General features: G+C 45.7%; 3 protein-coding genes and 1 non-coding gene across 4 annotated transcripts; 2 read left to right on the top strand and 2 right to left on the bottom strand.

Annotated features, from left to right (window-relative positions):
- The first annotated feature begins 6190 nt into the window (after nt 1-6190).
- Nucleotides 6191-20496, top strand: TYROBP (transmembrane immune signaling adaptor TYROBP). Its single transcript, XM_033158096.1, has 5 exons — nt 6191-6402; nt 14289-14309; nt 14762-14893; nt 18645-18682; nt 19433-20496. Exons 1-5 carry the CDS (start codon nt 6342-6344, stop codon nt 19499-19501), a joined length of 321 nt encoding a protein of 106 aa, XP_033013987.1. The 5' UTR covers nt 6191-6341; the 3' UTR covers nt 19502-20496.
- A 49969-nt stretch (nt 20497-70465) lies between these two features.
- Nucleotides 70466-82808, top strand: NFKBID (NFKB inhibitor delta). The gene is made up of 10 exons (XM_033158704.1): nt 70466-70472; nt 72322-72620; nt 72971-73182; nt 73819-73924; nt 76259-76405; nt 77669-77720; nt 77855-78000; nt 78846-78962; nt 80429-80593; nt 81160-82808. Exons 1-10 carry the CDS (start codon nt 70466-70468, stop codon nt 81223-81225), a joined length of 1317 nt encoding a protein of 438 aa, XP_033014595.1. The 3' UTR covers nt 81226-82808.
- Nucleotides 82809-84863: 2055 nt separating this feature from the next.
- On the bottom strand, nt 84864-130341 carry NPHS1 (NPHS1 adhesion molecule, nephrin). Its single transcript, XM_033158095.1, has 29 exons — nt 130231-130341; nt 128680-128883; nt 127367-127489; nt 126155-126286; nt 123666-123747; nt 122570-122673; nt 121375-121496; nt 119235-119406; nt 117581-117738; nt 116223-116364; nt 115988-116112; nt 115222-115393; nt 113075-113204; nt 111958-112130; nt 111098-111238; nt 109444-109584; nt 107994-108115; nt 103365-103536; nt 102203-102359; nt 97706-97857; nt 97479-97590; nt 96016-96197; nt 94950-95006; nt 92467-92589; nt 91630-91654; nt 90813-90903; nt 89570-89672; nt 86609-86730; nt 84864-85205 (listed from the first exon to the last, which is right to left on the bottom strand). Exons 1-29 carry the CDS (start codon nt 130289-130291, stop codon nt 85077-85079), a joined length of 3729 nt encoding a protein of 1242 aa, XP_033013986.1. The 5' UTR covers nt 130292-130341; the 3' UTR covers nt 84864-85076.
- Nucleotides 94776-94849, bottom strand: TRNAT-GGU. Its single transcript has one exon. It is a non-coding gene; the product is annotated as a tRNA-Thr (tRNA).
- Nucleotides 130342-136120: the final 5779 nt, after the last annotated feature.

Below are 136120 nucleotides of genomic sequence, written 5' to 3'. Positions count from 1 at the left end.
GGAAATCTGAAACTCCACACTGCAGCATCTCTTTTTATATATATAAATGATTTATTGGTTGAAAACGGCATAACATAACATACTCCTTAATAGGAAGAATTTCAGCAATCAAGATGAATGTCTTGCCAAAAATGCTGTTTTTATTTCAAACAATACCAGTAATAAGTGATACAGCTTCCCTCAAGAAGTAGCAAGAAGATATATCTAAATTTATCTGGAAAGGGAAGAGGCCTAGAATAAAATATAAACTATTAACAGATGTGAAGGATAGAGGAGGCTTCTATCTTCCAGATTTAAAAATGTACTATGAGGCAAGCTGCATTACCTGGATCTGGGAATGGATTAAATTAGAAAATACTGATTTATTAGACTTGAAAGGACATGATAATAGATTTGGTTGGCATGCATAGAGGATTTCATAATCATATAATTGGGAAAGCATTGATAAAGGTATGGGGAAAATATAAAGATCTATTAGAGCAAAAAAGCACTCTACAGAGGCGATGTCAATCAAAAGAATAAATATGGAGGCAAAATGGCTGACATACAGAGATTTATTGATAGAAAGAGAAGGGAAATTAAGATTAAAAGATTAAGATGAAATTAAAGATTCGGTTTATGATTGGCTGCAATATCGACAAATGAGATCTTTAAGGAAGATAATAAGAAAGGATTTAACTACACCATATCTAGATTCCAAAGAGAAATAACAGAAGAGAATAGTAAGTTACTAAAGAAAACCTACTAGAATGGGAGACAAAAGATTAGGAAGTGAAATCAGTCATGATTAAATGGGCACAAGATATAGGACACAATATACAAATGGAAGATTGGGGAAAGTTATGGAAGAGCAATTTAAAATTTATGGATTGTATATTGTTGAAAGAGAATTATATGAAAATGATGTATAGATGGTATATTACACGGGTTGAAAATGGCAAAAATGTATAGAATGAGCTCTAATAAGTGCTCGAAATGTAAAGAAAAGGAAGGTACCTTCTTTCATATCTGGTGGAATTGCAAAATAATCAAAAATTATTGGGATATGATTTATAATGAAATGAGAAAAAATGTTTAAGATAACCTTTGTTAAAAATCCAGAAGCATTTTTTTTAGGCATTGTAGGCAAGAGTTACCAAAAGAGAAGAAGAATTTATTTATGTATGCAACAACAGCGGCAAGAATCCTATTAGCTCAAAGATGGAAAAGCGGGGAAATGCCAAAAAAAGAACATTGGCAAGAAAAGTTGATGGAATATGCGGAAACGGTGAAGTTAACTGAGAGACTTAAAGAGAATAATGACTTTTTAAAGGATTGGGAACCCTTTAAGATGTACATACAGAAACAATGCATTGAAATGAACTCACTTGCAGGATTTGACAAATATAAATAGAAAACACAAATATGAGGTAAAAGGGTCAAGAATAGATCAATAATATAATTTTAATTTTAGTATATAAGGTATACAAAATTATAAGCAGAATAAATAAATAGATTATAAACCAGAAAAGGAAGTTGGGGGAAGTCACCGGGGGGGGGGGGGGATTGAAAATGTAAAATGCCATTTGAATTTCTGGATATGTTAAAATCTGTTGAAAAATCTTAATAAGAATTTATAAAAGAAAAAGAAAACTGCATAACATAACAAAGACGATCAGTTGATGTTAAACACAAACAAAAAATAAAAGTATACAGTCTTTCATTCGTTAATTGATATTTGCTTTGTACATCGTTTTGTAATTCAGTTTAACTTGACCTCTGATCCTCCCATTGCATTCCCTGATTAAATTCTATAAATACGTACTTCCCTAAGGTTTCTCCATGTTGTCTGACTTACTTTGAGTTTTATCAAATTTTCCTATTTTACACACAGAAGTTCAATCAAAAGCTGCCAACGGATTAGTAATTTGACACCCACTGCAGCATCTCATTACAACTCCAACTTGTTGAAACTTGTTTAGCTCAGTTCTTTGTTGTCATGAGGCCACCTTCCACTGGCCTCATGCTCACCATGAAAGTAAAAAACAAAAACAACCTTGCTACACCAGAGTGTAGCTCTATCCAGTCCAGCAGTAATCAGTTTCCAAGAACAGCCGCCAGTCATACCTCCGGAAAGCAGCAGAGAACACATTTCAAGAAGCAGCCATTGTTATAAAGGTAAAGGTACCCCTGACTGTTAGGTCCAATTGTGGACGACTCTGGGGTTGCACGCTCATATCGCTCTATAGGCTGAGGGAGCTGGCGTTTGTCCGCAGACAGCTTCTGGGTCATGTGACCAGCATGACTAAGCCACTTCTGGCGAACCAGAGCAGCTCATGGACACACCATTTACCTTCCCGCCGGAGCGGTACCTATTATCTACTAGCACTTTGACGTGCTTTCAAACTGCTAGGTGGGCAGGAGCAGGGACCGAGCAATGGGAGCTCTCCCCTTCGCGAGGATTCGAACTGCCGACCTTCCAATCAGCAAAGCCTAGGCTCTGTGGTTTAGACCACAGCGCCACCCGCATCAGCCATTGTTATAGTGTGCAAGTAATTTTGCATGGCTCCAGCTGAGATGTCCCTAAGTCTTTTATCGCTGCTGTCGTTAAGCAGAAACCCCCTTTTCTTGTTTGAAATGGCTGGCTTCCAACATGAGGACTGGTTTGGCCAGCTAATCAATCTCCCCGATGGTTTAGCAAGGAAGAAGAAAAGCAAGGAAACTGAGAAGTGTCGCGCAAACTTCCTCGGTGTAAGCTCTGCGTGAATGTTTGTTCTGCATAGGGCAAAGAGCTCTGCAGGGGGATTGGCTGTACTCATTGTGGAGTCACCATCTTGCTAGTGTATTTACCTTGTCCCATTCCTAGAGACTGGATTAGAGGTAGAAGCAGCAGATTGAGGAGCTGGCTTTGTGGGGCTGAATCATGATGGGGGCCAACTGCTGCCGCCACCACCCTTCTCCTCTTCCTGCACGTTGCAGTGGCAGCCTGTCCACCAGTCCTCTCCAAGAATGCAAACGAGATCACCAGCCTCCATTTGCATTTCTGTCTCCTTCTGGGCGGTGGTTGAGCACACTGTCTCTGCATGCCAGCAGTGGTGGGGATGATGGCAAGGAAGGTGGCAGCCGTGCTGTGGGAAGGAACTACATTTTTTAAAAAAAAATTCAGGGCAATTCTTGTTACAAATTCAGAAGCCACCCCAAAGTATTAACATTATTATCATTATTACTGTTACGAAATGATGGGGGCGCGCGCACATATTTTAAGTTGTTACAATGTTACAAATATTATGCCTAAATGTATCCTTCCGACTTGACAGCTCAGGGAAGATACTTAGCTTTATAAATTCATAGAAAATCCATACTTTAACCGACTCTCCTCGTTCCAACGCCATTTTAACTCTTAAAGAAAGGTGAATTTGGGCTTCAACTCCCTTCATGAACCAAGAAGCAGGAAGTCATGTAGGCAGCAGGAACAGGGCATTCCACCATAATTCCCAAAGTGTGAGAGCATATACACTGCACCCAACCCAGGGAGTGACCAAGGGGGCAACAATAGACATCCACAGAGGCAGTTTAGCAAGTCGGGTTTTCTGAAAGCCCATCTCCAGACAAGTCCTGAGGGCAAGGATATGTAAAGAGTTTTATTGTTCTTTCCATGATGGGTACTTAAGAGGTGTTGGGAAAGGTGTCTGATAAAGTGACCTAATGTTGAACTAGTGTAACTCTTGTGTAAAAAAGGTAAAGGGACCCCTGACCATTAGGATTGTTGTTGTTGTTCAGTCGTTCAGTCGTGTCCGACTCTTTGTGACCCCATGGACCAGAGCACGCCAGGCATGCCCCAGATTCAGACACGACCATTAGGATAGTCGTGTCTGACTCTGGGGTTGCGGCACTCATCTCGCGTTACTGGCTGAGGGAGCAGGCGTACAGCTTCTGGGTCATGTGCCCAGCATGACAAAGCCGCTTCTGGCAAACCAGAGCAGCGCATGGAAACGCCGTTTACCTTTCCGCTGGAGTAGTACCTATTTATCTACTTGCACTTTTGACGTGCTTTTGAACTGCTAGTTGGGCAGGATCTGGGACCGAGCAACGGGAGCGCACCCCGTCGTGGGGATTTGAACTGCTGACCTTCTGATCAGCAAGCCCTAGGCTCTGTGGTTTAACCCACAGCGCCACCCACGTCCCTTATGTAACCTTGTGTACCCCTCCCCATTTGTGACATGCTAGTGATGTAGTGATGATGTATCAATGATGCTGCTCAAAGTGTATTCTGGGGAAAAGAGGGAAGTTTTAAAAGAGGATGTGACCCCATGCTCGGGGTTCTTACTCCTGTGGGGACCTGTTCCGCAACAATAAAGATCATGGTCTACTGACCGCTGTTTTGCTCCAAATTACTTGACTGGAACTTCCTTCTTTTACTGACCGCATAGACCCACAGGGGACTTGCACCCCGACGAGCTGGGCTGTTGAGTAATCTCTCACCCCTGAATTTTTTCCCCTTTACATTCCTTAAAATAAGGTAACTTATCTATCTCTCACATTAACGGCAAGGGTGAAGGATGTGAAGCTTCCTTTCCACGAGATATGACGGGGAAACTTCCCTTCCTTGTGGAGCTTTGTCGCTGTGCAGAAATGATGGAATATTTCCTTCCAGTCTGTCCATAGTAAGGATCTGGGGCTAAAAACTACACCATGACAAGCAACTTGTAAAAATTTTAAGGTAGGGATGGCAGGCTCAGAGTGGGGAGGTCAATGTGGCCATCCAGACTTCTCTATCTAGCCCTCAGGGCTCTCAGTGTGGCCCTCCAGAGCTTTCAATCAGGCCCTCAGGACTCTCCCCAGGCCACCCCCCTCTGCAATTGCGATATTCTCTTCAGGCCAAGCCCCTCACAGGCCCCGCTTTGTAACCCTCCATTCCTAGCTAGAATATGGCCTTTGTTGCCTGAATGGATAACAGATAGGGATGTGTGAGACACTTAACACTTTTGCTCCACCCACTTTTACTTCTGGGCCTAACCACCATTGCATGTGGCCCCTGGAAGGTTGCATAGAAGATAATGTGGCCCTTGAGCTGGAAACAAAGGTCCCCCATCCCTGGTATCAGGCTTAGACGTCTGACACCATGTCAAGTTATTTCTGAGAAATTGCAAAACTAACCAGCCAACAAAAACTGGATTAAAATGTTCTGCAAGAAACCTCTAGTGGAAGCTCATCCCTGCTAGCAAAAGCCAGTCCCAATGCTACTTAAAAAAAAATAAAAAATTAAATATTGGCTTTTGTAAATGTGTTGGATGTCAAATATATCCAGAACAGGAAAAAAAATATCAAGCAACCAAATGAAGGCCATGTGACATTTGACTTGAGAATATGGGTGTGTCATAATCCAAATGAAATTAGCTCAGTTTGAAAGATAAAGTTACTCATGAGCAGCCACTGAACACCTTACAATCATCATTTTATTTGCATGCTGTGCTGCCTTTCCATAGTTAAAACAGTGCTCAAGGCGGCTTACAACATGACAAAATTTACACAATTACCAACGTAACAAAAGTCATAAGCAATAAATAAAAGACATAAAAAGTACACAACCAAATGGAGAACAATTTCCACATAAATAATAAAATATAAAACTAAAAATACAGCATTAATCTCAATTACAATTTAAAATGACACAGATAAAAAAAAATAAAAGCAATTTAAAAAACAAAAACATAGCCCTCTCTGCCCAGATGGATGGAGGCAGACAAAGCCCTTCAGGCCCTCAGCAGCAGGTGAGTCCCTCGGCAGAACTACGAAGAAGACTCCTCTGCTGATCGTAACACCAGAAAGGAAAAGAAACAGTCTTTCATATATTTGGGGTCTGGGTTGCTTTAGAACTTCAAACACTAATATGAACACCTTGAATTGGGCCTGGAAACAAACTGGCAACCAATGTAGCTGCTTTAAAACAGGAGTTACACGAGTTCTACAGAGAAGCCCAGCCAGGAATCTGGCTGATGTGTTTTGGACTAGTTGAAGTTTCTGAGGCATCTTCAAGTCCATTTAACTTGATGGAATTGGTGGAGTGGGTGAGCAGTGATGACATTTTGTCCTTTGGTCTCTTTTGTCTCCATTCTGATTGTGGACTAGATTGTAGATCACGGCCCACAATCTGACTCCCGCCCCTTTGACATCTCCCTTCCCCTTTTCTGAGGTTTCCTGCTTGAAGCAATTTCAAGTTCTCCTTCCTTGCTCTTCAGCCAGAGACAACCACTGCTGTCTCTGGAGGTTTGGCTTCCGCACCCCTGGGAACCTGGAATCAGATAATCCTCAGCCAGGGATACATCAGAGTCAGATTGATTCCCAATTTAGGAGGTTTCGCCATGGGTCGTCCAGGATTCCCTGTCCTCCATGTTCTTCTGGGCTTGGCTTGGGCACAGCTGGGTGAGTTGGATCAAATACTTCCCATCTCTTCAGCCTCCTCTGAACTTCCTGATTCCTCCTCTGCCTACTGTGACTCTTCTTCCTTGGCTACAATCAGCCCTTGAGCTACCAAACAACTCGTGACAAATGCAACATCTCTCTGCATTGTCTTGGGCTACATAGTTTTTCTTGTCAGAGCTTGGGACAAATTGCCCTAAAGTACGTCTCCAACCTTTGCCCAATGGTTGCTGTGTCCTGTGTCCGTCCCAGACTAAAACAACAAGCAAACTTGAATCTTCTCCTCTTCCACCCCACCCCCCCAAACACACACACTAACTCACAGGTAGTTCTACCAGACCATCACTTGTTGCCTTCTCTCAGTGTCTGGCAGCTTCCCCATGCCCATAATCTCCCTAGGATATTTTATTCCCCCAAATTTAAGGGCAATGGACACATACGTGAACAATATGACTGTGTGATTGTTTCAGCTGTTCTTTCTCTTTTTCTACCTTCCCATGTTGCTCAATCAGCTTTGTATTCATTCTCCTTTTATCTTGGGGAATGATCCTAGCTCAACATTTCAGCATTTGCTTTGTATTCAGAAGACCCCTGTTTCAATCCTCAGCATCTGAAGGCTGGGCTGGGAAATAAGCTTGCCTGACGCTGCCAGTCACTGTCAACAGAACTTGAGCTGGATGATTCTGTATAAGGCCGTTTCCTATGTTCCCGTGTTCAGTTTAAAAACTGCCATTTTAAAACATCAGCTTAATTGCATGCCTTGTTACTATGCTCAAACACAGGGCCCACAAGGACTCACCAGGGTGCCAGCAGCTCGGCTTATCTTCTCCCTTGGCAGAGAGAAAAGTGGTTGTGGGAAGAGGGCGAATAGGGCAGGAGCCCAAGCTGAGCAGTAACCTTAAATACATTGCATCGCCAGGTCTGAGGTGACATACACACTATTCCTTTAAATCACATTCAAAGCATGTTTCCCCCCCCTCAAAGAATTCTGGGAACTGTAGTTTGTTAAGTGTTGCTGGGATTTCTAATTCTGCGAGGGGCGAACTGCAGTGCCCAGAATTCTTTGAGGGGAAAGGTGTGATTCCAATGCGTGTATATATTTCGTGTATGCAGCCTGAGTCTCGGTGCTGTAGATTGGAGGATGTTTGGGGGCTGGCAGTGCAGGAAGCTGAGCAGCCAACGTCTAACCCAGGGGCAGCCAACATGCCATTCTCCAGGTATTTTTGGACTCTGAACACCCATCAGCCCCAGGCAGTATGGACAATGGTTGGGATGGTGGGAGTTGTAGTCAGGGGGGGGGGGGCAGTGGTGGTTATGTTCTTCTGTGAGAGTTCCTGTTTCCCCTTCATTCGCCCAGGGTGGGAAAATTAGTCCATCTGTGGCCACTGCACTACCTCTTGCTTTCATCAGGGCTGAGGCTTTCAAACATTCTGTTCTGGCAGGAAGGTTTTGCTTAAGCATAGTTCTCCTTCAGCTGGTGTGGTGGATGCAGCTTTAACATTTCACCAGCGCCTGGTGTGAGTCAGTGTCCTCCCCAACCTCTCACCTTCCATTTTTGGTCCTGCAACACCCTCTCGGCTCCCAGTGCAGGCAAACTGGTTGCGCTCCCCTAAATCTGCCTCTTATGGATTTATTAGACCTCCTTGGAGACTCCAAAAAGAAAAAAGAGTCCCTAAGGATTGACTAGGAAACTTCATCATAAGGGAATAAATTACATGTTCTCTATCCCCTTGGTAACATCTACAGTAGCAAAATACACGAGACGCTGTTTCAAACTCCAAATGGGGGCAAGGACACCATCTATCCTTGTCCTGTCTAGGATATTGGCGGGTAAAACCAGGCAATAAAACTGCTCTTCTGTACTCAGGAACTATTAGAAAATAGAGATATGACATTCATTTGTTAAAAGCAGACAAAGTCAGGTCCAGCAAGCATGGTGTACATGAGTCATTAGCTGATGTGTGTAACTCTTGAACATCCATTTCCGGTAATACAGAGAAAGGAGAACTGATGGGGGGGGCACACACACACACACACACACTTGCATGCTTAAAATTTTAAAATGCTTACATCAGTATGACAGTTTCTAAACCAGCCAGACCTCCCCACACCTTCACTTCCGATACAAAAAGCTCACCATAGGACACATATCTTGTTTGCTTTCCCCCATTAACCCACTAGCCCAAAATCCCCAGGAAGAACAAAAAAATGCCACAGCAATTGGCACCCATTCACAACAACATTTATTTAGTTGGTGATTAGGTAAGACCACCCACTGATCAGAGGTAGGCTTGGGAGTTACAGGTGCACTCACTTACCTGGGCTAATTGTGTAATCGGTGGGTGTCTCACTATAGTTTGAGTGGAGAAGTGCCTATACTCTATCCTAACCCCACACTGGGGTGGGAGTGGGCAGGTTTGGATTGCAGCCTTTGTCTGCTATCTCTCTTTCTATCCCGTTCCATCTTGTGAGAGAGGAAGGAAGTCTAGAAATGATCTTTCCCTGGCTTTGATAGGAGCATTCCAGCTCTGCCAGCTGGGTCTTGTGGCCATCAATGCCAGAGGATGGCACGAATCCGACGTAAGATATTAGGTGCCTTCAACAGGGCTGCTCTCTCACATACACACCAGATTAAATCTGGGGCCTGATCTGGTGCTTTGGAATTGGCCCTGATCTGACCCAGGATGGACAGAGACTGAGTGGATCTCAGCAGAAAATCTATTAAGGGCCCTTTGCATAGCCATGTGGTCAGGAAGGGAGGAAGACAAAACTGTGCCTCTTCTTCTCCCCCCCCCCCTCCACCCACATGCAGTCAGAGCTGTCAACCTTCCTTTTTTCCATTGGGAAATGGCCATAGCTGTCAACTTTCCCTTTTTTTGCAATGGGAAACAGCGCTGGAATAAGGGAATTTCCCGGGAAAAAAGGGAAAGTTGACAGCTATGCATGCAGTGGGGAGCTATGGAAGGACACAGGCTTCCTGCACCTCTCCTTCTCCTTGCTCTCACTGCTGCCAGAATGTCCTCACATTTACAAAGTCCCCAATTGCTCGGTTGACCCTATCCAACTCAGGGCAATCTGGGGTTGCATCAACCCAATCTGGCCAAATCTAAGGTCAACCCGAATGCAATTACAGTGGTACATCAGGTTACATATGCTTCAGGTTACATACTCCGCTAACCCAGAAATAACGCTTCAGGTTAAGAACTTTGCTTCGGGATAAGAACAGATATTGTGCTCTGGGGCTGCAGTGGCAGCAGGTGGTCCCATTAGCTAAAGTGGCGCTTCAGGTTAAGAACAGTTTCAGGTTAAGAACGGACCTCCAGAATGAATTAAGTTCTTAACCCGAGGTACCACTATAGTGTACCACTCTACCCCATACTAGAGGTGTACAGTTATTTACATGTGATGTTCAGTGAGTGCAGAGCCTGTACAGTTGTGTGCAGAAGATTTGAGCGGTACAAGTCAACAAGTGTAAACGATTTCACCCAAACACTTGTATATGTGTCGGACCAGCTTGTAGTTGTGTTCAATATAATGTGTGAACAAGCCTCTTGCCTTGCTGGATCAGTCTAAGGCGGGTAAGCTATGGGTCTCCCTTACCTGGAGTAAGCCCCACTGAACGCGGTGAAGCTGACTTTAAAGTAAACATAGGTTGGATTGTGCTGCATCATTCCATGATACCCAGTATTCTGTCTCCAACAGTGGCCAGCCAGATGTCTCTGGAATGATCTGAAGCAGATCTGTGTTTCTCTGCAGCACCTGATAATCGACAGCCTTAAATAGAATCACAGAATTCTAGAGTTGGAAGGCACCCCGAGATTCATCTAGTCCAAACCCCTGCAATGCAGGAATCTCATACATGACAGGTGGCCATCCAACCTCTGCTTAAAAACCTCCAAGGAAGGGAAGTCCAACACTTCTCTTGTGAGTGTGTTCCACTGTCAAACAACTCTTCTTGTCAAATAGTTCTTCCTGAAGATAATGGTTTTGTTTTAAGTGTCACTGTTGTCATGAGCCCAGGCTGATCTTGTGGTGCTATCTCTCTTCTGAAGGGCCCATCTCCTGAAAGTGACAAGCCATCCAGGGCCAAAACAAACATGCCTTGTGAGATCTGTGAGCAGATCCCCCAAACTGGTTTCTGCTCCAACCACTTTAAAACCACTTTAAAACCACTTTCTGGCAGCATGCACGATCAGTGCATTCGTGGTGAAGGAGAGGTTTTTTTAAACACACCACTCCCCACCATTTCTCATGTCTAAATTTAATTATCACCCAAGCTGCCTTTATATCTACTGGGGAACCAAAAATAAAGACAAGTTATTATACTATGTCTATCTTTCTTCTGCTGCTGTAGCAATATTTTCAGCTTCCTTGGGGAAGGTATGTTGCTCAGCTAATAGGACACCTGCTTTGTTTTCAGAAGGTCCCAAGTTCAATCACGGGCATCACCAGGTGGGGCTAGGAAAGACCTCCATCTAAACCTTGGCAATCCATTGCCCATCTGTGTAACAGATAATTCTAAGCTAGATAACCCAATGATCTGGCTCACTATAAAGCAGCTTCCTCTCCCAGCTCCAGTGCCTCAATCCAATAAGTGTCCCCTGAAGAAGGCTTCCTTTTGTCTGTCTTCAATGCACCGTCAATCAGTTCAACTACAGAGCTACATGTTCTAGCATTCACTCTCGCCATTCTCATCTGTTGCTGAGCTAGACAATTTTTCACTATGGATTTAATAATCTTACCGGGGGAGCAGGGGAGCTTTAGACCAAGTGGTGAACCTGTAGCCCTCCAGATGTTGGACTACAAATCCCATCAGCCTCCACCAGCATGACTAAAGATTGGGGGTGATGAGAGCTGGAGTCCAATAACTTCTGGAGGGTTATGGGTTCCTCATCCCCTCCCATCGCCTAGAATTGCAGCCTTACTCCCTAGACACCCTGAGCATTGCATAAATCAATACATAAAACATTGGTGTCTCACTCTGCGAGGGCTCCCTAGGCAATATGTAAGAAAAGTGATGAGAGGGACCTAAACTTTCTTTCAGTTGCATAAAAACATGCATAATCCATGTGGATTAGTGCTGCATCCATGCTGGGCATCCCCTCACAGTGCCCCATGCTGATCACTACGTCACTCTCCTCCCTGCTCCCCCTCTGTTTATAAGTTACCAGACAGTGGGAAAAGAGACTCTGATGTTATTGTTATTGTTGCTGCTGCTGCTGCTGTTAAATGGTCAGCATGCCAGTCAGCATGCCACAATGTGCCCTCCGTGGTTGTTTTTGCCTGGATGTAATGTGTCTTTCAACTTTGACAATGCCCCTGGCAAATCTAGATGAAGGATAGAGAGACATGTGTTAATCCATGTAGAAATTAACATACTGTATAAAAGTAAAATTAATGTTGGTTGCTCCACCCATTTTCCTCATTTTTCCCCTACCCACTCAGGGCATGTGGCTCCTGGAAGGTTGCTGAGAAGGAAATGTGGCCCTTAGGTTGAGAAAGTTTTCCCTCCCCTATGATATGTGAACTCTGATGCACAGACGATCCAACCTATATGACACACAACAATACTTGTGATTCAGGGACGCTGACTGCTGTGGGGCTCAAAATCAGGAACCTGACCTAATCTATAGGTCAGTGATCTTAGGGCAGGATGTCTAGGGTCCCACTCTGCAGAATGAGTTGGAAGGGGGAAAGCAGCTGGGCTGCCTTATCACATTTCCAAGTAAGTGAAGTAATGTGCTTGACTGTTAAGTTCCAAGTCTACAACTGCCTAGTTGCAACACTGGTCCTATGAATTAAGTCGGGGTGGGGAATATGGGGGCCTTGAGATGTTTCTGGACTGCAGCTCCCATCACCCCTGACAGTTGACCATGCTGACTAGGGATGATGGGAATGGGAGTCCAGCAATATCCAGGTTCCCCATCCCTGGATTAGGAATTGTCTTGTTTTACTGTTGGGGCTGCTGTTCAGAGGAGAGATGTACAGGCAGTTTCAACATGGGCATGTACCAAGTGAATCCATCAGGTTTTAAGTCTGCAGTCTATCCAAAGAATCTCGAATGGCTAAGGAGGAGTTCCGCCTAAGACCCTGGAAAGTGCTACCAGCGAGATAAGGCTAGACTAGTAAAAGTGAAATGTAACTTCAGATAGTCATCCTGTTTATAGACAGACTTGCAGAGATGGAAGGGACACACCAAAGTTCATCCACAGATACATTAAGGCACATGGTTATGCCAGCAGATGTGGTTGGAGCCAACCACACTCTCACACATATTAACACACACACACACAAACACACACACACACACATGTACATGCCCCCCAATGCTGATCTACAGGCACATTAATATGCATTCACACATGCACACTCATACTTGCACAAACTCATGGGGAGAAAGACACACAGGACTCTTAGAAAGGTAACTGAGATTATGGCCTTTCCTGTTATTTGTACGTTTATGATCCGTAGGGTTGTGAAGTCTGAAAGAAAGAAGAAAAACGGAACAGCTTAGAAGACCGATCTCTTTATACTTGGCTGAATTGGGAGCCAATTAAAAGTTCCCTGTCTCGTCTCCAGATAGTTTGGTGATTACTTTTAGAGACCCTTTTCTTCTTTTTTTAACTCATGGAAGTTGCTGAAGCTGCAGTTAGAAGTGGAAGGCCAGAACAGGGGAGTGGGGCTTCTGGACCCTTTCCCTTTATGCAATTATTTCCACCCTGTTTTTCCTGCCCCTGTGGAAAGTTCTCCAAAGAAGATGAAAAAAACATTGGAGGGGCAATTTTTGGCAGAAAAATTATGTGAGGTGAGAGAGTTAAGGAACCCCTCTCATGCATGCTGGTTTTCTACTTCAAATGGCAACATCAGCAGCTGCATTGGGTAAAAAAAAATATGAGCACATCCCAAAAAAGAATTGCAGAACTATATATATATATAACACGCAGTTTTCACCCTCAGTTTCCACCAGATGGATTCAACAGCACCAGCTGACTGCAGGAGGCTTAGAGATGGGTGTTGATTTCCCTACCGTGAGGGACCCTTTTTCATCACCAGCTAGTCCAGCATCTGATTGTTCTTTGATATGCTTTCGAGCCCTTACCAATCAACAGGAAAAGATTAATTTCAGAGAAGCCTCAGCATTGTGGTCTAGTTCACATCGCTGCTTCCGTTTGATTCCAGCTTCCTAGATTAGTCACCTGGAAGTGGAGTGTTGCTTTGCCTGTCAGTAATTCTGTGGGTGCAGCTCTGAGTACAGAAACTGATCATGAGCAAGGCAGTCATTATTCTGACGTTGCATGGCCCAGGACCCCCACAATTGCAGGGGCAAGGCAGCACATGTGAGATGTATCCATTGCTTCCCCTCTGCTGGTCAAAAAGGTAGTGCCAATACTCACATCACAGGCACCAGAACAAAATTTTCTGCTGCCCAGGGCAGATGAACACCATCACAAAAAGCACTGAATGTATATATAGTGGTTTATATTAGGCCCTGTATTCTAAAACATTTTTCAATAGTACTATAATTTTGCCTAATTCCAGCTTTTCCACTCTCTCTTTCTTTCTTATTTATTTATTTATTTATTATATTTATATTTTTATTTATTTATTTTTTGCAGCTCGTGCTCGTAATTTTTGAAGAAAGCTTCCAAACCATTTAACTGATGCAACTCTAATACAAATTTTGTGGGTTCACCTAACAATTCTCAGTAGCCTTAACTAGATTTCCCAGGATTCTTTGGGGGAAGCCATGACTGTTTATAAAGTGGTATGATACTGGCTTTAAATATACAGTGCAGATGGGGCTCAAGATGATGGTGGGAATGCCCTGGGGAAACATGCCAAACCTCTCTTTCTCAAACCTCTTTCTTTTCTTCCTTTTCTTTTCGTAGGAGCTGCCCAAGCCCAGAGAGGTAAGAACCTTTTCACACCCTCTTTTGTATTATTTACTGCTGCTAATGTTTTAAATAAATGATGCAAGCAGAATATGTGAGCCTGCGACAAAGAAACTTTTATTTAGGCTGTTCAGTTCCTAATAATGCTATATCAAGGGGGGCACCTGTTCTTTGAGGTTTCAATTCCTTGACTGTGGTTCCTCCAGATTCTTCCACCACTAACAGCCCCTTGTGAAACACTTCAGTTTCTTCTTTCAGTCTCTCACTATCGAGACATCCAGACAGTGCTGACAGTTGCCCCATGGCGGGAATGGGGAAGCTGCAGCCCTCCAGAGTTATAATATTATTTTCTCATAATATTAAATCCTGCCTTTCCACAATGTCCCTAGTTTAGAATTTTGTGGGGATTTTTTAAACCCTAGTGGCTTCTGTTCTGTGTGTCTCACGATTCCACTGCTGTTTCTCCCCAGACTGTGGCAGCTGCTACCAGCTCAATCCAGGCACCATTGCCGGCGTGGTGCTGGGGGATCTGCTGCTGACTTTGCTCATCGCATTGGCTGTATACTACGTGGCTGCCTGCATCCATCAACGCCAATCAGCTGGTAAGGAGAGAAAAGCCATTCTTATTGCAGATATGAATATTGTCCAGCTGGAAGTAAATGGATGCATAAAAAATGAGACATTTTCAAATAAAAATTGTCCAGACCCATAAGTATTATTCAAAGCTTTACTAACCAGAATTTATTTAAAACAGGATTAAAAACAAACAAGTCAATAATGCATCCAGATAGTTCCATAACACATATACTTGTCCAAGCATAGGCTCAGCATCTTCTTAGAAATATAATATATCTCTAAACCAACCTAGAATCAAAGGTATCTCTCTCCTTACAGTCTCCGTTAACCTGGAGCTGTATTATCTCCCGGAGAGACTCATTTTCACATATTTTTTCCCACTGTGCTTGGGAACAGAAGACTAAAGGCAACTCCCTTCAAAATGGCAATTTGCAACCAAATACCTTACTCACATGATCTAAGGTTAAACACTCATGTGAAAGAGCAGTGAATATCAACAGTTAACCTATCTAGAAGCTCAGAGAGCCCAACTTTGTTTTAGCAAATGGAATTTCCTGCAGGCATTTTCCATTTCCATGTCAATTAAAGAATTGCACTTAACAATTATTGTCCCCCTGAGCTTGGTTGATCATTCCCCTTCTGAAAAAATGGCAGAGGTTAACACTACAGGCGTAAATGTGAACCAGACAAGAAGCTTATAAACCTGCTACATGGGTATCCACTGAATGCTCACGGGGAGTGGGTGATTTTTCCTGCTGACCCTGCCCGTCAACTCTGCAGTTTAGCATAACTTGGGTGTAGAACCTATATATGGAAAATCTGTACAGCTTATGCCAAAAGCAGAGCCCCAGATTCTTTCCCTACCCACCTAGCCATACAAGTTCAGTGTAACTTAATTGGATATGGGTACAAGGCTAGAAACTAGAGCTGAGCAGAAATACTGGGCGGTGAGGGTTGAGAAAATCTCTGAGATTCTCTCCCCCCCCCCCGCTGCCCCTTAGAAAAAGAAGGCTACTTTGCAGAATTTTCTCCAAATATTCCACCATTTTTTGGTGGTGGCCACCATTCTCATGTCCCCCACAATGCCATGGAGTGACATTAGGTCTTGGGCATTGGAAAGGATGTGTTGGGGTGGATGCACAATTACTACTGCTGATGTCCAGGAAGGAAGGAAGGAAGGAAGGAAGGAAGGAAGGAAGGAAGGAAGGAAGGAAGGAAGGAAGGAAGGAAGGAAGGAAGGAAGGAAGGAATTGTGCAAATGTTGCTGCTAATCATGAACCCACTCCCAAGAAACTGTTGAATGATTTCTCCTCCCTACCTGCAAAAAAGATTGTGGAGTGAAATTGTCTCCCCAACTTCTCCTTTGTGCTAATTTGCGTGCATCTCCGCTTGAAACACAGAAATAAACAGATGCAAAGAAACTATTTTCTCTCTACAAGAGGAAAGAGGTATCTTTCCCCTACAGATATGGGAAAGCAGCTTGGGAAGATGATTCTGTTTTTCTAAGCAGGCAAATGGCAGGCAAAGAAAGGACTAATCAGTCCCTCCCACTTGTGCCACTGTTTGCAGCTCCTGAGCTTACTTTCCGTAACTCCCTTTAATAGCAAATGCATGTGGTGAGTGGCAGACATTGGTGTCTCATATTTCAGTGGCGCTCCGTGTAATGCCAAAATCCAGTGCCCTTCCCCACCTCTCGTCTTCCATTGAAGTAAAAGTGGCAGAGCTGCTCTGGTGCCCCCAGAAACTCTGTGCTTGATGTGACTGCTAGAGTCGCACTCCCCAAGAGCGCCTCTGTGGCTGGAGTCAAAACAGGACCACAGCGCGTTTGTGAGAGCCAGAGGTTTGCAGACACAAACAAGTAAACAAGCAGACAATAAATTGCAATGGAGGAGGAAACAGACTAATGTAGACTGAGCATGCTCAGTAGCCACAGGATGCTGCATGTTAATTGGAAAGGGGGGGAAATGGAAAAGGGAGGATGGAGGATGGAATGGAGCATCCTGGAGAAGGGCTTAGCTGGCTGTGACATGTGCAGCAATCTTTTGCTGCAGGTCCCACTCAGTTTCCTTTTTTAAAGCCAAGGAAAAGACTTGCAGAACTCTGCCTAGCTTTTAATTTGGCCTTCTTAGCTTGCAGCTGGAGGTTTTAATTGAACCCTTTTAACCACAAGTCCTTCCTCCCTTGAACAGTAACCTCAGCTCCCACCTGCTCAGGCTTTTTTGTCTCTCTATTTGATTTTGAGGAACATGACTCTGGCTGGGGAGGGTTAGAAACTTCAGTGCGGTCCTAGTTATTCTTGGCTAGCTGTTCCTGGGGCCCTTAAGCAAGTTTTAGCCAGGATATTGTCATGCTAGCTCAGAGGCACCGGCTTGCGAGGGCGATTGGGGGAGGAGCACTATTTCATGTTTGACATCACACATGTGCAACATCCCGGCATTGCGCACCTAACCTCAGGGCGTCGGGAGGAGCCGGACACTGTGGTCACGCGGCTCCTCCTCTGCCTCCTCCTAGTGCTGCCACCGGCGAGAGGCTGCCTCACCCCTTCTTCCCCTTCATGGAAGGCGGAGGAGCAGAAGGAAGCAGCCACAGGAGTCATGCTTCCTCTCTCACTACAGTCTCAATGAAATTCCCCCCACTGGGTGAACTAGGGGTTTTCATTAGAAGGTGCCTAACATTCATGAGAGGGAAGGGGTTCTTTTCCTCAGGACCATGGTAGGGGAGGACAATCCTCCTTCCATATCTGATGAAAGTTGAGGTGATTCCCCATAGGGACAGTGCGCACCCCGGAAATGATCTATTTCAGCTTCTTCCTTCTGGAAGAAAGTACAGGGTTATAAAGACCAGGACTAGCCGCCTGAGAAACAGTTTCTATCCAAAAGTGATTTTGGTTTTAAACGCAGTGTAAGGCAGTCTCTAAGGGACTGATGTGGGGCATCAGAGTTTTTTAGGGGGCTAACCAGGTAGGGTATTAAAGTTTAGAAGGTTAATTATGCATAGGCGGGATGGGGAATGAGTCGACAGGCTTTTTCAGGATAGTAGGCTGTAGGTTTTTGCATGTCTGATGTAGATTTGTGGTGGAGTCTCCTTCTTTGGAGGTCTTTAAGTAGAGGCTTGACAGCCATCTGTCAGGAATGCTTTGATGGTGTTTCCTGCTTGGCAGGGGGTTGGACTGGATGGCACTTGTGGTCTCTTCCAAGTCTATGATTCTATGATTCTTTCAATTTCGTTGTTCTGTATGGGACAATGACAATAAAGATTATCGTATCATATAGCAACTGTTTTTAAAAATGGCCCTTCCAGTGAATCTTTCAATACTGTATATCGTTTCACCGTAGGGGATGTGGTGGGCAAACATCTGAGAGGAATGGCTCACACTTCTGCTTGTCCCATGGCTAGAAAGCCAGGCTCCTTTCCCAGGGAAAACCTACTCTTTAGCTTTAAATCAGAACAAACAGCATTATGCAGAATACCCGATTGGAGTTTGCTCTGATTGAGCACCAAAGAGCAGTTTTCCCAGGGGCAGCGGGAAGCAGCAGAACAAGAGGAAGTGTGGATAAGCCCTCAGACATGTAGCTGACAAATGTTGATAATAACTCTCAAATGCCAGAGTCTCATTTATGCTTGAAAAATAGCATCTATGTCAGCCTGTCATCCTCCAGCTATTTCACCCAAAACATACAGAAGGTGACGGGTTAGCAGCACCTGATCTACACAGATGGAATAAGAAACAAAACCATTTCTCTCCCACATGCAAACACTTATTTTTCTTCTTCTTAGGGGACCTAAAGAGCCCTCCGCATGAGTCCCCATATGAGGTGAGTGTGACCATGTGATTCCTTACTTTGACCCTGAGGCCTACTGATGAGCAGGCCTGTTGTGATGAGCCAAGCGGTTGCCATGACAATGAGCCCTGAATCGTTGCCACAATGGGAAGCCAAACCAAGGCATTATAGCCTGATATGTTTAATGCTGGTGTGCGTGTTAATGTGTTTTTAGTTTATTGCTGGTTTATTTTATTTTTCCCATTTTCAATAGCTTAAAAAAACATTTTTATTGATAATTTTACTATTTATTGGAAACCATTTGGGTTTTTTTCCGCTGTCCAGCAGTATATAGACTTTATGAAATTTATTTAATTAATAAATTATAGTGCCAGGGCAGAAAATCAAACCGGGGCATGCCAGGGTGGCCTCCAATGCATTGCCAAAAAATATATATGAGGAAATGCATGTCCAAAAGGAAAGCCACAGTTGGGCATAAAATTTCCATGTACTAATTTATATGTATGTATCCCATAGGGTGTGCAGATGGTGGCCAGGTGACCTGGTTCTCCTCAGTCTCCTCCTGCCCACTGTAAAGTCAATTCCCCTTGCTCTCCATTCTTAGCAGCCCAAACTATAAAAAAAGAACATTCATTCAGACAGAGAACTGAAGCCCCTTCCGCCCCCTATAATAGACACCCCTGTCCCTGCTGTTGCACTTCTGACAAAGGAGAAGAAATGACTATTCAGCCAGCCAAATAATGAAGATATGCCTTGACACTCTGCTTCTTTCTTACCTTACAGGAGCTCCAAATCCGTGGGGTGGATATTTACAGTGACCTCAAAAATCCCAGCCGTGGAAGCTACAAATAGTCTTCCTTCTCTGTGCTGCTCTTTTGAGCGTCTACGTACAAGATTGCTGTTCAGTTTCTCCTCTTCAGCAGGCCTACTCAGAAGTTGTACTTTAAGGAAAGCTTTCTAACTATGAACTTTCATCTGCTTCTTCTCAATATAGAACTTCCTCCACAGAGATCATCTGATCTATTTTTGTGGAGCGTGTTCTGCCCCCCCCCCCAATGCATCAATTGCAACATGGTCAGAACTGCCACGAGTTGAGACACAAAGCAGAGCTCTTGGTGGGAGGGGGTTGGGACATGTGAGCCCACCTTTCTTCAACCAGGACCCCCTTCTTCAAGCATAGAAGCTCTGGCTGGTGGTGGCCAAATGCCACTGCAAACCAGGTAATACTGTGCCATGCATAAGGCTAGAGGGGAAATCCATTTCGGTTGACATTTAAAGGCCAGCTTACCTAATTTCAGAAACAATGCATGAATGGAAGCAAAGCCCTCCTTTGAAATTTGCACTTTCTCAAATTTGGCAATGCAGTTCTCCAGCCAAAAACCCATATACATGAGGAATATGTCCATATAAATGCATATATCTGTGAAAATGACGCACAAGCAGGCATGATATTAGCTTTGCGAAAGTGCATTTTAGGCATACAAAAAAAATCTGTTCAGAGAAATGTGCACTATGATGCTGATGTATTTTGATGAGGACTTATAAAAAATAATTTGCAAGCCACCTGTTAGCTGGTGTGTGGGGTAGCACTGCAGCCGCCGCCACTTTCCTGTGCATTCTCCAGCCAGCCCCAGAGCATCATGGAGAAAGAGCTGGAGAGCAGGGGGAAATGGACATTCGGAAGCTTTTTAGAGGGCGCCCCCCCCCATTTACACGATTTTTCTTATGAGTGTGGGGGCCCGCAAGGTAACGCCAGTGCAAATGGGGGGTGCCTGTATCAAATACTCCAAGTATATCTTGTAATAAATGCAGTGTAATTATTCCAATAAATAATTAAACAAACCAAACATGGTTTTGTGTTGCTATTCTACAAATATGTCACAATTCATATCTTCTCAGTAGCCATAAGACAGGAATAGGGAACCTGTAGTTCTCTGGCTAGTGCTGGACTCCAGCTCCCATCAGCCTTGGCCAGCATAGCCAATGGCCAGGAATGATGAGAGTTGTAGTACCAAAAGTAAATAGTCTAACAGCATGTTCCCTGGTCCTAAGACCCCCCATTGTACACCTGGCTCCACCACCAGATATTTTTATTTTTATTTTGTTCCTGGGTCCCACTGATGGACCTGGGGAGTTGTAGCACCAAAAGAAAAGAGTCTGTCTCATAAACCTGAATCCTGACTACTACTGCTGTAAACTGATACTTTTGTCCGATTTACAGTGAAAGAAGAAAGAGACTCCTTATGTACAGTGGTGGAGCACTCTGGGACTGAAATATAACCCAATAAGGGTTGGGCAGGAGTTGTTGTTGTTGTTGTTGTTTTTTAACTAAAGAGAGCCACCCCTATTCTTTGTCAGTCCTGTTCTAGATTTTCCTGTTAGTAATCCCCATCCACCAGGGCCATTGAGAAATTCTTTCCAGGCACTCATAGGACATGACACATTGCTTCTGTTCTTTTGTGTTTGATGTCCCTAAGAAGAGGGGTGGAGGAAATGGGGCCCAGGGGACAAATGTAGCCCTCTGGACCTCTCCTACTGTCCTTCATGACTCTGTGATTCTCTAAAGGGAATGGATACAGAATTCTAAGCATCCTTACCAGTGCATGCTGACAAACTCATATGATGGTAAAGCTGCTATGAAACCAATTGAATGTTTCAGTCTAGATCAGGGGTTGTCAACCTGGTCCCTACCACCCACTAGTGGGCGTTTCAGGATTCTAGGTGGGTGGTAGGGGGTTCTACGGCACAAGCTGAATCCTCCTTCCATCGAGCACTGGTAGGGGGTAAGGAAATTGTACCATCAAGACAGATGCATTAGTGGGCGGTAGGTATAAAAAGGTTAACTACCCCTGGTCTAGATCTAACTTATGATCCTTCAGATTCCAAACTCTACAGACATTCAGCAGTGGGGGGGGGGGGGAGTGTAGAAAAGCAATCAAAGCCCTGATCTACAACATTGTTGCCGTCAGAGTTGATGTATGAAAAGGGGTGACAGGGCAAGGCTTAGAAATCAGAATATAAGATGCAAAATCATCTAGTGCGTTAGATCTAGTGTGGGCTAACTATCCTGTTTTTGAGACAGGCTGCAAAGTAAGAGTTGGGTAACCATCCACTGCGTGCTGTGTTTGCTTCTAATCTGATCTTTCTCAGCGGGAGGAGCAAGCAGTGTGAGACCACAGACAACTTCCTGCTGTCTTGTTGCTGTGGAGGGGGTGCGAAAAGAGGTTTTTCATTCCTTCCTACAGAAAGAATCCTGCTCTTCAATTTGGAGGAATCAGCAGTTGGGCCAAGGCTGGACCTAAAGAATTATGTTGGGTGGGAGGGGCGGTGGGCAATGGCACAAAGTGGGTGGCTGCTGCTGCTGCTGCTGCTTGGGCAGGACGTTTTTAACACAGGAAGCTGCCTTGTACTGAGTCAGACTATCAGTCATCTAGATTAATATTGACAATACTGATTGACAGTGACTCTCCAGGGTTTCATGCCAAGGGTTTCATGCCAAGCCATATCTGGAGACGTTGGGGATTGGAACCTGGGACTTGCTGTGGGCAAATTAGTTGCTCTACCACTGAGCTATAACCCTTTTAAGAACAGCATCCTTTCCACCCACTCCACCTGCTCCTAGCTCCACAAACAAACAATTCTTAGCTTAAGGCTGCCCCAATTTGAAGGACCTATTTTGAACTTGTAACATAGCATGTCTTCCCCTATCAACGCACACACACATACCTCCAACGCTGGCAGTAACCCAAACATTTCATTTCATTCGGCCCTGCTTGTTTATTTTAATCATTTGTTCCCCCAGATTTAACAAGCCCTGCCCAATATATACGTAAGAGCAACAATAAAATGAAACCTAAAACAATCCATGGTGAAAAACAAATTAAACACACACACACTTCAGTACAGAAATCAAAGAAACCAGCATAAAGCTAAAGCCCTTCTGGAACACAAGTGTTTTCAGATCTCTCCTAAAAATAGGAAGAAATGGGGGCATTTTAGATTTCCTGGGAGGAGAAGCAAATCCCTGCAAATGTCAGGCCAGAGACAAAGGCCCCTGATGCCCATCTCAGGACTCAGGCAGGTTCATTCTGTTAACCGGGCTGTAGGGTAAAGTAACCCAGTCCCAGGTCAGGGATGGGGAACTCGTGGCCCTCTAGATGCTATTGATCTCCAACTTGCATCAGCCGCAACCAGCATGGGCAATAATCAGGGTTGATGGAAGTTGTCATTCACCTACATCTGCAGGGCCAAAGCTTCCCCATCATTGTCCTAGGCCATATACGCCTACGAAGAGAAAAGCCCAAACGTCCCTGTGCGTCACTTCGTATCTTCATGTGACTAGCAGTCCATGTACTAGGGAACATCGGGGACAGAGCTTGTCTGCACACCCCTATCCCTATGTTTAATATTTCACATGTTCAGGCAAAGGCCAGAACACAGCCAATGCACTTCCAACCTGGCGCTGGCTGAGCAGGTTCAGTAAGCACAGATTTTATATGGAGATGACAGTGGTTGTGAGCCTCCAAGAAGGAATATAAGGCTCTGAAGATGGGAACCTAACTTAGTGAGTAACCATGGGTATCCAAGCTTCAGCGTCCTCTGCTGGTGCAACCAAGAACAGCTGTGTGCAAAATCTGTGGCCTACAGTTGGCTGGCAGTAGCAAGCCTCTTGATTGGCCAGGACTGGTTTTCTGGTGCCTCCTTGCTGCTCTAATGACAAGCTCCATTCTAGCTGTGTGGTGTGCTGTAGCTATAGTATTACCATATTTCCTGTGTTGTCTGAGAACATGGTGCAATCAGCACAACAATCCCTGTTGTCTGGGTGAAGCCACAACTCAGCAAGAAGCACATGATGTGACTCACTCAAACCATCTGACCTTCCCCTCTCTTTCTCGGCTCCTTTTAAAGTTTCTCTCTGTCACATCAAGTGACCACTGGCATTCTTCATGATCGAACTCAGCAGTCCACCCACTACTGTAGCTGTAAGGTGCTGCCTTCCAGATGTGACTTGGCTACAAATCCCATCATCCTTGACCATTGCCCCTTGTGGCTGGGGCTGATGAGAGTGGGGAGTCCAACAACCTCTGGAGGTCCACAGTAGGCATGGAGTTAAAATTCAATTTTGTTTGCAGAATTTTAACGAGGAATTGCCCAATTTGAATGTCTGAAACAAATATGTGAACTGAGATGGATATTCTCTGAAATTCGTGCTGCACTGAATTTTGCAATGCAGTTCTCAAATCGGGCAATAGGTACAAAAATGTGAAATGTGCATACAAATGCATATTTTAGTGAAAAATGCATGCCAGGATTTATTGTATTAAAGAAAATTGCTTGCAAATTGGTATGTCAAAACTCCAAACGAAAACGTGTTTATTGGGAGAAAATCACATTAGAATGATTACAAATATGCACGAGGATTTCTTTTATAACCCCCCCCCCACCCTGCAAATTACTGCAGAAATATGGGAATTTGATTTAAGATTGGGGAAAGCAAAAACCTGGAGCACCAAAAATGACACACCCTTACCTTTGATCCCAGAAGCTTCTTTGACCCTTTGATTCTTTTTAACTGGAGTTGCCAGGGATTGAACTGAGGCCCTCTTGCATCCAGAGCAGGTGCTTTGCCACTGAGCAGGGCTCCTATTGCACAATGAGGACCACAACCATGCATAAGCAAAATGCGCTCTCCATCACGACCACCCGCTCGCTCCCTGCTAAGCTTACTGATTGGGGATGGGTACTGGCAGATTCAGGCATCCCTTTCTTTCTCTCCCCCTCCCCAACTTTCTCACTGGGGCAAAAGGCCAGGAGTGCTCGTCCTGGAAAGCGAAGGGCCTGGCAAGGCTGCAGCCACCCTCCATTTCCCCAAAATGCAAAAAAGCATACAAACATAAGAAGAGCTCGCTAGATTAGGCCAGTGGCCCCTTTAGTCCAGCATCTGGCTCTCACAGCAGCCATCCAGATTCCTTATGGGAAGCTCCAAAGCAGCACCGGAACACAAGACTGCTCTCCTGCAGTTGCCAGCACCCAAACCAGAGCATCCAACAGGGACATGGCACATTGGCTTTGCATAACCAAAGATGTATTTGTGAAGCCATGTTTGTGTATTTTCATCAACCAGTATTTTCAGGCACTGTTTTGGGCTCCTGCTATCATTTAAAAAAAAATAAAAATATGATGACTATAAAGAGAAATAAATGACAGGAAAAAGAACTATAGACAGCATCAAGCATGCATTATATTGCAAATCAGCAATGAAGCCACCACTGGTACTTACATTCAAAACAGTGTGAATACATAACCTATATTCAATATGTCCTTCCTCATCCTGTTACACTTAATACAAATGTCTCAGTTTCCCTCCTGACAGTATTTTGCTTCTGTTTCCCCCTCCTTTTTTTTTACCTCAGGGTTGTTTTTGCCATTCTAGCAAATTCCCAGACTTCCTCATACCATTCTTTGGTAGAAAGTACAGTGGTACCTTGCTTTACAACCATAATCCTTCTGAAGGTCCAGTTGTAAACCAAAACAGGTTGTAACCCAAGGTGTGCTTTCAGCAATGGGGCCTCCCTCCCCAAAATTGGTTGTAATCGGGAAAAAATGGGTTGTAATCCATAAAAAGGGGACACGCACTTCCGGGTTTGACATGTAGCAGCTAAAAAAGCCAATGCAATTCTGGGCTGCATCAATAGGAGTATAGCATCTAGATCAAGGGAAGTAATAGTACCACTATATTCTGCTCTGGTCAGACCTCACCTGGAATACTGTGTCCAGTTCTGGGCACCACAGTTCAAGAAGGATACTGACAAGCTGGAACGTGTCCAGAAGAGGGCAACCAAAATGGTCAAAGGCCTGGAAACAATGCCTTATGAGGAACGGCTTAGGGAGCTGGGTATGTTTAGCCTGGAGAAGAGAAGGTTAAGGGGTGATATGATAGCCGTGTTCAAATATATAAAAGGATGTATATAGAGGAGGGTGAAAGGTTGTTTTCTGCTGCTCCAGAGAAGCGGACACGGAGCAATGGATTCAAACTACAAGAAAGAAGATTCCACCTAAACATTAGGAAGAACTTCCTGACAGTGAGAGCTGTTTGGCAGTGGAATTTGCTACCAAGGAGTGTGGTGGAGTCTCCTTCTTTGGAGGTCTTTAAGCAGAGGCTTGACAGCCATCTGTCAGGAATGCTTTGATGGTGTTTCCTGCTTGGCAGGGGGTTGGACTGGATGGCCCTTGTGGTCTCTTCCAACTCTATGATTCTATGATTCTATGGTTGTAATCCAGAATGGTTGTAATCCAAAACGGTTGCAAACCAAGGTACCACTGTATACCCATCTGCCTTCATTTTATTTTATTTTTTTGCATGTGTTATTCTGGCTGCTGTTACTATATAAGCTACTAACTCTCTGTGCTTCCTTCTTATGGACTTTTTCACACAGTTGAGTATATCAAAGACTGGATGCAATTAAATGTTGTATCCTAAGATCTCATTGCTATCCTTTTGCTAAAAAGACGGGCCTCTGAAAACCCTTCATCGCAACGAGGCAGAGAAACTTGTCGTGCTCGTTTTTATCTTTGGATCACATGTGCTGAATATACACAACCTCAGAGCATTTCAGAGAGGTCTGACTGCTAACTTCAACCGAAAGGTGACCTTGTGGAAGAGAATGCAGTTCCACAAACTGCAAACCTGATGCAGGATGGGAAGATAAGCTGAATGCGAATTATCATAGTTGAGGTATGCAGTACCACCATCTTGAGGCTTCAGGTAGAATAGCATATTGTCCATGAATTATTGTTTTTTCCAGCAGGGCAGGCCAATCCATGTGCCAGCCCTACCATTAGGCAGAGGGAAATGACTGCCTCAGGTGGCAGATGCTGAGAGGTAGGAAGTGGTGGCAAGGTGCTGGAGGTGTGTGCCTGTGCAACCCGCTGCCCTCTGATACAGTGGAAGATGTTGCCAGTGTTGAAAATTTAGCTGCTAGTCAAGTGAGCTTCTGTAGATGGTAAAGGAGGGTGTCAACTTGCCCTTCACTTCAGGCAGCAAAATGTATCAGGTCAGCCCTGACCCTACAGAAGGCAGGATGCTGAATTAGATGGACCTTTTGGTTCGATCCACCTGGACTCCCCTTGTGCCCTTATATTTCAGAGGAAACACACAGAAGCACTTTTTGCTACCAAAGTAACAGTCTCAATCCAAGGCATTTTAGAACATGTTTCTGCTAGAAATTGCAGAAGTCTGCTTTATGACTCAACCAATTAGTTGAATGAATGAATGAATGAATGAATTTATTATTTCGGTCACCGACCAGTTCCAGCTTGCATACAATATCAAGGAAGTCATAAAACACAATAGGGATACATTTGAATTTGCAATTAGGTATAACAGGGACAATACAGATATAGCAACAGTTAAAAAATATATAAATTAAAATTTAGTCACTAAAAAATAACCTAAAATTATCATTTAAGGCCTTAATCATTATGATAGCACAGCTTGTTCCCTAAGTTTTATGGCAATCACACAGAATTTGGCTACCCTTAACATGATCTCAGGCTCCTTGTCCTCTACCAGGGATTTTAGACATTGAAGTTCCGATTCATTTGGAGATTTTTGCATAGCAGGTGTAATAAATACCGAGCGTATATCTCCATAGAAATGGCAGTGTAACAAGCCATGAGAGACAGTTTCTACCTCCATCAAGCCGCAGGGGCAGACTCGTTCTGCATATGGTTTACCCTCGAATCTGACCTGCAATAAGGCAGATGGCAGCAAGTTGAATCTAGTGAGGGTAAATGACCGTCTGTATTTAGGTATTTGTAATTTTAACAAATAATTTGCTGGGGTAAAACCCTCTCCCATTATCTTTTATTGCTGGGTGTTTGTTCATCTCGCTCACGTGGCATTGCAGTTCCACATCCCAAATTCGTTGGCGGATTATTGCTCTGGCTTTCTCATAACCTACAGCTATCAGGGCCTGTGGGGAAAACCCCAAGCCTCTTAGTTTTTCATGCAGTGTAGCTTTCCATTTGGATTGGTAGGAATCTAGTAGGGTTAAGGGTGCCAACCCAACAGGGGAAAAGATAAGTTTTAACCAATAATGGATCTTCAGAGTCCATATCCGAGTGCTAACAGGGATTTGCCTGACCTCCAGGCAGACAGCTTCCAGTTAGTTGCATTTGTACATGCAATAGAGGAGCAGGTATCAAGTCAGTTTATATTTCACACAAAATCAGCCATTATATTACAAGGTCTAGAAATCATCTCCTTTAGGCCACTTTTACTGGTTCTATTGTCTGTTAAGCAACAATTCTTTAATTGTAAAAGCAGCAAGGATCCCCCCCCCTTTTTAATTAGCAGACCACTTGTTATTAGGTTGGGTTCCATCAGTGACTGACTCCATCATTTCTCCCCTCCCCTCAACCCATTATGTCAGTGCCAGTAAATATGGTAACTTTTACTTTTACTTAAAGAGAGCCAATTGAAATAAATGACCATGACTAACTTAGGACTATTAATTTTAACAGGTCTCCTCTGAGTAACGTTTAGTTGAAGACAGCTCGGTATGTACAAAAACACATATACTAGGGTAAAGCTTGGATAAAAAGGCTTTTGTTAGTGATAAAAAATACATTTAAAAATCACTGTATCAGTGGGAATTCACAATAAAATGCACATCAACAGATGGAGCTAAATTCTGCCCATTAAGAGAGACAACACCAAAGCCCTCGCACACCCAAAATGTCAGGTTTCAGCCTGCCCAACACAAAGAGGACCTCCCCCCTGCTGGCAAATGAATTGTAGAGGTGCTGATTTTGGTCATGTCTGCTGGATACTTGTGGTGAGATTCAAATGGGAAGGAGTGTCATTTATCCATTCCAATCACGTTCATGTAACTGTGCATTTCTCCTGCAGAAAGATGGAAAGATTCACAATTAGACCAGAGATAGGGGCTAAGTCCACAGAGAGGGTTGACACCAGCAATGGTTTGCATAGCGGGCACAGCCAAGGAGCTACCCTCCCTGAAAATGATGTATAGATGGTATCTAACTCCAGTCAAATTAGCAAAAATGTACAAAAGAAAAGAAATTAAGTGTTGGAAATGTAAACAGAAGGGACATTTTTTATATATATGTGGTGGGACTGCAAAATTGTAAAGAGATATTGGGAAATGATTTATAATGAAATGAAGATGATGTTTAAAATTACCTTTCTTAAAAATAAAAAATAAAAACCAGAAGCTTTCCTACTAGGTATTACAGGAGTAGATTTACCAAGATCACTAAAGAACCTTTTATGTATGCAACTACGGCCGCATGAATATTATTAGCACAACATTGGAAAGAAGAAGGTGTCCTAGTTAAAGAAGATTGGCAATTTAAATAAATGGAATGTGCTGAAATGGCAAAATTAACAATGGAACTCAGAGAAAGAGACGATAACGAATCTAAGGAAGAGTGGAAGGAGTTTATTGCATACTAGTACATTAACCCCATTAAATTAACAGGCGTTAGAACATATGTGGTCAAACTGTTGCCCTAGCAACGTCAGGGACATGCGCAGAGCTGACTGAGCGGCTCTTGCTTATCTCGGGTTTTTTTCTAACAACACGAGAGCCGCATGACGTAGCCAGCTCTGCGCACAGCGTCCCTGTTGCCCTAGCAACATCGGGAACACGCGCAGAGCGTCTCTGCGCTCCAAGTCCCAACGGCTGTCCGTGGGGCGCATGCGCAGTAGCGCAATCCCACAGACACAGGGACTGGATGCAGAGACACTTGCACTTTATTATAGGTGATATTCAGAAGCAATGTACTCAGGTTAATACATTAGCAGGGTTTTAAGACTACTTGTAATTTAATTTTGCATGGACAATAAGTAATTCAATGGTTTATAACTTTACAATGGACATGCAGTATGTTGATAAACAATGGAACCAAGGAAGGGACTGGGGGAAGTCAATTTGTTTTGCTTTGTTTCGATATGATATTGTTATTGTTTTATCTTTGTTATTTTTGGGAAATTAATAAAATGTTATATTAAAAAAAGGAGTTACCCTCCCTACGACGGCATTGCTGCTGCTTACCTGGGGAGGTAAACCAAAAAGGTAAACCACCACTGCCAATGGATCCTGCACTCTCACCAGGGAACCCACCTCTGTCCTGTGCTGCATCATCCCATCCCTATCCAGGAAAACAGCAGAGAGGGGTGGCCCATTCTATTTTGTCACCTGAGGCACATGCCACCTGCCATCATTGCCACCCCCACCCAAGCCTTGCTAACCAGGGTCACACAGCTGCAGCTTCTGGGTTCTGGCAAGATCTCACAGGGCTTCTGTATACGGAAGCAGGGGCGCCATTTTGTCCTTTGCCTCAGGCAACAAATTGTCCTAGGCCAGCCCCACTAGGCCTTACCAGGGAGAGTGCAGGGTTGCCGCTTTAGTGGCAGCCCTGCATCTCTCATAACTTCTGCCCTGGAGCTTACTGGGAAATGATCTATAATGAAATGAAAAAGATGTTTAAAATAAACTTTGTAAAAGCAACAACAACAACAACAACCCAGAGGCTTTTCTTTTGGGAATTATAGGGACAAAACTACCTAAAATGTATAGAAACTTCTTCATGTAAGAATGGCAAGAATGTTACTTGCCCCAAAATGGAAAAGAAGCAGAAGTACCAGCAAAGGAAGAATGGATACAAAAACTTATGGAATATGAAGAAATGGTGAAATTTAACTGGAAGAATAAGAAATCAAGATAACCCTTTTTAAACAAAAGAATGGAAATGGTTTATTGAATATTTACAGATAAATTATAAACAGATAAAAACATGGACAGGATTATTGTAATAACCTGCAGTTTTATAAGAGTACATATTTAAAGAAGACAAATAAATGAGTAAATTAAGTTAATTTGGATATGCAGAAGATATTAAAAACAAATTTAAGGAACCACAGAAAAGGGGGGAAGGAAGTCAAGTTTTGAAATGTCAAAATGATTGTAAAATTAGTGAAATGTATAAACTTGAAAAGTATGAATAAATAAAAGAAAAATGAGAATAACTTCTGCCCTGGATCTATCCTACCCTTTTTTGTGGAGTGTGTGTCAATTATTAGCACTTTCAATCATACCTTTTATGAAAGCCAGTATGGTGTAAGGGTTAGAGCAAAGGACTAGGACCTAGGAGACCAAGGTTTAAATTCTCACTTAGCCTTTATTTTTTTAGACGGTGGAGGCGAAATTGGACAACATTGATTTGGAGAAAATTGAAAGAATTGGATCGCAGCAGAAGAACGTGGAAGAATCTCTTGCTTTTCTTCAACTTCGACAGAGGGAGGGGAACATCCGCTTAAGGGGCCTCCCAGAATTGGAACAAGACAGCCTGAAAGCCTTTATAGTAAGTGAATTTGCAAAGCATTGGAATTTGGAGGAGGACGACGTCTCAGCACTCATAGTGAAGGCCTTCAGATTTGGACCCAGAGGAAAGAAAGGAACCAAAGGAGTCAGTGACTGTTTGATTGTACTAAATAGTAGATACCAAAGAGATTACTTCTTGGACCTACATTATAAGAACAACCTGGTGGTGCAGCAGAACAAAGTCATACTTTTTAAGGATATCCCCAAATACTTCCTTGACAAAAGAGTATTCTACAACGACTTGGCATCAGAGTTAAGAGCAAGGAGAATTCCTTTCAGTTGGGAATTTCCAGAGGGCCTCGCTTTTACATTCAAGGAAAAGAGAATAAGGATAAAATCCCCGGCTGAGAAACAAAAAATTTTGGACAAGCATCTGGAAGATTTTAAAGGGACGGCATTAGATCCAGCCACATTTTTTCAGCTTCCAGGAGTATTTCCACCGCCGGGAGCTCCGAGACCAAACGACCCAAAAGACTCAGAAGAAGATAAAAAAGCAGAGGCATCTGGAGGAGTGGAGTAGAAGATGGCCCTCAAACTGATGACCTGGAATGTTCGGGGATTGAACCAGAGACCGAAGAGACGCAGAGTTTTTCACAATTTGGAAAAGAAGAATTTGGACATTGTATGTTTACAGGAGACACATGTAGTTCGACAACACAGAAGGATTTTGCAAAATAAGAAATTAGGCCAGGAATTCATTTCATCGGATAAAGTCAAGAAGAGAGGAGTGGTTATTTATGCTAAAGAAAAATACAGCCCAAGACAGTTGTTCAAAGATGATGAAGGGAGATATATTGCTATTGAAATTAAAGTACAAGGCGAAAAAATCTTGATTCTGGGACTTTATGCACCAAATGATGGAAAGTCAATTTTTTACAAAAAGATCCATGATCTGCTGTTGGACTATTTGGACTTAAAAATAATATGCCTCGGAGACTTTAATGGTGCAGTTTCCACACTAATGGACAGATCTCAAAGATCCAAAATAACAAATGATGGGAAACTGCCAAAAACGTTTTTTTGAAATGGTAGACAACTTAAACTTGGTGGATGCTTGGAGACTAAGGAACCCTACTGAAACAGAGGCAACTTATTTCTCAGAACCTCAGAAGTCATGGTCGAGGATAGATTACATCTGGATTTCAAATGAATTGGCACCAAAAATACAAAAAGCAGAAATTGGTCCAAAAACGTATTCAGATCATAACCCTGTACAAGTGAATTTAAAAATAATTTCCAAGGATTCTTTCAGATGGAGAATGGATGATGCACTAATGAGGGATACCAAGCTAGTGGAAAGAGCTGCAAAAAAGATGAAAGAATACTTCCAAATCAATTTAAGCACTGAAGTGGACAAGAGAATTGTCTGGGATGCAAGTAAGGCGGTAATGAGGGGGTTCCTCATAAGCGAAAAAGCAAAAAAGAAGAAACAACAAAATGCAGAAATAGAAAGACTCTTGAAATTAATTAAAGAAAAGGAAAAAGAATTAAGAGGTCACCCCAAAAATCAAAAAATTCAAAAAGAAATCAAATACTTGCAATCCCAGTATGCAAAAATTATGAATGAAGATTTGGAATGGAAATTAAAACTGATGAAGCAAAGAACTTTTGAATCGGCGAATAAATGTGGAAAATTACTAGCTTGGCAGCTGAAAAAAGGCAGAAAGCAATTATCATCAATAATTTGGTAGTAAATGGAAAAAGTGTGGAGAATCCAGAGGAAATTAGGTGGTGTTTTCAAAGATTTTATAAGCAACTGTACAAGGAAGATAAAATAGAAGAATTAGAGATAGACCAATTTCTGGAAAAAAATGGATTGCAAAAGATCCCTGAAGATAAGATAAACATGCTCAACCACCCGATATCTACTCAAGAAATTGAAGAGGCAATCAATAATATGCAATTAGGAAAGGCCCCAGGACCAGATGGACTGACTGCAAAGTATTATAAATCTTTAAAAGATTGGCTGTCACAGCCTCTAAAAGAAGTTTGCAATGAAATATTACAAGGAGGTAGGGCACCGGAGACATGGAAGGAAGCCTATATCACACTGATCTTGAAACCAGATTCAGACAAGCCTTTGATGAAAAATTACCGTCCAATCTCACTTTTAAATGTGGATTATAAAATATTTGCAAATGTTTTGGCTACGAGATTAAAAAGAGTCCTGAAGGAATATATCCACAAAGATCAAGCAGGGTTTTTACCAGGAAGACAAATAAGCAATAACACGAGAATCATTGTGGACATTTTGGAGAAATTGGAAAAAAATATAAATACGGACGCAGCATTAATGTTTATAGACGCTGAAAAAGCCTTCGACAATATATCATGGACATTTATGAAGAAAAATCTAGAAAAGATGGCGGTGGGACAACGATTCTTAAATGGCATTAATGTCATTTATTCAGAACAAAAAGCTAAAATTATAATAAACAGTGTGATATCGGACGAAATTAGAGTCGAGAAAGGAACAAGACAAGGGTGCCCTATCTCCCCTTTGTTGTTTATCACGGTCCTTGAGGTCCTTCTAAATATGATACGAATGGAGAGACAGATCAAAGGAATAAGGGTGGGCAAGAAGGAATACAAATTACGTGCCTTTGCAGATGATTTGATGTTATCCCTACAAGAAACGGAAAGCAGTGTCCCCAAAGCTTTGGAATTAATTGAACACTTTGGGCGTGTAGCCGGCTTTAAACTAAATAAAGTGAAAACCAAAGTACTGACTAAAAACATGAATTCGGAGCAGGTACAGAAGTTACAGGAAGGTACTGGCCTCAATTTTGTCAAGAAAGTAAAATATCTAGGTATCAATCTTACTGCAAAAAATCTAAACCTGTATAAAGACAATTACGAAAAAGTGTGGACCGAGATAAAGAGAGACTTGGAGATATGGACAAGATTAAATCTTTCATTGATGGGCAGAATAGCTGCCGTTAAAATGAATGTGTTACCAAGGATGCTGTTTCTATTTCAAGCCATTCCAATTTTAGACAAATTGGATTGTTTTAAGACATGGCAAAAGGACCTGACGAAATTCATCTGGCAGGGGAAGAAGCCAAGAATTAAATTCAAAATTCTTACAGACTCTAAAAAGAGAGGAGGCTTCGGCCTGCCAGATTTAAAGCTTTATTTTGAAGCAGCGGCCTTTTGCTGGTTGAAGGATTGGTTTAAATTAGAGAATACTGATGTGTTGGATTTGGAAGGCTTTGATAACATATTTGGATGGCATGCTTATCTTTGGTACGATAAGGTAAAGGCCCACAAGGCTTTTAAAAACCATATAATAAGAAAAGCTCTTTATCAGGTTTGGACGAGAAACAAGGACTTGTTAGAGAGGAAGACTCCTAGATGGATTTCACCGGTAGAGGCCAAGGCGTATAAAAGACCAAATATGCCTGCAAAATGGCCAAGATATGTAGATATACTGCAGCAAGAAGGTGAGACATTTAAGTTGAAAAGTTACGAGCAAATTGAAAAAGTCACCGACTGGCTGCAGTATCATCAAATTTATGAAACTTTTAGAGCTGATAAGAAGATTGGTTTTCAAATAGAAAAGTCAAAGCTGGAAACAGAATTAATTGAACCGAACTCTAAAAACCTTTCCAGGATGTACAATTTGTTGCTAGAGTGGCATACGAAAGATGAATTGGTTAAATCTGTAATGATTGATTGGGCAAAAGATGTTGGGCATAACATTATGATGGAGGACTGGGAGAGGTTGTGGAAGGAAGGTGCTAAATTTACTGCTTGTACTGTTCTAAGAGAAAACATAATGAAAATGATATATAGGTGGTATCTAACACCAGTTAAGATAGCTAAGATATATCCTGCAGCAAGTAATGTGTGTTGGAAGTGTAAATCTGTGGAAGGCACCTTCCATCATATGTGGTGGACATGCCCAAAGGTAAAGGCCTTCTGGGAGAAGATTTATAACGAACTCAAGAAGGTAATGAAAATTACCTTTACTAAGAAACCAGAGGCCTTTCTTTTGAGCATGGTTAATGGTGAGATACCCAGTCAGGATAGAATCTTTTTTATGTATGCCACAACAGCTGCTAGAATTTTACTTGCAAGAAACTGGAAAGGTGAAGAGACTCCGACAGTGGAAGAATGGCAGATGAAGTTAATGGACTTTATGGAACTCGCCGAACTGACCGCGAGAATCCGAGACCAGAGGGAGGAGAAGGTGCTTCGGGAGTGGAAGAATTTCAAAGACTATTTAAATAAGTGTGTAAAATTAAATATTTGAGCAGAATTAGCTTGATAAATTGGCTTTAGCTAAGTGATGTTAGATAAAAATGTGTATAAGAAATATTGATATGAACGATTTAAATCTGTAAGAATGTTAGGATGTGTAGTTTAAGCGTTGAACTATATTTGATTAATTATCCTAAAGATTTTAAGAAGTATTGTTAATGTTTATGGAAAAAGCTATAAAGTTACCAATGTATATTGACGTTGAATGCAGCCGGGTTGGCGGGGGAGGTCCATGGTTGAAGAAGATCGGAACTAGAAATAATAAGGATAAATATATGTTTTTGTTTATTTTAGGTAGGTATATGTCTTTTTTTGTTCATTGTGATTTTTGTTTGAATTGTGTATTATGTTTCTTTGTGTATTTGTATATGTTTATTGTTTTTGTTCCTTATGCTGAAATAATAAAATCTTATAAAATAAATAAATAAATAAATTCTCACTTAGCCATGGAGCTCAGTGGGCGACCATAGTACAGTCATGATCTCTCAGCCTAACCTATTTCACAGAGTTATTGTGAGGGGGAAATGAAAGAGGAGGTGCTAAGTCTGCTAACCTTGAGCTCCTTGGCAGAAAAGTGGGACGTCAATCAATAAAAATTACTCTACCGCAGAACAGGCTTCAGAAACCACCTGTGGGACGCTAAGAGCTATGAATCTGCCACTCTTCCAAACAGTGGCAGAGCATATGCCCGCACTCCCAAGGGGGGCAGGGCACACACCTGAGGGGGGGGCAGGGCACGGAAGGTGCCCTCCCAGGTGAGGGATAGCCGCTCAGGTGTACGGAGCAGTGCACACACCCTGCAGCCGGGGGCAGAGCGAGCCGCCCACAGGGGTGGAGCGAGCCACCAATGGCGGACATTCAGTGCACCACCTGCCCATGACCCCCAAGCATCCCCCAAGCTGTCAAAACAAAGGGGGAAGGGGGAAATGCTACCAGCAAAACAGCACAGCTCCCCCTTCCCTTGACTGCTTGGGGTAGACTCAGGAGTCGCAGGTGGGCGGTGCGCCAAATGCCACCCCCCTCAATGAAGACACCCAGGGCGGTCCACCCCCACCACATACCCCTTCCTCTGCCCCTTCTTCCAAAGAGCCATTCCTTCAAACTGGCACAGTTTTCCAGAATGGATACCACCATTTCACTTGTCTTGCTTCTCGCAGGAGACCAGCTTGAGTGTGCCTCACTTACCCGCGTCACTCTTTTTGCTGCCCTTTGGACGTATGCAGTAATAGACAGGGATGAGGAAGAGCAAGGTGAGAGCAACATCTCCGGTCACAATTGCAATCATGATGCCTGTGGTGATGTGGTAGCAGTCTTCATAATGCCCTGTATGTGAGAGGAACGAACCAGTCATAGATGCTATCAGCTTCTCTTCTCCCTTTTGAGTCAAGGCAACAGCAAGATGCAGTGACCCCAGATCACAGACAGAGGGCACTGCGTTACCATTTGTTGTCAAGTTGTCCCTCCTCTTGAAACTCAGCTTTATGCACAATTATCCTCCTTCCGTGGTTTCCAGGCACGGTCTGTGCTTAAAAGCTCCGTGTCTGAGCACTCTTTATTTTATTTTTTTTCCTCCAGAGCTTTCCCCGCAAAATCCCGCTCTTTACTGCTGAATCGGAGTGAACGGTAATCTGTAGAAAACCTGAATTGGCGTTTGTTGTGCTTCAGCTTTAAAGAGCAGATTTTTGTGGGGGGAGTTCCAGAATGGGGGCGAGAGAGAGAGAAAGAGAGAGCGCTCAGACACCGAGTTTTAAAATGCGGAGCTGTGCCTGGAAAGTGTGGCGCAAAAAGTAAGTGTGGATAAGCCCTAAGACCTGATGGGACTCATTAGATGGGCAGCTCAGTCGGTAGATTAAGGTCATGGGTTCAAGACCCACATTGGGCAAAAGATTATTGCATTGCAGGGGGTTGGACTAGATTGCCCTTGTAGTCCCTTCCCTACCATTCTATGATTTGGATCAGGCCAAAAGCCCATTTAGCCTAGCAATCTCTTCTCACAGTGACCAGTCCAATCTCAATGGAAAAGCATGATAACCCTTTCCCACTTGCAAATGTGACTACACTAGCCGTCCTCTATTCATGATCTCCAGGTTACAGATGATCAGAGCAGGCTTCCTGAACCTCAGTCCTCCAGGTGTTTTTGGCCTACAACTCCCATGATCCCTAGCTAGCAGGACCAGTGGTCAGGCACGATGGGAACTGTAGTCTCAAAACATCTGGAGGACGAAGGTTGAGGAAGCCTGTATCAGAGGCTATGAGTGGACCTCATGAGGAAGGATACCTAGACCAAGCATTTTCAGAAGAGTTTTAATGCAAATTTCACCGAGATTTTTCCCCTTCAGCGCCCTGCCCCCCCTGTAAGAAGAGGTCATTTTGTTTGCTCTGCCATTTTTATAGTGGAGGCTGTCCCCCACCCCACCCCCTACAACGCCCCAAAACAAAATTAGGTGAGGGTATTGTGGGAGAGGGCCACAAAATGGCTGCCAGACTGCCCCAAACTGCTGTTGCCGCTGCTGTAACCTGTGGTGGAAGGATAACAAAACCGAGAAAACAAGAAGGAAATTAAACTGCCTGCCACAGGTGTGAGTGGTGAACCCTCACAAGAAATTGTTGATGAATCCTACCACCACCAAAAACAACAAAATTCAACCAAATGCCTCAACCCCAATTTCACCACCTGCATACAGGGTGCAGAATTGGGGTGGGGGGGTCTTTTTTGCTCAGCCCCAAAGAATGTTTAGGAAAGCAGCAAGTAATTTCACATCAGAGTTGTCCTCTGTCTTGTAAAGGGAAATTTCAGCAGAGCAACAATACCAAAAAGATTGGTGTGTGGGTGCTGGAGGAAAAAGTAGCACCTGCTGAAATAAATCTGCTAAAGATCTATCCACTGCTCATCTGGACAGACGGACACACACCCCATATAGCTCAGTGGTAGAGCATCTGCTTTGCATGCAGAAGGTCCCGGGTTCAATCCCTGCCATCTTCAGGTAGGGCTGGGGGAGACTACCTGTCTAAAAGCATAGAGAGCCACTGTCAGTCAGTGTTGACAGTACTCAGCTAGAAGGAGTAATGGTTTGATTTGGTATAAGGCAGCTTCCTTAGCACAGCCGTGCATAAAAGCAGATGTGGCTCCCTCCTTGACCTCTGACAATGCGTAACGTATTTATACTAACATGTGCCCATGAAGGGGAGTTCTCTTCTGGGTGAGCAGCTTCTCTTGTACTTCCCCCATATTTTATGAACATGGATGCCTTAATCAGACTACCGTATCACAACAAGGAGCTGGTGCCTAGAGGGAGAGGGGAAACCCAGTGAGTCTTGCTTTGGTGTGGCACCTGACGAAGAGCTCCTCACACTTTGCTCAAAGGCAAAGTCGGGTTAACCTTCCCAGCTCGAAAGCATTGACTCAAAGGCCAATTCCCCAGGGGTACAAGTTAACTTTGGGGTGGGGAAACCCAGTGGTTTCGAAGGCCCAAGAGCACTTGTTGTTCTTCACACGCTTGGCTGCATAGCTGTTTCCATATGTGTGAATCACTCGTAGAAAACGAAGCTGTCCTTCCGGACCCTGTGATGATGTGCTGAAATCTCTTACCTGCTGTCCCGGTGGCGGTGCTTGCTGAAAAGGATAGAGGGAAAGAAAACAACGCTGTCACTCCAGAGGTATAACAATCCCAGCATAATCCCTTCCCACAAGGCAAGCCTTCTTTCCATCTCCCAGGGGTGGAGAACCAAATGTGGCCCTCCAAGCCCCTCTGTCAGGCCCTCAGGACTCTCCCAAGGCCACGCACCACTCCCAGCCATGCCCAAAAGCATAAGAAGAGCGAGCTGGATCAGCTCAAGGTCCCATCTAGTCCAGAATCTTGTTCTCAAAGTGGTCAGCCACTGCAAGCAAGACCCAAACACAAGAGTACCCTCTCCTCCTGTGGTTCCCAGCAGCTGGTATTCGGAAGCATTACTGCTTCTGACTGATAGCCTTCTACTCCATAATCCTGTTTTAAAGTCATCCAAGTTGGTGGCCACCACTAGGGTGAGTTCCCGAGTTCAACTAGGCGCTGCATGAAGAAGTACCGGTACTTTCTTGTACCTTCCCTGAATCTTTCCCCAACGTTCAGCTTCATTGGAGGTCCCTGAATCTTAATGCTGGAACTCCTCTCGCTGGCCCTGCTTTCGATGTTTTTGCCTGGCTGGAACGTGTCCTTGAACTCTGACAAGGCCTCTTGCTTGCGTGGATGGCAGAGAGAGAGAGACGGGTGACTCCTGAAATGCATTTTGCTGCCTGTGTCAAAGAACAAAATAGCTGCCCCCGCTCCCCCCATTTCAGTTGCCCAGATTGGCTGTTGAATCTTTCCCCAATGCTTTCCCCGGAGCCAGACTAATTCACAGGCCACGGGAGAAGGCCACGCAGCACCCATAGAGCTGGCCTCCAGCCCCTCGCTCCTGCTCCCCGCCCTCCACATTTTCTGCCTGAGGCAGCTGCCTCCCTCTTGGTAACAACAGGGCCAGCTGCGCCTGAAGGGGTTCTCTGTGCACTGCAGACTTGCTTCTCGTAAGAAGGGAGTGGCTTCCTAACTTGCAACTACTGTGGCACTTTCCAACCCAACATAGATAGCCTGATAAGTATACAACACATCCATAATGGCCTTAACTGTTATGCTTGTTTTAATGGGCTTGTTTATTGTGTATTTTAATTATGGATGTTTTAATGTTGTTTTACTACTGGTATATATATTAATTTATTGGTAATTGTGTTTTTATTTTTTGGTTTTGGTTTTATTCCTGGTATTTTGCTATTGACTTTTATTTGTTTCTGAACTTCCTTGGTACATCTTCAAATGGAATAATAATAATAATAATAATAATAATAATAATAATAATAATAATAATAGGTTCCTTTCAAATTTTTCCGGAGAGGAGGAAGCCTGTTAGCCTTTCCCCAATCAATATCTAGTAGCAACCAGTTCCTCTGGTCCCACACAACTCAAGGGATTAAAATTGTATAACCCATCAGCTGTTATTTTAGCTAATTGTATTTTACACATATTTTACTATTCATGCTTTTTATGTTTTAGTTTGTCAGCCGCCTTCAGAAAGTTTTTTATCAGAAACATTTCGGACAAATTCCTTTATGCTCTTAGGCTTTCAGTAATATTATGTTGCCTTGCCAACTTTAAAGGGTGAGTTAACCGCGGAAAGTGAGGTGGGGGAAGAAGCCAATTATATTGCCCTGAGCTTTTTGGACAAGGCTGTAGGATGCAAATGTTATCAACACTTATATAATCCAAGAATTGCTTGTGTGATCCCATTCCTACCCTGCCATACACCACCCTGAGAACTTTTATTGAAGGGCACTCTGATCATCACTTTTACCATTCTTAGGGTAAATTCTCCTTTTTAAGGCGAGCATATGTGCCTAGAAGGATAGGCACCAATCACCTCTGAGGAAGAGAAAGGGGAGGCTGGCTCACAGTCTGTTGTTAAAAAGATATATATGAGCATCGTGTTTGTGCGAAGGAGTATCACTTATAAAGGACATTTAAAAATAGAATAAAACAAAATGGTGGCAACTAAGGGTGGAACTACACACAGGGGGGAAACACACTATAAGTCAGAAATTAAATCGTTATAACAAAAGGGGGTTGTTGTTGTTGTTGAGTCGTTCAGTCGTGTCCGACTCTTCGTGACCCCATGGACCAGAGCACGCCAGGCACGCCTATCCTTCACTGCCTCCCGCAGTTTGGCCAAACTCATGTTAGTAGCTTCGAGAATACTGTCCAACCATCTCATCCTTTGTCGTCCCCTTCTCCTTGTGCCCTCCATCTTTCCCAACATCAGAGTCTTTTCCAGGGAGTCTTCTCTTCTCATGAGGTGGCCAAAGTACTGGAGCCTCAACTTCAGGATCTGTCCTTCTAGTGAGCACTCAGGGCCGATTTCCTTGAGAATGGATAGGTTTGATCTTCTTGCAGTCCATGGGATTCTGAAGAGTCTCCTCCAGCACCATAATTCAAAAGCATCAATTCTTCGGCGATCAGCCTTCTTGATGGTCCAGCTCTCACTTCCGTACATTACTACTGGGAAAACCATAGCTTTAACTATACGGACCTTTGTTGGCAAGGTGATGTCTTTGCTTTTTAAGATGCTGTCTAGGTTTGTCATTGCTTTTCTCCCAAGAAGCAGGTGTCTTCTAATTTCGTGACTGCTGTCACCATCTGCAGTGATCATGGAACCCAAGAAAGTGAAATCTCTCACTGCCTCCATTTCTTCCCCTTCTATTTGCCAGGAGGTGATGGGACCAGTGGCCATGATCTTAGTTTTTTTGATGTTGAGCTTCAGACCATATTTTGCGCTTTCCTCTTTCACCCTCATTAAAAGGTTCTTCAATTCCTCCTCACTTTCTGCCATCAAGGTTGTATCATCAGCATATCTGAGGTTGTTGATATTTTTTTCCGGCAATCTTAATTCCGGTTTGGGATTCATCCAGCCCAGCCTTTCGCATGATGAATTCTGCATATAAGTTAAATAAGCAGGGAGACAATATACAGCCTTGTCGTACTCCTTTCCCAATTTTGAACCAATCAGTTATTCCATATCCAGTTCTAACTGTAGCTTCTTGTCCCACATACAGATTTCTCAGGAGACGGATGAGGTGATCAGGCACTCCCATTTCTTTAAGAACTTTCCATAGTTTGCTGTGGTCGACACAGTCAAATGCTTTTGCGTAGTCAATGAAGCAGAAGTAGATGTTTTTCTGGAACTCTCTAGCTTTCTCCATAATCCAGCGCATGTTTGCAATTTGGTCTCTGGTTCCTCTGCCCCTTCGAAATCCAGCTTGCACTTCTGGGAGTTCTCGGTCCACGTACTGCTTAAGCCTGCCTTGTAGAATTTTAAGCATAACCTTGCTAGCGTGTGAAATGAGTGCAATTGTGCGGTAGTTAGAGCATTCTTTGGCACTGCCCTTCTTTGGGATTGGGATGTAAACTGATCTTCTCCAATCCTCTGGCCACTGCTGAGTTTTCCAAACTTAGCACAAAAGGGGGAAACCTATGTAAAAACGCTATGGAAAGATTTTGTGCTCTCTGGTGACATCTGGTGTTGCATGTGTATAATGCAATCAAATCACTGTTTTTTGTCTAATGTTGTTGTTCAGTCGTGTCCGACTCTTCGTGACCCCATGGACCAGAGCACACCAGGCACGCCTATCTTTCACTGCCTCCCGTAGTTTGGCCAAACTCATGTCAGTCGCTTCGAGAACACTGTCCAACCATCTCATCCTCTGTCATCCCCTTCTCCTTGTGCCCTCCATCTTTCCCAACATCAGGGTCTTTCCTAGGTAGTCTTCTCTTCTCATGAGGTGGCCATAGTACTGGAGCCTCAACTTCAGGATCTGTCCTTCCAGTGAGCACGCAGGGCTGATTTCTTTGAGAATGGATAGGTTTGATCTTTTTGCAGTCTCAAGAGTCACCTCCAGCACCATATTGACTAATGTAGCTCCTCCAGCACTACATTGACTAATGTAGCTGAGTCCATTATTATTATTATTATTATTATTATTACTATTATTACTATTATTATTAGAATTTACATACCGCCCTATACTATTGGTTAATGGAACAGGCTCTGTCTGTGGGTAGGTTTGATACAGAGGGACATGTCTGTGTAGTAGCTAAGAGACTGATGCTGAGATCCTATACACAGCACATTAATTTGGGATTCAGCCTGAACTTAATAGGGCCCAAGCTGTGTACATACCATGCATTTCAAACACATTTTAAAGCACATGATCTCCTCCAAAGAATCCTGGGAACTGTAGCTTGTCCCGCACAGAGCCTCAATTCCCAGCACTCTTAACAAACTAGAGTTCCCAGAATTTGGAGGGGGGGTTGTGTGCTTTAAATATTTAGTGTTTATGCAGACCTACATGTGACTCATAGGATAGCACTCTCTGTGAGTGCGAAATCAGGAACGCCTAGACACAGACCTTCCAAAACAGCAGTGAAATAGGTTGCTGCAGCAAAAATAACATGAAGTCTTGTGGCAGTTTAGAAACTAACAGGCTCATAATGGCTTGAAAGTTTATATCAAAATTAAAATGTTTGTCATTAAGGTGTCACAAGATTGCCTGGGGACTGGTTCTACCATACGTAGAGTAGACTCACTGTAACTAATGGACAAGTTATCAGAGTCTACTGATTTAAATGGGTTTACTTTCGAGTGTGACTAACGTTGGGTATTACCCTGTGTTGTTTTTGCCAGTTTAAAACTTGAGCTTGCTAGATGGCTTTCAGAACACTACTTTCCATCAACTTCACCATCAGTATTTGAGGGGAAGCAGGGAAAGGGTTAATAATAATGCCTGGTCTACCTTATAGGACTGTTGCAAGAAGGTTCACAGAAAGAATGTAAGACAATTTGAAGAATTAATATATGCAAAGGAAAAATGTGTGACTTTAACCATAGGCAATTTGAATGAACTGTCATTAAACTAAACAAGGTTGGCTTTATTTTGGGTATACCCAGAGTGGTGTGGTACATGGGGATGAAACAAGGATGGAAGGATCTGTCATTTTGGGTCTCTCCGTTTCTCATTTTTCTAATCTTAATGTTGGTTCTTCACATTTCTGCAGCGATTTGTATATATCTCTATTTATATATCATTTTATTGCAAAATTAGCCCATTTTATGCAGTTTTGACACGCACACATTTTTGCAAAACAATTTATCCATATATATATATATATATATATATATATATATATATATATAATTTTGTATATTATTTTCAAATATATATTCGTTATTTTGGGGCACACTTTCTGTTCATCAATGCATTTTGCAAACATGATTTGGTGGGAGAACGGCATTGCAAAATTCGGAGAAGCGCAAATTTCAAATGGTGGCTGTGTTTTGGTTCCCCCATTGTTTCTGAAAGTGAATGTGACAAAGTTGTCTTTAAAGGTGAACTGAATCACATTTCACCCCATCCCTTTGAAGGAGGCCTGGATTCACATCCCCATTCAGCCATGAAGCTCCATGCATGCCCTACAGCCAGTCATTCTCTCTAAGGCTCTGTTGAAAACAAAATGGGTAGTAACCTCATGCATCGCTTCCCTGAAGGAAAAGCGGGGTGCAGTTGCAAGTAGTTAATTTCTCATGCAATGATAGGGAAGCGCTTTCAGATTGAGGCCTGCATTCCCTCTTGGACATCTTTCTGGGGTCCGCATATCATTGGCTGGCAAGGCCAAAGGCAAAAACATGCTCAGAGTAACAGATATATGTTTCATAGAATCATAGAGTTGGAAGGGACCCTGAGGAGCAATGCTGGCATAATCTATGGGATGTAATCCACTGGGAGCAGTCAAATACAACATTCCTTGGTTTCCTAGAGTGGGCATGCAAGGGGATGTTTGGTCCAGCCAGTCGAAACTTCCTGTTTCCTCCTGGGCTGGAACATCCTTCCTTTTGCATGTGGGCGTGACCTTACTTGTCCAGGTAACAAAAGGCCAAGGCATGCTGCCACTCTCTCTCTCTCTTCCACTTCCTTCGTCATTGGACCAGCTTCTTACCTAGAAATGTTCTGCTAGCTTCCCAGCTAGCAGAAGCACTGGGATTAACCCCCATGGGGTAGATCCACATGTACATATTTGTAACTAAGTCTGCCTTCAGGGGTCCAACTGTGAACTGAATATCCTGAAGCTAAGGACGAGATGGTTGGACAGTGTTCTCGAAGCTACCAGCATGAGTTTGACCAAACTGTGGGAGGCAGTGGAAGACAGGAGTCCCTGGCGCGCTCTGGTCCATGGAGTCATGAAGAGTTGGACATGACTAAATGACTAAACAACAGCTGATACATTGAAGGAAAGGGAGGGGTTATCTGGGACACTAGACTGTGTGAAGGCTGAAAGAGTGGTGGTTACAGTGCACACAATTTTCCTGTCAGCTGCTGCAACTTCCTCTTGCCACACCATCTTGCATTCCCACCCCCTTTCCTCCCACCAGACACACAAGAATACAGACACTGCTAGCAGTTTCAGTTCCTCTGACACATGGGCAAACCCCCTGTCACACTCTGCAAAGAACATATTTGAGAAGGGGACCCTCTCCCCCCCAACCACCATGTAAGACAGACCCACAACCCGCTTAGCTTAACCTCAGCTTTGCACAGCTAAATTGGCACGAAGCTGAAGGCACGTGACATCATCATCGCCACCCATAACAGCAACATGACTTTATGCACGTTGCATTGGTGTTCAAAGCCGTTTGCATGCACGGTCTCAAAGGAGTAGCAATTCAGGTGTTGGGTTTAGGCTGAGGAGACTGGTGTTGGGATCCCCACTCATCCACAAGGCATACCAGATGGCATTGGGCCAACATGTTTCCTCAGCTGAACCTACCTCGCAAGGTCATTCTGTGGATAAAATGGGAGGGAGGCCCGCACTTGAGGTTGTGAGCTCCTTGTGTGGCCAAGCAGGAGAAAAGTGTGATGAATACTAAGCATGACCTGCAACAAAACATTGCAGCGTGGGGAGCTCCTATTTTATGGCTGGCACACTGGCCTTCTTCCAGGTAGTCTGTTCCATTCTCCCATTGCACTAGCTTTCCATTGGTTCCCCACTTCTCTAGAACAGCCACGGAGCATGGTCAGTCCTCAATAGCGGGTGAGGAGAAAGCTTCCTCTTATGGTTTCTCTCTTTTTTTGTACTTCTGTAAACCTTGGGATTCCCCTGAAGCCCCCTCTTAGACATAGTTGGCACTGTTTCAGCTACATAAGGACAAGCACTTACTGAAACGAAATCCCTCTTAAACTATGGCTCCATACAGACCACACATTTAAACCCCATTTAAAACACACTCCGTCTAAAGAATCATGGGGACTGTAGTTTGCCCCTCAACAAGCAGCAAACTCTAGCAGCCTTAACAAACTACAGTTCCCAAGATTCTTATATGTTTATATGATATCTCATTAATTCTGGTAACACTAGTGTAAAGTTGCCCAGTATTGTGGTCTCCATAATACTCAGGAGTGGCAGGGGAGAGGCTGAGGCTGAGAGAGAAGCAGCTTGGTTAAGGTCACCTCATGAGTAAAAGGCTGAGCTGAGATGTAAGCTAATGAATTTTCAAACCACTAGAAGACCGCTAGCAGAATCCCACACAAAGAGTTTGGTTATAGCACTGAAGGATGGTTCAGTCAGTAGAGCATGAGATGCTTAATCTCAGGGTCATGGGTTCGAATTCCCACGTTGAGTGAAAGATTCTTGCATTGCAGGGGGTTGGACTAGATGATCCTCATGGTCCCTTCAAACTCTACAATAGTATGATTCTGTGTCCGGGTGCCCTTCCTCTCTATGTATTAACTTGAATTGGCACTATTATAGGTGCTCCATAATACCCGTTCCACATTGGTAAAAAGTGTGGCAGCACCTATACATTGGAACTCCCTGCCTCATGAGATTAAGCTGGTGCCTTTGCTGTACTCTTTTAGACACCTGCTAAAACCATTCCTGTTGAGACTAGCCTACCCAGATGCTTAGAAAGTTGAGGTCATTTTTAATCTGTTTTAGTATTTCAACTTCCATATGTTTTAAGGTAGGGTTGCAATTTTTTCTTGATTTTACTCTTTCATCTTTTGTAAACCATTTTGAGATGTTTACTATTGTGCGGTGTATAACTTTTATGAAATAAACAAATAGGTTCAAGCACCAATTAAAGAAATATCTTTCTTTTTTTAGAATCAATTATTATTTTAAAAAAAAACCAATCCACCAAATATCTTGTTGGATCACAAGAAGTAGATAGTGGGCAAAGCCATCAGCCACAGCACACATGGCTGCCTTATACTGAGTTAGTTCATTTAACCCTCTATACTGCCTACTCTGACTTGCAGCTGCTCTCCATGGTCTCAGGCAGAGAAGTTTTTTCAAGATATTTCAGGTGCTTCTTTTCAATAATTTTTATTTTTTAGCTTCCAAGCAACACAACAAGGAAAGTAATCAGAAGAAAAGAAAGGGATGCAGAACACGGTTTTTTCAATGTCCATCTCAGTATCAGAGCGTTACACATGAACAATCTGAACCAAGTTTGGAATAAAGATAAGCCACACCCCTGAAATAATAATAATAATAATAATAATAATAATAATAATAATAATAATAATATAATTTATTATTTGTACCCCACCCATCTGGCTGAGTTTCCCCACCCACTCTGGGCGGCTGAAACTCCTTTTTCTTTTTCTTTTTTTAGATTTACCCCAGCCTTGGTTGAGCCCTAGTTGAGAAGGATGAGCCAGGGTGAAGGACTTAAACCAGTGGATCTCTAGCTGAGTTAGGATGTAGGACTTTGGCTGGCATAGTCCTGGCTTAGCCCAGCTGCAGATCTCCCCCTTCTAAACTTCACTCATCCCAAGGGTTTTGATTGCTCCCTAAGTATGTACTGAGCCAATAAGCTATGGCCCTACCTGTTCAAGGCAGTATAGAGAGAGTGACATTCATGAGCTGAGTCTCCAACAAGCATCAAAGCAGGGACTATTTGTACCCAAGCTTCAATCTAGAGCTACAGAGAGCCTGGAGGCACATAAGTACAAACTCTAACCATTAAAAATATATATATCCAAAGACACTCACCGGCAAGCAGGGAGAAAATGCAAACAGTAAAGCCCCACATGGTCTTTCTGCGACTGGCCTCCAGACTGCACAAGCAGATATGAGGTTCATAAAAAAAATGGGTTGCCTCAGCCTCTGATGCTTGAGCAGGATGTGGGATGGCCCATGGAGAAGCATGAGACCTGAGCTCCACTAAGCCAAAGAGCAAGAGATCCCTGCCATCTGTGTTGCTGCATCCCACTGACTTCCCCAAAGCCACGAGTCTCTGTCTTCAGCTGGCTCCGGGGCGGCTGAAATGCAGCAGATGAAAGGAGAGCGCTGCAAACTGGGTTGCCAACTTTTCAGCTGAATTCTGTGGCTCTGTCTTTTGCAGCGGCTGGATCTGCAGACTGCTCTGTAAAAGAGGTTTGCCTGCTGATTTCTGCAGGTTTCGCTGCGATGAGGGACTCAGGAGGAGCAGGACTGTCTAGGGTTGTTGTTTTTCCCTGGTCAGTTAGCAGCCCTACTGAGAGGTGGTTTTTTATATACATTAAAATTATTTATTATTTATTAAATTTCTAAACCATTCTTCATCTGAAGATCACAGGACAGTTTACAACATAAAACACACACACACACACACACACACACACATATATATATATATATATATATATATATATATATATATATATAATCTCATGATAACAAACAAAAACAATAAGTGTCCCCCTCCCCAGTTTAAAAGGCTATCAATTGTTTAATTTTTTCATTATCTCTCCCACCCTCTGGGAGAGGGTGTCACAATGATGTCAGGCAACCAGCTTTTGCCCACACAGTGTCCATGCAAAATCATGCGTAAGAGCCATCAGTAACTAGGCGCACTGGCCAGAGGTTTCCCATCTTTACTGTAGGCAGTAAAAAGCCATCATGACCTTGATAGCCTTATCTGTGGGTTTATCTAATCCCCTTTTTAAAATGGCTTAAATTGATGCCCCCTCAGCTAACCTACTGCCCTGCTAGATCCAGTGAGCATTGCTGTCCCATTGCCATTGATGAGCTGAGATTCTCTTTATTTAGTCTATGAAACACTCTTCATTAAAATCAGTTCCAGAACGGGCTCTTATGTTCTTAACACTGCTCAACTTGGCTTTTGTAAGTGGATTGTGGAAGGGTGTTTAGCCTCTGACACTGTCTGCCAGGAGTTTCCCACCTCAATTCCCTTCTGTTCATTCCAACAAGGGCTTGTCGAGGAGAAATTCCCAGTAGATGGTGCCCCATCTGAGCTGCAGAGGGGAACATCGCTGAAACTTATGCAAGCACCAAGCTAGCTAGTTTAGGAAAACCCGACATGAATCAGCTTGCTGCCCTCCACCAGTTAAGAGACCCCAAACTTCCAGGAGTTTGACGAGTCAAGAGATGAGTGCTGGGTTTCTGTTTCTGAAGCTGTCGTCGTTCCTCCTTTTGTTCTCCCTCCTCCACCTTCCCAAATGTGAGGAACTGCAAAGCCCTTCAGTTGCTTATTGCTGCATCCTACCCCCCCTTCCTCCCTCTTCTCTGAGTAATGAAGTGAGAGACCACCAGAGTCACCCACAGCCCCTCGCTGTTCCCATTTCCTGTTCACGTCGCCCAGTGATGCATCACTTCCCCTTGTTTTCAATGCATGCTATAATTACCGCTTCTATCAAATGCAACTTTTTAAAAGTGAGGGCAAATCAGTCTGTCCAAGGCAGTTCAAGTGGTGTAGACTAGAGTGGGGCTTTCTAGTATGGCGCAGCCAAGGCCATAAAAATGGTTGGCATGGACAGTTGGGACAGCAAGTAAGCCCCGCAGAAGGTGCTTCTCAAACCTGGACTGTCCTTCAGGAGAATGAGGTGATTGTGATGAAGGGGGCAAGTGGTAGAATGTACTACAGTGGTACCCCGGGTTACGTACTTAATCTGTTCCGGGTTACAGTACGTAATCCGAAAAGTACGTAACCCGAACAATTCGCCAAAAAACCCGAAAAACGCTCTGCGCATGCGCAAATCACACACGCGGCGGGTTGCACTTCCGGGTTAGCGGAGTTCGTAACCCAAAAAGTACACAACCCAGAGCGTACGTAACCCAAGGTACGGCTGTATACCATTGCAGACAACAGGTGGAGGGATTCCATTTTGTTTTATATTCTTGAACCCCTTCCAATTAGAAAATTGGCAGATTAGAGAACAGTCTGGGACTAGAACCTTTCTTGGATGTGCTAGGCTAGGTGTTTTTTTTTTCCTTCATTTTTGTTAATTAGCAAGGAGTTTCCATACCGTGGATCATTCACAGAAGACATCCTCCCCGCCCCCCAGCACCTGCCTATAACCTTGAAATTATTATCTGTCACGCTGCTGCATGTGTAGGCCAGGCCTAAGTCAGGAAATAACTCTCTTAAGAGACAGCGGTGCCATGTCATATCTCAGAGGCATTGTTTGTTGTTGTTTAGTTGTTTAGTCGTGTCCGACTCTTTGTGACCCCATGGACCAGAGCATGCCAGGCACTCCTGTCTTCCACTGCAGTTTGGTCAGACTCATGTTGGTAGCTTCAAGAACACTGCCCAACCATCTCATCCTCTGTCATCCCCTTCTCCTTGTGCCCTCAATTTTTCTCAGAGGCATATTAATCCTCCAAAACAGTATAAAATAATTGGTGCATCATTCTATCTTCTGAAAATATAAACAAACAAACTATCCATAGAAACTCATCCCATAATACATTTTTTAATCTTTAAGATGTCACAAGATGGTTATTTTTGGCACAACAGACTAATGTGGCTACCCCACTCAAAATCCCACTGTTTGTGTCTAACAATCAGAAAATACAGGAACATTTAATGAAGCAATTGTCAACATCATGGGTTTATAGCCAACTTGAGATCAGAGATGGGGAAATCTGAGGTCCTTAAGATTTTGTTGGACTACAACACCTATCAACCCCAGCCACTGGACATAAGAAGACCTCTGTAGATCAGCCCAGCATCTGGTTCTCCTACTGGCCAACCAGAGGTCAACTGGAAGCCTGATAGCAGGTCAAGGGTGCAACAACAACTTTCCCCACTTCTTTTCAGTGCCTACTGAACACCTTCCTCTTCCAATAAGCCTTTCATGCCCCTTAACTGCCCCAGTTTTGCCCTCACAGCTTCTGACTTACAAGTAGGTAGCCGCGTTGGCCTGCCATAGTCAAAACAAAATAAAAAATAAAAATAAAAATCCTTCCAGTAGCACCTTAGAGACCAACTAAGTTTGTTCTTGGTATGAGCTTTCGTGTGCATGCACACTTCTTCAGATACTTATTCAGCTTCTGACTTGGCATCCTGATTTCAGCTTTGTTTCCCTCCCTCACAGCGCAGTTTTGGGAGAGAGAGAGAGAGAGAGAGAGAGAGAGAGAGAGAGAGGTGGCAGATCACGGAGGCCACATGGGGTGGTTTTATCTGATCCTCACCCATCCTGCCTCTCTGCTCCTCAAAACATGGCAGCCAGCTCCAGGCTAGGCAGCACGATCTGATGTCATTCACCAAGGCACCACTGGGAGCCGTAGGCAGAGAGACCGAGAAAGAGGCTTAAAGGGCAGGTTGGAAACAGCAGCGGTGGTGGGTGAGTCTTCAGCAGCTTGCGGGATCGGGGAGAGGTCTGGGGTCCCACCCAGTGACATGTGAGGTGATGAAGGGGAGGCAGTAGCACCTTTGGGCATGTACAGAGTGGGCGCACATGTATCCCCACCCCCATCCTGCTTTTTCCCAAACTAAAAATACCTTGCATTCCTCAGATGAAAATATCCCAACTTTCATCTGAAAGATTTTGGAGGGTATGGTCTTCTAAGCAGAGACTGTGACTAAATATTTTGCTGCTGCATGTGAAACTTGCCAGGGACTCGTTTTACAAACTTAGAATTTTGTTCTGTATGTCTGGCATTTTGCATTGCGATACAGTTATTAGTAATTCTGTCTTTACATTTCTCTATCTTGTTTCGTTTGGTATTGTTCTGTATATCTGTGCAAAGTTCCTTTCTTTTCTGGAACTGTAGTTGTTGGCCATACAGTGGTACCTCGGGTTACATACGCTTCAGGTTACATACTCTGCTAACCCAGAAATAACGCTTCAGGTTAAGAACTTTGCTTCAGGATAAGAACAGAAATTGTGCTCTGGCGGAGCAGCGGCAGCGGGAGGCCCCATTAGCTAAAGTGCTGCTTCAGGTTAAGAACAGTTTCAGGTTAAGAACGGACCTCCAGAACGAATTAAGTTCTTAACCCGAGGTACCACTGTATTCAAGAGATGGATTGCTTGGGCAGAGATCTTCCCCAATCGGAATAGTGTTGAGACGTTTTTATCTTTTTTGTGTTTGCTGCCCTGGTCCCCTTTGGGAGGAAGGGGTGGTGGGCCATAAATTTAATTGTTATTGTTGTTCAGTCATTCAGTTGTGTCCGACTCTTTGTGACCCCATGGACCAGAGCACACCAGGCACGCCTATCCTTCACTGCCTCCCGCAGTTTGGCCAAACTCATGCTGGTCGCTTCAAGAACACTGTCCAACCATCTCATCCTCTGTCGTCCCCTTCTCCTTGTGCCCTCCATCTTTCCCAACATCAGGGTCTTTTGTAGGGAGTCTTCTCTTCTCATGAGGTATAAGTGTTCAAGAAAGGCACTGAACGGAGCTGGAATTTCTCTGTACACATCTGCCTAGGGGATTTTTACTTCAACTCCCTAGATCAAGGCCACTTTCACAGGAATATACTGAGAACATCCAGCATTCCCAACACCACATTCTCTCTCTCTCTCTCTCTCTCTCTCTCTCTCTCTCTCACACACACACACACACATTCCCTGCAATGATGCTCAGCCCAGGACATTGCAAATGGATGCCAGAAAGTATGCCTGGGTGTCTGCAGACCTGCTGCTGCTGCCAGTGGCAAAAGGGCTGAGGGAAAAGAAGAAACACTGTCACCATTGCTAACATTGAGCCTAGTCCCTGATTGAGCTGTTGGGGGAATTTATCTCCCCACCCTGAATAAATTCTGTGAAATTCCCACTGACCAACAGGGCTGAGAGTTTTGAGAAGCTGTTTGTGCCAGCGTTCACGTAAGAAACAATTTTGTGTGTGTGTGCGTGTGTGTGTAATGGTGAGTCCACCGGTTTCTCAGGAAAGGCGGAGAGCTGTTTGTGAATTTGAATACCTTTCTTAGAAAGCTCAGTGGAACAGAGTAGAGGTTCTGTGGTCAGGCTTGGTGAGCTGTTGTTACAGGTGGAGGCCATATGATGAGTCAGACCCATTGGCCCATCTAGCTTGGTATTGTATACACTGACTGGCAGCGGCACTCCAGCACCCCCTGGAAACGCTGCAGATCGAGCTTCCCAGGGCTCTGCCAGTGAGCCACAACCTTTTCCAAGTCAAATGTTATACAGCAGATGACATGTTCTCTGGGGCTGTGCCTCCATATTCACTGTGATTATGCAGAAAATTCACACAAATATCCACAAGGTGACACTGTGGAGCACCACTTGCCTCATTACAAATTTTTAATCTATTTATTTTCTGTTGATTTCAAGCAGCTGAGAGCATTTTCCAATTCTCCATCAATCCTAGATATTTGCCTTTAGAATATTTTTTATTTTAAACAAAGAAGAACGTCCCTGGGTCCTGAATGTGACACCTATAAAATACCCCATCCGCACTATGCACTTAAAGCAGCATCCTACTGCTTTAAGCAGCCGTGGCTTCCCCCCCCTCCCCAAAGGATCCTGGGAACTGTAGTTTGTTAAGAGTGCTGAGAGTTGTTACGAGACCCCCTCACAGAGCTGCCATTCTCCGAGTGGGTTCACAATCAATCCCTCCTCCCAGGTAACTCTGAAAACTTTAGCTCTGTGAAGGGAATACATGGTATCCTAAAAACTCTCAGCACCCTTAATAAACTACAGTTCCCAGTTCTGTGGGGAGGGGCTCGTGGAGGAGACTGAGTGATAAATGTCCCTATTTTCATTTGAGGAATGTTGGAGGTTATGCAAGAAAAGGCTGTCCATTGTCACTGCTGCTGTTCACATGTAGCCTCTTAGACGTGAACCAGAGATACAGGGTACAGTAGAACCTTGGTTATTCAACTTAATCTGTTCCAGAAGTCTGTTTGACTCCCGAAACCATTCAAAAACCAAGGCACAGCTTCCGATTGGCTGCAGGCGCTTCCTGCACTCAAGCAGAAGCTGCATCTGACGTTCGGCTTCCGAAAAATGTTCAGAAACCAGAACACTTACGGTGTTTGGGAGCTGATTTGTTTGTCAGCTAAGCCGTTCGGGAAACAAAGGTCCACTGCACTGGATTAAGAAATGGTCAAATTAATATAAAATTAATATAACATTGCCTGTGGGTGATACAATGTCATCTCGGGGAAAACCCAATACTATTGCAGTGTTGTGTTTTTAATGTTATAGAAGCTTTTCGGCCTGTTTCTGGGTGTGATGAGAAAACAAAACAGAGGTTATTGCAATCAACCTTGATGCACAGGATAAACTACAGATCACACAACTATATGAGTTAGTTACCAAAAAAAGCAGTGAAGTGCCTTGGGGTTAAGCTGGTAGATGATGTCAATAAAATTCGGAAGATCAATTATGATCCTCTGGGATAGGCGGCGAAGTCTGATATAGATAGGCAGAGTAAGCTGCAGTTATCTTGGTTAGCCAGGATTAATGCAATAAAGATGAGAATATTACAGAGATTTTTTTATTTTTGTTTATTACATTAACCCTGCTGGTTGTCTCGAGAGAGAGCTGGAAAGCTGGGAGAAAGGTATTGAGGATTTTATTTGGCAAGATAAGCATCCTACAGCAGATAGTAACAGCATGCATACATCAAAACGGAAAGGAGGGCTCGCAGTCCTGATTCTAGCTAGATATTGCGAAGCAGCACAGCTATTATAGCTGAAGTTACGGATTTCCCAGAAGAAAGAGGAAGACCTGCATCAGTAAGATAGCTATTTATAGATTTTCCCCTCTAGCAAATCTAATATGGGTATAAAGGAAGGATGGAGGGGAGGATCAGGGAGGGGAGGAAACCCCATAATTCCTTAGAAATTATTAAAAAACGAAGGATAAGTATGAAACAAAACTGAGTTCTTACATTTCATCCATGACATGGTGATTTGGCACTGCAGCTTTATTAGGAGAAATTAGGATTGGTTGAGAAATGGGATGTTGTGCTGTAGTGAGTTTATTCCAGATGGATGTCTATTAACAAGACATGAACTATCTTTGAGTCCAGGGAGGTTGCTACTATCCTGGCATCAATATTTTCAAATGATGGTTTTCTTAATGGAGCTGCTGGGGCTTAGGTTGTCCCCCAGGCTGAAGACGGCATGGAAGAAGAGTATCAAAGCTGATACAAAGGGATCTGTTTCAAGAAACTATTAGGTACTGATGGATACAAGAGAGTGGACTGAGATGCGAAAGAGAACCAGGGAGGAATATTAGAGAACCACTCTGGAATGAAGTGTAGAACCAAGTAGATAACTTATCTTTATCAATTAAAATAACACGGTATCAGCTGCAATTGAAATGGTACCTAATGGCAGCAAGATGGAAAACAATTTATAGAGCTGACAACTTTAAGTGTCGGAAGTGCCAGGCAGACTACACACAACAATACATAAGTGCAGTGAAAATGTCTGTCTGTAACAAATTATCGGACGAAAATCCTGCAATGTGTTCCAGATATAATTGGCTTTTGTAATAGGACCCGCAATATTGCTGATCCTGTTGATAAAAGACAAATACATTCATTTTCGCTCTTAAGAATGGCTGCAGAAATCGTTTGGGTTGGAAAACGGATGGGCAGGAATGGTTCTTGAAATGTATTGAACTGGCAGCTATGGATAAACTGTCAGAATCTGTTTGGAAGAAGGAATTGTACAAGAGGCGATCTTGAATATTCTGAGGGATGGAACTGTTCTGTGGACTATTAGAATGAGCTATATGGAAAGGAAAGGCTGGGAATAGACTTGCTTACAATAAAATTTAACACAGTAACAGTGCAATGCCACACTATCCTTGCATACTTGGAAATCCATCTCGTTGCATTCCCATGGGGCTTGCTTCCATTTTAAGTGTGCATGGAATGTCAACCATAACTAAACCATAAACATATTAAGTTTTTAGGTTCTGTCGGTCATGCACTGATTTGGACAGAGATGACTTGGCCACTCCATCCTCTGGTAGATAACCTCCAAATTGGCCGAGTTCAATGTGCCCCAATTGGTTTTTAAAGCTCTAAACATCTTTGACCCCAGATATCTGAAAGACTGCCTCCTTCTCCATAGACCTTCTCACGTGTTAAGATCGGCAGAGGAGGCTCTCTGGGCAAATCACAGCATTCCCCCTTTTAATAACAACAACAACAACAACAACAATAATAGCAGAGCTGACTCACCCAGGAGGCTTGGTGAGGCTATTGCCTTGGGCGGCAAATTCGGGACAGCTGGGGGGGTCGACAGATCTGGCCTGAGGGGAGCATGCCTCTTGCCATCTCCTGCGTTTGCCTCCTCCTCTTTTGCTGCCAACTGCTCTGCTGCCACCGCTGCCTCCTCCTCCTCCTCTTCCTCCACCAATGATGATGACAAGGACCCTGCCACTGCCTCCAGACCTCCTTTTTGGCCTCCTTTCTTCCTCAGGAGGTGGCAGGAACCATCAATGTTGGAGGCAGTGGCATAATTTTCTGTTTTCCCTCCAGTGGCAAATGTGCTGGACCAGCCCTGAAAGGAAGCATTGTTCCACTTAACAAATATTAAAATGAAATATTGTTTGTGTGTGTGTGTGTGTGTGTGTGTGTGTGTGAATGAATGAAACCAGAATGAATAAAAACCAAGGGAAGATTCAGAACCTCCCTCGCAAAACACAGCATTCTCTCTTAGAGATTTTTTTCCCCTTCAGCCTCCCCTCCACAACATTTCTGGCTCTGTTGCCACTCTGCATGCTTACCCTTTTTAAAAAGCGTGTTATTTCTAGACAGGTGGGAAGGAGGCGTGGTTCTCTTGAAAGGGGCTGTGCAACCACTTCCTCTCGCTAGTATAAACTGAAGCTTTGCTTCCTCTTCATGAGCTCAAAAGTTCCTTTGTGAGACGGCTGCGTTGTGTCAGAAGCAGCAGAGGAAGGTGGCGGAAGAAGGGAAAGGGTCTAGTGCCCCACAAGGGCTGGAGATGGGTCTGAGACTACAGAAAGGTAAGTGGCAGATTCCTTAAGAAGCCTTGGTTTGGGGGGGAGGGTGTAATCGGTTTGTTGGCTGTTCTGGGGTGTAAACAGTCCCCTTTAGACGCAAAAGAAATGCTTCAGCTTTTTTCCAGACAAGGCTTCTTCAACAGGTGACGCTTTTCCCTGACATGGGCTATAAAGTTCCGCTTGTTGAATTTCTGTCTGCTTTTGCAGCTGTTAAAGAGCACAGAAACCAACTTTCACCGTAAAACTTGCTAAAGGAAGAGCTAAACCAATGGTAATCTGGCAATCTGGCATCTGTCCACCGGATTATGTCAACGCAAATAAACAGAAGCTAAATATGGCATGAGCTTTTCTCCAGCTCTGGGATAGACCTTGATTTTCTACTAGAAACACAGCCGTAAACATTTTTGCCTTCCCTATGTGTGGTCCTGAGCGTGGCTATTTCAAGCTTATTATTTTTGCTCCTGACGTGTTAGGACTACTGGGTGCACCTAAATTTTTGTTTCAGCACTATTACTTACCTGCAATACTTGCACTCAGAAATCCATAAATAAACATTTAAAAGAGGGAGAGAGGCAGGGAGCCAGCACAGAAGCCCTGCCAGAAAGGAAAGATTAACAATCCTCACTGGCAAGCCTTCTTAAAAGGTGGATTTGGAATACCGTTTAACAATTAGAAGTGGACTCTCTCTCCAAGAGAAGATCATTGTGGAACTGGGCTTTTCGATTAGACCTTTACTGCCTTGAGCTCAGTGCAGTATTTATGTCCATGCTGTGCTGGAGTTGCCCCCTTGGCATGCTAAGGGTATGGTTACATTTTGCATTTAGGGATGCAAGGGGGAGTCTCATATTCCCCCCTTGGCATGGAAATAAAGGGACGTGGGAAACTGACTCAGCAACCCTAAGAAATGCTTATTCAGAGGTTCCAGTCCCCGATAAGAGCATTTGAGGTCGCAGGCCTACTCTGCTGGAGGGTGAAGTTGCTGTTCGAAGTGACAAGAGCTAGGAAACAAAAGCGATGGCGTTCTTCAGAGGTGCCGTCTACTTTCCACCTGTCATGTTTTCATGTGACTCAGCTAGGGTGCCACACACTCTGGTGGTCTCTAAAGAGTGATTGCCAGGTCCTGTCGATCTGGTTCCTCTCCACGCTTTTGAAGGGACATGCAATGGCGATTCACTGACATGCAGACACTCCGCCACCCCCCTCCTTTACAACCCAGTCTGTTATGGGTCACATCCACACCATATATTCAAAGCACATGACTCCACCCACCCACCCCTCCCCAAAAAAAGAATCGTTGGATCTGTTGTTTACTCCCCAGAGAGCTAAAATCCCCTGCACCCTTCAGAAACTACAGTTCCCAGGATTCTTTGGAGGAGGGAGTTGTGTATTAGAAATATACAGTGTCGAGGTGACCCAGTGCCCTTTGTCCCCAAAGGAGCAGGTTGACTTTGGGAAATCGCTGCTCTAAAATGACACATTTATAGTTGCAACGGGAGACTGATCTATGCTCTCACATGTCACCATGCCAGGGTACTGTTTCATAAATAAACAAACAGGCCTACTGCAGGAGGGCATTTGTGCTCGGGCTCCTAAAACTAGCAGATCAGAACATAATTGCATTTGCCAGACAGGTGTTTGTTTAACTGCAGTACACAATTTCAAGTGGCACGAACCCCATGGGGAGCCCAGTCCGGCATAAGAGAAGGAGCCTCTCTGCACAAACCACATTATGCAACATGAGTTGCATCATTCTGACTCACGGCTTTCAGTGCTCAAATTAGAAGTACTGTGGTACCTTGGTACTCGAACGGCTTGGCTCCAGAACAAATCAGCTCCCGAACACTGCAAACCCGGAAGTACTGTAAGTGTTCTGGTTTGCAAACGTTTTTCAGAAGCCGAACGTCCGATGCTGCTTCCGCTTGAGTGCAGGAAGCTCCTGCAGCCAATCGGTAGCCGCACCTTGGTTTTCGAACGGTTCCGGGAGTCGAAAACTCCCAGATCGGATTAAGATCAAGAACCAAGGTACCACTGTAGTCAGGGGGAGGCTGGCCTTTCCTGGTGCCCCCTCACTATACTTTTTTAAATGATTGTTTTGGGAGGGGGTACATTTTGGCTATAATCGGTAAGGGTCTTGGGTTTGCCTCAAGCTGATTTCTACTCAGATTAGACCCAGTTAAATTAATGAACCAAATATCATCATTCCCATTAATTTCATTGGATCTACTCTGAGTATTGGATACAACCCTGCATGTGCACCTAGCAGATTTATTTCATTAAGGTCCCTCTACCTCCCTCCCGCTCCAATCGCAAGTTGAAAAAGCTTCTGCTGTACCTTTAACCAGCAGCTTGATGTGCGCAGGTATTCAGGAGCTACTGTGTTGTCAAAAGCTTCAGGCTCTGCCACCTGCCGTCCAGCAAAGTGTTGCCAAAGGCGTAAGAACAGATTGGGCTGTTGTGTTTGAGTGTCCTGCTTTTTTGGCAACTTTGCAACTAACACACACAAGGAGCGATGCTGCGGTAAGGAACCTGGATGTTGTTAGTCTTGGGATCCTCTCGGCCCAGCCAGGATGGCCGTCAGTCATGGGTTGATGGAGTCTGACAACATCTAAAGACCCACAGATTTCCCCACCCCCTGGACCGCTTGTGTATTCGCAGTACAGCTGTCGGCAGGCACAGGAAGAGAGCTGTATCAGCAAAGGATACAAGCGTGGGCCACTGATGTTCCATTGATTGGGGGGGGAGGAAACAGAAGAGCCAGGACACCTGGGTTCCTGCTCCTCTTGTTTCAGAAGGGTCCTGGACAGAGTCAGCCCCTTGAGGTGGGTGGCTTCCCCCAGATGTCTCTCTCTCTCTCTCTCTCTCTCTCTCTCTCTCTCTCTCACACACACACACACACACACCAACCATCTCAAGAGATTGAACCATCTGGCCACTTCCAAGAAGACAGGAAACAATCTGGGGTTTCCCAGTGATGCGTCGCTGGGGATTCCATTCTGCACGCGGCCTCCTCACTTTGCCGAGTGCGTAGGCTGATCACACATGGCCACACACAGCAGAGCGCTTTGTCTCTTTCCTGCCACTGGGGGCAGGGGGCGATGGTAGTCCCTTGGCCAGAAAAAAAAGAAAGCACTGGGCTCAGAGCCAGGCCCAGATGTCTGCCGGTCTTCTGGTTAACCAGAGACTCGGAATCCCCATGTACTCCGGCTTCCCCATGAAAGCCCCTTGCGCTCTCAGGGTTAAGTCTGGGTCTCTGGGGTTTTGACTCCTCTGCCCGCACAAAGTGGGTGGAAGTTCTTCTCGCAAACCACAGGTGGTCCCTCTGTGCCAATTGCAACACCCTCATTCGAAGGATTGTAGAGTTGGAAGGGACCTACGAGGGTCATCTAGTCCAACCCTCTGCAATTCAGGAATCTTTTGCTCAACGTGGGGCTCGAACCCACAAACCTGATATTAACAGTCTCATGCTCTACCAACTGAGCTATCCAAGGGGATCTGTTGTTTCACAGGTGCCCTGTAGGTTAGAAAAGTAATGTGGAACGGAAGAAAACTGGGTCGAACCCGTTGTCCTTGATGGGCTGGTTTTCTTCCTGCAGAGATTTCCTCCCCCACAAAACATCAGTCAAAATTCACAATTGTTATCTAGTTTCCATCATCCCCGGCCATGCTGGCTGAGGCTGAAGGCTGCATATACACCTGCATTTGCAGCACATTTAAATATTTATGTATTTCATTTATATCCCACCTTTACTCCAAGGAGCTAGGACTGGAAAAAATGCTGGCTGAGTAAGGATTTCTACCCTCATCCCCATGTCCAAATCTAACACACTAATCATTACAGTGCTAGACAAAGGGGAGATAGGTAGACTCTCATTAATATAGAAGCAAAATCAACTAATTAATGATACTCTATCTAATAAGAATCTCCCTAATTCACACTTGGTGTACAGAACTGAAACACAACTATCTTCTGAAATTCGCATTTCTCTGAATTTTGCGATGGAGTTCTCCAACCAACCAATGTGTACAAATGTACATATATTGGGGAAGGTGTACATAAAAATCCATATATTAGTGAAAACAATAGACAAATATGCATTATAACAGGGGAGATTGCTTGCAAGACTGTGTATGTTAGTAAAAAAAACTGCATAGAAATATGTGCTTATTAGGGGAAATTTGCACTAAAATGCTTATGAATTTTCCCAATAAATCTCAGATTGCCATAGAACTGAACGTGAAATTGGAAAAATGAGAAACTGAGAAAATCAAAATCAACAGATTCATCCAACCCTATAAAACATACCAGCATGCAGAGGGGCACAGGTTTCCCACCATAATAAAAGATGCTATATCTACTATATTGACCTCTTGCTCAACAATTTAAGACTAGAGAGAGACTGACATTTCCTACATGGGTAGCCTTGATGAGACAAGGCAAGGCAAGCACTGTGTCTGCAACAGCTGCTTTTGCCAGTAGTTTGCAAACAACACAAAGTTCATTCAGCTAACTGATATTAAAATCTCTTTCAAATAAGGGCTGATCTATTGAATCAGCATTCATATCCATTTGCTTGTGCAGTGAGTAACTTACATCTGGTCCTTATTGGGTATGGGTCCTGATTCGTTGGTGCGGAGGTGATAAAGCAATGAGCATTTGTCCTTATTTGCTTTTGTGATGGTTAAATGAATTCCCGCTGATCATTCTCCCCACACTTTGCAGTACACTTTCCCCATCACTTTCCTAACTGCAAAAGTTCCTCTCTCTCTTTCTCTCCTTTTTAAAAGTGGATTTGTTCCACCAAGGTGACAGAGTGCGTAAACCCACTTGAATTATACAGACCTACATTTCCAGCATGCACATCAATCCCTCCCGCAAAATTCAGGCAGTCAGGAGGTGACCTTCCGTGTTTTAAGTTGGCACAAAAATAGAAGCAGGCGAAGGTCTCCAGGGAGACTATTCCATAGCTTTGGCACTGCCGCTTGATGGTTACTAGCTGAGATGGCTTTCGAAAAGAATTGAGCAATTTCAAGAGGGATGGGTCTCCATCAACAGTGATTAGCCCATGATAGCAGTGATCAGCCTCCTCTAGAGGCCACTTTTGCAGAAGAAGTTACCAAGGAAGGACCTTCTTAACTACTTCTGGGCTGGGGGCACCTGGAGTAGGAGGAGGGGCACTCAAATGGGCTAATAAATAATGAGATTATTTAATGATATTCTTTTGACAGCTGCATTGTTGGGAACGCCTCCTAGCATCTACTCTGGATTAACAGTCTGCTAATTGGGGTCAAACTGGGTCATACATTAGCTACATATCTGTGTTCTGCTATGGTCCCAATACAAATCAGGAGCCCTACATTCTCCATCCGTACAGTGGTGGTTGGAAGCAAGGGGAAGGCAGGGAATTCCATTAAAGTGAGAGGTGTGTGTTTCTTTCCTTTCCTATGCATTCTGCAGCCTGGCTGGATTGTGTCCCTGGACTCTGATCCAAGGGTGTGGCTGCAGAGGGGGGTGACCTGGAGAAAATTCCAAGGGCCAGATAATGAGGCTTTGGGGGCCACATTTGTTCCCCACAGAATTTTTTTTTTTTTGCAAGATAATACTTCTATAAAGACCAAGAAAAAGCCTAGTAGGATTCTTCTCCAGCCTGGATGTTTCCTGTGAGTGGCTAGGATAGCTGAAAGGGAAGGGGTATTTGGGGACATGGCAGGAATCCTGGGTCTGAATTAAAAACAGAAATGATTATTTCGTGCTCTTAACCAATATATCATTTTCAGGAATCTAGGAGATGTTATTTTTCTTTCATGGTGCATGAGATTGTATGTATAGGATGGGATTGTATGCAGGGGGGGGGGGCTCATTTTACTGCCTCCCCAAAATGATGGCAACTTGAGGTGCCATAGCTTCTACTATTTCTGCTATTTATCTAAACCAGCAAAGCTTGCTAGCAGGCCTTGGCTAAGTTCCAAGAGAGACTTGAAGTGGAGCTCTAGGAAAGGCAAAAGGTATGTCCAAGAATAGACTAATTGTTGTGACCCTCAAGTCAAGCAGGAAAGTCATGTTGCAGAGAAAACGCAATTCGGTAAACATTTAAAGGTGAACTTCTCAAATTTTCACTTTCCAAAACAATAAGAGTACTAAAACCCAGGCATCTTTTCTAAATTTGAACTTCTCCAAATTCAGCAATGTATGGGGGATAACCTGCCTCATTTAACCAACATGCTTAAGTCTATTTAATGCATAAAGGGGTTAATACCATAGAGTAAGCTGTCTTGCCAACTGTCCTTAGCTGTATTCACTTCCCTTACCTTTGGAGGATATAGGTAATCAAGACTATTGTTCCTCCTCTCGGTCTACCTGATGATCTCGGTGTGTGAAGAGGCTAAGCTGGTTGCTAAAGCTTAGGTGAATGGCCTTGACAAGTCATTCTTGTGTTCCATACCAATAATTTACAAACTTTCACCATTTTGGAACTAAACTAAGTTTTACTGCCTGTGCAACTTTTCCTGAATGTTGTATGGGAAAGCACATGAATCTGGCCTTTGGAGAGTTTGTAAGTAAACCATTTTAAACTTACCAGATGTGTGGGGTTAGAGGGAAGTTTTGGAACTCGCAAGGACATATTTTAAAGGCCTAAGCCCATATTTCCACAATTTACTTTATTGCATATTTTATTATGTTTAAATCTCTGCTGGGGTTCTCTCATTGCAGAGTACAGTGGTGCCCCGCTAGACGAAAATAATTCATCCTGCGAAAATTTTCGTCTAGCGGGTTTTTCGTCTAGCGAAGCGGCAATGCAAGCCGCGTTTTCGCTAGACGAACAAAAAAAAAGTTTTTTGTCTTGTGAGGCAGCCCCATAGACTTTTTCGTCTTGCGGGGCTGCCTTCCGCTAGACAAATGCCTTCGTCTAGCGAGTTTTTCGTCTAGCGAGGCATTCGTCTAGCGGGGCACCACTGTACTTGCCCCAGCCTTGGATCTTGGCATCCAGGATTTCTCCTTTTATACTTATATTTTTCCTTGCACCAACAATGTAGTTCTCCAGCCATGTCATGTGTACATGAATGCATATACTAAGGTAAAGTTTGTATTTTAAAAATGCATGTATTTGTGATAATAACATAGAAAAAATGCATTAATTAGGGGAGATTGCAAAAAAATGCTTATCTTAGGCAAAATTGCATACAAAAATGCATATTAGAGAAAATTTGCACTAAAATACTGATGAATTTTCCTGAACCCTTTTTAAAAAAGAATCACACAAACTGATGTGGAATTGTGGAGAAATGAACTTTAGGTTGGAAAATTGAGAAACAGAGAGAATCCAAATTGGACATGGGCAAGACACACTGTTCAGATTAGGGATGGAATCCTGGATCTGCAGTACCTGCTCTGACCATTACAAGGGTGGCGCTGCAGCATGGGAAAGATCAGAACAGTAACTTCTTCCACCCACAGGGATTTGAAGTGCCGAAACACTGCCTGCGCCCCTGATTCAAATTTCCCAATGCCTGCCTTGCACTGTTCTCCTCTGTACTCTCTCTATAATAAAATTATAAAGGCAGTCTGTTTCCTCCGCCCAGCATTAAGTGTTATCTCTAGTCCAATGTTTCAAACACTACACCACCCTGTAGACTACAATTCCCATCGTCCTTGACCATGGGTCATGCTGGCTGAGGCTGATGGGGACTGGAGTCCAGCAACAGGAGGAGAGCACCCCGTTGACTTACACACTTGCATCTGCACCAGGGGAATCACCCTGAACCTTGCAGGTTCAGGTCACAGGATCCCTGAAAGGAAATGTAGTCGAGTGGAGAAATAGCTGTGACCAGCAGCCCTTGCCTGAGTTTTTCTTTCACATCATTTCCTTCACATTGTCATGCCTTCCGTCAATGGAAGTGACGGCGCTGCAAGTTGCCTTGTTTTTTACACAGGCAGCCAGGACAACCACAGCACATGCCTTTGAGCTGGCATGCCACCTGCCATTCCCCTCCTCCTCACATTGCTCTCAGAAGGCTTTTAACAGGGGACCGGGGAGGTGGGGGACGGCCACAGTATCTGCATTTGAGCATCACCCGCTCTGGAAAATATCCTTTGTGCGTCGAGAAGGGAAACCACAAGTGACGGAGATGAAAGGCCGAGGTTGAGGCAAAGCAGGATTCATGACCAGCACAGAGCTGTTATTTTCTGCCAGCAGCCTTGCCCCTTCTAGCAGGCAGGGCGAACTCTGAATCATGGCACAGGAGCACTCAGGAATTTAAGAGGGGCCTTCCGAGACTGTTGCTATTTTGCAGGAGGAACCCGAACATGTACTGGAACTTTAAGGTCTCTGTAATAAAAAAAATTGGATCAAATCGCTCTGTCGCCTGAGCACAGGGCTTCTCAAACTAGGGTCCACAGACTTCATTCACGTTTCCCCATTAAAGATTTACCTTGATTTTTACGTGTATTTTTATTGCTTCTTTTATTTCTTATATTGATCTTTAATTGCCTTTTTATTGCTTCCTTATCGCTCTATAGTTTTTAATTGCTTCATCTTTCCCTATGTTGCATTTTATAGTGTTGTATTTTGAATTCAGTGGGAATTCAGATTGTAATGCAGTGAAATACAGTACATACAAAAGAAAAGAAGCAATAGAAATGCAATTAAAAATCACACGGCACATTGAAATTGCTACAATTGGCAGAAATGGTCCACTAAGACCCTCAGCAATTATCAAGTGGTCCCTTGGTCAGGGGGTGGGGAGTTTGTAATTACTGTCCTAGTGCATTAATCTATTTTTAAAAAAAAAACAAAAAAAAACATATATTTTACACTTTGGGAAGGGAAGCGATCATGCACTGAAAAGTGTGAGGTGAAATAATGAATAACAGGAAGACGTGTGAAGACCCCACAAACAAATCAAGGTGAATGCAGGATAAATGCTCGTTGTCTATCCCATAAACAAGTCACAGTGAATGTTCAAAAAAGACCCAGCATTCTAGCCGCACTGCAAATTTCGTGCTAGCGAAATGAGGGTGAATGTTGAATATACAGGTTGCCTGGAGGAAAGATTAATTTGCTGTCAAGGCTTGGGTCTGGAATATATTGTTACTGGCACTGCAGATCCGCTGTTCCTTTGTTAGATTGCTGGTAACAGCCCAAAATGGTTTTCTGGTATTTTTTCAATGGGCTGTAGGACATGGTCTCATGGTAGCTAGAAACCTCTCTCCATTTTTTTTAGTGTAATAGTTTATTATTATTATTAAAGATTTTCTTGATTTACAAAAGTGTGTGCAATGTCTCTCTCGTTTTTTTTCCCATATAACATTTTTACAAATCAGTTTTGGTTGTTGAGACATTAGGAAGAAAGGGGGGAAAGAGGTCGGTGGGATGGGGAGATGGGTGGGGTGGGGTGATGATGTTTCAATTTTCCTTAATATATGTAGGGTTTGGTGTCAGCATTGTTTGTGTAGGTTCTCTGTTGTTCACTTGTGCATCTTTGGCAGTGAAAGAGGTCGGGATTGGCATAGGGTGTGATTGTTCATTTGTGGTTGGCTGTGGTGATCTTTGGTTTCCTGTGTGGGTGGGGTGGGTGGGCGTTTTTGATCAGGTTAGCCATATTGATTTGTATGCTGTTGGTAGATTTTTGTCATTGTCTTGTTGGGCTGTGTGTGTGATGAAGGGGAACCATACCAGGGTGAAGGTGTCTTCTTCTGTTTCAGTTTCAGGTTACTGGTTAGTTTTTCTAGTAGGGCTGTTTCCCATACTACTTGGTACCATTGGTCCATGTTTACTCCTGACAGGTCTTTCCAGTGTCTGGTTATGATGTTTCTGGCTGCTGAGAGTAGATGGGTTATGAGTTCTTTGTGGTGAACATGGGCATTATTGTCTTGGAAGATGTTTAGTAAGACCAGTTCTGGGGTGGTTTCTAGCACTTGCTTGGTTATTTTACATATTTCTCATCTGGTTGTTGTCCAGAATGGTTGGATTTTGGGGCACTCCCACCACATGTGAAAGTATGTGCCGAGTTTGGAGGAGGTGGTGCCCCACTGATGAGGCAGCTATGCATGTGAGATAGGGGAGCTGGTAGGTTGGTAAGGACAATGGCCATGTGTATAGGTGACAGACAGACATACAGACAGACAGAAACACCACATGCAAGAATTTCTGGAAAGCTAAAATGGACAGTTTTTGAAGGATCTGCTTCATAGGAATGTCTAATTTTGCTTTGACGTGCTCAGCTTCTTTACGTTGATGAATAAAGCAAATATTTTAAGGGCACTTACGGACTGTCGTTATTCTTGAATGGGACTCAAGCACCTACTAGCAATTTCAGGTTGTGCAATTGTAGTTGAATTATGCAAGAAAACTGCTTCCCCAAAAGATCAGGTGTGTGTGTGTGTGTGTGTGTGTGTGTGTGAAAGGAAAGTGATGGGGAAATGCCCTGGAATGTGTGAGATAACACTTACATTGATGTAATGTCATCTAAGCTCCCCACAAACAAATCAGAATGAATGCTTATTGGACAGCCATCATTGTCTAATCCTACAAAAAAATCATGACTTCCCCCAAAGGATTCTGGGAGCTGTAGTTCATTAAGAGTACTGAAAAAACCATATTCCCCTCACAGAGCTACAATTTCCAACAGAATGGATGAGGAACCCAGACCAGCCTCAAGACCACATTCCCACCATGCATTCAAAGCACTAGGCCACCACTTTTAAAAGTCATGGCTTCCCCTGTGAGCAAAGGATTGTGGGAGTTGTAGTCTTATATCATCTGGAGGGCCACAGGTTCCCAACCTCTGACTAGGGAAGGGGGAGAAATTTGATTCAGTTCACATTTAAAGGAGAACCTGCCTAATTCACACTTTCCAAAGCAATACGCAAATCGAAACACTGCTTTCTTTCAAAATCCACACTTCTCTGAATTTTGCAATGCTGTTCTCCAGCCAAGTAATAGCATATTTTTCCGTGGATAAGATGCCCCTATGTATAAGACAACCTCTATTTTTTGGAACCCAAAATTAAGAAATTTGGCCAGAGCCTGAACCCGAACCCAAGCCCAGGCCACCTGAACCAGAGCCTGAACCCCCAATTTTTGACTATTTCTTTTTAGCAAAGAACATTGTCTTATACATGGAAAAATACGGTATGTACAAAAAGCAAATGCTGCGGTAAAGTGCATGTAAAAATGCATAAATTGGTGAAATAACATATACAAATGTATTATATTAAGGGAAACTGGCTTGCAAGAAATATGTGTAGTAGGCAAAATTAAATACTGACATTTTGTTTGTTAGGAGAAATTCACACTGAAAAGCTGATGAATTTTCATGAGCTTAAAAAAAAATAATGCAGGCCGATGTAGAAATGTGGAAATGTGAACTTCAGATTGGAAAAGTGAGAAATGGAGAGAAACAGGCATTGACATATTATTCACACATCTCTGCCCCTGACATGCTGAAATAGTGGAATCAGAGCAGCGTGAGAATTCTGCAGTTGCAATGTGAAAATGCAGTAATTAGCACTAGGCCCAAAATAGGATTTCTGTTAGTTGCAGGGTAGAGCTACCTTGCCCTGCAATATGCAGTGGAAGCAGAAAGTGGCAAAATAACTCGAGATGTGCTGGTCTGAAAATGTTCACCATCTTTTATGCAAGAAGTGCAGATATAACCTTTTCTCAGTGCAAGGTTTGTGCTAGCTGGGTGCAGTTTTGCTAGGTGCAGACTATATACAATTCTGGTGTACGTATGCCATTTAACTTTCCTTTTAGACTTTGTGTAGGGAAGTTGTTGCATCACAAGGAAGATGCTTATCCTTTTCTTGACAGGTTAGCTTTCTGCAAGCAGGGAAGCTTTGCTGTTGGCCTGTTTTCAAGTAGACCAGGGATGGGGAAATGGATTGGATTAGTAGATCAGATTCTTAGCTTCCTCATCCCCAGTCAAGCCAACTTTGACAGGTGTAGTCACCTACCTGTCAATCACCTGACATCCTCTGCCTGGCAGATGCACAGGGCTTTGAAAGAGCCAACATTCAGGTGATTGGCAGGTCCTTCAAACCCCATTTTCAGTAGGAATTTGCAGCTTTACCTCCCCTACATCTGACTGATATATGTGATATCAAGAGTGGTGTAGTAGGGAGTGCCATTTTAGTTGCTGAAACTTTTTTTAAAAAAAATTTCTTCAGTTATGGGTCTTACAAATAAGTTTTGGGGTGTGAGAAATTCAGAGCTGTTATTCTTTTTTGTGACTGGACAACATTTAGCTTGAAAGTCTACGTTTGACGAGGAAGCACATGAGGCTTTCGGGAAAGCAAAGAATTTCAATTTTGTTTTCTGAAAATGTCAGGTAATGCTTAACAATGAGAATAATAGGAATGTAATCTAACTTGGCAAATCATTTTTAATGATTTCTATGCAATTTTACACACATTTTACTTACCAAGCAAAACTAAATTATATTAATTTAACCAAAATATATTTTGAATTCCCAAGGCATGTTACAATGTTTTAGCACCATTCATTTTTGGAAATTTCAACATGCCCTAGTGGGGTACGTCTGTATGGCTTGGCAAAAATGGCCCCATGGGCCAAATGGTCAGGCCTGGTGGGGCTAACTAGGCTGCAGCTTCCCCACTGATGAAATAGACCAAGGGTCAGCAACCTTTTTCAACCATGGGCAGTTCCACCGTGCCTCAGACCATGTGGTGGGCCAGACTATATTTTGAAGGGGGGGAAATGAACGAATTCCTATGCCCCACAAATAACCCAGAGATGCATTTTAAATAAAAGCATGCATACTTCTCATGTAAAAACACCAGGCAGGCCCCACAAATAACCCAGATATGCATTTTAAATAAAAGGACACTTTCTACTCATGTAAAAACACACTGATTCCCAGACCATCCACGGGCCAGATTGAGAAGGCGATTGGGCTGCATCCGGCCCCTGGGCCTTAGGTTGCCTACACCTGAAATGGACACTCTGAAGGTGGGGTGCTTGCATGCTTTTAGGAAATGATCTGATCCCAGGCTAGAGCTGTCCTCCTCTCGATCCTGACAACCCCATTTGCTCTCTCTGCTTTCAGGTTGCAAAGTTCCACGCAGCAGTTTAGCACCCCAGACTGTGCGGGAATTACTGGAACAAAAAAGACAACAGCAGACGGTCCTTGGCCGCAGCACTGGACCCCAGGTGAGTCATCCGCTGAAACCAGTTGCGATTGTTCCTTGCTTCCAGCAGCCCCTTCCAGCTAGATGTCTCCAGGAAACTCCCAAGCAGGAGAGCAAGGCAGCAGCCCTCTCCTGCTGTTATTCCTCCCCACAGTGGCATTCAGTGGCTGTTGCATTTGAGCACAGAGGTTCCCTGTGGCCACCATGACTGGTACCTGTTGACAGCCTTCTTGTACAATGAATTTGTATCAGCCTTCGAAGTTAGGGTCCATCACCTAGGCTAGCTGCACCTGGTTTGCATTCTTTGAGACGAGGGCTGTAGCCTTGTGTTAGAGCATCTGTCTTGCATGCAGAAGGTCCAGGGTTCGATCCCAATTAAAATCCCCAGCATTTCCAGGTTGGGCTGGGAAAACATCCTGCCTGAAACCCTGGAGAGCCACTGCCAGTCAGTGGAGAGCTAGATGGACCAATGTTCTCCCCCCCCCCCCCATAATTTTTATTAAATTTTCTGTTTTACATTTTAGAATATTCATTTAGACAACCTTAAAATATCAATGACTTTCCTTCTTCTCTTTCCATGGTTCATTTTGCATAACATGAATCCCTGCATATTTTATATAAACTAAACCAGGGGTGGCCAACTTCCAAGAGACTGAGATCTACTCACAGAGTTAAAAACTGGCAGTGATCTATCCCCTTTTGGGGGGTTCAGGTCAAAGTTGTTGAGCTTTTTTAAAGATGGATAGCCCTGTTTTTTGGGGTTCACATAAAAGTTGTTGAGCTTCTTTAGGGAGGAGGAAAGCAACACTGAGCTTTTTTAAAGGAAGGAAAGCCCTTTTTTTGGTGGTTCAGGTCATTTTAGGGGTGCAGGGCAAAGAAGTTGAGGTTTTTTTAGGGCTGCCAAAGTTGTTTAGCTTCTTTGGGGGGGAGCCACTTATCTACCAGTGATCTACCACAGACGTCCAGTGATCTACCAGTAGATCACGATCTACCTGTTGGACATGCCTGAACTAAACCATTCAGTATTCCATTATTACATCCATCAAAACTTATTTACACTGTTGAATTTATCTTAATGCTGCCCATGTTTTCAAATATACACAATTTCCCCCCATATATTCAATAAATGTTTTCCAGTCTTCTTTAAACGTATGTTCCTCTTGTTCTCTTATTCTATATGTTCCATCAGTTTAAGTTGCCATTGTTTTTTAGCTGGGACTTCGCTCATTTTCCATTTGGGAGCTAACAAAACACGGGCCGCAGTAGTGGCATACATAAATAACCTTTTGTGACACCTGGGAATTTCAGTCTGAATTCTCCCCAACAAAAAGGACTCTGGTTTGTTTGTTTTTGAAAAGTACTTTTAAACATTTTTTTTTAATTCATTATGAATTATTTCCCAATACTCTTTTACCCTTTTAGAGGTTCACCACATAGGATAGAACGTATCCCAAATGTTCATTCGCATGGTCCCCAATTCATAACGTGGGAAGAAGCCACCTTCTGCTGAGTCAGAACATTGGTCCATCGTCCATTAGGACCATTGTTCTGACTCAGCAGAAGGTGGCTTCTTCCTGCGTTATGAATTGGGGACCACGCGAATGAACATTTGGGGTCAGATTAAGGGGCAGCCTAGTCTAGGGTGGCGGCCATAGCACGTCCAGACGCAATGCTTTATTACCTTTACCAGGATCATTACTGATCCTCTATTTTTACTCTTCCTCTGCAGGTACCCCCAGGAGTGTTCGAAGTCAACCGAACAGGTGAGTGGATATGGACACACTGGGATAGTTTTCTTCCCCCATAGAGTCGGTGCGCCTGAAATGACTACTAACGGTCTGTCTGCACTGGTGGAGGCAGTATGCTTCTGTGTCCCAGTTGCTGGAAACCACAGGAAGGGAGAGGTGTTCTTGCACTCGGGTCTTGCTTTTGGGCTTCCCACGGGCATCTGGTTGGCCCCAGTAAGAACAGGATGCTGGACTAGAGGGACCACTGGCCTGATCCAGCAGGGCTCTTCTTCTGCTTCTGTATTCTTTGCTCATCTGAGTCCCTCTTCCTAGAGCCCCCCAGAGCAACCGAGGGAAGAGGACCTACTCCAGGACAGACTGCCGCTCCCGAGTACCCGGCCGCGTCCTTTCCCACCTGGCAGCCAGACACCTCAAGCCAAGCAGCCTTCCCTGCCGACTGCCACTACCAGCCAGTAGACCCCACCAAGAACTACCTCCTCCCACCTCCAGGGCCCCAGTATGGCATCATGAACCCCTTTACTTCTTTGGAAGCCAGCGTTTATGGGCCGGCAGGACCTAGTCCCACCGAGGCAGTGTACAGTTCCAAAATGGCGTCAGCGGTGGATTATGAGGTGAATGTGGAATTATGAGGGGATGTGGGTGGGTGAGGAGTGGCTCAAACTGGAGACAAGGAAGGGGCTCATGCTATCATCTCAATCTGTTTTTTAAACAGCAGTTTTCCTGTTCCAAGGAAATCCTTGGGAATGTATCTCCATTCCCCATTTGTGGAATGATTGCCCCAGGGAGGTTCAGAGTCAGAAGTTGTTTCCAAGCCTAATTTTGGTGGGAGGAGGGGGCCCTGGAAATGCCAGGAATTGCCTCTGAGAACATATATGTGCCCCCATTGCCAACCCTGATGTATATCTGTGGGGAAAGATTGGTAATATTGCAATGCCTCCTTACCATGGTTTCTTCCACACAGGCGGCGGTCTCTGAAACCGGGCCTTTGGACCTCTTCCCCGCTCCTGGGGGTGTCTGCCTGCAGCAAGAACTGAACAACCCCTGCCTCCTTCCTGAGGAGAATTTCCCAGCCTCATCCCTGGAGGTGGATCCAGGGGAACTGGCCCAAGCTCGGGCGGAGATCCGGAATACAGAACTGCCTCTTCTGCTACATCAAGATGAGGACGGAGACACGTAAGTCTGTTGCCGGTGGTGAGGGCACTGATTTCCCCGCCCCCGCCCCCAGGAAATCGCTTTGAACACCATCCCACTCGGATGGTCACTTTGTCCCCTTCAAAGTAAGGTGGTTGTGTGTCCTATTTTGTAGCAAATAGTCCTCTGTCTGGCCCAGGGTCACATTCATTAAAAAAAAATGGTTTCCCCCAAATAATCATGGGAGTTGTAGTTTGATATGGGTACCAGGAAATGCAGCTGTAAACTGCAGTTCCCATGATTCTTTGGGGGAAGGCATGTGCTCTAAATGTATGAGCACATGTGGATATGACCCTAGTTGGACAGATAAAGACGAAGAACCCTAAGAAGGAAGACTAGGGAAATTGCCCATGAACAGTTAAGTGCCTCTGAGCAGGTATGCCTCAGCACAGTCTTCCCCTCTATGGTGAAATGTACTCTATTTCTGTTTAGAGGGAGAACCATTGGCCCATGTGAAATCTATGGCTGAGCAGGGATCAGAACCAGGGTCTCCCTAGTCCTAGTCCGAGACTCCAGCCACTATGTCAGGTGGTTCTCTCGCTGTATTGCCAGGGGAGAAGAGTCTTGTCTGCCGATCACCAAGTTCTTAAACTATTCCTGTGCCCCTCTCCTCTCCAGGTTTCTGCATCTATATGTGGCCAAAGGACACCGGCCACTGGCATATGCTACTGCTGAGGTATTCCGGGAGTGTGGCCAGCTTGATGTCAAAGAGCACAGGGGGAAGGTGAGGATGAGGCCTGGGCTTAATTCTCCTTGCATGGAGAAGGCACATGAATATCTTTCTCCAGCTGTCTCATAGGGTTGTCTCCAACTAAGTCCTAAGCATAGAATCATAGAATTGTAGGGCTGGGAGGGACCGAAACAGGCATCTAGTCCAACCCCCTGCAATACAGGAAACACGGCTGAAGAATCCCTGACAGATGGCCATCCAACTTCTGTCTTAAAACCTCCAAGGAAGTAGAGTCCAGCAGCTCCCGGGGGTGTCTGTTCCACCATCAAACAGCTCTTCCCATCAGAAAGTTCTTCCTATTGTTTAGTCAGAATCTCCTTGCTTATAATTTGAATCCAGCATACTCATCTGAAATTAATGGATCTAAAGACAGGCTTGTCACATTAATTTGAACGGGTCTACTCTAAGTAGGACTAGCATTGGCGACAGCCCTATAGCATTTAGAATTTATTTCATAAGCTACGTATTTGCTATGGAATATATCCAAGGTCAGTCAAATGCCAGTCCATGGAGTTATGTCCATTCATTTCAGAGGGTCTACTATGAGTATCTTAGATGAATATCACTCTATTCTTTCCTACAGGTATCCAGGCAACCTGTTTGTTGTAACTTTCACTTATTATTCTGACTCCTTTTCTTGTGTATGTTTTCAAATGCATTTACTCTGCCATTGTAACAGTATATGTACTTAATTTATTGTTCATACATGTTTAGAAATTCAATTTATATTCTCTGTTATTCCATATTGCATCCCGCTGTGACAGCTATTTTAAAACCCATCAGGCAATTTATACAATAAAGGGATAAAAACTAAATAAATGTCAAAGAAATAAACAACTACCTCACATTTAGAAGACATCTGAAGGCAGCCCTGTTTAGGGAAGTTTTTAATGACTGATGTCTTAATGCCGGCTTCCTCAACCTCAGCCCTCCAGATGTTTTGGCCTACAACTCCCATGATCCCTAGCTAGCAGGACCAGTGGTCAGGGATGATGGGAATTGTAGTCTCAGAACATCTGGGGGGCCAAGGTTGAGGAATCCTGTCTTAATATATTTTTAATCTTTTGTTGGAAGCCGCCCAGAGTGGCTGGGGAAACCCAGCCAGATGGGCAGGGTATAAATATATTATTATTATTATTATTATTATTATTATTATTATTATTATTATTATTATTGTTATTATACAAACTTCCCCTCCCCCAGCCCCCCAGCTCTTTCTCACGGTTGTGCCATCCAAGCAACCTATCAAGGCAATCCTAGCCCTACTCTTCCCCTTGCATCTAGGGCTGTCAACTTTCTTATAGATGATCCTTTCATAGCAGTGATCGGCAGGTAGCAATGGTGTGTCACCTGGTGAAAACTGCTTCAAATCAAGCTGCTGCCAATAGCCTAGCTATATGAGCCGGTTGAAAAGATCATAGAATCGTAGAGTTTGAAGCTACCCCGAGGGTCATCTAGTCCAACCCCCTGCAATGCAGGAATCTCAACTAAAGCAACCTTTATCGTTTGCTTGAAGCACTTGGAAGTTGCTTTGTCATGTCTGCCTCTTGAGATGTTCAGGGCTGCAGGCCAATTCAGTCTTTTTATTTGTGTCGAGCTGCTCCTGAGGAATAAGATTGTACCTCAGGGTGGGGAACTGAAGGCTCGTGGCCCAAATGCAGCCCTCCGGGCATTTTTGTCTGTCCCTCAGAAATCTCCCCAACCCGCACCTCCATCTTTGCACCCTGGGTGGGTTTTTTTTCTTGGTGGTGGGAGAAACCCCAGAAGATGAGTAGAACGAGGGAATATTGGAGGGTGAGGAACGAGGGAATATTGGAGGGTGAGGAACAGGGGCAAGCAGAACAGAAACAGGGAGGGTCCCTTGGGACTTGCTGTAGGCAGAAGGAGGAAGAGATCTGACACATAATTAATTAATTAATTAATTAATTAATTAATATATTTATACCCCGCCCATCTGGCTGGGGTCTCCCCAGCCACTCTGGGAGGCTTCCAACAAATATTAAAATACATTAAAATATCACAGATTAAAAACTTCCCTAAACATGCTACAAAGGTGATATTTGCATTCATTGCTCCACCCACTTTTGCCTATGGCCCCGCCCACAATTGGCATGTGGCCCTCAGAAGGTTATCCAAAAGGAAATGTGGCCCTCAGGCTGAAACAGGCTTCGCATGCCTGGTGCATATGCAATGAAGTAGCTGCCAACTGCTGCCTGTCACCTATCAACTGCTGCCCTAGATAGCTGCCTAGAACCAGGTGCCTGGCAAGGCTGTGCTCTGCCACTCCCAGCCACAGCCACTCACTGCTATTCCTCTCTGTGTGCCCAGACTCCTCTGCTAGTGGCGGCTGCAGCAAATCAGCCTGGGATCGTGAAGGACCTGATTGTGCTGGGAGCGGACGTCAATGCTGCAGACCAGAAGGGGCAGACTGTGCTGCACCTTGGCGCCACCTATGGGCTGCCCAGTGTCATTGAGGTGAGTGTCCCTACTGCATGGCCAATATTTAAGAATGGTGGGAGTCGCTATCCAACAATACCTGGAGAGCAACAAGGGGAAGGGCGTAGCTCAGTGGTAGAGCAACTGCCTTGCGTGCAGAAGGTCTCCGGTTCAATCCCAGGCATCTCCCAGTATGGCTGAGAAATCAGGGGCATAGGAAAGGGGTGCGGGGGGTGCAGTGCAACCCGGGTGTCATCCTTGAGGTGGGTGACAAAATGGCACACCACAGGGGGCAGCACTTACCATGGGGCCTGACCTTCAGCACGTCTGAGCCACATGTCTCTCCTGGGAGTAACGCAGTGGCATGGGGACCCGTGCTGCCTGAAACAGCAGTGTGGGGCTTGTGTCTGCCAGGCGGACTCCGTGGGCAGCTCGCTACGCCGCCCCTGTGTGGATTGCCATGCCACCCCCGTGCGTGACTCGCCCTGCTCCCGTGCGCGGATTGCCCCATCCCCGCCGCTGCAGGTGCCAGAGCAGCTAGCTACCCCCCTGTAGGAAATATTCCCTGTCTGGAATCCTGGAGAGCTTCTGATAGTCACTGCAGACAATATTAATGGCCTGATTCAGTATAAGGCCAGCTGCCTATGGTCCCCATCTCTGCTAGCAAGGCCGGGCCAGCCCTATCATCAGGCAAAGTGAGACAATTACCTCAGGTGGCAAAAGCTCAAGAGCAGCAGTCAGGCCATTCCTTCAGAGCACCCAGCCGCCACCAACTCCAACTCCCATGAGCCAGCAGGGCCAATAGTTGGGGTTGGTGGGAGCTGGACCTCATGGTGCTTCATCGCAGAGTTCAAATTGCAACAGCGTTTCCGTCATTTGTTGCTTTTTATACTCCTGCAAATGTTAGCAGCACAATAGCACACACAAATGGAGCAGGCCAATACTTCCCCCATCACTTGACCTCCACGCATGGGCAATGGGTATCCGATAAAATACTATTTATTTGTTTAGGAGTATTTATAGCCTGCCTACCAACTGATGTTCTTGAGGCAGCTTACAGTGCCTTTAAAACACAATGAAACAGGCTGTGATGCAATAGTCACTACAGCAGGGAAAAGGTCTATATATTTATAGTCATCCTTTTCCTGCTTTCCCAACAAATGCTGTTGAAGCAGCTAGGCGTTAGAGCCACTCGGTCCATGGCCTGGCCAACATCTACTTGCTTGGCTTTCGTTAGGTTGGGATTTAATCTGTTCTAAGCACATGTCAGAATGACGATCTCTTTTCTGGATTCTTTCCCAGGCCGTCATGATGACTGGTGTCCCAGTCAATGTCGATGCCAGAAATTTTGAAGGTAAGATGATCGCTGTATTCCCAGAAACATTTTCAAGTTGAGAATGCATAATATTGGGGTGGGGGGTTGGGGGGGAGTGGTACACACTGCTAATGTGTGGATCTTTGACATCCCTTTCTGCACTGTTCCGGTAGGTCTGACCCCCTTGCATTGCGCTGTCATAGCTCACAATGCTGCCTTCCAGTCCCAAAGCATGGATCCGTTGTCTCAGCAGCAGCTCCAGAACTTCCTGCTCTGTATCCGCTTGCTCCTCGAACTCGGGGCCAACTACAAGAGCCAGGTAGGTGGGTGGGTGGGCTCTGAGGAGGAGGGGTTCCTTCTTCCCAGGACAGCAGACCAAGGTGGCCACTTCTGCACCAACCAAAAAGAGGGCAAAAGAAGGAAGACATAGCAAAGGATTTGCAACATTTGGCTATTGTTGCCACAATTAAAATAGAAAAATAGATGTTGCCATTGTGGGGAAGAATGTGACCATGCAATGTGTGTCACTCAGGGTACTCTGTCATCCTCCAGATGGCCTGTTTATTGAGCATTTGCACTGATTTGTTTGCACAAAGCTTACACGGAGGTTAGACTATGACCTGTCTTTACTGGAAATTCCTTCTGATTTATTTAACAATTATCATTATTCATTTGCTAGTGTTTTCCCATTTGTTCCTCTCACACTTTTCGGTGACTTTCCTCATCACTTTCCTAATTGCAAAAAGTCTTTTTTAAAAAAGTGGATTTGTTTCACCTGGGCAAGAAAATGCTTTAATTCACTTTAATTGCATAAATCTAGATTTCTCGTGTGCACTTGAAGCTCTCCACTGACATTATGGCATACTGACATTATGGAAGCATTTCTAAACAGGACTGGCAAAGTGCCTTACCCTGAGTCAGACCGTTTGTTTGTCTGACTCAATATTGTCTACACTGGCAGGCAGCTGACTCTCTAGAATTTCTCTCCCAGTCCTACCTGGAGGTACCAGGGATTGAACCTGGGATCTTCTGTATGCAAAGCAGATGTTCTACCACCCAGAACGGTTCAAAGATAAGACTCTCTTTTGTGATTAGCCAAGAAAGCTTGGCCAGCCCATCCTGGAGATAGCATCTGGCCTCCTGACAGTTTCCTCCCTTTTCTAGGAACTGAAGAGCAGCAAAACCATTCTGCATTTGGCCGTCCAAGCTGCAAACCTGCCTTTGATCCAGTTCCTTCTCCAGCTGCCTGAAGGAGAACTCCAGAACTTTGTCAATATGAAGGTGTGCTTCTTGGTTTTCTCTGCTAGGGGGCGCTGTTGCCCAAGGTTGGGGATAGAAAGGAGTTTTCCCCCCCATTATGGTGTTGTTGTTTTGTATCATGAAAGGCAGAAGGGTGGGTAGAACTGGTGGCCCTCGGAGAGCAGATCAAGCCTGTTCAGCACCTTGCAACAGTGGGCCCAGCTCTGAGAATCAAATGTCATGTGAGATCATTTGGACCGTAGCAGCTGACATGCAGGTTTTTGTCTATGTCAGTCGCAGCTTTGGGACCTTAGGAAAGGGAGAGGGAAAGTTTTACTTTTCCTTCCTCCCTCTCTCCCATGGTCCCGATAAAGATGATCTCTCCAATGCTGCTGTTTGCATTGTGAGGGGAGCATGTGACTCTTAATCGCAGGGTCATGGGTTCGACCCCCACGTTGGGCAAAAAGATTCCTGCACTGCAGGGGGTTGGACTAGATGACTCCGGTGGTCCCTTCCAACTCTACAATTCTATGCTATTGATGCCAATGGATGCTTCCCTTGAAAAGCAAAGGGGAATATTGGGGAGGTGATTCGCAGCTGCTGTAGCCCAAAGGCTGCTCCAGCTTCCCCAGGACTGATCCTGAGTAGCACAGAGGCTCAGCTAAAAGGGGAGAGGGAGAAATGGCATGTTAAACAAGTGTGCTGCTGAGGTGCCTTGTTCCTCGGGGATGTAAGAAGTCATCCTTTCCTTGGAAGTCAAATGGAATCCATTTTGGAAGTCAGTTCAACTTCCAAAACATTCGGAAACCAAAGCACGGCCTTGCAGGACACAAAGGAAACACAATGCAAGTGTTAATGTAATGTAATGTAATCAATTGCGTGCCATTTGTGGACTGAAAGCAACAGGAAACAGCAAATGCCCATTGTATTCACTGGACTGAGTTCCATTCTGGCCATGGGATGAAGGAATGAACATCGGCAATTTCTGATTCCATTTCTTTCTTCGTCAGAATTCTCTGACATGTCCGTCAGCATTTTCTGGAACTTTGGAGACAGTTGCAATGGACCTGAGGAACTGCCTCAACCCACACATCCATGCCCAGCAATTGTACTCCCCAGGTGGGGTACTGCTGAGAATACCACATGCCCCAGAGATGAGATGAGTGTGCCCTAGAGACCGGGATTTTAGTGTTGCAGCTCCAGCCGCCTGGAATCAGTTATTAGCCGAAATCTGGCAAACACATAGCCTTTTAGCTAGGGGGCTATTGAAGACATTTTTTTTCCTTTAAGAAGCCTTTCCCAAAGTGTGATGCAGTTGCTTATGTAAAAAAAAAACAATAGTTGCACAATGGTATAAATTGCTTTACTGCTTTTAGCATCGCTGAGTTTGCAACCTTTTTCCATTTTGTCTTATTTTATTGCACACTGCTTCAGTAAGTTTTGGTTAATAAATCTGCAATAAATGAATATTATGCAGGCTAACTTGGAGGGGAAATCTCTGTCCTCAGGCCCACGGGAACACCGCCTTGCACATGGCTGCTGGTCTACATGGGCACCTCTTTCAGGAGCAGATTGTGCGCCTCCTGCTGCATCACTGGGCTGATCCGAGTGCGCGGAACCTGGAGAACGAACAACCAGTTCACCTGTTGGCACCAGGCCCAGCGACAGAACAGGTCAGCTAGGGGTGGATCTATAGTTGGTGACAGTGGGAAGGGGGAGCTAAATTTGGTTCACTTTGCATTTTCATCAGGACCTACCAAATTTGCAACACGCAGCTCAAGATACAGCTGTCCTGAGAAATTCACACTTCCCCGAATTCTGCGATGCAGTTCTCCAACCTGCTCAAAAAATGCATATGTTAAGTGAAAGGAGGCATTAAAAAATTGTGTGATTAGAGGAACTAACGTACCCTGAAAGAAATGCATGAGATTTGGGGAAATTGCTTGGGAAGAAATGTATATGCTGAATAAAAATCGCCTACAGGAATGTCTGCATTAGGAGAAATGCATACTAAAGAAGCTGATGAATTCTCAAGTGCACTTGTTGCAAAATAAAAAATAAAAATAAATCAGTAGACTGATGCAAAAATGTGGAGAACTGAAGACTGGAAGGATGAGAAGCTGGGAGAAACCAAAATGGGCAGATCTGTTCATCCCTAGCTGCATCGGGGCAGAGAAGAGCCCAAGAAGGAATAGCTAGCCTTCATCTTTGAATGATTGTTGTCTCCTTCCCTCTGCAGCTACGCCTGTTGCTTAGGAGCCGCCGTTTGGGCCCTGGACCAGCTCATCTCCCCTCTTTCCCATGAAGACCGCCTGTCAAGCTAAACCCCTCAGCAGAAAACCGTCTCTTTTTCAGCCACCCAGGAAGTGAAGGAGTGTCAATTTGGGGGGTGTTGTTGTTTATATTGTTTTATCTTATGTGACAAGGAAACTTTGCCTTGTGCTGCCTGTATTTAACTAACTTATTGGATAGGGGGGAGGGTGTGCCTGACTTTCCTTGCTGATGCCGGCCAATAGTCTATCCCCAGTGGCGCCGGATTATCTCCCACTGCAGGTGACCCACTGCAGTGCTGGCAGTGTGGAGGGCTTTGACTTCTCCACTGTCTCTGGATCCTTTCAGCCCCAGGCTAGTGAGCAGGGAGGGAACAAAGGTACTCTTCCACCACCACCCAGCACCACCGGGCTCACCCTCATCAGCAAGGAAGCGGTTCAGGCTCTGAGTGCGAATTCTGTCAACCAGCTGCTTCCCCCACTGGAGTTCTAAGTGCTCCTGTTTGGTATCCTTGCATGCAAGGGAGGGGGAGGCAGCTGCCAGGTTCGCCCCTCTCTATCCTCTTAGCTGCCGCAAGTATCATTTCTGTGAAATGGACTTTTGTTATTGAACCATATTGGTTTTTGGCAAAATTTGGATCATATAGTAGCACAGGGCTGGCCTTTGCCGGAGGAATTACTTCGGTGAAACTGAGTTGCTGTTTAGGCCATCTCTGGTGTGATCCACTTATTGATGCTACGTCTTAAAACCTAAGAAAGTTCCTCTAACTTTTTAATTCAAAGAATTGCACAGAAGGGGGAAAGGAAATCCCACTGGTTGGAGCTTCTCGCAACTGTGGCATGGGAGTGATCTTCCAAGCCGCAACTGCCGAAATTGCCCCTCCTGTGCAAATCTTAGGACACGGGCGACTACCTTGTGGCACCCAGATGTTGTTGAACCACCACTCCCATGAGCGGAGTCCAGCCTGGCCAGAGATCAGGGATGATGGGACTTGAAGTTCAGCAACATCTGGAGGGCCGTGGGTGTCTCGCCCCTTGCCTTCGGGTATTTCTCTACAAAATTAACCGGCTTAATTGTTGTTCCTTCTCTCTCCACAACCGGGGAACCCTTGGAACTGTAGTTCCAGTGAGTGGTCTTTTAAGAGGAGCCTCTGCTCCTTCGCCCAAATGACAGTTCCCAGGAGTCCCTGAGGCGAGGCAGGAGCTGCAACAGTTAAGCCGGCCTTGAAACAACGTTGTGGTAGAGAACTGCCCTCTTAAGAAGTCAGAGGTGCCCTCTCAGGAGATGAAGTTGGCAGCCGACTTAATTGCACCTCAAAATAACCTGAGGCAAATGACAATATGCACACTTTTTCAGTGCTGCCCCTCTGACGCTTGGAATCAGTCTGGAGGCCCTCAGGCAAGATGGGGGCCTTCCGTATTCTAAGCTGCGGGGATAAACACTGCGTGTTTTTTCTTGATTTAGGCTCCGGCCTGCGATGCACCCGCTCACAGCATCTGTGCGCAGAAACCTGTAGCCAGGTCTCCCTGGCTTAATTGAGAGAGCTCTGTGTAGCTCACACTCTTATCTCTGGCTCATTGCCAAGGAAGCAGTCTCTCTCTCTCTCTCTCTCTCTCTCTCTCTGTGTGTGTGTGTGTGTGTGTGTGTATGTGTGTGTCTCCATGACTGCATCAGCTTGTATCCCCACAAAGTGGGGAAATTAACACACCTCCCCTTTCTTTTTCTATCCTCCCCACCCATCCCATTTCTTGGCGGTCTCGCCTTATTAAGCCATGCCGTCCCACCAATTCCTGCTCTCCAAAGCTCTTTGAGGAGTTTGACTCTCCCTTCTTTTCCCGTTGCTGGGTAGGGAGAAATCAGATCCAGTTTGCATTTAAAGGCAAACCAACCTAATTCGCCACCTTCAAACGTGAATGAACTGCAAACTAATGTGGAAATACGAAGAACTGAACTTCAGGTGGGGGGGGGAGGGAAGAGAAACCGAAATGAGTAGATCAGCCCATCTGCAATTGCCAGACACCCAATCCAGGCTCCCTGGGATTTCTTAACTGTTGTGAAGAAAGGGAGAATTCAGGCAGTTGCAGCTTCTGCCGCAAATTACTGTTGCAGATTCAGCTGCTGCAAGAATTATTCCTGCTCACTAACGAGGAGGGAACCCTTCCCAACAGCAAAGTGGTAGGGCATCTGCTTTGCATGCAGAAGGTCCTAGAGTCCGCCTCCCTGGAGGGCTAAAAAAAAAAATTCACCCTGAAACCCTGCAGAGCTGCTGCCCGTCACTGCAGACAATACTGAGCTGGATAGACTCAGTGGTCTGACTCAGTACAAGGCAACTTCCTATAATCTTGTGTTTATCCCTCCCCATCTCTCTCTGTCTGTCTGTCTGTCTGTCTGTCTGTCTGTCTGTCTGTCTCTCTGTCTGTCTGTCTGTCTCTGTCTGGCAACCTTTCACATGCCCTCCTCTGTGTTCAGCTTGATAAACACTCCAAGCTTGTGCTAATGGAATATTTAAATGGAGGCAAGGACATGCCAGGGTTTATGATGAACCATATGTTATTGGAACAGAAGCAAGCTAATTGTGGCAATAAAGAAGCACACTTTTTAATCTTTTCCACTGTCTCCGTCTCATGCTGCCTACACTCCGGCCCCGGTGCAGAACCTGTGAACCCATCGGCACTTGCCTGCCTCCGCTTTTCTCTCACTGCCAGCATCCTTGAACCACTCAGCCCCACGACCAAGGAAAAGAGGCAACAGAAACACAAGAGAGGGAAGGGTTGAGGTCTGCTATCAGAAACGACTTAATGCCACGCAGCCAAGCCCCAGATAATTTGTTCATTTTACTAGCAGCCATGTACCTGGTGCTTCTCAGAAACCCAGAGAACGCGCGGTGTGGCTTTGAAATCAGTGGTTGAAATCAGGGCAGGTTTGAATGGATCAGTCCCAGGCGCGCCAACTCTATGAGGCCGAGGTGTCTTTGTCCCCCTCAATATTTGTTGGCAGGGGACCGGGTCCCCTCAAGGTTGAGGGGGCGGAGGAGGCCGGACACAGGGAGGAAGAGGAAGAGGAAGCTCTCCGCAAATGAAGAATGCCAGGAGCCAGGCTAAGGGTCTGTGGAGGGAGCAACTAAGGCTGCTAGCAAGGCAGGGGGCATGTCAGGCAGGAAGCCACTGCCGCTGGAGAGCAGCTGTCAGGGCTGTGGGGCCTTATCCTTCTGAAATGTACCTCTGGGATGTGGGGAGGCTGAGTGGAGCTGAGGTGGCACTGCTGCTGCCCGCATTCCCCCTCATGGCTGCAGGAAGGGGAAGCTACAGGGGAAGCAAAGGAAGGTGGCATGTCCCTGAGGAGGTGGCAGAGATAGCCAAGGAGTGGCAAGGGAGACGGAGGCACGTGTGGGGTGGCACCTTCTCTCCTCAGGCCAGGTATGGTGGCAGTGGCCTCCTTTGGACAATGTAACAGTCAAACACACGCAACACATGCTGGGCCCCTACAGTATTGGGCATAAGTCTCTTTTCAGTCCACCATCTTGATTCAAAATGGCACCCGATTGTATCCAAACATAGATAAAAAGCTGCTCTTTGATCTCAGAGCCATCATCTGAAATTGGGTTACGGTATCTTCCAAGGTGTCCAAATTCATAGCGAACAAACAAATCACTTTCAAAAATATATGGTAGATTTATTTATTGCAACCTTTCCTCCAAGGAGTTCACAGTGGGTGGGTGCATGGTTCTTTATCCCCCTCCTCATTTTATCCTCACAACAACCCTGTGAGGTAGGTTAGGCTGAGAGACGATGCCTGGCCCAAGGGGTCACCCAGCAAAGCTTCATGGCTGAGTAAGGATTCAAATTCTGGGTGACAGATCAGAAGAAGCCTTGCTGCAGCTTTTGCTCAGACCAGCTCCCCTCGTTGCTCAAAAGGCAGCTCCCCATCCAGGGGCAGAAAATCTGCCACAGGGTCGTAGACCTGTGTCACTTCCGCATAGCCATCCACTGATCTTCTGCTTCGCTGATAAGCACCCTAGACATAAGGGAAGAAAGACCTGCTGAGACAATGGGCGGAGGCCAGAGGTATCAATGACTCATCACCACTGTAACTAAATGGAGCCGCCATGTGTGGAAGCACTCTACCTCTGAACACCAGTCACTGAGGCCAAACAGCAGGAGGCCATTGCCTACATGTCCTGCATCTGGTTGGCCCAGATTGACAAACAAGAGCTGGACTAAATGGATTCTGGCCAAAGCCCCAGCCCCCATTCCTTTAATGAGAAAGGGCACGGCTTGGTGGTAGGGGATCTGCTTTGTGTGTTCAATCCTGAAATAGAAAAATATAGCAGGTAAAATATCCCTATGGATAGCTCAGTCAGTAGAGTGTGCGGTTCTTAATCTCAGGCTGTGGGTTCAAGCCCCACATTGGACAAAAGATTCCTGCATTGCAGGGGGTTGGACTAGATGGCCCTCATGGTCCCTTCCAGCTCTACAGTTCTAGGATTCTAATCCCAGCCATCCCCAGGCAAGATGTGGCAAGACTCCTGCTTGAAAGCCTCGAGAGTGGCTGACTGTCAGTGTAGACCAAGAATGTGGAACTTGTGGCCCTCCAGGTGCTCTTGGACTGCAACTCCCATCAGCCCCAGCTGGCATGGTCAGTTTTCAGGGATGATGGGAGCTGTAGTCCAACAACCTCAAGAAGGCCACATGCTCTCCATTCCTTGCACTGACCATACTGAGTTGATGGACCATTGGTCTGACTCTGTCAGAAGCAGCTTCCTAAGGAGGCAGGGCTATAGCTCAGAGGCAGAGGGACCGTTCTATGTGCAGAAGGTCCCAGGCTCCACCGCTGGCATCCCAGCTAAAAGGACCTGGGGTGGTGGGAGAGACCTCTGCCTGAGATGAATCACTGCCTGTCAGAGTATGCAGTACTGGTCTGACTCAGTATAAGGCAGCTTTCTATGTTCCGGAACTTGTTTTTCAATCTGAAAAAAAAAAAGTTTGTGGAGTCCTTTTTTCTACCAGTCCAGCAGCTGCCAGTCTACTTCCTCTTCTCATTGGGCAAATCTGGTTGCTGGTAGAAAGGTCCCAAATTCAATCCCCGGCATCTCCAGATAGGGCTGGGAGAATCTCCTGCTTGAAACCCTGGTGAGCTGCTGCCAGTCAGTGTAGACAACACTGAGCTACATGGACCAATGGTCGAACTCAATACAAGGCATCTTCCTATCTTCCTGTATGATATACATGGGGCTAAGATGGGCCACTCTCTGACTTCCTCTTGGGTGTCTGTTTTTAAATGAGGAAGGTGGAGGAAACAAGGGAATCCATGACTCACAATGAAACATAAAAGAGGGGACAAGTCCAGTGGACTAGGTTCAGAAGGAGAGTCCATTGTGACTCCGCCCCCACCGTTAAACCTCTTCCCCAGGTACTCACAGCATACTCATAAATCCACGGTTCCTCCTGAGGGTACCATCTCTCATACAGAGGCTTCATTTCTTCATACTGCCGAGGCAGCCTCACTTCCTCATACTCATGCTGACCTGGAGAACCAAGCCCTGTGGGTGCAATATCAGGGTTTGCCGTGATGAAGGAACCCTGCCTTCAGGGACCTGAGATTGTTCCTCAAGAGCGGGGGTCTGCAACCTGCGGCTCCGGAGCCGCATGCGGCTCTTTTACACCTTTGCCACGGCTCCGGGGCGGATACGCCTGTCCACTTTTCCAGCTGGCCAGTGGCAGCGGCCGCCCTCCAGCTGGCCGGTGGCCCGCCCCCCAGAGGCTGAGGGCGCTGCTGCTGTGCTGCTCTGCTCATGCGTTGTGCCTTGTTTCTGCCAGCGCAGGCGCAGCAGCAGACAGCAGCAGTTTCCCTCCGGAGGTGTGGCTGCTGGTGTGGAGCTGCTGCTGGCTGCTGCGTCGAGGCTACGACGAGGTAGGCAGCTGCGGGCTGGGCCAGGGGCGGCGGATGGTGGGCGAGGGCGAGGGGGGAAGCCCTCTTTTTAAAAATGGTTGAGGAAGCAGCGCCTGTTTCCCTGCCGCTGCCTCCTTCACTCCTGGTTCCGCTCACAGCCTCAGACCGCGCTCTTGCGGGCGCGCGTCTCTCTCTGCCCTGGAGCAAGGCTGGGACTCACCCTTGCCCGGGACCCGCGTCTCAGGAGCCAATGGGTGCACGTGTCGCGAGGGGGCTTGGAGGCGCCTAGGAGCCTGAGCACGCACAGCAGGGACGTGGCTGCTTAAAAAGGCTGCATGGAGAAAAAGGCAGTTGTGCGTTCTTCCGCAGCAGCGCCGAGCGGAGCCGCCGGCGGACCTCACCAGGCAAGGTTAGTCGCGTCGCCCCCGCCTTCCAGGGCGCAAAGCTGGGCTGGCTGGGCAGAAACCGCCGTCGAGCTCTCTGCCTGCCGCGGGCGGGGGGCTTTTTCAACCCCCCCAACGAGTCCCTTGGGGTAGGGGACTGGGACTGGGGAGGGGGAGTCCTCTGCCGCTGCTTCCTCAGGTGTGTTGCTTAGGCTGCCGGGTGGAGCACGGGAGCGCAAGTTGGCCGCCTGCGCCACGCCCTCCAGCTGTGGCCTCTCCAAAGTGGCCTCTCCAAACGTGCGGTGCAAAGAGCGGTGCCTTGGCTTTGCCCCGGTTTGGTTGGGCAGCCTGTGGCTGGAGGAGATCGGGGGGATTCCTCCTCGGCGGCTGAAAGAGGGGCTTGTTCTCCCGCGCTTTCTTTTCTCCCAGTTCTAGGTCACTCGACCCACAATAGCACTTCTTTAGTCTCCTTGCCGCACGCGCTCTGGCAACTTTTCAGGCTCCGGCTTGCATAAAAACTGGGAAAGCTTTCTCTCGCTTCCTTCCCCCCTCCCCCTCTCATTTCCTTCCCCCCTCCCCCTCCGATGGTGCTCTCCAACCACCTACCTGCTGGTCACGAGTTTCGCCACCCCACTCCTTGGAAGGGTTTCATTAGTGGAGCTGAGCTTGTCCCCTGCTGAGGTAAATGACTTATTGCTCTGCTTCGACCGGGGGGTGGGGTGGGTGGGCTGGTAAAGAAAACCAAACCTGCGTAACTTATGCAGAGGCAGAATTTACTAGGTGGGGGAGAAGCCCCTGTCGTGACTTCCAGGCGTTTGGAAGCACGGACAGCCCACCAAAAAGAAAACTTGTGAAAATGCTTCCTTCACGAGGACAAGGAGTAATAAGGGTGGAGATGAGCCGAAAGTCCAAAGGAAATGAATTCTTGAAGTGGGAGGATGTACTACGGGAGGCAGAATAAAGGGCTGGTTCTCACAGAGACATGGGTAGGAAAATGACGCCCCAAAAGGTTGCAGTTTTTCCTCTGTCCTGAGTGTGTGTTAGGGGAGCCTTGACAAAGCACCTGTTGGCGTGGAAGAGAGGAGTCCTAACTTGGATCTGTGTTCATGTGCAAAATCTATCGCCATTGTCATTAAGGGGGCAGGGAACTCCCCTAAAAAGCTTTGAACACTACGAACTACTACAGCCACCTGTATGCAAGTCAGCACAAACATCACAGGCTTCTCTGGTGCAATTCTGTGCTTTATTTAGCAAGAGAGGAGGTTGGAAGAGGTGAGCATAGCCTCTGGTCTGGAATATTAAGGGTAAAAGACACTAGCATTATTGTAAAAGCCAGCAGTCTTCAATTAGACATGGGACAAACATTTAACACAAGAGTGCAGTTGAGGACTCATTTTTTTAAAAAAAAACAACAAATCAAATATTTGTATGCTGTTGCAACCCACCTTGGATCAGGCTGTGACCTGGTAGTGGTCCCCAGGGTGGATAAAAATGAATGATTTTTAAAAAAAAATATATCATTTTTTTTAAATCAGATTTTTTTTATTTAAATCGGATTTTTTAAAATTTAAATCGGATTTTTTAAAATAAAATGCAGCGTTATATTTGTTTTAAATGTCGCAATGTTTTTGCAGCTCCCAGTTTCTTTTTTTTCCTTCGGAAACGGGTCCAAGTGGCTCTTTTTGTCTTAAAGGTTGCAGACCCCTGCTCAAGAGCAAGGATAGGGAATCTCTGGGCCAGGGGCCAAATGCTACTCTCTGCCCAGCCCTTAGAATTCTCCCCAGGCCCCACCTCTCAGTGCTCCTGCTTCTCCCCCACGAGCATTTTGCCTGGTTGGAATGTGTCTTTGAACTCTGATCGTTTCTCTTGTTTGTTTGGATGAAGACAGTGAGAGAGTGTGTAGCCTAATGCACAAAGGCAGAAACTAAGTATGCTGCTTCTCCCAACACTGACACATGGCCCACGGAAAGTTGCCCAGATGGGAATGTGACTTTAATGTTGAAACAGAGCACTGATATTTGGGATTTGCTGCAATTCCAGATTATGGTACTATGGCCTAGAGGGAAAAGAGGGCAGAGGAGAAATAACATGTCAGCACCTGCTCACCTGTAACACTAGCATCCATCTCGCTGTCAGTGTGGCGGCCTAGCTGGGACCAGCGCCTTGCAGTAGCTGCAGAGGCGGTTGATGTTGTCTTGGGAGAGCTGCCCTGCAGAGAGAGAGAAAACCAACCAGTTCTATTCCCAGGAAAAAGGACTATATCTACTGCCTGTATCAGGTCCACTGACCCCCATCCATTGTCCCTTCTTTGGCGACTTCTAGCCATCTAACCTACACATAGAGGACTTCTCAGGTACTGGGTAGTTTTTCACTAGGAATCTATCAGAGCCCCTGTTCTCTAGATGTTTTGGGACTGCAACTCCCATCAGCCCCAGCCAGCACTGCCATGTCGGCTTGGGTTGATGTGAGTTGTAGTCCAAAACATCTGGAGGGCACCTGGTTGGCAAAGGCTGGCCTATTGGGAGATGACTATGTTTAGTATGAAACTATCCTGCTGCATTTTCTACCCTACAGTTTTTTGCCTGTGTCCTCCTTGCAGCTGCAAGGAACAACGTATGTAACAGACCTTTGAATCTGTAAGTAAAATATTTTAAATTTACCCACACACGGGTAACATACATTTAATTACCTCCCACAATTTATGCTAAACTTCACTGGCTGGTGTAAATTATAACTATTGCAGAAATTGGATTGACTGATGCACAATTCTGAAGTCCCTGTAAAACTGACTGTGCATTGTACCCAACTAAGGGTGGAACCATTGAAATGAATGGGCCTACATTGCTCATGTCCATTAATTTCAATGGGTCTACTCTAAGTAGGACAACATTGAACACAACCTTGTTGCACAACACTGCAACATTTACTTTTTCAGGGGCTGAAGCCTTGATGTTGAATGGGTGTTACCAGTGAGCAGATCCAGTTGCCTTTGTTTCAATGTCAAGTTTGCCTCCCTTGGGGAAAAAACAGCAAACTTAAAAAGAAACACTGGGAAGAAAGGATAGAGCTGTTCCCCACCCCCACCCCTGATGGATTTATTTTTCTTTGTGGTTGTTGTATTCCTGGACTCTTGTTGCCATGGTTGCTGCCTTTTGTACAGTACCAGCTTCTGCACCCATGCATCTCCAACTGCAGCTTGGTCTGCAGACCACAACAGGCAGTCTATATCCTCTGTATCATGAAAAAATTCACCTACTAATCTCAGCCAAGGAAGATATTGCTGAAGGCACAAGACTAGACCTGGCTGGGTTCTTTTCACAATTCCCAGGCCCCAGAGAGATGTGCTTACCTCTGAGCTGTGCTCCTCCAGCTGTGCTGGCCGCGTGCCGAGTTTCAGCCACTTGCTCACTGCGTAGTTGTTCCCAAATCTCACCTTTCCCCTGAAATAGCAACAAGATTCTGGGGAGGGTGGTCAACTAGGGTGAATGGGGAATGCCCCACCAATCTCAGTCTGCCCTCAGTCAGCCCCTGCCTGTCCGTCTTACTTACAACCAATCAGAGGGTGGCTCTTCCTCTCATTAGCTCCACCTCCAACTCTCATTGGCACTGGATCAACCTACCATTGGTTTCAATGCCTTCAAACCTCCGAGTCCTATTGAGCCGCTAGCTACCACTCAGTACCCTATAAGCCTTTTCAGGCTATGGCACTGGTCAAAGCAGTAGATTTCCCCTAAAAGTTTTTTTTTGGGGGGGGGGGAGATCTCCCGGGCCTTTAACAGCCCCATAACCAGGAAAGAAAATTGGTCAGTGCATTGTCCCTCCAGACACACACAGCAAGTGGACGTGCTGCTGTGAAAGGTTTCACCTGAAGAGCTGTTCGGCGGTGGAGACTGACTCAAAAGTTGGTGGGCTCTACTTCACTGGAGGCATTTAAAGCAGAGGGTTGACAGCCACCAGTCTGGGATGCTCTGGTTGCATCCTGCATTGCAGAGCCTGAATTTAATGGGGTTAGGCCAGATGACTTTCACATCCCCTTCAAACTTGATGGTTCTAAGCAGCTTCTCTTAGTCTCACAGTTGCTACATGTGCAAAAGATAATTCGGGGGGAAGTGGTGGGCACTGTTTTTTCCTATGGCCTCCTTCCCTCCTGCCCAGTTAATACTTACTTGACTTCTTCTTGGGTTCCATCAACTGCAAGGAGAGGGAGAAACAAAAGAAGGGTCATACAAAAGCGGGCTGTGGGTGGGAGTCAATGGAGTCCAACACTGTGCAAGGAGTAACTCCCCAGTCAGAAAAAAGGTACAACATTAGGGGGAAGGGGGTTAGTTTAGAGAAAATGCACATAAGGGAAAAGGATGGGGAGAAATTGGATTCAGTTTGCATCCAAAGGAAAACCCAACTAATTCACACTTTCTGAAATTATCCCAAAGCAAAATGTAGCCATTCTTTGACATTCACCATTCTCTGGATTTTGCAATGCACCACGCAGGGCATGTGTGCAAAAATGCATGCATTGATGCAAAGTGTGCGCACAATGCATATATCCGTGAAAATAACAGATGTATTATTTTAGGGGAAATTCCTTTGCAAAAAATGTGTATCTCAGGAACAAGATGCGTAAACACAGGTGTCTATTCATATAAATTCACACTAAAATGCTGACGAATTATCATTTGGGCTTTAAAATGACATCACAAGCTGATGTGAAAACAGGGGGAGCTGAACAGAAGACTGGGAAAATGAGAATTGGAGAGAACCTGAAATAGACAGATTCACTCCTTGCTACTTAAGGTGGGACATGATAGAAGTGTATAAAATTATGCGACGGCATGAAAAGTGTGGATAGAGAGCAAAAACCTCTTTCATGTTATTAGAACTGGAGAGCCACCCAATGATTCTGAATTTACCTTCAGTGCCCAGTGTTTCCAGGGCTCTCATGCAGAGAAGACAGTGTGAATCTCCCCGTGCCCCATTCCTTAGTAGTGAGCTATGGGTCTGCTTACCTTTGAGAGTTCGGACCTGTCGCCGGCAGAGTAAACAGCCCAGGAAGGACAAGTTGGAAACTATCAGAAGAACCCCTAAGGCACTGAGGAGCCCAACAAGAGGAAGAGGCAGCAAAGGGCTCGCTGGGGAAGAATGAAAAAGTTTTAAAAGTGAGGCCACAGAGGAAAGCAGCTCCCTTGCCACTGCCATGCAGAAGAAGAGAAGAGTTTGGATTTGATATCCCGCTTTTCACTACCCGAAGGAGTCTCAAAGCGGCTAACATTCTCCTTTCCCTTCCTCCCACACAACAAACACTCTGTGAGGTGAGTGGGGCTGAGAGACTTCAGAGAAGTGTGACTGGCCCAAGGTCACGCAGCAGCTGCATGTGGAGGAGTGGAGACGCGAACCCGGTTCCCCAGATTACGAGTCTATCGCTCTTAACCACTACACCACACTGGCTCTCAATCCTTCTCCTGCAACCAAGGGAAAGGACCCCAAAATCTTGGAACTCCCCCACCCACCAGTTAGAATCTCCTTCCAGATTCTTAAAAGTCAAGATTAATCCCACAATAGCCTTTGCTGCGCACAGCAGATTTGGACAGAACTGTTAGGGCCAGCTGTACCATGAGACATGACTCGGGCAGCGTATCACAAGGGATGGAACAGGCTGGGAGAAGGCAGAGATGTCCCATTGTCATGTGATGGCCTTGGGAATAGTTTTACTGCAGCCTTCCTGCTGCCTGCCCCTGTTCCTCCCCCAAACCTGAGTGTCTCATATACTCCAGCTGAAGAGAGGGAGAGGGTACAGGTTTGAAAGAAAAACTTTTCTTTTTCTTAAGGGAAATTAAAACTACACTGGTTTGCAAAGTGGTGTGATAATGCACTAAGTGATACAAGTGGGGAAGAGAGAGAATTTTGATTTCATTTGCATTTCAGTGAGAAACTGCCTGCATACCAAAATGATATATTATAGAAAAGTGTGCATGTAAATGCATATATTCATGAAAGCACATACAAAATGCATTGTGTTTGGGGAAATCACTGGCAAAGATGTGTAGGCTGGTTAAAACCGCATACAAAAATATGCTTGCTAGGGTTGCCGTATTTTGAAGAGCCAAAAGAGGACACATTTGCCGACTTCTACTTTTAACTATGGATTGCTATGATGACTCTCAACTTACACACCTGCTCAAAAAGAGGACGTGTCCAGGAAAAAGAGGACATATGGCAACACTATGAGAAATCTGCACTGAAACCCTTACACATTTTCACGTGGAATTTAATATTTTTTTTAAAAAAAAATCTTAAATGGCTGCAGACAGGTGGAGAAGTACATTTAGGGTCAGAAAAATGAGAAACAGAGAGAAACCAAAATCAACAGATTGATGCATTCCTAGTGGTAATTGACTAATGACTAGTTTATCATTAAACAAAAGTTTCCAGCTGGTGCCAGCGAGGAGGTTTGCCAACTGACCATACAGTCTGGTGTGGCCTGCTTCTGTGCTTTTAATCTGTGCGTGACCTACAGAAATTGTCACGTGACATTTTACACAGTAACGGAGTATTATCATTTGCTAATGTCTACAGTTCCCATGACTGCCTGGGGGGAGGGGAGCAGGTGCTGATGAAAACGCTGGCAAACCTACCCAACATACTTGCATTTCCACATCCCGCACAGTAGACTCTGATCAACCATTGATCCATTCTCTGGCAAAAGCAACCAGTATAAAAGACCGAAGAGTGCCTGGAAAATGCAGTCTCCCTGCAGTGCAACAGGCTCACCGCCTCGAGCGTATTGATGGAGCGTGCACATCAAATGGAAACTTTTACACATTCATTGTGCAATAAACTAAATGTGCCAGAAGCCATATGCAATCGACAATCAAAGCTGTTTGTACTCGGTGCCAAAAAGAAACCGAAAGCAAAATCCAAATTGCAAAGAGAGGGAGAGAGATGACCTGGGAAAAATATCAGTGTTGTGTCTTTGCAAATTTTCTATTGTTCTGCTTCTATACTAAACACTGGGGGCATCGCAGGGCTCAGGCTTCAGCTGCTAATCTCTTCTCTCACTCAGGCTCCCTTTGCATTCCCAAATATTCCTGTGTATTACCATTGTACAGCAAACCTATCTCTGTAGACTAGAAACATAGGTTTGCATCTGTTGTTGTTTTAAGGAACACACTGGTTGTTGGGATACTGACTGCTGTGTCACACAACAACATTTTGACTTGAACAATTCAGCAATTATTAATAGATAACTAGAGTTGGAAGGGAACCTGAGGATAATCCAGTCCAACCCCCTACAATGCAGGAAGATGTCCCTTACAGGTGTCCCTTACAGGAATTGAACCTGCAACCTTGGCGTTACCAGCACCACACTCTAACCAACTGAGCTATCCACACATTCAGCCCTGACTGCAACAGAGCATCAAGGCAGAGAGGACAACAGCAGGAAATGGCTCTCTCAATAATATGGACTTGTAGTTGTTAACATTTTTTGTACCTGGTTCAGGTAGAGATGGCGTTTTGGGTTCTCTGTCAATTGTTTCTTCCTCACTCCCTAGAAGAGAACACATTAAACCACGATGGAACATAGCGTCCAGATTCTGACAGCATCAGAATGGGACAATTTACCCAATACAAGGATGGTCATATCAATGTGATGCTATAGGCTGGGTCAGGAAGGGTAAGCAAAATCCCATACCTTCAGGGGGAAAGAATGGAAATCACAGAAATCTGCCACTTTCAAGTATTTGAGTCACTGCTAACCCGCTCTTCTGTTGTGACCCAGCTCTACAGCATGCTTAGCATAACAATTATTCCAGGATCATTTTGCCATTCTGTTTCTCACTTATTACATGCTTATACTTTCCTTTAGGAATTCAGAGTAGTTTACCTGACTCCCTCTCCACCCCTTCCCATTTTGTTATCCTCACAGCAACCACAAGAGGCAGGTAAGATTGAGAGAGCAACTGGTGCAAGGTCAGAAATTATATCACTGGGCAGAGATTTGAACCTGGATCTCTCCAGTCCTAATGTAATGCTCAGCCTACTACACAGCGCTGCCTATTGCTTCTTGAAGTGCAGGGCACTGTTAGGGAGTCATTCATCCAGAAAGTGGGAGCATGCGCAGCTTCAGCTGGAAGCGCTGCTAAAAGGAGGACTTCCGTTTTCACTATTTGCAGACGACTGACCAACAAGTGCTGTCTGCAAGCTGCTGTATCATGACTGCCGATAGACTGTGTCTGCCTACATTGTTGCTAAAGAGAGAGAGACTAAAACTTATGCCGTTACAGCTGTTGCTATAATGATTGTAAACAGTGCCACCGTGATGCGTTTATGACCCGTCAAGCAATAAATCACTTGACTGAGTTTTACGGCGTCTCTGAGTGTTTCTTCTCAAGGTGTAGCTTCAGTTGCTCACCACTGCTTCCAGAAACTCTGCTAAATGGTTGAAAGGTGCCTTCACACAAATATACTCACGCAGCGAAAGTGTGATTGAATGTGACCTTGAATAGCCACACCCTTGTGCTGGCTCCATCCTTGCTAAGCAGCAAGGTGCTCCTTACCTGTAGTGGTGACACTCAATCCTGCCCCACCATCAGCAAAGTCACTTTCACCAAGGGCATTGCGGGCATTGACGGAGACATTGTAGATGGTGTTTGGGCGCAGGCCCATCAAGGTGAATGCAGGAGACTGCGGTGGGAAGACATCCACATACCTAAAGCTGGGAGCCGCTGGCCAGTGGTACCTAGATGGAAGTGGGCAAATAAGAGGCGCAAGTGAAAAGTGGCATTTAATGTCCAACATCCCCATAAGAACATAAAATCAGCCTGCTGGATGAGGCCTCTTTTCAAAGCCATCCGAGTTGTCGGCCATCACTGTCTCCTCCCTCCTTCCCATTGTAAAACTGATGGTGGTACTTGGTTCAAGAAACATGTTCAGGTAAGTTATTCTGCTTTTCAGACAGAGGAACACACAACTGCAGTTCTGGCTTGCTTGTCCTGGCTACCAATCAGTTTCAAACCCAACTCAAAGGGTTGTTTTTGACCTCTGAAACCTTGCATGGCTTGGGACCTCAAGGACCACTGTTTCACCATATGAACTACCCAATCCTGATGTTGATATTTAAGGCCCTTCTCTATGTGCTCCCTCCAAAAGATGTTTGGAGGGTGGCAATGAGAGAATTGTCAGTTTGCATTTCTTAGTACAGAAAGTATTGATCTGATGTGTAGAGATCTTTCCTATTCTACTTAATTCAAGCTTCTCTGTGTGAAAGAACAAGCAGAAGGTTCATTATGTTTGGGTTATTCCATCAGGGAAGCTGAGTACTGCTGGCTTAAACTGGTTCTGTTATCTCTTTGTGTCAAGGTCATGCTGACTATAATAGGCCAGAAGGAGCCTGGGTCTTCACTTACTCTTTCTTTCTATCTCTCTTCCTTCTGGTGTGGTGTTCTGTATGTAGTGTTAAGGCTAAGACTCATTATAAGTTATTGTGTTTAAGTTAAGTCTGCTGCAACTGGATTTCTTATGGACAGTGCCAATCCTGAATGTATTGGATTTGTGACCATTATGCTCATTTGCCTTCAGTAGCAGTAAAGCTCTGCTGGATGAAATACAATTGCCTCTAGTCTATTTATTTTTAATCCTGCAATGTGTTTAAGTTGTTACTCTGCTAACGATACATTGGAATCTACTTTGGATCAGTATTGAGTATTTTCTGTGGTATCCCCATTACTGTGGAATGATCTCCCCAAGGAATCTGGTCTGGGATCGACTTTGTCACCTTTCTGAAGCCAGACAAAGACATATTTACTTTTAGTCTAATAGTGCAAGGGCGTACACTGTCATTTTGACTTAATATTTTTTTACCAAAGCTTATCCACAAGGGAGTCTTGGGAACTGTTAGGGAGCCAGGGGATCTCCTCACCAAACCAATTCCCATAGCTCCCTGTTTTAAACAACGGACCTGTTTCATTTTTAAAGATTCCCATTTGAGTACTGTTTGTGGCTTTTGCCAAATGACTCTTACCTGACACGAAAGCTTTGCTGAAGCCCTCCGTCAAAGCCAGGGGTCCACTCCAAAGCCAGCCAGTTGTGGGCAACACCTACAACCTTCAGCCCTGCTGGTGGGTCAGGGCGGCCTGGTGAGAAAGAAGTGAACTTTTAAAAAGGGGATAGGGAGACTTTGCCCCTCATATTCAGTTGATACACATGCCAAGTCTACAGCTTAGACCTTAGCAGCCCATTTGTCCTTACTGGTACTAAGTAGCTGGATGTCAAGGGTATCTGTGCCCAGTTCATTGCTGGCTGTGCAGGTAAAGGTGGCATAGTCAAGAACGGCGCTCACATTGGCAATGGTTAAGGTGCTGGTGTGCAGGGAGCCCTCATGTTCTGCAGCCACAGTATACCTGGAAGAAGGTAATGACGGCAAGAGATCAGGTAGAAAAGAATAATAGAATCCTAGAATAGTAGAGTTGGAAGGGACCACATGGATCATCTAGTCCTCCAGGCATGAATTTGACAATGAGTGAGTCCCCAAGCCCTCCAAGGACGTCTACTTACAGGACATCCACTCTGTCAGCTCGACTTCTGGGAGTTGTCAAACCTGCTATTCATCCACCAAGTCTACAACAAGTTTGCTGTGAGTCTCGCAGACAACCGGGAGAGGTTCCCCACCCACCCAGCTTACGGTCACTGCTGCCTCTACCATTCCTCAGCTCCCCCTTTAAGAAATCATAGAGTTGGAGTGGTTTAAGTAGACTAGCGTGGGGCTCAAACCCACAACCCTGAGATTAAGAGTCTCATGCTCTGCCAACTGAGCTAGCAAGGCAGTCTCCTACCAATTGACAGTCTTTCCAGATCTTTCATGGAGGATAGGGCTATCAATGGCAACCAGCCACGATGACTATGTTCTCCCTCCACAATCATTGCTCCCTCAGTGCCAATTGCTGGGGGTCACAAATGTGGGCGGTTGCCGTTGCTCTAAGTTCCTGCTTGCAGGCTTCCTGTAGGCACCTGGTTGGCCACTGTGAGAACAGGATGCTGGGTGAGGGTGAGCCATTGGTCTGATGCAGCAAGGGCTCTTCTCAGGTTCAGATTCATACTTCAAGATCAAAACACAAATGATATCTCAGTTCGCCCATTGAAAAGAGAAGCTGAAAACAAGTTGCAATGTAATGAAGCACTCAGTCAATAAGAATATAAGTACTTCATTTTCTGCGGGGATGGAGATCAAGAGCTGCTTTGCAAAGAGAGAAGAGTGTGTCCTTCTGAACAGCTTCTGTACCTTCTGTACTTCTGATTCCCCCTCCTCCCTTATTTCTTGAGACATCACTGATAGATGTTTATTAAAGTCAGGGCTTTTTCCCCAAGCCAGAACTCAGTTCCGACACCTCTCATGTGGGCCCCATTGTCATTATAAGAGAACAAGGGAAGTGTTCGTGGTGAGTTCCGGCACCTCTTTTTCTAGAAAAATAGCACTGATTTAGTTGTACCTGAGATGAGCAGGTAATAACTTAGCTAAGGAGAATCTGTATTTTAGCATGCATTCCTTATACTTATAATTGTATTTGCGTGTCAAAGCCCCCAAGCCACCCCCATGAGAATAACGACACGAGGGCACAGAATTTTAGGTTAATGTTAATGGGCGCGAGGCTGAAAAGGAGTGATTCAGAGTTGTGCCGTGGTTTAAATTGGCCCCGGCAATGCCCCCCAAGCACTGATTGGCAGCTTGGCTACCTGGCGTGGCCAGGCCTCCCCAGCGTAGGGCTGGTGGCTCACCCGCAACGCATCCCCACAAAGAAGTGGAGCCGATTGGTTTGAACATTTTTGGGGTATTGTATAGATATAATGTTATGTTTGCACATATATACTGTATTTTTGTTATGTTCTATGTTGTAAACTGCCCTGTAGGTTTTTTTTTTTTTACAAAGGGCAGTCTAATAATAATAATAATAATAATAATAATAATAATAATAATAATAATATTAATAGACTTCTGGATCAGGCCAGTAGCCCATCCCATCCAGCCTCCTGTTTCTTACAGTTGCCAACCAGATGCCTAGGAGAAGCCAAAAGTAGGACCTGAGAGGAGCAGCATCTTCCTCTCATCCTGAGGTATCTAGCAAATGACATTTGGAAGCACACAGCCTCCAGCAGAGCAAAGACATCTGGGTTAGTAGCCAACAATAGCTCCTGCCCTTAAAATGCCTAAAGCAGGAAACAGGAGAAAAATTGCTTTAAGGTTTAGGAGTGGAATTTGCCTGAAATGGTTTTTTTAAAAATAAAATAAAAATAAATTTTAAAAAATCCCATTTTTAATTTATATATAAAGCATGAACTTACAGATAAGTGTTCTGGTTATTTTTAATTTCAGACATGCTTCGTACTATTTATGGGTTACGGCTGACATTTAGCTGGAACAAATTAGACGAGTTAAGCTGCTCCACCCCCATTCTGCTATGCAAATCAGCACAGCAACGTTAGTGGTATTTTAAACATTTCCCCAATTCAATGAGAACTGAGTCGGTTCCAGGTGACTACCAGACCTCTTGCCAGGTCTTTATTTGCTTCGATTGGCCAGCATCCATGTCAGAACAAACTTCAAGCAAGAACTGAATCTGAGCCAGAACTGAACTGAATATTTTAGTAGCATGGCTCCCATTATTCGCCTTCTGTTTCCCTACAGCAGGGACGCAGCCCTTTGGATGCCTCTGGACTGCAACTCCCATCATCCCTGACCATTGGGCCATACTGCACGGGGTTGATGGGAGTTGGAGTCCAACAACATCTGGCAGGCCACAGGTTTTCCTTGCCATCCCCGCTCTGAGATGAAAACAACTCAGGTCGCATGAGCATCCCACACCCCGCCCTGAAAACAATTCAAGGCTCCTATACACATGCTCAAGAAAGCTTGAGAACACCTGCCAAAACTTCCTCCTTCTGCTGTGTCAGGACAGAGGAGCTTACTTTGGAGTAGGAGGAAGGGGGAGACAACAGAGGCATGCAAGATGAAAGTGAGCCCAGGCAGGGCTCCCCAGGATTGGAGGAAGGGTGCTTGTTACTGGATGCTTCACCTTCAAATCAAACAATATTTGACATTTCAGATGTGTCACAGAAGACTTGCGCATTAGGCTCCTGCAGATGCCAGGGTTGTTGGGACACTTAACTAGGAGGGCACCAAGGGATGAGAGCTTGGGATGATGCTATAGCCTTTACACTATAAGACAAACTAAGGACATTGGGACATTGGGAAGGCCATGATGCGTCAAGCCAAAGTTCTATCTACTCCAACATCCTGTTCTCGCAGTGACCAATCAGATGACAGAACAACCTGCGAGCAGGACATGAACCACAGCAGCATCCTCACATGTCAGCAGTGGCCCACCGAGCGGGGGCAGACCCACCACACGAACCTCCCATCAGCAGCGTTGCTGGCGTGTGCCAGGAAGGAGAAGGGGGAAGTGGCAGAAAGGTTGAGGCCGTGCAGATGCACCAGCAGAGTCAATCTAACGCGCCCACCAGTGCATCTGTACAGCCGTGTCCTCGCCACTGAACTCACCACAGCCACTTCTTGGTATATGGCAGCAGTGCTTTTGCCAGGAAGTTACTGTTGTGGCTCCGCCCCACAGGATGAGCCACTCCTGACTAAGGATGGGAGGAGAAATTTGATTCAGTTCGCATTTAAAGTCAAACTTATCAAATTTGCTCCTTCCGAAACACTGCAAGAACCGAAACACAGGTAGGGTTTGAAATTTGCACTTATCCGGAATTTGCAGGGCAGTTCTCCTAACAATTTTTACAAAAATGCATATATTTGGGGGAAGTGTGTAGATATGCAAATGGGCATTATATATGGGGAAATTTATTATTATTATTATTATTATTATTATTATTATTATTATTATTATTATATTGGTACCTGGCTGGATTGCCCCAGCCACTCTGCAAATTGCTTGCAAAAATGTCTACAACAGTCAATACTGCATACAAAAATGTGCTTATTAGGCGAAATTTGCACTAAAAGGCTGAAAAATTTTCCTGCACTATTTTTTTTTTAAGGGAGGGGGAAGCAAATTGCTACAAAAAAGTGGAGAGCCGAGTTTAAGACTGGAAAAATGAGGAATGAAAGAACCAGAATTGACGGATTCTTCTATCCCTTCTGTGAGAAGTGGATAATGGCTATTGTGCTTCAAACTCAGGAATGATGTTTAACTGACAGCTTTGCAACTGGGGCGAGGGTTGTGTTTGGGGTTTTAGCAAGACTAAATTAGAGGTACAGGTGTCAGACAGTTGACCTATTTAGGTTGAGGCCTAACCACAACTTGCAGAGGAAACATACACGAAGTACAGAGCTGCAACCACTAGGCCACATGGTGACCCAGATCGACAAGGAAGTGGGGAACAATAAAGGCTGATGCCCATATTTAGTAAAATGGCTAATGTTGAGTGTAGATTGGTCTATTGTATTAGTAATGTGTCATATTTCGATAGGTAGATTGTAAGCCAAGCCTCTGAGGGAGGGGCGGCAGCAATAGGGATTAAAACTGTCATGCACAGGTTGCTCGGGGCTCTTCGCACCATCTCGGTCGGGGAGCCCGCCTTTGCAAACGCGTTACAATAAAGGAAGTATTGAAGCTTACTTCGGTGTCTCCTTGTCAGATTGTTTGACCACGTAAGTGACTTCTCACACTTCTCATATCTGTTATCAGGTTCTCTGCTCACGGAGCTACCAGTTCACCTGAGAACTCTCACCTGGGGCTCTGAAGGTCAAGGGACACACCATTCTTGGCCCAGCTAAAGTGCACAGTGGGAACACCTTGAGCTCGGCACTGGAGTGCAGCCTGGCTTCTTCCATCTCCTGAAGCCGCCACTTTCCTCAGTCCAGGGCTCTTGATGATCTCTGGTGGGTCTGGGGTGCAAGTGAGGGGAATAGAACAAGGAAGAAATCATGGGAGTATTTGCAGCATTCATAAAGGAATGGTCTGTGAGGAGACTGAGCATATTTGCAACAGCCACCAGAGTTTCAGCTCCAATTTCAGAAGCAATAAAACCACAGTAATTAATTATTGTTTCAATTTTACTGTGTAGGTTTATGTAAATCAGTGGATGTTATGAATTATGAGTTGTGTCCGATGCGAGTCCTAGACAGACCCACTGAAACGAATGTGCATTTCCAGTGAACCTACTCTACAAGCTCAAGGGGTTGGATCCCAAGTTAGTCTGAGTAGACCCTGTAAAAGTAATGGACACAAATAACTTAGACCCATTCATTTCAGTGAGTTTTCTCTGAGCAGAACTGAGTTGAACACAGTGCTATGTATTGTGGAGTTTTATTGCATGGGTTCGGTTTTGCATGGGTTTTATTGCATGGGTTCGGTTTTAAATTTTGTTGCTTTTATCTGTATTTTTGATCGTTTCACAACACATGTTCATTTTAAAACAAAAAAGAATGTTAATTTTAGCTGTAATTTTTGATAAATATTTCATGCCATTTTATGACAACTGCTTGGGGGCTTTTGCTTCATTATTATTATTATTGTTACTATTATTATTATTATTATTAAGCAATCTTTACATTTTGTTCAATAAGTAAAAAGCCCAGCCGGTCTGCTTAATTCTGAGCACTGGGTTGCTCTATTACTGCTTGCAAGCCTCCTAGTATTATAGATTATTATGGATTCTAGTCAGCTACTCAGGGTAGGCCCACTGAAATTAGTGGACCCAAGTTAGTCATGCCCATGAATTTCAGTGGGTTTACTCTGAGTAAGACCAGCATTGGCTACAACCCAATATCTCTACATCTTACTCTTTATATAATTGAAATGAAATAAGTGGTGGACATCGGACACAGGGAAGGTGAGGCAGGGCCAAATATAGAGGTTGGGGTTGCAGAAATACTAAGGAGGAAACTTACATCGAACAATCAAGCGGGCACTACTCCTTGCTGCTGGGGAGATCCCATTGTCCGCCTGACACTCGTAGAGTCCGGCATGGGCTCGCTTTGCCTCCTTCACTCGAAGTCGCCCTACCACCCCGTCCGACTGCAATTCAATCCCCAGCTCTTCCAGGCTCTGCTCCAAATCGTTCTGGGTACAATATCAAGATAAGAGGGATCTGTTCTTAGTACTGATTGGCCCACGATTGAGAACTGAAGCCTCTTTCCACAGAAATCCGGGCTGCACTCTGGATATTAGTCAGCTGCTATCTTTCAGTATCACCCATAAGAATTTTAATATTTTTAAGGCAAGGTGCTTTGCAAGCCCCAACACTGGGCTTGCAAACCCCGGTGCACAGTGCCTTGCAAGCCCCAATGATCAGCTTCTTGTCAGAGCTTGCAAAGCCCAGCCCACAGCTGACCTGCAAACCCCTTTGTGGCCCAGCTACATCTTTACCTGCCCCACATCTGATGTCATACACATTAGGTATAGGACAGGTACCTTCATTGAAATAGCCTCATGGGACAACTGGGGAGGCTCCCTGTTAATCTGGGCCCACCTAGGCTTGCATTCTCAGCCGTTATAGAAATTTTAATGTACACCATGGTGCAGCCATAATGGATTAAGGTGGACAACACTATCGCCCGTCTGTGTCATTTTTGTGTAAGCTGCCTGTACCTTTGCGCAAACCTTTGCTGCTTTAGGCACTTTGAGTGGAAAGTCGCAGCAAATGGCCACGAAGCCAAAGCAAAAATGAAAGGCAGCTATTTTGGCAAGACGGGGCTGGTATCAGGAGCCAGAGTCAGGAGCGGGTCAACAATAAAACACCTGGGACACAGCTACAATAGTGTTTTTTTTTTAAGTGATTTGAATGCAATATAAACATGCAACACCAGATGGTGCTAGAGAACAAAAAAATTCTAAGCGGTTTTCCAGAGGAGTTTTTTTTGTTATAACTATTTAATTTCTGACTTACTTATTTCTTTATTCAAAGAAATCAAAACAGCTCAGGCCTAGTGATCACAGCAGCTCTTCCTAGTACGTCTTGCCCCAAAGAAGCAGTTGCAAGGACCACATGTCCCCATCTTCCCATCACTCTCTAAGACTCCTCCCCTGGTTCCTTCTCCAGCACTCATTCATCTTATATTGCAATTTTATACTGTGAACCACCCTGAGACCTGCGGGGAAGGTGAGCTGATAACAGCAGCAGGAGGAGACCCCTCCCCCGGCTTCTTCACCAGCCTGTCTCATCTCTGCTCTTGCCCCCTTCCTCTCCAGCCTTCGCTTCTGCCTCTCATTCTGGACTGCTCTCTGTCACAGACTCTTCCTGCTCACTAAACCCTGTTGCCTCTTCAGCTTCCGACACCTCCTCCTCCCAGTCTGCTCCCTCTTTACCCTCTGACCACTCATCATCATTCCACCATCAATTCCCTGGCTCTGAGCCTTCTTTCCCCAGGAGTTTCCTTGGGGGTTGCCCAGCTGGCCCCTTCCACCACTCCTCAGCATCCAGTCAGCCCATGACAGCTGGCATACGCCCATGTGCCCTGCGTGGAGGACAAGTGATACAGCAGGTATCTCAATCACTCTCTTTTTTTCTCCCTCTTCCCAAGTAGATTATGGCCATTCATGTTCCACGTCTTATGACGATCTGCCTACACAAGTAGTGAAATTATGCAAAATTGATGTAAAAGTCCAGCCCCATTTCCAATTACTGATTTATACAAAAATGTCTATATGTGGAGGGAAGGGATTAGTTAGTTCTTTGAGGGCATTGCTAGTAGGTTGGGTGTATGACTTATATTTCTTCCTCTTTCTTTCTGTCTCCTGCCTATGCATCTTTGTGTGTATCACCCAGCTGAAGTCTGACCTATTGTCTTGGACTGGCAGCCAGGGGCGTCGCTGGGGAGGGGCGGTGGGGGCGGGACGCCCCCAGTGACAGGGTGAGCAGCGGCGGGTGGGGGTGTCAAGCGGCGGCCCCTCCCGCCACTCCCACGCGCCGCCGCTCCCTCCGTCACCCCCGGAGCAGCAGCACATGGATGGGGTGCTTCTGCCGCTTTTTTTCGGCGGGGGGGGCGACCCGCGAGGGGGGTTGTCACCCCCTCCTCGCTGGTCACCCCCCCCCGCCGAAAAAACCGCGAGAGGGCGGGCGGGGAAAGCCTGGAAAGGAAGCAGAGCAGGCGCGTTTAAGCGCCGCTCTGCTTCTTTTTCCGCTTTCCGCCGCTTTTTTTTCGGCGGGGGGGGCGACCAGCGAGGTGGGGGTCACCCGTCACTCCCTCCTCGCTGGTCACCACCCCCCCCGCCGAAAAAACCGCGGGGGGGGGCGGGGAAAGCCTGGAAAGGAAGCAGAGCAGGCGCGTTTAAGCGCCGCTCTGCTTCTTTTTCCGCTTTCCGCCGCTTTTTTTCCGGCGGGGGGGGGCGACCAGCGAGGTGGGGGTCACCCTTGTCACTCCCTCCTCGCTGGTCACCACCCCCCCGCCGAAAAAACCGCGGGGGGGGCGGGGAAAGCCTGGAAAGGAAGCAGAGCAGGCGCGTTTAAGCGCCGCTCTGCTTCTTTTTCCGCTTTCCGCCGCTTTTTTTCCGGCGGGGGGGGCGACCAGCGAGGTGGGGGTCACCCTTGTCACTCCCTCCTCGCTGGTCACCACCCCCCCCGCCGAAAAAACCGCGGGGGGGGGGCGGGGAAAGCCTGGAAAGGAAGCAGAGCAGGCGCGTTTAAGCGCCGCTCTGCTTCTTTTTCCGCTTTCCGCCGCTTTTTTTCCGGCGGGGGGGGGGGCGACCAGCGAGGTGGGGGTCACCCGTCACCCCCTCCTCGCTGGTCACCACCCCCCCCCCGCCGAAAAAAAGCCTCGGAAAGGGGGAAATCCCCCCTTTCTGTATACACGTGCGTCGTGACGTCATGATGACGTCACGGCGCGCGCGTCGTGCCCCTCCCCCAGGGGGTGCCTCTGCGCTGCCGCCGCCCCCAGCAGCGCAGAGGCTAGCGACGCCACTGCTGGCAGCTATGAAATTTATTGATCTCCTATACTACAGAATAGTATATTAGAACTAGGTGCAGGGGGTTAGGAGGAGACCGTGCAACTTGCTCAGATCAATTGCTTTCTCGGTGCTATTTACTAGCTCACACCGTTACTCAACCATTAATTAATTTATGCAAGTGACGTCAAATTGCTTTACATTTCATCAAATGTAAATTGCTTTATTTTCGGACGTTCTATTTTATATCTTTTGTTTCATTTTCTGTAAGGCCTATAAACTTTCAGAATAGCATTTAATAAAACTGTTCTTTCTTTTTTTTACCGCCACAACAGAGCTGCCAATATTTATTTGTTTGTTTGTTTGTTTGTTTATATCCCTCTCTTCTACTAAAAGTACCCAGAGCGGCAAAGAACCTAATAATAAAAACTGCGCGATACAATCAATATAAATGCAAGTGTGATAAACAATTTCTAAAAGCATTAATGAAATGCAGAGCAAACAAACCCGCAAACCTATTGGCATCGAGAGTAAAAAATGCTCTACATTGCATCGGAGTTTGGTATAAATTGCAGCCAAGTGCAGAAATAAATAGCCTGGTGAGACTCTTGGCTGAAAGAATAAAGCAGCTTAAGGTTTTGTTGCTGGTGTATTTTGGATTCATGTCTTATGGACCCTGAGTGTGCTGCTGAGTTTGTACCATTCCTAGCCTGAATAAAGATCTCTCTCTCTCTCTCTCTTACTCACAAGTAACTGCCTCTGTTGTGGCATTTTGGATGGGAGTGAGGACAAGCAGAGGTGGAAAACTTCCAGCCTGCAGGCCCTCCATGCTCAGGGACAGCCTAGCCTGTTCTGCCGCCTGAAGCAAAACAGGAAGGTGCCGCCTCCAAACCCCACCACTTCCCCCTCTACATACCAAGGTTGCATCACAGCGGCTTCTGGTGAGATCCTACACAAACTCCACAAGATCTCAACAGAAGTTGCTTTAACTACACAACTCTGGCAGTGGCAGGGGGGTTGTCCACAGAGGCACCACCCTGCGGGACTCTGCTGCCCAAGGCAGCTGCTTCAGTCCACCTCATGGGTGGGTCAGCCCTGTCCAGAACCTCTTCATCTGGTCCTCAGAATTTTCTCTAGCTCACAAAACCACACCCTTTACCAGCTGTGCTCCACATCCGCCGTCAGTGCTCTTGCCTGTCTGGACTGTGTCATCGAACTATTGACACAGTTGAACTGTTAACACAGTTGAACTGTTGACACAGTTGAACTGATGACTCTTGCTCCCCTGCATCAAGGATGGAGAGATGCGGCTGTTTGAATGGCTGGAATGTAGATTAGAGTCACATCCATTTCTCTACCCAATTTTGGCTCTGGGCGCACCCAGGACTGTCGTGTGCCCCTATAAGGTTACCTACAGGGGAAGTGCAGCTCTTGGACTGGAAAGGTCAGGAAACTGCAGCCTTCCAGATATAGTTGGACTCCAACTCCTGTGAGCCCCAGCCAGCATGCCCAACAGTTGGCGATAATTGGATTTGTAGTCCAGCATCATCAGCAGGGCCACAGGGTAAAAGCTTGAAACAAACAGAAAGTCTTTCCCCACCCTTAACCTCAGCTTCTAGTCTAGACTAGCCACTTACCAGCCATCTCCACTGGAACATGTTTGCAGGTGTGGGGTTGGCATCCACCTGGCACTCAATCTCAGCTGTGCCCCCCAGGTCCACATAGGTTGGGTCTCCAATGCTGCGGATGGATGGCGAATCTGTTCACAGGGGGGGCGGGAAGGTACATGGCATGCTATCGACAGGCAAGAAATTCAATTTGGTCCACATCTTAATGCAAACCTACCTAATTCACACATCCTGAAGCTATAGCTACTCCCCCAAAGCAGGTATCCGGCAAAATGCACACATAGCAATGCAGTTTCCCAACCAAAGATGCGTCTAACAGGGGAAAGTGTGCACAATAATAAATAAATAAATAAAATTCATAAACATTGCATATGAAAGTGGATTACATTAGTGGCCAAAATTGTGGAAACCTCTTGGGGGAAGTGTATTTTCCAAGTTTGATTGCTCATAACACCTGATTGGCTCTCTAAACACTCATGCTCATTGGCTACACTCAAATGAAGGAAAGCTACTGCATATCAACCTAAGCAAGTTGTGCTTCCTTTTTCTGGTTATTTGGCTATAACTTTTGATAGAATGCAGATAACTGAACAAACTTTGTTGCATTACAATCTTCACTCAATTATCTTTCCATTGATATATAATTTTATGGGAATTGGGAATCAGGTGTTACTCCCCCAAAAGTGGTGTTATGAGCCATCAAACCTCAGAAATACACTTCTTCCAAAAGGTTTCCACAATTTTGGCCACTAGCGTATATTAAGGGAAATTGCTGGGAAAGGTGTGTGCATTACATAAGATGGCATTCAAAAATGTGTATATTAAAAGAAATGAACACTAAAATGCTGACAAATTTCATAAAGAGATTATACAGAGAGAGGGGGGAGGGAGGGAGGGAGTTGTTGGCATCTAGCTGTTCAGAGAGAGAATGGAGCACACCTCTGGGAGTGAACTCAAACCACCTCCCTGGGGCAAAAGCCTGGCCAGGGTGTATGGAGGTCTTGGGTTGGCCAGACATTGAGACCCCCTCTCAGCTTTGCTGATGTGGTCCAAAGGAAAGCAAAGCAATATGTCTGGCATTGACTGGGCTTCAGGAGTTTCCAGAAGGAGGCGAGCAAGGCACCATCCGAACATACACGTGTGTGTGTGTGTGTGTGTGTGTGTGTGTAACTGGAAATGTGGCAAATAGCACTTAAGATTGAGGAAATGATGGAAACTGAAACCGACAGATTTGCCCATTCCTATGTTACACCACCGCACAAAGAGAGAGCATGATGTAGCATTGGTTCCCAAGAGTAGGCGTGACGCTGCGAGAGGATGTGTGCTGAGACACCAAGAGAAAGGAAGGCAGAGGAGATCATGCCAGAGCTATAATCACAAAGGACAGAAAAGCACAGATGAGGCCCCTCATCCTTTAAGTGACTGAATACATGCTATGCCCTCTCCACCTGATACTCACACTGCACATCCAACAAGAGGGCTGTTTCATTGTGGCCTTCTGGGTTCTCGCAGTAGATCTTGTACTTGCCAGCATCCGCCCTGGTCACGTTCCAGATCTCCAGAGAGCCACCATCCCGCAGGTGGTACCGTGGGGAGCCCTCTAAGGAAGACACAGAGGTGACCAATCTTAAGACAAGGATTGCAGACAAGCAAGGGCCAAGGACAGTGGTGGCTGTTGGCTATTGGACCTGGTGGGGCAGAGGTCAGGGAGCCAGAACCAATGACAGGGAAATACAGTCCCTGTCTTCCTCCCAGCTGAACTCTACAAAGGCAACCCTGAGATTCGGGAAGAGGAAGCTGATAGCCTTTGCAATTAAGGAAGTAAGCAAGTGGAGACTAGCCAAGGACAGCTGAGCTTGGTGGGGCAATGGCCAACTGGGCCTAATGGACCAGTCTTCACTGGGTTAGGAACAGGTGAACAACAGACCAGAGAGAGAAAGAGAGCAGGCTAGCTGTCATGGATGCAGAGGAGTGGCAGGAGGACCAACTGGGGAACCCCCAAGGGAAGAAGACTCAGGGCCAGGGGTTGGTGATGGGACGATGATGAGTGGTCAGAGGGGAAAGCCTGGCAGGAGGAATGATTGGAAGTTGAAGGGCTAACAGGGTTTAATGAGCAGGGAGAGTGTGGGGGCAGAGAGCAGTCCAGAATCAGAGGCAGGAGAGGAGGCCAAAAGGCAGAGAAGAGTCAGGCTGGTGAGGAAGCCAGGTTGTCTCTTACTCCTGCTGCAACCAGCTCCCCTCCCTCCTGGTCTCCCAGAATCAGAAGGGTTATGAAGCGGGAGGCACAAAGACAGGCACAGCGACTAAATCTCAGATTACTTAGAAGGAACCCAGGGGAGGAGGAGACTTGGGCAACTGTGGGGAGGCGGGGACCTTCAATTTCCACAACTGCCTCATGGGGGCAAGACCTACTGGGACAACGTGCTGTGCTCACTAGGCATACCTTGTTTCTTTGGATAAAGAGTTAAGTTCACTGGCGCCGTGTGTTTTATTGCTCCTGGCCCACCCAGCTGTCATGCACAATTTCCCCTTCCACTACAAGGCACTTTTTTCACCAGAGGGATGAAGCCCACTAAGGATTTCAGGAGGCACGTTAACTCAGGATGGGGAACCTGTGACCATCCAGATATTTGTTCAACTCCAACTCCCTTCACTCCCAGCTAGCATGGCCCATCATCAGGGATAATGAGAAGTGTAGTGCAGCAACAGTGTGTGGGCTACAGGTTCCCTACCCCTGTATTAGTCAACAAATGTCTTTTCCTTCCAGTGCAAATAGCTTCAAAAGGAGGATTTTCCTTAGAACCGCAGCCAGAGAGGAAATGGTAAAATTCCTCCTGACTTGCTGCAAGCCAGGTGATTATCATAACTCACTGTGTGGATGCAATTTGCATTTTTAAAGTGCAAATTAAATGCAAATATGTTTAATACCCCGTCTAATTTGGCCCTTTGATTGTAATCTCCTTGTAGCAAGGACCAGTCTCATTTGTCTGGCAGTCTGCTGAGCCATTGCCGACCACTGCATGTGGGCATCGGAGACAGCAAAAATGTGCACACTGGTGACGAAATAACAGCAACAGCTTGGGACTCCACTCCAAGAATGATGCTGGACCCACCTGTCAAGAGTACCTCACCAAGGAAGCTCCAGCGATAGGTGATGTCTGGAGGGCTGGCCGACACCAGCAAGGGCAGCTGGACAGCTCCGTGCTCCACAGCCTGCACTACCAGAGGCTGCTCAGAGGAGAACTCTGGAGGAACTGTGCAAAAAGCAGAGGAATAAGAGATTCTCAGATGACTTTCCCACCGACCCCCTCCTGCTTCTTGCAGCCCAAAGGTGTCTAATATGAGCATATGGCAGGTTGTTGCTGGTACATTTCAAAGAGCCAAGCTTACATTTCAAAGAGCTTCCACAGAAACCCTCCGGGTAATAGTTGCCTTACATCCACCCTGGGGACAACACATGCTAAAACTGTAAACAAATCAACCACGATTTCAACCCAATGAACTGCAATGTGGTCATGGAAGACACACGTGAGTGACAGCTCCCGCCTCCTGGTTGTTCCTTCCAGTTTGCTTTCCTCATTTCTCCATCAGTTTGCAAAATGGTTTTTGAAATCCTCGTGAAAATCCAACAGCATTTTATTTTACATTTCTCCATGTACACTACATATTTTATGCTGTTTTGCCTAATATACTAGGTTGTTTTCAAGCTGTTTTCCCTAATGCAATGCATCTTTCTTTGTTATTTTCATGCATTTCTATGCACATTTTACTCAAGCCTATGCACATTACAAAAACGGTTGGAGAACTGCAGGGCAAACTTCAGAGAAGCATGCATTTCGAAGGGCGGCTGCTTTTTGGTTCACACATTGTTTCGGAAAATGTGGCTTAGGTAGCTTTGCATTAATTTTAGGTAGGTTTGCCTTCAAATGTAAAGCTGAACTGAATTTCCCTCCCATCCCTACTTCGTACTTACATAGGACAGTGAGCTGGTAGAAGGTATTCACACCTTCGGAGAGGACAGAGCTATATGCATGGCATTCCACTCTCGTCCCATGATCTGCAGATGACACCACCAGAGTCACCTTTCCTGAAGTGGAAAACCCCCCAAATTCTGCTTTCTTCTGCTCTGGGTTAGTTGCCTTCAACCTGAAGAAGAAACACTACTTGCAATAACTTATCAAGAACTTATAAGAACAAGAAAAAGCTCTGCTGGATCAGGCCATTGGCACATCTAGTCCAGAATTTTGTTCTCCCAATAGCCAAAAATATGCCTACAGGAAGCCTCCAAGAAGGACCTGAGGACAGCAGCAACTCTGCCCACTTGCGACTCCCAAGCATGGTTTTAATGGTAAGACTAATAATAATAATAATAATAATAATAATAATAATAATAATAATCCATCTGGCTGGATTTTCCCAGCCACTCTGGGTGGCTCCCAACAAAATATTTAAAATACAATAAAACATCAGACATTAAAAACTTCCCTAAACAGGGCTGCCTTCAGATGTCTTCTAAAAGTCAGATAGTTGTTTATTTCCTTGACATCTGATGGGAGGGTGTGCCACAGGGCGGGTGCCACAACCAAGAAGGCCCTCTGCCTTACTTACAGTGCTTATATTTTTATATGTAACCTATTGCAGTGTTTTTCAATTCCGGTTCCACTGATGCTGTTGGACTGCAGCTCCCATCATCCACAGCCAGCTTAGCCAATGGCCAAGGATGAAGGGAGCTGTCACCTGACAGGATCTAGGGATCCAAGGCTGAAGAACGCCGACCTACTGTAAACCACTTGGAGAACTTTGGATAATAACTGGTCTATAAGTGGAAATAATAATAATACACACAGGGAAACAAGCTGGAGAGACTTGGGTGTCCACATCACCTTTGTTCATGACTGAGCCCTAAGATGTTCCAGCAAACTGGAGGAGCAGAGAGTGAGAGGTCAAAGGAGACAATCCTGCCCCAGGTTCCAAAATGCATTGGATGGACTAGCCCTGGCAGAAATGGACATGGGCCTTTGAAGATACAGAGAGACCTGCAGGTGAAGCTGATTCAGGTTGGGCACTGGGGAAGTCAGACATCCTCTTACCTTTTCCCATCTTTGAGCCAGGTGAGGCTGGCGGGAGGGTTGCTGCTGCCCGATTTGCAGTGAAGTGTCACTGACTGGCCACGCCTGACCTCCTTGGCTGTCACCGTAATTTTTGCACTTAGGGGCGGGACTGTGGAAAGAAAGCATCTGGCTGTCAAGACTCAGGCTTCAGCGCCACCTCCTAGCTCTACCCTCCACGCCAAGCTTCCCCAACCTGCTGCCCTCCAGATGCCTTAAACTACAACTCCCATCAGCCCCGGCCACAGTGACCATGATAGGAGTTGTCGTTCAGAAGAAATTGACAGGGGATGTGGATTGGGGAGGGCCGTATAAAGTCTGTATTCAGGCATTCTGCATTGAGGTACAAGTAGGAGATATAGCTCAGTGGCAGAGCCTCTGCCTCGCATGCAGAAGGCCCCAGGTTAAATCCCTGGCATCTCTTGATAGGGCCCAGAGAGCCTCTTTTCTGGAAATCCCGGAGAGCCACTGCAATCCAGTGTTGACAACAGTGAGCTGGATGGATCAGTGATGTGATTTGGTAAAAGGCAGCTTCCGATGTTCAAGTCCCACTTGTGGTGCCACAACTCTTGGGGCTGAGCTTATCAATACACCAGAAACAAACAAGCCAAAAATAATATTTCTTGTTTATGGATGCTATCACTTTAAAATAATAGAAGAGGGAAATCTCCTAATTATGGTTTCACCCATATCGTAAATCATTTGCATTTGGAAAGCTAGCAGGTCAGGAGTTCTAAAGCCCATTCTTCTTCCCAGGATGCTTGCTTGCTTGCTTGAGTCAGCAATTTTATTTTATTTATATCCCACCCTTCCTCCCAAAGGAGCCCAGGGCAGAGAGGAGTCCAGGGTGGATTCCCAGGCACAATCTACTAGCCTGTGCATGAAAGCTGCCACTCGGTGAGAGAGGGGCTTTGCATGCAACAGGTCCCAGGTTTCACCCTTGGTTTCTCTAGATAGCGCTGTAAACAGACTTACTATGCCTGAAACCTTGGGAAACCGCTGCCCATCACTGTCGACAATAGTGAGCTAGATGCTATAACTTGGCACATTGCAGCTTCCTATGCCCTTGTGCCCCGCACAATATACTGGTGAAGCTCAGCAGGCACCCAGGCTGCTTCAGAGGAGGGCAGGACCACGGACAGCTCACTGTGGTTCTGCATACAGAGGCAGGATGGACACAAGGCACCTAAGAGCAGCCAGCTTGGAACATTGTCCCATCAATGGTTTAAAAGGTAAAGGTAAAGGGACCCCTGACCATTAGGTCCAGTCACGGATGACTCTGGGGTTGCAGCGCTCATCTTGTTTTATTGGCCGAGGGAGCAGGCGTACAGCTTCCGGGTCATGTGGCCAGCATGACTAAGCCGCTTCTGGTGAACCAGAGCAGCACACGGAAATGCCGTTTACCTTCCCGCGGTACCTATTTATCTACTTGCACTTTGACGTGCTTTTGAACTGCTAGGTTGGCAGGAGCTGGGACTGAACAATGGGAGCTCACCCCGTCACAGGGATTTGAACTGCCGACCTTCTGATCGGCAAGCCCTAGGCTCTGTGGTTTAGACCACAGTGCCACCCGCATCCCTATCAATGCTTTAGTCTGGAGCAAACAATGAGCTTAAGCAGCCTCACCATCATTGGGTGGTGGTCTCAAGCTCCATCCCCTCCAAGGAAACTGGTTGGGTTTAAAGGGGCTCGGCCGTATCCATCAGGTCTCTCCTGCTGCCTGGTGGGCCTGGTAGTGTCCCATCCACTGGGACGGGGCCACCTTTCTGACACTGGCATCACTGCAGCCTGCCTGGATGCTGCTGGCACAGATAACCACGAGGCAGGGGCTGTGCAGTGAGGTGGTCAGTTTGGCTCCACCGGTGCACCCAAACAGCCCCAGCCCCACCACCACCCTGCATTGCCCCAGCCCCAGGGTGGAGAAGATAGATGGGGAGCCACGTGGACCTTGATAGACATTGCAGGCATTGCAGGGGGTTCAACTAATTGTCCCTTGAGGTCCATTAAAATTTTACAGTTCTGTGATTCTGTAGACAGTTACATTTCTCTTGAACATCTTGCTCTTAATTCTCAGTCACATGTCCCCCCGCAAACACGCCGGAAGGGTGCACACGTGTGTTGAACCTTACACTGGACGTGCAGACGAGTCTCTGCAGTGAGCGCTGGGGTTCTGGAACTTCCAAATGCCTTGCAGTAGTAAGCAGCCATGTTGTCACTGGCAGTCGTGGTGAGGAGCAGCTCCTTGGACACAATGTTCCCCGATGACCCCGGAGTTATCCCATCCCTCACTACTTTGCTCTCCTGTAGGAAGAATCCAGATTACAGTGGGGGTAGCCACTCTGGGGGGGGTTGGCCAATTGGGCACACATCACTCTGTCCTCTAACAGGACTGGTGAGGGGTCCTTAGGAGGAAGAGCCATGGGGTCACTTCTACTGCCACCAGCATCTACCATTTATGGCAGTCGCCTCACTTTGTCTAATGCAATGGAGGGGAAACTCAGACCCGGGGGCCAAATTTGGCCTCCAGACCTTCCTACCTGGGTCCTTGAGACTCTCTCTGGGTGACAGCCCCTCCCCAACCACACCCTTTCACCCCAGACCATGCACCTCACTGTCCTGGCTTCGCAACTTCCTCAGGTATCTTTGCCTGGCTGGCATATGCCCTTGAACTCTGATCATCCCCCGTGGTTGCCAGGAAGGAGGACAGAGTGTGAGGATGGGTGTCTAGAAACTAGCTTATTGTATGAAGATAAAATTTGCATTCATTGTTCTGCCAAGTTTTGCCTCTGCTCCCCGACCACCACCATTGGCTTGTGGTGCAGCTCTCAGGCTGAAAAAGTTTCCCACCCCGGCCTAATGGTAGTGCTGGCCCTGGAGGCAGCAATGCTGGACCACCTTGTACCACTCGAGGCGAGGCAGAGGGTGTCCACCGCTGGCAAAGCAAGTGAGCTTGACTATGGTGCCAGCTCGAAAGTGTGTTTCTGCGGGTGGCACATCAATCCAGATCTTCTGAGGTGGATCTGAAGGACAACAACAAGAATGGGGAAGAGAAGGAGGAAACAGATATGAGAAGGAGGGATTCAAAACACATCACACGTGACAACCGTTGCCATCACACACACATACTCACACTGTACTCGGAGGGTCACGGTAGCACTCTTGGCATAGAGGATGGCTTCATTGAAGGCCTCACAGATCAGAGACAATCCGTTGTCCTCACGGCGGGCTGTGTATGTGATGTTAGACACTGTGATCATCCCGCCATGAGCTGCCTGTAGGAGGATATCAGGCCTCAGTCAGCAATTGTCATTTTGAGAAGGGAGAAGAGGCAGATCTAAACAACTGTTTCAAAATGGCTGTTTCCCTGATTTCCCAGCACTCTGAAAGTCCCCAAGTCCATCTAACTTGGTATTGTCTACACTGACTGGCAGCAGGGCTTCAGAGAAGAGGAAACTCCAAACCAACCAGGAGATGCCAGAGATTGAACCTGGGACTTTCTGCAGGAAAGGCAAATGTTGTACCACTGAGCTACAACCTTCCCCAATGCTCATACAATGTTCTTACTTCCCCCACAATCTGGGACAGTACAGTCTTCTCAGAAGCCCTTACTTTCCCACGTTCGTGGCCCCTAAACTTATGCTTCAGGCCCTCCCTGTCATGACCCTAACCAGCAGATAAGTCTTGACATGGAGGCAATGGAATCCACTGGATTCAGAAGACCAGCAGCGGAAGTGGTGGACCCCAACCCAGGCTGTGATGGGCTGGAGTCTGTCCACCAGGAACCCATTGGCTAGGATGCCCTGGAAAGAGAGTACTCTCCAAACTGGGACACCCTTAGAGAGAATGTCCCAAAGGACCGCTGCCAAAATGTACCATCTCGCCTCCATTTTGTGCCCCCACATTACCCCCGGGATTCAAAAATCTCCTGTTTGTCTGGAAAAGTTGGCAGGCAGCATCTAAAAGTAGGGAAGGGATAATCTGTCAATTTTGGTTTTTCTCCATTCTCATTTTCCCAATCTCAAGTTCAGTTCTTCACCTTTCCACATACCACTTTGCACCCCAAAAAAACCAAATAAAAACAAGTCCTCATGAAAACTCAGCAGCATTTTAGTGCAAATCTCTCCCAATATGCATATATTTGTATACAATTTTGCCCAATACACACATTCTTACAAAGCACTTCCTCCTCACAAAATGCATTTAACGCATGCCTTCTGATGCACGTTTGACTCCAGGGTACACATTTTCGTACACACTATGTGTGCACTGCAAAATTCATAGAAGTGCAAATTTCAAAGGGCAGCTGTGTTTTGTTTCATCTATCATTTCAGAAAGTGCAGATTAAACAAGCTTGCCTTCAAATTCCTCCCCCATCCTTAGCTCAGGAACAAGAGAGGATGAAATGCCCTCTGACACCCTCCAATTACCGTCCACATAGGACGCATCTCACTCAGCCGCCTAGCAGGATGGGCCTCTGCTATTGCCTACCTCTGACACTGTGACCTCTGTGGCACTGAGCTCCTTCCAGCCCAGCCACCAGCGCAGCAAGACAGGTGGGTTGCTGGGAGAGGTGGAACAAGACAGCGAGAGCTCCTTGTTTTCCTCGGTGCTGCTTGAGCCTATGATTTTCACCTGGTCGGGGAGAACTGTCATCCAAAAAGTAGAGCCCGGGGGTTGGGGGGGAAGAGAAGGATATTAGTGCAAGACTTAGATGTGCCCATTTTTGTTTTCAAATCAGTGTGTCCTTCTTTCCCTTTCACGAGGAGAAGAAAGTTGGTTGCAGTTTTGTTTGTCGTTCCAAGTGCCTCTGGGAAAGTACAACGTGCTTGACTTTTGCAAAGGGAAGCAAGGTTGTTGTTGTTGTTTACAAAATGGACCTAGTGGCTGAGGCTGCGTATACACATTTTTGGTCTCAAAGAATTCTGGGTGCAGTAATTTGTCAAGGTTTGCTGGGAATTGTAACTCTGTAAAGGGTAAACCACAGTGCCTGGTATTATTTGAGGGAGTAAATGTGCCTTAAAGGTTTAGTGGGTATGCAGGATCAGGGCCATCTACCCATAGGTGCTAGGGGTGAGGGGCATCTGGGCGCCAGGCTCTCAGGGGCTCCAGGCTGAGAGTCCAGGGCCCGAGAGTTGAGTCCAGGGAAGAGCCTGCCCATCGGTCAGAGTGCCGCAGCAGGCTCTTCTGCTGCGGGCAGCTCTGCACCACAAGTTCGGGGGCAACCGAGCCAGCGAGACGCTGAGGCAACCGGCCAGCTCCGCCCTCCTGCACACCTGGGACTGGGCAACCTGGGGGTGGTGCCAGGCAGATCTTTGCACCGCGGCACCACATATGCTTAAGACAGCCCTGTGCAGGATAGTGTCTGCATTCAAACGTAGCAAAAAGCTCTAGTTACAGGAAGGAGACACAGAGAGATTTGGGTGCATGTGCTCCCCATCCCTCTCTTTTGGTGGAAAGGAGGAGACTGGAGGCTTCGCTTCTGACTTAAAATAACGGCAGTTTACCTTTCCACCTGAACCCTAAAATGCACTTGGCTTCTTGGAACCAGTGCTGAGTCAAAGATTTGAGCCCAGTTAATTTTGTAAATTTTGCAACGGTGGGGAGAGGAAAATATGCTTCTGAAGACAAGATTAATTTTCAGGGGGTGACTTCTTAAGAACATTCAAGGGGTGGTATTACCTTGAAAGATATGTTAGCTGAGGATTTTGTCTTCCTTCTACTTATTTTTTGAATAAAAGTTAAAGAAACATTACTCCTTGACCAATCTTCCCCTCCAAAGAGTTCCTCTGGGAATAACACTATCATGAGGGAACATTTTTCCCATTGGGGCATTCAATCCCAGGAATACCACTGATCTACTGTCACTTGAAGTGATGGAAAGACTTGCTACATTGCTAAAAGAACACACAGTGGCAACCTCGTACTTGAAAGCATGGCCACAGCACCCCCAAATTAGCATTTGCTTGCTCCCTCCCCAAGTCACCAAATATCTTTCCCCCCCCACACACACACACACTTTTATGGGAATGAGTGGTCCCAGGAAAGGAAGGGCAGGATATTCAGTCAAGTCTTGGTTGAAACAAGTCAGCTTCATGACAAACTACTCAGGCATGTTTTGGGAAGGGACAGTCCCAACACTCACAGACCACGTGCAGAGTGATGCTGGCTTGCAGGGGAAGGGGCAAGACTTGGTTCAAGGCCTGACAGCTGACTGTAGCCATGTTGTCTTCTGCTGTGATGCTGAGGCTGAGGGAGCTCCGGGACAACTGGCCGGCGTCGTCTGTCTCCCAGTTCGTGGAAATCACTTCATCGTTCTGTAAGGCACAAGCCTATAGCTGAGATCCAAGGGGAAGAGCCTGGAAGCTGAAGGATGTGGACCTGACCAACCAGAGGGCGGCGGTGTTGACAAGATAGGGGAGGAGCCTGGCAGTGCCCAGTATACCCGAAGGAGCGTCTCCACCCCCACCATTCTGCCCAGACACTGAGGTCCAGCTCTGAGGGCCTTCTGGCAGTTCCCTCACTGAGAGAAGTGAGATTACAGGGAACCAGGCAGAGGGCCTTCTCGGTAGTGGCACCCGCCCTGTGGAATGCCCTCCCATCAGATGTCAAGGAAATAAACAACTATCTGACTTTTAGAAGACATCTGAAGGCAACCCTGTTGAGGGAAGTTTTTAATGTTTGATGTTTTATTGTGTTTTTAATATTCTGCTGGGAACTGCCCAGAGTGGCTGGGAAAACCCAGACAGATGAGTGGAGTATAAATAAATAAATTAGTAGTAGTAATAGTAGTCTTTGTCCATGGAGTTTTCTTGGCAGGGATACTAGAGTGGCTTGCCAGTTCCTGCGGGAGGCAGTGGAAGACAGGAGTGCCTGACGTGCTCTGGTCCATGGGGTCACAAAGAGTCGGACACGACTAAATGACTAAACAAGTAGTAGTAGTAGTAGTAGTAGTAGTATGCCAGGATATGAGCAGAGGACAGAAGCAGTTAGGCAGTCAGAAACATCCAGCTGGCACCAAGGCACCATGACTTTGGAGCTCAATGAACACAGGGGCTGAGCAAATAGCAAATGTTCTCAAACCAAGCAGGGTAATAACCTGTTTTGGGCTCCCAGACTTCTTTCCTTCCTTCTCTTAGAGGCCAGGAGAAGGAGGACAAAACCTAGGGCCCAGCAAACCTTGTAACACCATATACAAATTGGACAGTGTGTGGATTGCTGCCGCCATTCATAAAACCTCTATGCACCATCACTAGAAAACATCAGGGATGTTGGAAGCTGCTTTCTAGTGCTTGCAAGACTCCTGGTCTATCTAGCTATACCCCTTGGAGCAGCCAGTCCAGAGTTTCAGGCAGGGATCTTTCCTGCAGAAGTCTAGCATTGAATCTTGGGTCATCTGTGTGCACACCGTGTGCTCTGTGGCTCTTCCTCGGTAGAACAGCCACCATGTGGAGCAACTGCCATACACAGACTGTTTCAAACCATGTGAGAGCTGCAATACACTGAGCAGTCCTTAGCTGCTTTGTCATCAATGAATATACATGAACATTCCAACTGATGAGAGGGAAGGGCAAATCTCAGAATGTTGAGCTACTGCTATAAAGAAGGGGGAAAGGGAAGTGAAACGCGGAGGGGAGGCTGGGGTGCTGAAAGAGAAGAAGACCCACCAGAAACAAGGATGGAGGAAGAAGAAGAATGGGAGGAGGCAGGGAAGAAGGCCAGGTGACTGGAAAAAAAGATGGAGGCTGCAGCAAGTCAAGGAGAAGGTGGAAGACCCCAAGGGCTAAAAGACAGACAGAGTGGAATGTAGGAAGAGATCAAAGAGAACAGAAAGCTGAGCTAAAACTCCACACCAGATAATGGGACAGGAAGGGCTGTACTGTTGCTGATGTAGCAGAAGGGGAATTTTGGGGTCATAACATATAGCCCGTCAGAAAATCTGGCTGCAGATCCCTCACTGGCTGCTAACAGAATAATTACCACCAGGTGGCACTCACTGGGACGCTTTTGCATTTACAGCCTAGAAGTCACAGAAATGTCCATGCAAATGTTAAGGAGAGCAGGAGCCATGGTCTGCTGTACAATATCCCAAGCTCCAGACACCTGGGGGAGGATCTGGGCTTTCTCCAATAGTAAATGATTTGTCGTCCGCCCACAAAAAAGAAAAGAATTGTGCACACATGAAAACAGCACTCCTCTCCCCAGAGCACAAGGGGGGAGGGGAAACTCAACTCAGCAAACAAGTCAGTACAAAAAGACTAGCACCTCAAAGTTCCCCCACTCACCTTTAGCCATTGCAGGGTAGCCAGTGGGTTCCCACTCAAAGAAATACAGGTCAGCTCTAGCTTGTCCTTGGCTTTTATCGTGGGGCCATCATATCCCTTGATGACGGGTGGCTGTGGTGGGACTGTCAAAGAGAGCAGAACGATATGGCTGAAACTCAAAGGAGGGGAGGTCCTTAAGGCCACCAGTTCCTGTTTACCTACAGCAACCTTCCCTTCCCATAGGGGGGATAGGCAGTGTGATGCAGTGGTTAGAGTGTTGGACTAGGGCCTAACTGCAGTTTCCAGGACAAGCACAAGGGAAGTCTCACATAGAATGCATTGCAGTAATCCAGTCTTGAAGTCACCAGTGCATCAACTATGGTAGACAAGCTCTTCCTGTTTGGGAATGGTCAAAGATGTCATACCCACTGACCATTATGCTTGACCGCTGGCCAGACTGGCTGCGGCTGATGGGAGCTGGAGTCCAGCAACATCTAGAGGCCATGGATTCTGCACCTTTGCTCTAAATCAGTCAAAGGATACTGAGTTATCATCGTCAAAATGATAGGGCAAAAGCTGGGATGCAGGTCTGTTTTGAATGACAGGCGCTGATCCACAGAGGAAACTAAACACACCCAAATCAAACAGGCTGTTTACAAGGACTTAGGAGTATGGCGTTTGCCTTGCTGGGTTGACCAGACCTTAAAGATTTAGGTGACATCCACACCATTATCTTAAAGTGCATTTAAAGCACATGTATTCCTACAAATAAATCCTGGGAATTGTAGTTTGTCGAGGGTGCTGCGAATTGTAGCTCTGTGAACAGTAAACTACAGTTGCCTTTGGGGCATGTGCTTTAAATGTGTGGTGTGGATTGGACCCCAGCCGATATGGGCTATTTCCATCACATGCTGACCTTGTCTTGTTTTAAAAAGAACCTAAAAAACAAACAAACCCAACCCACCCTTTAATTATCTCATACTTTCCCTTGTCCATTTGCTCTGTTATAGTCTCTTGTTTCTTCTGCCTTTTATTGCAACTGCCCTGGGTGATCTCTCACTTCCTCCTCCACCTCCTCATTCCTTATCCTTTTGTGTTTGTTTTTTTATTAGGAAAGAAATAACAGTTTCCTTGGGCACTTAGTGGCGATTATGCTGACGGTTACCTTTAGCCCTGGAAAAGCGAAAGGTCTGACGAAGCATTCTGAGTGACTTACACAGGATATTCATGGTGAAGCTGACAACAACTGGGATTAAGGCAACTGGGTTAGAAGCTGCGCACGTCAGCGGTTGCCTGTTGTCTGAGCTCTGGGGAGTGATCCTGGAAGAAAGCAGAGGAGCAGACCACAGGAGCGATTCAAAGCTAGTAATTGTTTTTGGGGAGGAGGGGGATCTGGTTTGGTTCACACAAACCTACATCATTTGCACTTTCCAAAGGAATACACAAATCCAAATGCAGCTGCCTTCAAAATTCTCACTTCTCCTAATTTGGCAATACAGTTGTCCAGCTAAAGAGTGGGTGCAAAAATGGGTATACCAGGGGAAAATGTGTGCATCAAAATGCATAAGTTAGTGAAAACGGCGTGCAAAAATGCATCCCTTTGGAGGGGAAATTGCTTTGCAAAAAATGTGTTGATTAGGGAACATTTGCATGCAAAAATGTGTATCTGAGGAGATTTTTTTTTAAACTATGAACTGATGAGGAAAGATGGCAAGCCGAATTTAAGATTGGAAAAATGAGAAGCTGAGAGAAACCGCAATGGGAGGATTTATTCTTTCCTTGCTATCCTCTCATTTGGCCCCTACTCTGCATGTGCCCCTCTCCACATTCCTTCAGCTTTTGACTTCCACTGTAGAGCAGCCTTTTATAAAAGATAAAGGACCCCTGGACAGTTAAGTCCAGTCAAAGGTGACTATGGTGTTGCAGCGCTCATCTTGCTTTCAGGCCGAGGGAGCCGGCGTTTGTCCACAGACAGCTTTCCAGGTCATGTAGCCAGCATGACTAAACCGCTTCTGGCGCAATGGAACACCGTGACGGAAACCAGAGCATACGGACACGTTATTTACCTTCCCACTGCAGCGGTACCTATTTATCTACTTGCACTGGCGTGCTTTTGAACTGCTAGGTTGGCAGGAGCTGGGACAGAGCAACTGGAGCTCACCCCATTGCAGGGCTTCGAACTGCCAACCTTCTGATTGGCAAGCCCAAGAGGCTCAGTGGTTTAGACCAGAGCGCCACCTGCATCCCAGAGCAGCCCTGCATAAAGGTGATTGGGGGCTAGCGCTATAGAGTTCCTTCCATGCTCTTCGCACCTCAACATGGCCTCTGTGCTGAAGAGCTTGTCGTTGGAGCCAGGTTGGATGCTGGATGACACTTCCGTCACTTCCTTGTCACCTGGGGAGAAAGGGAAGATTGGTAAGGGGGTACTAATTCCGTGGCCTAGTCAACCTTCTACATACCCCCATGGTAGCTCTCAAAAATACCACCCCACCCACCAGGACTAGAACAGTATGAAGCAAGTGAATTCCAAGGGACCCCATGCTAGGAAGGGAAAAAAACTGGCCTAAACTGGCTAGAACGCCACAGCCAGTTGGTGTGATCAGTACTGAGCCACGTGTACCAATGGTCTGAATCAGAATAAGGCAGCTTCCTAAGTTCTAAACACAGATCACCATCTTCCATGCTCTGGCACAGTTCCAGGACATTTCAACAACAGCTTGTGCAGCAGAATTTCTATTGGGATAAGAGGGTCCAATTGCCTAATGAAATCCTTTCGTATGCAGTGTGAGCAGCGTTTAACTAGAGAATCTTGATTAGAGAGTAGATTTTACCTGTTGCAATTACACAGAGAGAGATGCTTGTAGGTAAAGGGGGAATTGTTTATTGTAGGAAATACTTAACTTCGATAGAAAAGTTTCTAGTTCTAGCCTAACAAATGTGGCATATATCCAGCCTCATTTAGCCAACATTCTTAACTCTAATGGATGTATGAAGGGGTTAAGACCATAGAGTAAGCTGTCCTGCCAGGCTTAGATAGGTCACACACCCTCACCTTTGGAAGGAAGGGTTACCAAACACTTTGCTCTTTTTCTTCCACCATATGAATCCTTCTAATAAGGATATCTAAGCTGACTATCTTGGATATCTCCAAGCCAGCTCTGTGCTTCTGTACAAATAACTTAGAAGCATTTCCCACTTTTTGAAACGAAATTGTACTGCTTGTCTTTTCTTGCTGCTGTATGAAAAAACACATGAATCTGACCTTTGAAGAGTAAGTAAACTATTTTTAACTTACCAATCGTGTGGTCTCTTTCTATGCTAAGGGAAAAGCAGAGCTTTGGAAGAAACTTAGAAGGGGGTATTTTAAAGGTCTAACAGCCAACTTTGCTGCATGTTTGTGATTTTAAATCTCTGCTGGGGCTCTCTCACCAAAGAGTACTTGCCCCAAACCCTGGATCTAAGCAAGCAGAGAATTTTCCTTCTATTTAATGATGTCTAGTATGTTCCCCTTAAACAAATAAACAAACAACAACAACAACCTAACTAGTCTAGAAAACAACAAGGCATCCATGCTTGCTCATCTACTCTCTCACAGTATAGTAAAAGATGACCTCTCCTCTTGAGGTCCTAGAAGCAGTGGGAAGAGGAGGAGGAAGCTGTAAACAGGATGCAACTGAAGACATATCAGTCTAAACAACAAGGAGATAGAGAAGTAAGCTGATAGGCTAAAGGTACACAAATAGTCTGGGAATGCGACTGTCCCTCAAGTCTATTTGTCTTAATCCAATGCAAAGTTCTCTTTTTACGAACTGAGTTGCACCCAAACTTCCATGGGCCAAAACTTGTCTTGCCACTTGCTCTGCTACCTTTAATGGCACCCCAACAAATCTGATTGTGTCATTTTAGAGACTTTAAAATGTTCACCAATATTAATATTTATGGTTCTGATAGCACAAGATTAGACCATGGTGAATGTATCTTCTCAGATCAGCTGACTGTATAAACAAAATGCTGCTGGTGTCTGGTGCTGGATCAAATGTATGTTGAAAGGCGGAGAAATGTTACATTTAAGTTTCTCTATAGTTTTATCTCTAGTTGACTAAGGAATTATTCATGCATGAGAATTCCTCATTATAACTGTACAAAAGCTAGATTTCCTCCTCAATCAATGATGAATGCATTTGCACAGAGAGAGGCTAGAAAAGCATTTCCTAAATAAATTAAACATTCAGATTAGATCTCAATGTTTTCTGGGTGGGTGCTGTATTTTGTTTTCATGTGTTATTATGTTTTTATTATTATTATGGCCAAGGGGCACAAAATGTGGAAGTGGCACAGGTCTCTCTGGACCTCGGAGAGGGCCTGTGAACCAGCCAGTGGAACCATTGTCTCAGAAACATCTCTTTGCTCAGTGAAAATGAGAGAAACTGGAGGATGATCCATTAGGGCAAATGGGCACCACCCCACCAACCTCTGTCTGCCCTCACCCAGGCCCCACCTGCCTGCCTTCCTCCTTCTGCTCAGTCCAGGGGGTGGCACAGCCTCCTCCTCCGTCTTTGTGTTGCTCTTGTAGAACTCAGTGGGGAGAAGGATGGAGCGAATACTAGAATTAGTTGCCTCTGCCTGTCATGGGTTACAGTGCCACCTACTGGTTAGCTTCCCCGCCCTACAAGTCACAAGAGCACCAGCAACCGCTGGCAGGGAGCATGCCACAAAATCAGCCCCTGCCCCTCCCCCCTCCCCAAAAAAACAACAACCCCGCAACTTGTGGAAGGAACTAGGATTCGTGCAACCCCCTCACCACTGCGGAAGGTGATGTCGGCTGCAGGCCGGGCATCTTCCACCTGGCAGTGCACTGTATATTCCATGCCAGCCACCCACGTCACTGTGCTGTTGGCCTGGTACTCCCGAATGAGCGGCCTCTTGGGGGGAACTATAAGGAAAAGAAGCAAAGTGAAGAAGGGTGAGATGCGGGTGCTTTTCTCCGCTCCACTTCCACCACCAGGAGCATCCTCCCCACATGTCAGGCTTCGGGGAATTGGCCCCGTGGCCATAAATGAGCAGATCAAATGAAAGGAATTCTTACCAGTTAGTTTCTTTAATAAACACAGTGAAGGACAAAATAAAACATCAACCCAGAATGGTGGTGCTCCCAATTAAGGCTCACACTCCCTCCGCCCCTATTAATCTATGTCACTCCTACGTCTTGTAATCTGAGTTTGTACCCTCTGCGCTTTCTGTTCTGAAACTTTCTGAGCTCTTCTTGACCTTGAGCTGAGTGGAGGAATGCTGTCCAGAGACTGTGAATCTGTTAACCCTTTCTCTTCCAGTGTTTCTTCCCCTAGCTGTTCTCCTTCTAGTATTTCCCAGCTTCTGCCTTCTGAACTATGCCCCTCTGCAAACCACACATCTATACTGTCTTTCTGCTCCTGGGAAAATTCAGGAGTAGGAGCAGGGGGAAGGGGGGCTCCGACCATTCCTCCTCAGCGCATCCCTCCTTAGCACGGTCTCTGACACCACACAGCACTTTCATACTTAAAACCATTGTATGCAAAGGGTTAATGCCGATTCAGTCAGATCAGGGGACCCTTTTCAGCTCAGGGACCAAATTCTCTTGGGATCAACCTTCCAGGGTCTGCATGCCAGTTCAGATGCAGAAGTGGGCAGAGCATTGGATGTGACGCTTCTCTTGTCCAATAGGCTTCATTCCAGCCATGTGAAACACAAAGGTTTCTATGAGCGCACACACACACACACACACACACACACACACACAGGCCCACGCACCACACATCTCTCCCTCCTTCTGCCAAGCAAGAAAGAGGCATTGTCACAGTGCAAGGGCACATTCCAGCCAGGCAAAAGAACCCAAAGAGGGTGTAGCCTCTGGGAAGGGGTGTGGTCCGCAGAGAGTCACATGGCTGTTTCTCAACCAATTCTGGAAGAGGGAACACAAATGAATTGATTAGGAGAGGAGCCAACCATGAGCTCCCAGATTCCTTCTGGCACTTACTCAGCACAGAGAGCAGCACACTGCGAGAGATGATGCCTCTGCTTTTTTCCGAGGGTCCCACCTGGCACTCGTACATGGCATCGTCTTCCAGTTGGCTCCTTGTTATTTGCAGGTTAAACTTGCCTGAAGTATCAAAAGGCAAAGGCAAGTTGAAATGATATTTCCCCCATGTTTGGTTCAAATTATTCTCATTCTGGGACACATTCTCCAATCCTGCTTTGGGCTTGCTAGTTATCAGGCTCCTGGCACCATCACCCATCCAAGAAGCTTCTCCAATCCTCTCCCAGCTCTTTCCCTATACTGTGTCACCTTCTCCATAACTATTAATAGGCTGGTGCTGTTCTTCCTAATGCAGGATTTGGTGTCCTTAAAATGCCATTTATCAGTTATTTCAGAATCACCAAGTTTCGACTTTATTTCAGTTTTGTTTTATTTAAATAAATAAATAAATTGTCACCGCTTCCCCTCTAAAAAAAAATCCCACAGGATTCTCCAGGAAGAACACTTAAGTCAATATCATAACCATTTAAATCCTCCCCCCCCAAAAAAAAAAATAAATTAAAACAATAGGATGGCAGTGGACGAAGCAATATATCTTAGCACCAATGGAATATTCAGCATCAGCACATTCATACAAACCTAATGTGAGGAGTTCCCCCCCCCCAGTTTCACAACAATTCCTCCCAACATACATCTTAGTCAGTTCCAGTCTTTCCCCCAGAACCTGACAAATGTCCCCATCACTCCTATCGTGGGTCTGTGTTCCCTAATATAAATCACAAATATGTTCCTAGCTCTCATGACTGCTGGCAAAGACTGGAGATGTCTCCATGCTTTCCCCCCTCCCTCCCTCCCTTCCTTCCTTGGCATTTTTCTTGAAATTATTTGAAAACCTTATTCACAAAAATAGAGCTGAAGCAGTGTTGCAAAGACAGAACCAGACATCGGAGGACAGGGAATCTGTGGCCCTCTAGATCAGGGGTGCACAACCTGCGACCCTCCAGTAGTTTCTGGACTACACCTCCCATCAGCCCCAGCCAGCATAGCCAGTGATCAGGGATGATAGGAAGTGTAGTCCAACAACATCTGGAAGGCCACAGGTTGTGCACCCCTGCTCTAGATGTTGTTGGACTCCAGCTCCCATCAGCCCCAGCCAGCATGGCCAGGAATGTCGGGTGTTGTAGTCTAGCAACTTCTCGAAGGCCACAGATTTCCCAGCTCTGCCCTAATTGATAGTGGCAGCTAGTTGGAACTGGCAGTTTGGTGGAAGCTAGTTCCAATGACCCCCACAAAAAAACCTGGATACTTCTCACCTTGGCTAGGATTTCTCACCATGCTGTATCGTGGGAACCTAGGGATGTCCTGGTTGGGTCCCAACAAAAGCCCATCCTTCACCCACTGCACAATGCCAGAGAGATTGTCCACCTCACACCTTAGCAGAGCTGTTTCCCCTTCATGGACAGTGACATTATCCGGCTCCACACGGAAGGCCTGTTGAAGGTTCTCAGCACCGCAACCTAGGAGATCCACAATATGAATGATGGCCTACAGCTATGCTCATTCAAAGTCTGCCTATTTCCTCCAAGCCAACTACATGTAAATGTCCACTTCCCTGAAACTCAGCAAAGAAAAGGGAGGCTATCAGAGAACAGCTCAAATGCAACTACACCTTTCCAAACAGGTGGCTGTCCAGTCGGTGCCTCGACACCTCCAAGCAAAAGAGAGCCCACCACCTCCTACAACAGCCTCTGTTCCACTCTCAAACAGCTCTTGCTCCTCATCTTTAGCTGAAATCTACTTCCTTGAAATTTCCATCCATTGGTTCTAGCCAAGGCTGCTTGAACTTCTGCATGACAGTCCTTCAGATATTTAAAGACGCTTGTCATGCTTCTCCTGGGGAAGGGTTGCAGGTCATGGTAGAGCATCTGCTATACATACAGAAGGTCCCACATTCAATCCCTGGCATCTCCAAGAAGGGCTGAAAACATCCCCTGTGTGAAAATCCCCTGCCAGTCAGTGTAGACAATGCTGAACTCACTGGGCCAGTTGTCTAACTCAGTATAAAGCAGCATCCTTTGTTCCTTCCCTAATCTTCTTTTCTCCAGGCGAAAGATATCCAGCTCCTTCAAGCATTCTTCACAGAACTTGATTTCCAGACCCATCACCATCCCGGCCACCCTCCTCTGGACTCTGTCAAGTTCCTCAATGCCCTTATTAAAATGTGGTGACCAGAACTGGATGCAGTACTCTAGATGCAGCCTGTCCAGCTCAGAATCAGGTGCAATTATTACTTCCCAAGATCTGGACACAAGATATGGGTAATAGAAGCATTGATACCCCTTTGGAACTGCACCCCATCCTTCCCCATATGACCCAGCTTGTCAGGAATTCTAAGGTGTCATGTTCTACTGTGAAGGATTAGGACTTTGGGGTATTTTATATTGGGTTTTAGGTTGTAAAACTCAAGTTGTAAAATGCTTGCTCTTTGCTTTAAAGGTTTACTTGCACAGGAAGGTCAAAAGTTCACAGGAAGGTTAAAAGTACAGGAGGGATGGTTTGGCACAGCCAAACCATTCTACCCAATATTGAGACTAGTCTGAACCAGTTAAGTCCAGCAGGTTATTTAGTGGAGATAGCCAGAGAATAATAAAGATATCCACTTGGTAGCAATGGTGAAGTGAAAAGGAAGGAGGGGTTGGTTTGCTTCCATTTCCTCTTGCAAGGCAGGTTACAGCCCATGCCACCTCGCCTGCTTAGACCCTTCCTGGGGTCATGTGGCTGGCCTCTGGGCAAAACAGAATGGCAGACCAGATAGATCATTGGTCTGGGCCAGCAGTGCTCCTCTTAAGTTCTGTATGTCTCACCTTGGTTGATCAGGTTGAGGAGGAGATGGATGAGCAGGACGCCCAGGCCCCAGGACACCATTCCTACCTGCTGTCACTCTGGAAGTAAGAATCAGGGTCTCGGGGTATTGTAAACCTGCAAGTGAACATCACAGAGATGGTTGTGAGAGATGAAGGTAAGGGATGGTGATGGGACCATTGGCAACCTTACCCTTGTGCAAGCCTTTGTGGATGATGTTAGACTTGAATATGAAGGAGAAAAAGACTTTAAGAACATAAAGAGATCATCTGGGAGATCATCACTATGCTGGATCATCCAGTCAGTGATCCACGTAGGTAATTTTAGGCTCTGGACTTAATGGTCTAGCAGCAGAGGTGGACTCTTTAGAGAGTGATGTATACTATTGCTTTACTTACTTCAAAATGTGGTTTTGCTGCATTTGGGTGCCCTCCTGCTCATTCAAAGTCCTTCCCTAACAGCACCACTGCATCTAGTCCTAAAAATATCAAAAGATCCCTGCTGGATCAAAACAAAGATCACCTATTTTGGCACCCTGTTTCCCATAGTGGCTGCCCAGGTGCCTCTGAAATGCCCACCCATCAGCTGGTACCCAGAGGCATAATGCCTATGATAATAGAGGTAATATACAGCCTTCGTGACGAGCAGCCATTGATAGCCTCATCCTCCATGAATTTATCTAATTGAAGTCAATGAGCTACATCTCAGGTTAGCTCAAATGTGTAAAGAAGTGCTTCCAACATTCAGCTTTCAGGGCATGGCCCTGGATTCTAGTATTACAACAGAGGGGAGGAAACTTCTCTCCATCCATTTCTCCACATCACACAATCAGTGCCATGGTCGTAGGTCACCTTAACCTGTTGAACAGCAGCCAGGGGAGAAGCCGGAATGACTCCACCTGCAACTGATCAGCCTTCACGGACATGGAGAAGAAGGGTACCAGTGAGAAACAGCCGGCTTCAGCCTTCTTAAACAGAGCTCTCAGCAGCACTCAGATGCTGGAAACAATGCCTGTGGTTCCTGACCCTACCTTGCTGCTTCTTGCTCTACATCTGGATCCTTGGCTCTGTGATCACCTGGATTCCCTGACCTCTGGGCTGTTTGACTTCATATGTTTGATTCTGCTCTCAGGCAAGTGTTGCTTAGAGACTCCTAGCCCCAGCTTGTTGAGCAAGAGGAGTCGATGGGGCCACAACAGCCATTGGTGACCCTGGGTTGTTTTTTTTTAATTACTCCCATCAGTTGTCTTTTTTCCCAAACTTAAAGGTCTCAAACATTTAACTTTCACTGTCGGGAAAGTATCAATAACTGGTTTTATTGAGAATTTTTACATTTTAGTTCATAGCTTTAGAGGTGCTGTTGTTCCTTTTTACAAAGATGTGGTATATAAATGTTGAACAGCCATTAAAGCTTTTCTTCTTCTTCTTCTTTGCAATGCCCAGCCATCAGATCTCCTTCTGCCCTCTTCAGAGCAGCAGCGAAAATCTGTTCCAACTTCTGCCCATCCAACAGTCAAAAGACAGCTATCATGTCTCCCTTTAATCTTCTCTTCCCCAAGCTAAACAATTATTTATTTATCTTACTGAACAAGATTTATATACTGCTTGATTGTAGGAAACCCTCTAAGAGGTTACAATAAATATTAAAATTATCCAGAAAAACATTGAAAAACAATTAAACTCAACAGCATAAAAGATTAAGACATATTAACATCTACATGTCTAGACAGGCTTTCCTAAACGAAAATGTTTTTCAGCAGACACTGAAACAGTAGAGTGAATGCACCTGCCTGATGTCAACAGGCGGGGAGTTCCAAAGTATAGATACTGCCACACTAAAATTTCTTACCGCTGCAGAGCGAGTATCAAGTGTTGCCTGTAACCGTGCCAGTTTGCTATATTGAAGTAGCCAGGTGGGTTTATATGGGGAAGGCAAGTAAACTGGTCTCCAGCTGTTAAGCAAGTCAACATGCCCAGGTCCTTCCTCCAGTCATAGGATTTGGTTTCCATACCCAGCAACTATCCTGATTCCCCTCCCTGGAAACTCTAAAGCGCTTCAGTGCTTTTAAAATGCGACGACCAGAACTGGATGCAGTACTCTAGGTTCAGCCTGGCCAGCAAAGAAGAGAGCAGAACTATTACTTTTTGCAGACTGGACATTAATGAGAGCATTGATCACACACACACACACACACACACGCCATGATCTTACCTTGCTCCAAGTGCCCGGTGTCCAGAGATTGACTCTTCTGAGCCTCTCCTGAAGTAGGACTGCCGAGTCAGTGAGATGGGTGAGATGCCAGCGCTGGTCCCTCCTCCACAGCTGCCTGCTAAGGAACCTGCCCACTTCCATCACTTACGAGCACCTAAGGAAAACAAGCAGAGGGCAAGGAATCCACCCAGTGATCCGTGGAGGAGGCATGGGAGGTGGCAGTGCTGACTCCAGGATTTGGGGAGGGAGGGGTTCCATAGAATCCTTGCTGTGGGGGGCCATAAACTGGAATAAGCAGGGCATGTGAAATGAATTTTCTTAGCCTCTGCCTGATCTTCTTGAATACTTTGTGCAAAATGGAAAACGATGGCACAAAATGGAAAAGATGGCACTGCATACCAGTGGGCCCTGATATTGGGTGGTGGGGATCTCTTTCTAACCTATTTTCCAGAGGCAACAGTGGGTGAATATACACACCACAAACAGTGACCCACTCTTGAACTTTTAACTCTTGGGAATAGATAATACATTACCCTCTCTGCAGTCTAAATTAGCCATTTTTCCTACTAGGTCAGGGCTGTACTAAAGGGGCAGTAATTTCTGATCACATGAAGATCTTACATTACCCAAACAGCATCTTCAGCTCCTTTACCCGGATGTTATTATCCTTCTGCTTGCAGTGACTAAAAGTAATGCTCTCTCACTTTCACATGAATAGGTGCGATGATCACAGATCTTTAAAAGTTCAAGGGTTTGCTGTGTGAATGCCTAGCCACCTGGGCACATTCGAAGTCAGGCCAGCTCTTACCAGCAGAGGGCAGCAGCATCACGCACACTCTGCGACAAGGAGGGCACTCAATACCCTGGAAATAGCAAGCCTGTTTAGGGATGAGGCAAGTTCTGCAAACATGGTCAAAGTCAAAAGGACAGAGGAAGCCACCGGCATCTGTGAAAGTTACCGAAGCAAAGGTAAAAGGGACAACCTGATTTGGGGACTGCCATCCAAAAACGTTTCGCCCTGATAAGTGGCCACTAGCAACAGACACCGTGCCAGGGACAAAGGGTCCTGTTTTCCTTGGCAGCACCTGCACTGACCAGAGGCTGTGTGCGCACAAATATGGCCATTTGCATTGGGCGCACCTTGGCGCAGATTGCCAGCATGCCCCACTCGGTGCTATCAGGCAGTGTGTGTGCCAGTTCACGACCAATGTATGCGATCTGCATTGCAGCACAGGCATAATCTCAGGTATAATAGCGATCGGAGCGGGTTGCAGGAAGAGCAATGGCACCAGGTCATCCTGCAGCGCAACTCATTAGTATGACGGGCCATGCGCCTTGCTGCCGCTCTCGTTCACGTTGGACCTACAAGAGCCACTTGTAAAGGCGTTGGCCTTTGGCTTGTCATCCCAGGCTCCCTCAGCCAAGTGTCCTTAGAGACAGCAGATTTGGCACTCGGCAGAAGGGACGTATATTTTATAGGGGTCTCTTGGCAGGTGGCCTTCAGTCACAGCACAGGAACACAGGAAGCTGCCTTACACAGAGTCAAATCAACAGAGCGGCCAGCCAAAGAGGAGAGCGGCTCTGGAGGAATATCCATACTGCTGCCTCCGAGCATCTGCCGCCTGAAGCAATTGCCTTGGTCTGCCCAATGATAGGGTTGGCCCTGCCTGGCTAAGCAGAGGTGGGGAATATAGGGAGCTGCCTTGTACAGACTCCATCTAGCCCAGTTTAGTCTACCCTGACTGGCAGCAGCCCTCCAGAATTTTAAGACAGGACATTCCCAGCCCTACCTGAATGTGCCAGGTATCGAACCTGGGACCTTCTGCATGTGAAGTGGATGCACTACCGCAGAGCCACAGCCCTCCCATGCATGTCTTCAGCAGAATGTGAGCTGGTTTGTCCTCCAGCTGCATGGATTCTGCCAGTTTGGTGGTGTCAGAGCACTCTGCGCATGAATTGGGCTTAGACAGAGACAGGGGTTTACTAGCACGGTCCTTGCTCCTGCTTCAGCATAACTTATGGAAAAGCCTATGCACACAGACTATGGACCCTCATGGAGGCTTTATATACACCATTGGGGGGGCTGCTCTTTTCAGGGGGATTTGTGGGGGGGGGTGCAGCCGCATGCTTTTATGTGGACACCCTCCTTCAAAAGCTGAAAATGCTCTTCTCTCTAGGCCCACTGATCATTAATGAGTGAAGAGGGTTCATGCAGAAGGGAATATGCCCTGTTTCCAAACCCCTTTAGCAGAGCACATCAGCCATCCAGCTCCACAGAAGTCTTCAGGATGCCTCAGTACATTTTGCTGCCCAAGGAGATGAGCAAAAATGGTGCCTCCCTCCCCTCCAAACTCCAGTTACAGAAGTCAATCAGACTCACAGCTGGATCCTACTGGGATAGCTCAGTCGGTAGGGCATGAGATTCTTAATTTCAGGGTTGTGAGTTCGAGCCCCATGTGGGGCAAAATATTCCTGCATTGCAGGGGGGTTGGACTAGATGATCCCTGTGGTCCCTTCCAACGCTACAATTCTGTGATTCTTATTTCAACTGTGGAGATGGAAGAGCATCCTCAACCACAGAGGAGGGCAGCGGGCTAGGTTAGAGGGCACAGGGCAGGCTGAGTGGCAAACAGAGAGGGCCCTGTCCTCCAACAGAGGGGAATGGATACAGGGCTTGGGGAGAACTACCATTGCTCTCCGACACACACAAGCATTTAATGCAGGAGACATTGTCAGAGCTCAAGGACACACATTCCATCCAGACAAAAATACTCAAGGCAGGTGCAAAAATCAGCACTAATGGTAGAGCCATCTCTGCCCTGTTGCCATTCCTTGCTCCGCAGTCTCAAATAGTGAACTGTCCATCATGGGAAGAGGAGTGGAAAGGGGTTGGTCTGTTGCAAGGACCCTGGTGGCTCCCTGGTGTGTGGGTAGGGAAGAAGGTTCTGTTCCTCCTGCACAGGAACATCATAGAATTCTACAGTTGTAAGGGACCCCGAGGATCATCTAGTCCAACCCCCTGCAATGCCGGAATCTTGCCCCCAGCCATCCCTGGATGGGCTCGAACCACCAACCTTTGGGTTACTAACCAGGTGCACTGACCCATTGCCACCAGCTAATAATAATAATAATAATAATAATAATAATAATAATAATAATTTTTTATTTATACCCTGCCCTTCCCTACCAAACCGGGCTCAGGACGGCTAACACCAATAAAATCACAACAAAAACATAAAGCAATTCATTAAAATACAGATTAAAATACAATTTAAAATTTAATTTAGACTGCAGCCTCATTTTTGGGGACTCCAATGATGTGCATTAAATTTTTCTCCCACCCCAAATAAGACTGAATAGCATCCATTAACAAATCACACAGCAGACAGTGAAAAGTTGCACTCTGGAACCTTTGAAGGATAAGAGCTAAACCAGCCCCCCACCCCCAGTGGCCACAATTCCCTGGGGGTGGGGGTGAGGAGGACAGGTCTTGCCATTAGACCAAGAGCCCAGACCGTTGCCATTCGTATTACAGTACTTAAGGAGGAGGCATCAGCAATGAGAATTGATCTTGTTGGTATCTGCCTTGCTAAACACCTCCATCGGCTTGCACCTTGAGCTTGTTTATTCATGAAAGAAACATGAGCCAGCTGTGTGACGCAGCTGCTTAAAAAGCTAATG

Source organism: Lacerta agilis, chromosome 8, assembly GCF_009819535.1.
Source record: "Lacerta agilis isolate rLacAgi1 chromosome 8, rLacAgi1.pri, whole genome shotgun sequence".
NCBI classification, from domain to species: Eukaryota; Metazoa; Chordata; class Lepidosauria; order Squamata; family Lacertidae; genus Lacerta; species Lacerta agilis.
The sequence above is the reverse complement of the archived record's forward strand: the minus strand, read 5'-3'. Positions and strand labels throughout refer to the sequence as shown.

Bases quoted from the DNA above. Each gene is read 5' to 3' on its own strand.
- TYROBP (XM_033158096.1), top strand. From the start codon at position 6,342: ATGGGTCGTCCAGGATTCCCTGTCCTCCATGTTCTTCTGGGCTTGGCT. The intron at 14,310-14,761 runs GTAAGAACCTTT...GTTTCTCCCCAG, and splicing joins AGCTGCCCAAGCCCAGAGAG to ACTGTGGCAGCTGCTACCAG. The intron at 14,894-18,644 runs GTAAGGAGAGAA...TCTTCTTCTTAG, and splicing joins CCATCAACGCCAATCAGCTG to GGGACCTAAAGAGCCCTCCG.
- NFKBID (XM_033158704.1), top strand. The intron at 77,721-77,854 runs GTAAGATGATCG...CTGTTCCGGTAG, and splicing joins CGATGCCAGAAATTTTGAAG to GTCTGACCCCCTTGCATTGC. The intron at 78,001-78,845 runs GTAGGTGGGTGG...TCCCTTTTCTAG, and splicing joins GGGCCAACTACAAGAGCCAG to GAACTGAAGAGCAGCAAAAC.
- NPHS1 (XM_033158095.1), bottom strand. From the start codon at position 130,291: ATGGTGTCCTGGGGCCTGGGCGTCCTGCTCATCCATCTCCTCCTCAAC. The intron at 109,585-111,097 runs GTGGGTCCAGCA...TGTCTTCCTTAG, and splicing joins TGGTGAGGTACTCTTGACAG to AGGGCTCCCCACGGTACCAC. The intron at 89,673-90,812 runs GTAAGCACATCT...CTCTCTCTGCAG, and splicing joins TGGAGGAGCACAGCTCAGAG to GGCAGCTCTCCCAAGACAAC.